Below are 135,154 nucleotides of genomic sequence, written 5' to 3' on the forward strand. Positions count from 1 at the left end.
CATGAGTAGAAAACCCAAGTTTTTATAAAGGCAATGCTAATATACTTGTAAAATGTAAAGTACTAGTATGATTTGGTTTAAAATGCAATGGCTCTTTCCCTAAATTGTTGGACTCTGTTTTGCAGGTGTGTCAGCCCAGTCCTTCCTTCATTGCTTTACACTGGCTAGCTCTGCTTTTAATCTGCAAGTTGCTACTCCTGGAGTAAGTAAAAATGGGAGGTTACTGTGATTTATTGTGAAACTAGTTGATCAAAGAAGTAGTATACTAACTTTTTGAGAGATGTTTTATTCTCTTTGCAGATGAAGGTACTAATTTTTTTAAACTTTGTTTTTCTTAATATTGAACTGAAGACCTAACGACACGCTTCTCGAGGTTCAGTATCTTCACTATTCAGTGTGTGTTTTCCAGAGTGAAGAGATGAATCTTAAAGAATCTCTTCATTAGAAAAATTGGAAAACTTCACTACTCTGATAACTAAAGTCTCACAAATCTTACATGCTTATCCTTTCAGAAGCAAAACAGAAGTCTTTGTAGTGATACTAACCAGAGTCTTTGAAACATGTTTCTACTAGGGGAAATCAATTGATTTTGTGGGTGTGAATGAAAGCAACATGCGTTGGATACAGGACTTCCGTATGAAATCATATGCAAGCCCTGCCAAATTGGAGTCAATTGATGGTAAGGGTCCTTACAGTTGGCTGTGTGTCATCTCCATTTATTAGGGAAACAGATGCTGCTTAATGTTAGAGTTTTAGGGAAATAGGATACAAAAAAGAAATACAACTTACATTTTAAGACAAAGCCCTGACAACTACAGTTGCTAATTTAAAAAAAAATTATTATTGAATGGTAATTGTATAGTGTATTACATATTGTTAATTTTGGAAATGCATAAACATTTTCCTGAAGTAGAAGCCAGCAACAACAACAGTTTTAAGCTTTGTCTAGATTAGACTCTCTCATTGGAAATATGTATTACATGTCTTAAATAACTTTTTTATTCCCCACGTAGATCTGGTAGTTCTTCTAGTTCATTAAGTTTACATAATATTTGACTGAACTATGTGATATTATCTTAATTTTTTTCAAATCTGAAATGGAAATATGATCAGGGTCATTTTGTTTATTATGTGTATGATGATTTGTTTACTCTTTTTTCCTTACTAGGTGCTAGATATCATGCATTGTTGATTCCTAACTGTCCTGGAGCTATGACTGACCTTGCAAACAGTGGATACCTAGCTAGGATATTACAGCATTTCAGCACTGAGAACAGTAGGTGACCATCATTAGATATTTGAGTTGAATAAAATAGTCCAAACTAAATCACTGTTCGTGCAAGACTGTTACTTTGCAGTAACTGCTTTTAAGTAACATCACAGAGGTCTCAAAAGATTTAAATTTCTTTACATAATTGAAGAATGTTGCCACATGCAGAACTGGGAACAGCTTCTTTGTATAAATGTGTCCGCGTTAAAAAAGAAGTATTGTCTTTGTATGAATGTATAAAAATAGTATCAGTAGCTTTTGAGTATATTTGTAAGAAGAGAGTTCTCTGCCTTATGGTGATGCAGGAGGTGATGCAGGTCAGATAGGAATATTGAATTTCAGATGCAGATACAGAATGTTCCAGAATCCTCACTGAAGTCCTAATTGATCAAGAGTTGTATGCAGTTGTCATCTGAGCACGTGTATTTCCCTTGTGCTAAATGGGACTGTTTCTGGCCTTATGGTTAATCACCGGTAACTCTTTGCAAGACTGAGGAAATTCTTATGTAGCGTGCAGAAAAAAACATTATACTGTAAGAGTGTGTAAACAGTCTGATACAATTTTATTTCAGATAGGCAACACAATGTGACATGTAGAATCTTGTTTTGGTTGTTTAAAGATACCGTTTCTGAAATATACTTTGATTTTTTTATAGAACCTGTTTGTGCAGTGGGACATGGAGTTGCAGCTTTGTGTTGTGCCACCAATGAGGATAAATCCTGGGTGTTTCAGGAATATAGCCTGACAGGGGTAGGTAACTTTGGCTATTTCAAGACTTTTTTTTTTCCTGATCTTATCCTAGAATTTCCTTCAATTATAAATCATTGATTTGGTAAACTAGACTTACACTCAAGAGCAGGAGAACTGTCTTTCACAAGGGGCGCAACACTGTATGTATGAAGGGATTATCTCACTACATGTATACAAACTGTTGTTTGGAGATTGTTCTTCTCATTGTTTCTTAAACTCTAAATTGACTCGATAGAATGCCTGAACTGACTGCCACAGTTCTTTGGATTCATATTAGGCTTTTAAGAATTACCCTGTTGAGTTTCATGAATGCTGGAGGTAACTTTTATTTCTGAAAGTTCTTTTTGCTTTTAAATGATGGAGAAAGTTTCAGGAAAACGGAAAGCTGTTTGTACAAACTGGCTTCTAATTCAAAATGTGGATAGATACTGTTGATGTTTTGTTAATAATACTGTCTTATCTCTGACCTCACAGACTACTGCATTTATATAGGACCTACACCTATTAACCAAGGTAGAGCAGACTTACATAGTACAACTTTTAGTTTTGAGAACTTAAACACAAAGTTACGAAATAAAGTTTGTAGCACTCTCAAAAGCTTTCGAAGAGTGTCCTAGTGTGCGTATATTTGCTATTGCAATCTATGATAAAAATTTTTATAATAAGATGCATAATATGGCCTAGTTATAGTTGCTATGGAAACTATAAAATTCATGTTCCTTCTCTGCACGTGGAATCTGAACTATTATATTGAAAGAACTCATTAATTTTTCTCTCTTCATGGAAGTGCAGACCTATTTAACTGTTGAATTTTGAAATGCACATTTGGATGCAAATTCTGTGTCATATGCAGAGTCTAAATAAGAGTACTGTTTACAAAGACTGAATCTCAAAAACACCTAAGTGAAGTTAATCGCATATGCACTGTTCAGGGTCCAGACCTGCATTCTCTACCCAGTTAAATAACTGGTCTATACTTCACTCTTCTGTGAGTGCAGCTGCACAATATGCTTTTATATTCTGTTTTGAGTGGTTTATCCACAGAGAGTAGCTCAGTAAAAACTGCCTACTTCTACTAGAAATGTTGTTTAGAGGTTCTGTAACATGGGTATGAACCTGCAGTTCATTCATGGCTTGAAGATAAACAACCAGTGCTACAATACAGGTTTTATTTAAGAGTGAACGTGTTTTGGGTTTGAGGACTGTAAGCATCGGAATACTAGCACCTCTAGACCATGAAAAATTGAAGGTCAAGCTGTATGCTATTGGAAAAGAGGCTTCCCTTACATGAAAGTCTTAAGCTATTTCTGGGGTCACAGAGCGAGAGTTTTTAGTATACTCACTTGACTTTGCTGGGATAATTTCTCTTTAGTAACACAATGGAACACTTTCAAAATATACAATAGAACTCTATTTTTAAAATAGTTTGTGTGGTTAGGTGAGCAAATACAACAGTGAGAATATCTGGTTGCAGTAATATCCAGTGCACCTTTTTGGAGCACTGATCTTGAGATAGAAATTGAATGTTGATACCTAGATTTAGTGTTCCCCACCAGACTCACTATGATATGTTTTATTACAGGTAAGCAGTGAAGTGTTCTAAGCTCTTTGTTGAAACTAAGCTATAATTCTGTCTGTTCTATGGGTACAAGATGTTGTTTCCTCTCTCTATAACGGTAATTACACTGAATTTAATTCGGATGGCAGCCGGTAACTTTATATTCCCTTACACTTTGTAGGCAGAAAGCATATTTTAAAACATCTTGAAAACTAGTCATTTGGAAATTTAATTAAGTGGAATTATAAATATAATTGCAAGGCGTGATGTTGTGTTAATCCCTGGAAAGCTTTGTAGTTCAGAGGAGAGAGAATCACAGACAGGACATACGTTAGGGATGTTGCTTAGTCATTCTAATAAAATAGGAAATGTTTGAATGTTGATAACCCAAAAATGCAGGTATACTTTGTGGTCTGAATTCAAAAACGCTTCCTTCAGTTGATACTCCAAAATACACTTGGTATCATTCTTTCTCTGTCTCTTTATTTGACTCACATAAGAATTTTCAGTTTGCTCTTTACTGGTATGCATAGAACCTGTCCTTCGTCACTTGGTTTTATGTTTTGTTTCTGTTTCATTTTCTGTATACGGTTGAGAGAATGATGGTGATATAGAAAAATAAATTGTGGAGGGAAGTCTTTCTTGGTTTTGCCTGAGCTTTTTTTGTAAAGCAAGACATTTATTTCCTTTTCTTCTTTTCCAGCCCTCTGTGTATGAACTAATAAGGCAGCCTAATTTTGCCAGTTTGTCCATTATTGTGGAGGATTTTGTGAAAGATTCTGGAGCTACATTTAGCGGTATGTCACAGTCTTGTTGTCTTTGCTGAGTGCTGAAGATGAATATCATTTTTATAAAGGTGAACAGGATTCTGACAGAATATCTCTTGTTTGCATTCTCATTTCATGGATGTAAACAATAGCCTAGTAGATTAAAAAAAGATTAGTATTTTTGAGTGCCATGAAATACTGTATGTGCAGAAATAAGGCAATACACTACTCTGTGTGTTGAGTACTCCATGAATACTCTTTTCACCCCGTGGTAAACATGAGGTAGCATATCCTGCAGTGAAGGAAGAACATGTACTGCAGGGAAGAATGTGGGTGGGAGTTACCATGGATCTGCTGATTCACGGTGATTTGATAGTCTCTCCATACCTGCAGGGGAGTACATGTGTGTATGTAGGTGGTTTGCTGCAATTGGTCCCTTGCCCTGTGGCGGGGAGCATGTACTGTGCTGAGAGAGAGATTAACTTGTTTTTTATTCAGATAAATGTGTTTCATCATTTAAAGTTGGAGGGAGTATGCTGAATGATTGTGGTTGCTTTGATTAATCGCCTAATAGCTATGGTTCTGTGGTAAATCTGGTTTTGTAGTGTTTTCTTTTTATCAAGCACTATATATATATGTTATTAGTAGTCACAAGCGTTAATAGTTTGACTGTCAAATTGTAAAACCTCAACTTCTGTGTTGGATGAGAAACCAAATCCATTAAAATACGGAAATGTTATTTTTTGATGGTAGATTATTTCTGGAGGCTCAAGAAAAAGTATCATTTTCCTGTACATGCTGCTTTCTTGCAAAACTGAAGAGCTACAGGGAGAATTAAATAATATACTGTAAATGAATGTTCTTCAGTTATGACAGTCTCTTATTTAGTTAGGTAAATTTTTTAGGTTGTATGCTTAAAGAGAGTAATGAGGTGTCCATGGTATTTAAGTCATTAATCCTTTATTTAACAGACTAGTGCAAAACAATGTACTGATACTGTTTGAAATGGCTAGAATAGACAGGAATAGACAGGAAACGGAACCAGACTCCTAAGGCCATGTATATGTTTTCTCTAACAAGACAAAAGATATGTCATTGTCTTGTTGAAGTGCTATATATTCTTTGTTTTGTGGTTGCCTGGTGGTAGTTGATATGTCATACATGTTTGGTTGAAGTGGTACTGAGCAAATTAAGCAAGAAGAGGAGAATCATGTGTGAGGACCTTGAGCCTGTATTTAGATGGTTGGTAAGGGGCTGGGAGAGAGGAGAAAAACGTGAGTTTGTCATTAATGGCAAAAATAATGTTTCTGTCTGGAATTAAAAATACTAGGTGGAGTACTGAACTATTGCTGGCAGATATTAACGTCGAGGTACTATCACTGGCCAAAAAATAAATACGTTTCTGCAGGCTTTTGGTAGCAGGGTGGTTTCAACTTCGATGTCTTACATAAGGAGAGTTTATACTGTATTGCATGGTGATTAAAATTTACAGGTATATATTTTGATGCGTTTTCTTTGAAATACATACTTTACTATTTGGTATCACTGAATTTAGAGGTCAGTCCTACTGTCCTTCCAGAGAAGGACTTCATAGTGAAATTGTTTCAGGATTAGGGACTTGATATTATCCCTGTCTGTTGGGGTTATAGATCGGCATGTCAGTCACCCAGCGGATAGGTTTGAAATAGTTATCTTATGTATTAGAATTTCATCAGAGACGTGATACTGAAACTGTGAAGTAGTGTCTGCTCACAAAGTATCTGTTGTTTTTTGTTCTTTCCCTTGTATTTAGCAAGCAAGCCGGATGCTGTACATGTTGTGCTGGACAGACACCTGGTGACAGGACAGAATGAGAATTCCACTGTTCTATCAGTCCAAAACCTTATTCTTCTTTGCAATAGCAGGTGAGACTATAGGGGAGTAAGTACTTAGAGTAGATGCAGTCACTAAACGTCTTTCAGTTTTAGGAATATTGTCCCCCAAAAGAAAGTTTTTCCTAATTTAACTGCTGAAGCACTTGTTGTCTTTGTTTGATACAGCTATTCAGTCTGTTAAGATTTTTCGGTAAAAAACATTTACTATTGTGTAGGAAAAGAAGGGGATGTGAAATGCACAGCTGTTTATTAAGGTTGTTGAAGTAAACCATAGAACGGATTTCACTAAATATTTCTGTTAAGAGAAGCATCTCTTCTGTGTAGTTCTTCGTGCTTTGGCAAGTTAGCTTTTAGTTAGCTGTGTATTAGGATTCTGGGAATGATCAGGTGTTGTTTCTTTGGTAATAGCCTGGTGGGTTGATTGTCTTTTGTTTTGTCAAATAGAAGAAAAAATGTAAATAACCACAAAAAATCTTCTTTTGTTCAGGTGAATGTGTTAAAAGTCCTTTCCTGGCTGTGGACGGACAGATCCTGTGGTGTTTGGATGTGTTTCATTCAGCAGGAAATGAAAGGGCAGGTCTCTTTGCAACTAGGATGAATGAAGAGTCAGCAGGCTAAGGATTTTCTTGTCTATTAACACTCTTTAGATCTCTGGCACGGCCTATGAAATGACTGTGATGGTGAAGTGGCAATGTCAGGTTTTGCATATATAGAATGGATGAAGATTGTGAATAAGAAAAAAGTAAAGTGTACCACACTTCAGATGTGATTATGAATCCATCTTGAATTTTTTGTTCCTACATTTTTTTCACTGCATCTCTCGCTACATCCTTAAAAAGCCTTTGAGCTCTGTTTGTGAATCATTTGACGTTTGCAGATTGAATATCAAAAGCTACACTTAATACTTCATTGACATGCAATCTGAGGTTTGTTCTCACCCACCCTTCGGTGATTCACAGAGTTACCCTCTGACTCTGTATCTGTCTTGAACATTTGGATATGCTTGGAATATGATGGAAAGTATATAGTAAACTCTGTCTAAATAAAGCAGAACCAACTATTTGAAGGCAGTTCACTGTAGCGATGCTGTTGGCATAATGTGTTTTCTTCCTTGCCCGTTCACATTAACAGACTACTGTTTAAAAAACAACATTATATTTGCTCAACTGATTTTAAATGGTCTTCTTATTCTTTATTTTTTCTACTCTCTTGTGATGCATATGTTACTATTTTCATTTCTATTTGATATGCTTGAAATATTTGGTTCTGACAAGTACATTGCAGTTGTCTTTTGCTGAAATTTTATGCCAGAAAGAAAAAATCTGGACAGTTAATGTGTATCCAATGGGTCAACTGAGGAATCAATTTTAAGATGAATTAAGATTGACTTTCTCTGTTTCTTTTTGAGCTGCATCAGCATTAAGATGGATTAACAGTTTTCCTTCACTTTTGGAATTGAGATCAGCGTTTCAACAGTGCTCTGTAGGAAGAAGGACCTTTGTGGTTGTTTCTTTCTTGGTAAGATAATCAGATGTTATGACCTATCATCAGGTAGAGTAATTTTTAATGTCTGTTCTGCAGAGGTATATTTTATTAGTTCTGTCTTTTCTCATGAATTCAGTGTGAGTTTTAAATACAATCTGCTGTGGGATTTTTAGCAAACCTTTTAGCAACTTATGTGGCTCCTAATTGCCACGCAATTGAGTGAACTCCTGGCTGCAGCTACAAAGTGCAGTCTCATTTCTAATTAGGAGTCTGAGAGGCTAGAAGTCTACATTACCTTTCAAACTGTGTTTCCTTGTGATTTTGTGACAATCATTTGGCCATTTATTACACATCTGGAAAAAGCCAATATTTGTGTCTAGCAAGTGCCCAGGGTTGGGAAGTTCTGTCCGGGTCTCCTGAAGAAGCTGTTCGGTGAGCTTACAGAGCTAAGACAACCATAGGCTTTGATCTAAGTCCTTATTCTGCTACTTGCCCTTATTTTGTCCCAGCCAGTGTCTACTGGAACTGTTTTGTTTGTGATATAAGGAAGTTCACTGATGTACAAAGAATATTACCTTTTGATTTTTGCAACACTTCTTGCTGTATAGGAGCAGATAAAGAGGAGTTGCTATATTTTTGTTCTTTCATATCGGGTGTCCATTTTTATCTTCTTAGTAATCTAAACAGTAGCCAGTGTTGAAGTTGCTATTGCAAAACAGAGAGGAAGAATTGCATGATCTGTCAGAAAGTGGCTGGGGAAGTGATGCGTACATGAGCGTATGTCTACAAATTTTAGTGGGGGACTCTGGAGAGGGAAGGATGCTGGCTGTGTGGATGTGGTCTAGCTTCTAGTAACAGTCCAAGCAAATTACTTTGAGAAGACAACCCTCTCTCATGTAGATTGTGGACTAGTATTGTGTTGTCCTTAGAAATTGCATTGACAAATTGTGAACAGTTAGTGACAATAATTCTTGTAAGTTCTCATACAGTGTGAACAGTTTTAGCCAAGGATTGGAAAGAAATAATTCTAAAGCATGGAAGAATAACATTGAATTGAAGTAGAAAATATGTGAAGCTGTTCTGTGTCATGCTGTACACATTAGGAAAGTCTTATTTTCTCTTTTTTGGGGGGAGGGGGAGTATTAGATCACTGAATTAAAATATGAAGGCAGTAGTATACATAATTCTTGCTTGCTGTTTTTTGACTTCTTTTCTTTCAAATGCATACAGGATTAGGATTAATTCCACTCTTAGTCCACTTTATCAAGAATGATACATGRAGTGTTGATGACCTTTCACAGTAAATGTTTTCATAATCAAAATTAGATTATGAGAGAGCTTTCAACACAGCATGTAAGTGTCTTGACTCGACAAAAAGTTTACCCAACACATTGGGCTACTTCTATTTATTTTATTTTGAAGCTAGTTAAAAGCAGCAGAGTTGAAGTGCAGGCCTCCAAAAGGCAATGGCGTATTTGGTTTTGAGTATTGTAGTGCACTTCTCTGCTTTAGTTCTGTGTTAATCATGTTCTGTATATGTAACAATTTTTTGCCTTAGATGTATTTACCTCAACTAAAATCATGAGGTGAGGTTACAGAAAAAAGCAATGTTTTTTGGATAAACCTTACGTTTTAATTTTCCTGTGCGAAGAACTTCAGCCTCCCATTTTGTATCCTTTTTACATTCTGTTCTGAGCTTTGGTCTTTCTCAAATTGAAAAGCAGACCTATAAAGTATCACATCTCATGCATCAAAGACATGGTATTTATCCTGGGTTTCGGTTTTCCAGCAATTGATTAAAATTGCTTCATGCCTTAAGATGGCATGTATTCTCCTCCCCCTAACTGTAAGAATATCATATGATTAAACCGTTCAGCAGTCCTATTTAAAATACTTCTCTTACCCGAGAATGTACAACAAGGCTGTGGCAAATAACACCAAATCTTTTTTTTATTGTTGGTTTTTCTGGGCTGCTAGTTTACAATGGAAGTGTTGCTTCCTGTCACTTTGTAACTCTCAACTTTTGAGTGAAAAACCTATCTTTACTGACTTCTTAGCTTGAGATATAATCAAGCTTTTTTGTAATTCACCATCATTCATGCTAATCTTTAGTTTAAAGTTATTTTGGATTTAAAGGTCTATGTTTATGATCCATTTGGTTGTAAGAGTTAAAAATTATGTATAGTTGACTTGACCTAGTGAGAAATCAGCTAGAGACACTATCGGCATTCCTTACAACACACCAGCTCCTGACATACTTGTTTAGCACATGTTCTGTGGTGTCATAATTCTCCCTCTACCTAACTTGTATGAAGCAACTTGAGTGTAGCAACTCTTAATATTGCAGTGAGAACAAACTTTTAGCAATGGTTGTAAATACAGAGTATTTCACTGTCATCTTTGTAAGCAGTTGCTTATAGAGGATTCTAGCATTTAAATCACGTGACTGGTCCTTTTGTCCCGAAGTCAGAAACTGCTGCTTAAACAAACGGAGAGCTTCAAATTCTGGAGATTTCAATCCCACACACTGTTTGATTGAGTATCACACTCTGGAGTGCTTGGTAGTTCATTCTCACAGATGTTATCAGTAAGGCTTGTTTCCTTGGAAATCCATCCATTCTCTACAACCTCCAGGTGCTGATTTTTCTGGGAACCGCATACAAAGTAGGGGTTCCATCTTAATGGCTGAGCTCACAGAGCACTACAGGCAATCTGATAGCGTTTCTTTGACTGGAAGTATTGCAGTAACCTAAGTAGAACACCTAGTCTGCTCCATGATTTCCAGGAATGTTACGGGCATCAGTGGACAGAAAATGGAGGGACAAGAACATGGGACATACTACATTTTTCTAATTGGTTGGATGGAACTTATAGAGCAAACTGTTTAAAGAAGCTGCTGCTGCCTTCCCCTATAAAAATGATTTCTTCCGTCTGTCTGTCCTCCCAGTAGAGATGGGTGCCTCACTCCAGAGCCAAAGCAGAAAAATACTAGGGAGAGGGATGGAGTGGGGAGAAAGGGCTTGTGCATGGCAGAGATACTTATTATAACTAGAGTTATCTGAATGTGGACAAGGGAGCATTCAGTTCTCTTGTTCCCTGGAAGAATGGAAAGTCTGATTTAGGGAAAAGAAGAAAGAGGGAGGGCATGCTGAATCCTTGGCATGGGAAAGAGGTACAAGCAGAAGGAAATGGGTTTGAAATACTGGGAGAGAGGCCAGGAGGTAAGCAAGGGTCCCCTGGTTTCTGAACTATGCAACTCTTCTCCTTTCCACACCTGTTTGAGAGTAGTGGTTGTAGTTCAACTTAGGAATTATAAATGGACTTAACACATGGAAACATACTCTATACATATGGGCAGCCTGCTGAAGTATCTTCTAGAAGCATCAGAGTGCTTCCACAGTATGCAGAGCAGAAACATTTATGGGGTTAAGCCAAAGAGAAAAGGGGCTTTCTCAACTAATTTATCTCTAGGATGCTCTTTGCAGCAGTTGTCTCATAGCTGTAGAGAAACATTCCTGTATTGCACCCCCCAAAAGGATTTCTTCACCAACAAGAAGACAACAGAGATCACTGTGCATCCCAGAACCACACCCAACACCAAAGCTGTACATTTGGTCCCTGTAGGTGAGAAAGGAAAGGTAAAGAATATCTAAGGAAATAGGAACCATCAGCAGCAGCTTTACACGTATGTTGTAAGGAGGGATGTTTAGAACCATTTAAAAACAGAAACACAAAGTATTTACAAGCTGATGCAACAGCTGGAGTGAGCCAAGACCTGCTTGTGATTTGATCTGAATTTTGATACTTTGTAAGTTTTAGCTGAATTTAAATTTTGGCTGAAAGAGTAGCAAAAATATATTATTATTACAGAATCACAGAATAGGTAAGGTTGGAAGGGACCTCTGGAGATCATCTAGTCCAATGTCCCTGCTCAAGCAGAGTCACGTAGAGCATGTTAGACAGGGTTGCATCCAGGTGGGTTTTGAATATCTCCAGAGAAGGAGACTCCACAACCTCTCTGGGCAACCTGTTCCAGTGCTCTGTCACTCTCACAGTGAAGAAATTCCCCCTCACATTCAGGTGGAACTTCCTGTGTTTCAGTTTGTGCCCGTTGCCTCTTGTCCTGTCACGTGGGACAACTGAAAAGAATTTGTCCCCGTCCCCTTGACGCCCTCCCTTCAGGTACTTACAGACATTGATAAGATCCCCCCTCAGTCTTCTCTTCCCCAGGCTAGAGGCCCAGCTCTCACAGTTGTTCCTCATAGGGCAGATGCTCCAGTCCTCTGACCATCTTCATAGCTCTATGCTGGACTCTCTCCAGTAGCTCCATGTCTTTCATGTACTGGGGAGCCCAGAACTGAAAGCAGTACTCGAGATGAGGCCTCCCCAGGGCTGAGTAGAGGGGCAGGATCACCTCCCTCGACCTGCTGGCAACAGTCTTCACAATGCACCCCAGGATACTGTTGGCCTTCCTGGCCACAAGGGCACATTGCTGGCTCATGGTCAGATTGTCATCCACCAGCACTCCCAGGTCCTTCTCTGCAGAGCTACTTTCCAGCAGCTCAGCCCCCAGCTTGTACTGGTGCCTAGGGTTGTTTTTCCTTAGGTGCAAGACTCTGCGCTTGCCCTTGTTGAACCTCAGGAGGTTCCTCTGCGCCCGACTCTCCAGCCTGTCCAGGTCTCTCTGAATGGCAGCACGACCCTCAAGTGTATCAGACACTCCTCCCAGCTTGGTATCACCAGCAAACTTGCTGAGGAGGCACTCTGTCCCCTCATCCAGGTCACTGATGAAAAAGTTGAACAAGATGGAATCCAGTACTGAGCCCTGGGGATCTCCACTAGCCACAGGCCTCCAACCAGACTCCACACCACTGAAGACAACCCTCTGAGCTCTGCTTTCACCCAGTTCTCAATCCACCTCACATTCCGCTCTTCTAACCCACACTTCCTGAGCTTCTCTAGGAGGATCTTATGGGAGACATGTCGAAAGCCTTGCTGAAGTCAAGGTATAAAACGTCCACTGCTTATATTATCTCTAATGTAACTAACCTAACGTTTACTAGGTGAATGAGATTAACAAGGGACATGAGAAGTGATGAGGAAGGGCTAAATCCCCAGCAGCTTGGGCCTTTGTCCTCTGATACTAGACCTCTCTCCTGGCTTAATGTAACTGTGTTCAACAGAGGTAGTTTAAAAGCAGATTCTGCAAATTCAGAGTAGGTGACATGGAGAGACAGCTTGAGCATACTTGGTTTTTCTGGCAAGAGGAAGTGTTGCTTCTTTAGCTTATGCTGAATGTTTAACAAAGCATTTGCTTATTTTAAGGGATTCCTTAGAAGCTGTTTGAACTAGGTCCTTGTTGATATCTACAACTAATGGTTGTGTTAGAGTAGTGTTTGATATATTTGGAGGATTTTTTTTCTGGAGCATCTGAACTATAATCTTAAAAAAAAAAAAAAAAAAAAAAAGAACCTTCTGCCTTATTTCTTTCTCTTGGTGCCATGTGATAAATTCTGCTATTTGATTCGGTGTGTGTCAGTGCTTTTCTGTGTAACTTGACTTCAGTTCCTGATGGAACAGCCTTTTCAGCTCTGTGAGTTACAGCTGTACTGTGGGTCTCTGTGAGTGTCTTTGTACAGGATTTTCAATTTTCTTATTCTCTGTGAGTCTTTTTGTACAGGGTTTTCAGTTTTCTTATCACTGTGGGCTGCTGTCACCTTTGGTGAGTTCCTTCATAGAGTGTTGTAGTCTCAGCAGTGATAATTAACAGCTTTAGTGAGTGTGATGATGGGGCTTTGTTTGTGTACTGCCCCAGGGAATGGCAGCGAGCCAGGTGGGGTAATCCCAGTAGGACAGATGAGGCACACTGGTCTTAAACTGTAAAGCCCCCTGTAAAGAATTAGCTCACTGCATCTGATCATCACACCAGCATCCCAGGGAGCTTAAGCCAGTGTATATGTATTCTCTATAGTGTTAAGAGTTTTCTACAAGAAAGCATTTAATACTAGYCAGAGGCAAAATGCAGGCTTTTGACAAGTGGCTTAGGGCATCTCTGCTCAGGGCTCAGAGTAGGTTCCCTCAGGCCTGTGCAGGCCCATCTGGGATCTCTGTGTTGTCTTTTGGGATGTAGAAGTCTGTGTTAGAAGCTCACTTGTCCTCTTGATGGGATTAGGCAGCTAGGAACACTGTAATGTTACCTTTTCCTCTGCAGTGCAAATGCATCAAAATAAGTATCAAAATAAATGAAGATGGTCCTAATTTGGTGTAAAACATTGAATRGTGCCTATTGTATACAGTCTGGTGTTGCTTAATGTAGTCTATAATAACCTATTTGTCAGTCTTTATAAATGAATCTCAAAGGACTAATTTAAAAGTATCAAATACCTGACTATCCTTTTTGAGAAAGTGGGATAGCTGTTTACCTTAGCGCCCAGACTTAACACTTTGCAACTTTCATCTCCTATTGTGTTATAGAAGTTCCCATCCAGCACCCTTGTAGAGAGATTCTAAACTTCTTACTACGGGTAGGGTTCTTGGTGATCCCAGTGGGTCCTGTGCTGATGATCCAGCTTTGTCTCCAAGGTCTGCTTTGATATTCTGTGGATCTGAGAGGACTGGCACCCAGGAGTGAGACTGAACCTCCTTGGACTGCAGCACAGTCTTGCATCACAAGTGGCAAAGACATGCAAACATGGATGATGGGTTTTATTTTCCAGCATCTTTTGGTTTTTTCCTCCCTCTCTGCTTCCCATATCAGTACCTTTGAAGGCTTTGGTGACACGATATTCTCTGAGCTATTGATTTGCGAACTGTGTTGATCTCTGCTTTATATTCTTGAAATACATGATTTAGTGAACAAAAGGAGACTATTAGCATAAAATGGAAGTCGCTACTTCATGCAAGAATAAGGGTTTATATTAATCTTCATGGGATATATGGTGGAGTTTGTTAGTTACGTATCTAGCATGTCCCATACGACAGGAAAACAAGGCTGCATACGAGGCTGGATGTGTTTCACAGGAGGGATGTGAGATCATCCAGGGTGCTCTTGACTGCAAGGCTACATGTCTGTGGGAACTCTGTGCATCCAGGGAGAAGTATGTGATGTGTCTTTTCCCCTGTTTAGTGGGAAATTAAATGGGAAGACTGCATGGAAGAGGGCATGTCTGATACTTGGAAAATGTCCACAATGCATAGAGGGGAGGAGAGCAGCTTTCATGTCCAGTTTGCTGTATCCTTAGTTTTAAAAGGCCTCCCAAAGACAGAGTAGGTGATTGCCTAAGAACGCAGATGCAGTGGGATAAAAAACAGGAGGAAGAAAGTACTTCAGGAATAGTACTGGCTACAGAGGACAGCTGGAGGCTATACAACTTGTCTTTGGATTTTTCTAAAATCACTTCTTTGGCAGCCTTTAAATGCAAGAAACAGAAAAGAGAAGCAATGGTGGAGAAGTGACAGTGGACAACCTGTAGTCCCTAGCTGCAGTTAATACCTCGTCTTTCATATTTGTGTAGACTTGGGCAACAGCTAGCAGTAGAAGTTCAGGCCCATGTCTGCTGCTGTGCAGAGAGGAGAATGTCTTTCAAGGAACCATCACCTCTGGCTTTGCATATCCTGCATATGCCACCAGGATTTGATGGTTGTCTGTGAGCCATCAGAACTGTGAGTTGGTAACAGGAGCCCAGGTACATGGTCATATTCTCAGTGTCCTGCCATATCTTCAGCCAAGGCAGTGAAGCTGCTTTGCTACCACTGAAGGGCAAGCAGGAAATAATTAGGTTATTTTCCCCAAATGTTATCGTGGGAACTACTGAAAGACTAACAGGTTCAAGAAGACTTAACCTTTCCTAGACAAGATTGGATTTGAATTGGTGAATTGGAGTTGAACTGCTCTTACCTTTTTTGTATGATGAAGGTGGAAGCACTAACAGCATCCTTTTTGCCCAGCACTTGGCAGGACTGCATCACCAAGCAGGCATTGGCCAAGTCTCTTTTGGCTGAGATACTGATTGACAACTGGTCATTGACATTGGCATTAAGGGAAGGCCTTTACTTTAGCCATGTCATCCTCTCTGTAGTCAGTTTGATGAACCTAGTGTCAAAGCTGAAACTGCCAAAGCTTTTGTCATCTTGGCCCACAAAGGGGCAATAGTTGTTACTGTTGTCTCCCTGTCTGTATTTGCAAGTCACTGGGATAGCCAGGGATTTCCTGAATGCACTGAGTGATGCTCCACTGTAGTGGCCAGAAATTTTGCTGGTGAAGATGAAGAAAGGGAATTTTCTGGAGAAGAGCACAGGGGAAGAAGCAGCAGTGTAATGGTTTGTCCTTAGATGCTGACATTTTAGACTAGGAAGGCTATCTTCTACCTAGGAAGGAGGGAGCTCTGCATGAGCAAAAATCTCCCATGCATTTGAGGTGTAAGTGGTATAGGCTCATGAGGCAAGATCAGTCAAAGCACTATACTAAGAATTTGAAAAAATCTTTCATCCAGACTGCTCCCCATGTCATGTGTAAGCCAGGCTGTTAACGCAGGCCTCCCTCATTTTTGTTCTGTCGTGTGGTCTAGTTTTTTTTTCCTCCCTGCTGCTAAGTTTGCAGGGCAATTTCCTTATTTTAATAGCCTGAGGGGAACTAAGTAACTCAAAAACGGGAAGATGACGAATTAAAGCAAAAACACAACAGCAATGAAAGACTTCAGGGAAAAAGGACCCTGTCTCTTGCTTATCTGCTAGCAGGCGGTGCCAGTGGGAGCAAAGAGACTGCCAGGTCTGATACTTCACACTATTGAGCAAACTTCTGCTAGGAGGTGTTGAAGGATTTTGTGTCCTCTGAATGAGGTGTGATAAACAGGAAAGGTTAGCAAAAAACACAGCACAGGTCACAATATACATTTTTATACAGATTAGATCAAAATGGCAGGTGTCTATGTAACACCTGCCATAGACACCTGTCACTCCAAATTAACATACTCTGTATCCTGGAAAATGGAAAGGAAGACCTGATCAGGGATGCTGCAGCCTTCCCACAAGATGGTGGTACTGCTCTATAGAGACCTTCACACTCATTCTTATCCACCAGCAAACTCCATCTCCGAATGCTAAGTGCAAAAATGCTACTTTCCTCTTGTAAAAGTAACAATGTAAAAATTCTACTGAATTGTAAAAATTTCTGAAGAATGACTTGCTGCTTCAGTTTACCTTTGTCCTGTGAGTGACCTGCAACTGAAAGAGAGGAAAGAATCCAGCCGCGCAGTGTTACAGTAGTACAAAACACATATTGACACAGGGTTGCATAGTAAACTGTGCTCTGTACAGCAAGCTGTGCCCGTGGCTTCCCAGTAATCTGTGGCCACAGGGTTTGCTGCCTCATGCGTCTTCTTTTCTTAGGAGGATGAGAGCAGCCTAATTAGATGTGAATTCTCTTGTAATGAAAACCTTAGTCCTTTGTCATCTCCTGGCACCTCATACATTAATGTTACCCTGCATACTTTCCTTGATAAGAATTATCCCAACTCAGCATGCCTAGCAGTGTTACTAAACCCTCTTGCTCTCCAATGGTTTACATCTTGCAGTTTTTCTTTGTGTAAAGTCAAAGGCCAGCCCTAAATTGTAGCCAGTTCTATACAGGTTGTTCATTTCTAACTGTGAGAAGTCAAGTGAAGTTTAATTAGTTGTGATGCCACCTAAAGCAAGTTTGAGGAGTTTCTGTAGTCTGCCTGTGGAGTTACTCAGGTTTCTTAATCTCCTAGACCAAACATCAGCAATATAAACTGGGAATAAGGGGACAGAACTTCAAGCCTTGTACTGCTAGGGTGCTGAGAGATGAAGCTGAATTCCTAGCTCTGACACAATGTCTCTATTCATTAGGACAAAATAATGTCAGACTGGCTATCAGACCCTGTCTGGGTGAAACGGACTGTGGCAAGACAAGAGTTCTCTGCTTTCTAGAAATGCAGCATTTCCCTAGGTAAAATTGTGCCTGGAGGGTGCTGTGATTGCGTGAATTTTACAGAACAAATGGGAATTCGCTTTGCAGATACTCATCCTGCATAATCCAAATATATCTGAGCTCAGATTGTAACCTAGACCCCAGGGATAAAGCAAGAATAAAGTTATATAGGTCAGACTGGAGGCTTCCTTCCCTTATACTGAAATTAAAATTGAGCAACAGAGCCCATGATGGCCTTCAGAAGTCCTCACCCTGACAGTGTAAGCCTGGCAGGGCCACCTGCCTTTGCTGTTTTCCCATGTGATGTTCACAGATGCAGTGCTGGTACTCTCCTCAGTGAGCATGCATGTGTGCCAGCCAGAGGGGCCCAATACCTGCACATCCCTTACTCTGCAGAATGTCAAGAAAATACAGTGTCAGATGGTGAGGATCAGGGAATGGTTGCGTCAGAGATAGATTCCTGCAGAGGCAGAAAAACAACCCTACCACTGGGACAGACTCATGAATTGCTTCCTATTTCTTTGCTTTGGGGGGTAGCGGAGGGGCTCTGTGCATTTTTCTAGCAACAGAGAGGTTTGCTTTTCAGATACAAATGCTGGTCCATATGATTTCTGCATGGTCTTTCCAGGGCTTCCAGGCTAATGTTACAAAGCCCAGGAGCCCCGGAGAGAGCAGCTAGAAAAGGTGGAGYATGACCCTGCCTGTGTTTCAGGAAGCAGCAGTGATTGTGGTCACCTCAGCTCTGCCTGGGTCAGATATCAGTTCCCTGGAGTGGGAAACACCATCAAACTAACTTGTTGTCACAAGTGATGCGTTTGGAAGAACAAAAGAGGCAGAGATCTACAAGATCACCAAACTGACGAAGGGTTAACAGCATGGCCAATGCACACATAAATACTATTTCGGGCTATTGAGCCCACGGTTATTTGAGGAAAGACTCCTGTTGCCTTTGAAGACATTTGGTGCTGATTCTGCATTTTCTGATAGCTGTTTCAGTGTACATTGCAGCTCAGGGCCAGACACTATGCAGATGGTGAGAAGTGCACACTCAGTTCTCCCTGGACTTAGTCTGAGCATGCTGCAAAGAGTTCAGTCAACTTTCTCTTGTGCTGGCAGCTACTACTGTAAAATAAATCTTTTCATATGACAGGAGGCTGATCCTTTCCCCATTCTCTGGGTTGGTCTGAGAAATGTAGGCCTTCTGATCCCCAAAGAACAGTTTTCCATTGGCTTTTCCACTGGAAAGAAGGAAAAAATTGTTTTGTTAGGGCTGGTTCTATGCTCTGTTGAGATCTTCCTCAACTGATGCTGGCTGTGGTTGGAGGGAGGTTACTATGCTAAATGGATCTACAATTTGACTGCTTTGATTGTTCTTACAAAAGAACATCAGATTATCTGTTAGGTTATCTGTTAGGTTACGTTGAAGTCTGACCTGTTGTACGCAGCTATTAATGATAACAGCAAAGCTATTTCTGTTTCAGATATTTTAATTAGTAACTTTTCCAAGATTCCATAGCTGACTTAGTAAAGGTTGTTTTTTTCTTTGCCTGAAATCATGGCAGTACTTTCTTATACAAAAGTAGGCTGTGTAATTCTTTTTGCCTGTATGTACAGCTTTTCTCCTCTTGCTTAAAGACCTCAGACAATCAAAATATGTGACGTAGCAATTGCATGTACTTGGAGACGCAATTACTTGTTCAAGTGAACTGCAAAGGAACAGAGCTCAGAGCCTGGTTCCATTCTGCATTTGAAACACTGTATGAATGGATCTCCTGCATCCAAGCCCCAGCTGTCAAGGTCATTGTTTGCCTTGGGAAATCTTCAGCCATCAGTTCCAAGGCGTAGGTGCCTTCCAAGCCCATACCATCGTATGTTAGAGTGCATACTTCCTGAACCCAAAAGAACCAAAAAAACAGATCCGAAGCACTGACTTGGCCTCTGGACATCAGCTGGGAAATCACGAGGGTTTGAGGAACCTGCCTAAAGAGAGTAAGCTTTCATGGTAACAGATGAAAAGGATTTTACTTGCCAACTAAGATGTGCAACACAGAAAGCAAATAAATGATAATGCAGTACAGATACAGCAAATCCTATGTGAACTATGTGAAAGTAAATTTATGCAATAATGATCCCGTGAACACAGAATGAAAAGAGAAACAGAAGTAAAAATGAGAATACTTAGTGTTCTTTGAAACAATTATTGGTGCTAATTCTAAGAAAAATATCTAGGAAGGCAAAACCCTATCCAATGTACCTAAATTTCAGGAAGGGTTTGGGTATCTTTGGAGAAAATGTCTGCATGAATATTCATTCGAGGAGAGAGAAAATGGTTGGGCTGCCAATTCTCCGGTCTGTTATTTTGTAATATAAAAGTAATTAAATCCATGTAAGGGCAGAATCATACCGTCTTAGTAAGGTTAAAGTTATGTCCCATGGCTTTTTGGAACTGGCTGTTTCTTCTCACCTGTTGCCCTTGGAAAAGCTGCTTCACCTGACTTGCCCCTCCAAAACTTTCTGAAGTTCTACGTAGACTAAGTAAAGCTAGGCTGACCTGAGCTGCAATAAATTAGTAGTTGCTTGTATAGGTTTAAACTACTAATCATATCCTTCCCTACTCTAACAGTTGTCTTCCACCACTTCCTATATTATCTCATGCTAAAGACTATGTATAAGTCTGTTCAGACTGCATGAGGGGTCTGAAACTGTGAGCCATGTGCTTTGGTTTAAACCTCTCAACGCCTCAAGGCAGGCAGCTGGCTGGAGCAGTGGTTTGCAGGGCTCAGCACCATTTAGTGCCAGGATGAAAGCAGGAGGCCCCAAGCCTAGTTAGCTCCAGCCGAGGGAAAGGCTAATATACTATGGCTGAAGTGTTTGGTGCCTTCAGCTACACAGCGCTTCAGTGTGAGGAATGCTTTTGTTACATGTTTTGTGTGCCACTAGTGCTTACAGTGGGGCTCTTAACTGTTTCCTCACCAAGGAAATTAATAATAAAATGAGAAAACACAAAGAATGGATAATAAAATGTGCCTTGGGGACACCAGAGCTGAGCTGGCGATTATTTTTCTTTTATTTTTTAAATTAACTTGCTACAAATTGCAGTTTTGTGCTGAACACACTTAACACAAATGAACAGGACAAGCATTTGGCCAAGAAAAAAAACAAAACATTGAAATTGAATATTTCACRAATCCACATAATATGTATTTTTAAAGGCTGCAGAAAAAGCTAGGAGACAAAATGTTTCACTTGACTCTGAATCAAAGATATTCTGGCTTTTCAATTCCATTTAGCCTCTTCTTATGAATCTCAAATTTATTTCTTTCATGATTTGTACTTTTTTTTTGGTGTACTTTATTTTCAATTCTTAAAGCAAATAAAAAAATTAGGTAGTTGCCAGTGCTATTCTGGGCTGCCAAGCTAAACTAGCTCCAGATTATATGAAAAGTTTATTTTCTCTTGGGTTTTTGGGATGTTGTTTTTTAATTTTAATTTAATGTTTTAAAATTGTATTTCTACCACTTGTTTCCCTACCTGAGAATTACGAGAATAAAATTCAGATCACTCATTTAGCTTTGAATAGTCTGCTGCTGTTGGGGACTGTATTATTCAAATAATACTTTTTATTTTGAAAAATACTTTTCTCTTTCACCAGTGCATCTGCAGTCTGATGTGGACTCGCTTACATCAGGGACTCTGGTGCGGACCAGGGTCTTTGGTGGGAGGCTGTAATTACACACACAGAAACTTCCAGGTCTCCACTGCATCGGCGAGGCATATGGGAAGATACAGCACTGTTTCTTCTTGGAGTATATGAAGAAAGGATAGAAAAAATGGTCTTTGGCAGCCCTATGCGGCAGCAGTCTCTTGGAGTGTGTTTGCATTCTCCCTGTRATTGCACAAAGTGTCCAGACTTGATGGAGGGTGGCCTCCCCACAACTGCTTGCCCATGCCTTAGGGGCATGCTGGCTAAGCCAGTCCCCCCTTGAGACATGGCTAAGGCTGCTTGGCCCAACTCTGAGAAGTTCCTGCCTCATTCAAAGTATAAGACTTCTCTCCATAGGCATCTCAGAGGATGAATTTCTGGTTTAGATATATATGCTGTTCCTGGCACTCTTAGGCTTTCTCAGTGCACTCTGGCACTTAGACTAAAACCGTTTAGAGGAAAGACACTGCCTAAGTCTGCTCCAGCAGGAACGATGGATTGGTTGCAGGCTTCTGTGCCTGCTGTTCCCTTGGCTGTGGAGCTGGAGAAGCCCTGTCATGGGAAGGGCCTGGTGTTTGGGGTCAGGTGCTAAAGCAAGCCCACCTGTGGTAAAAGGAGCCCTGCTCCCCTCTGTAAAGGCTTGGGGAGGCTTAGTAGGATGCTTGGCAGGAAGTTCACTTCTATGCTGGGGGGGGCCATCACTGGCTCTGCGTAAGTTTAAAGAAGTGCAAGGGCATTTTGAAATCAGGTTTTGAGTATGTTTATTGTTTTTTTGGAACTTTTTGTTTTCCAAATTTATTTGCCCCTATTTCTAGAGCCTGAAGGATATGTTTCAGTAATTCTGAGCTTGTTTCTGTGCCTGTASTAGCTTAAAAACCTCTGTGGGAGAAAATAAATATCTCCTACTCCCAAATTCTTTATCTGAGGAGGTTTGGGGAACCACTAGTTCATAAGCTGAATTTGGAAGAGCCCTAGGAGAGATGAATAAAACTAATGAAGAGGGTGGGGGAGAGGTAAAAGTGCTTGGTGTGGGTAAAGAGATGCATATGCTGAAGTTCTATTTAGTTGCTGGGTTTCTTGCTCCATTTCAGAATGGTGTGGGCTTTATGATTTGGTCATGTATGGCAGTCACCACAAAATGTCCATCCTGTGCTGAAGAGAAATAGCCTCAGTGCTGGCCAGGGAAACTGCAGCTGCTACAGAGGCAGGTGAGAGCTCCTGTGAAAGTGAGCATTCAATGCAGAGCTTACTCCTCTCTTCCCTCTGCTCTTGAGGGGGCTACATGTCTATAGGTGAGCAAAGTAAGGGTCTGACTGTTACTGAGGCATGTCTTCCCTGCCTCCCCTGATAGTGCAAAATTTTACTGGCTCTTGAACAAAGTTTTGGGTGCCTCAAGGTCACCTTTGAACCCCATGTTGTTACTGTCCYCCGCCAGCTCTGTCCCAGTTATGTGAGGTGACTGATCTCATGGCTCTGCTGGTGGTGTCTGGGTAGAGGGCACTTGCCTCACTGAGGAGGAGGAAGGGATATTTCCTGCAAAAAGTACAGCGAAATTCCTCTCCAGCATCTCACCATGTCCCTGTCTCAGTCCCAGGCACTCAAGTTTTATGTGGTAGGGCAACTCTGGGGAACTCTATGGGGTGTGAATAAAAGCAGCAGCTAGAGCGGGGCTGACAAGCAGTACTTTCTACAGAGTTTGTTTATTTTCTAAGGTAAACTCTTTTTGAACCCTAATATCTGTAGTTTGCTTGTATCTGTAGTGGGAGGAGGAGCCTACAGGCTAAACAAATATGGAAAAAGGATGTAGAAATCTTGAAGTGTTTTAAAGATAGAGGGTTGGAAAAAGGAAAAAAATAAAATAATTATGTGCATATATGTATGATTATTTTAAATAATTTATTGCTTAAAAAATTTCCTCATGGTTCTCTCGTTGTAATTTGATATGCCTAAAGTGTGCTGTTAAATCTGCCTTTTCCACATACCCTCCCAAAAGTTGCGTTACTTCAGTTGTGAAAGAAGCAATGGATGTTTCTGCCATTAAATTGGGGAGAAACTTAGTAAAACTTACCAGAAATGGATGAAAGAGGCAACTGTAAAATAATCAGAGCTGCCTATAGAAAATGCCACGGTTCTGTCGTGTAGTTCAGCTTCCTGTTTTGCCTGGGCTACTACTCTAGACATTTCACATCCCATCCCAGAGTTTAGTCACTGACTAAACTTTGTGGACTCAGGTATATCTAGCCACTGTGCTTCAAAGGACGTATATCCCAGTGCTGCTCTGCAAAAGCAGCACTGCATTCTGCTAGCATGTCCCTGTGGCCAGTGGCAATGAGCACCCCCTGGGTGGCTGTTGTGTTCTGGTTTGCTGGCTAAGCAAAGCTGTGTTTTGTCAACTGTGCTGTTTTCTGGCTGGCTGATGCCCCCGGTGCTGGAGCTACCTGATTGCACGCAGCAGCGGCATCTGCAGCAAGCAGTTTCCCAGTCCTGTGTTAGAACAAGTTAAGTGCCCAGGGAATATGTCATTGTCATCTTAAATAGGATGCCGGTGATGTTATCCTTGTGGAGAGAAAGTACCGCCTGGGACCAGCAGCAGCTGGAGAGCCTGAGGAAACATAAAATGTGATACTGTGGTTGGCTGAATCAGTTTGAGTGATTTATCCAATTTCTGCAGAGCGGTTGTGTTTTACTTCCAGGCTGTTGAGCGATATACAAGGCCCATTGGGCTAGAGGAAAAGCATAAAATCTACTTCCTCGCTATCTSCCCCCGGCTCATTTCTTGTGGTGGCAATCAAAACTATTATTTGTAACTGAACAGGAGATGTCTGTTCTTTATACTTCTGGATGAATGTTAATGGTGCTCCTATGACCTAACCTCCATTACAAAGGATTAAACATAAATTGTTGYCTTGAGTAAAACTTTCAGATGGGGGGCTAGGGGGAAAGCTATCATTACTATTTTCCATAACTGCTGCTGGTAAAACCTTATTTGCGGTTTGAATTTGTGGAGCTCTAATTTCCAGCTATTTGATCTTTTATGAATTCTTCCAGTACTGATTTGCTTCTGCATGCCCTGATTAAATGGTGGAGCAACAGTTTGGTGGGTCAGCAGAAATAGCTTTCCCTGCTACAGAAGGGCAGCAGAGAATAAACAAATAGCTTGCACTTGTACTAAAAATCTTTGTATGTATTGGTGAGAGATTTTAAAGCTTGTTGCTTTATTGTGTGCCTGTAGCTTGTTTGTAAAAGGAGAAGGAAATGAGTGCTTCTGACAAATGGAAAGGTGATAATCCTTTTCTTTTTTAAATTTTATGTATTTATTTTTGTCTCTATCTAGCAAGTGGTCTAAATCCAGTTCTATGCAGCATCCTGTCTCCAGCTTATCACAGCCCTAAATACAGTTCCTTCCTTGTAAAGCTGATGTGCAGTGGATTTATGAAGATTCATGGTAGTATGTCAAGCCATCCTCTTCCAGCTGCCAGGAAATGCCTGGGGCCGTGTACTATTAATTAACAATCAATTTTATTTCAGGACTGTGAGAGGAAATACCTGTTTTTGGAAGGGACATTCTGTATGCTTTGCTGAGGCACTTTCTGCAATCAATTATTTGAAAGAGTCTGTTGATGATACTGCTTTATTATCTGATTTTTTTCTTTCCTTTTTTTTTGAGTTTAATCAGGCTCTTAAAAGGACTCGAGCTGGAAACTTCACTTGAACTAATGGGAAAAGATGTAATAAATGTCTCACTTAACAGTTACTAAGGCCCCTGTTAAGCCATGTTTACTGTGAGCCCTGGTCTGAGTGCCTGAAATCACGTAGTTTTGAGATGCTTTATGTCATTGTGTCTGACTGAGTTCTGCATGACAGGGTTTTATAATCAGTGATCTCATGTACTGCATGCATGTGTCTGGTCTTGTCTACTTAAGCTGTCAATCCTTAAACCCAAGTCTGAGAGAGCTTGGGAAAGTTAGTACTGCTGCCATTTTATAGACAAAGAACAGCAGCATGGAGATGGTAGCTCTTGTGTCGAGTCACCTGGAAAGCTACAGTAGAACCAGAAATTTAATCCAAATATCCCAAGTAGCAGAGCAGCTAATCAAACACTCCCTCCCCTACCTCCAAGGGGATGTAGAACAGTGGGCAGGCTGGCCTGAGGCCACAGGGGAAAGCAGTGATGAGACACTGTTTCCTGCTTTTAAAGATTCCTGTTTGTAAGCTGCTTTGGGGCTACCTCAGAAGCAACAAAGGCAAAAAACCCCAGCCTCTTTCTTGCCTCAAGTCAAATCTTGGGCAATAGTACTGACAGCTACAGAACTTCCCGTACCTCAGGTCTTGTGAGAAAAAAAGTTTCTTGTTGAGAAAACACTGTTTTCTCAGTGTTAGCATGACAGCTTTGCCTTATCCTGAATCAAGTGACAAGAAAGAAATACCGTTGAATCAGTTGGGAACATTAGGCTTCTGTTCAAAGATCCCCAGCTGAAGAATGCATCAGTTTAGCCTTGTTAGGGGCTGCTGGAAGTGTGTGTGTGTGTGTGTGTGTACCCATGCATGTGGGCACACTGCCCTGTGCTGCAATCCTATGGAGAGGCTTTTAGTTGGAGTAAGGGAACTATTCCCTGGTAATAGGTTAGGGTGAAGATGCAACACAGGGCAGAAACAGAGCAAATGAGTGATTCTGAGTCAAGACAGTAGCAAGTGGGCTGAAGATAGACCTCTAAGAAGAAGGATCCATGGTCATAACAGGAACTGGCTGAGGCTGAAGTGGGGCAACTATAGCTAGATGAGATACTCTGCAAAGATGAGGGCCTGATCCAAGCTGCTGTGAGTTGCTAGGCTCTTGTTATGAGACTGAAGTTTGGGAGATAGCCAAGGTGTTGTTAGAGAAAGTGCAGACTCTAGGAGCCCTGTTCTGGAGGGGCTTGACTAGTAGGATGTGAAAATGAGTAAAGGGGAGGTGAGGGGATGGTAGTTAGGATAGGGCTCCTTACTGTATGCTGTGGCTTGGAGGTTCTGGCTGCCCAGCAGTTGCCCCAGATTCTGCGAGCCTGAGTTCCTGTCCTGCTGTGATGCAATGCTGGTTGCTTACAGAGCCATGGAGTGATGTTAGCAGCACAGCAGGGCTCTGGATACAATTCTAGGGCAGAATGCTTTACTGGGCTCCTCATTCCCCAAGTAGCTCATTTGGATCTGTCAGTATTTCAAGGCTGAGTGGAAGGAGTGTGTGTGTGTGTCTTTAGAAAAAAATCTTCTTTCTAACTGAGAAAGCTGCAGAGCAAGGAGGCTTTGGGGAAGAGAAGGAGCAGCAATTTCTGTCTGATGGACCTTTTCTAGAAAAGATTGGTCCAGCACATTTGTCACTCTAGATCTACTTCATTAACGGGTGTACAATTCTCCAATGTTATGCCTGCCTTGGAAAGTGGGGTGGGGGCAGTGAGTTGGTGGCTACCCTCTTCTAAGACTTCACTGCATTCTGATCCCATAATAGTTACCCCTTCGCTGACAGGTGTTTTGTCCTAGGAATCATAAACCAAAATCTAGGATGTGATGCATGAGATTAAATATGCCATATACATACAATGGCGTTTCAAAGTCTATCAGCAGGTACTGACAACCTTCAGAGGGATTTTGATTAAGCAGTAAGTCACACAGAGCAGTCTAAGGAATCTCTATTGGATTTCTTCATCATACTAAGAGGGAAAGATGCAAAATAGGTTAAACAAGAGGAGACCCACCTGGGTTGCCTCCTCATGGGAGGAGGACTCCAGGGTAAAAGACGATGCCAGGTATGAGAGGTGCATAAAAATGCAGTTCCGAAGGGGAGCAGGATTATCCACAGAGGAAGGACTTTCCAGGCATTTCCTTGCACTGAGCTGTTTGATAGCCGCGGACATCAAGGATGCAGCTTTCAGATGTAAATGACTTGATTGCTGAGTGAAGTGCAGGACAAGATGAAAGGGTCTGGCAGGTGATCTTATGTTGATGGTTCCAATCCATGGACCATAACTGCTGCTTCCTCCCCTCCAGGCTATTTAAAAGCTTGGAGTCAGCCTTCACATGGAGGTCTTTGGGCTCTGACTGGAGCAACTTGCATAACTGCAGGAAGTGGGGAAAGGATGCTGACAGCTCACCAGGATTGTGATGATGATTGTAAATGAGAGAGAATCCAGAGAGTTTTACTTTGCATTGCTGTGTCTGTGGTCATTATCAAAAGACAGGCTAAAGATTCATGAGTGTTGAAGGTGGTTCATTTAGTGGTTGCTTCCAGGCATTTCCATGGTGCAAGACGGGACTATGAGGCAGGCAGCACCATCACAACAAAACATTTAAAAACTCTATAGGGCATGTGGTAGAATTGAGAAGATGACATGAGTTTGGACTTTTTATAAGGTAAAATGTAGCTTGCCAGAGGCAGCTCCAAGCCTGGCAATRTGACACTGTATCCAGACACGCAGGTCATGTGTATCTGTAAGGGACTAGTATCTGATGAGTATCAGTCAGTTTCTGACCTGTGCTGTTATTCTCTGGCTGTGTGAAAGCAAATCTACTGGTAATGGGGAAAAAAAATGTTTCAGGCAGTCTGAAAGGACAGCAGCAGTCATCTCTCTGCAGACTGTGAATCAGAGGGTAAATTTGTGTTCCTCTGTTCAGTGTCCAGTTCCTAATTCTGTTTGAAAGGACAGCATCTTCATAAACTTCTGTCTTCCACACTAATTTTTCAATGGCAATGAATGCTTCTCTTTGTTAAGAGCTATGCACAGTATGGTAAAAACCTGACTGGATTTTTAGGGGGTTTGAACTGATGCTGCTCCACTGATTTCAGTGAAGCCCTGACAGTGTTTGCCAGGTATTGGGCCAGCAGATCTTCCTGAGAAGATCTAATACAGATGTACTGTGAAATAGGAGGTCACATACTCTGCAAATGAAATGGAAGGAAGGGGTCTGAGCTGCAAAGTCTTGAGGTCAGCAGGATTCATCTCTAGATAACCACTGTCTGTTTGGGCTATGATTAGTATGCGATGTTCCTAGGAGTCAGTCTTAGACTAAAAGTGAAGTGATTTTAGCTTTGGTTGTGAGGAGAGAAGTTTGTGTCAAGGATTTGACTCTTTATCAATAGCAGCTGAAGTCTAGGCTAGAGGCAGAGAAATGATCTAACACTAAGCACATGGCTGAGCTGTTTCAAGAAACTGGCCTGTAGCTCTCCATATTCTTTTCATGCAGAAAAGGCATGTCAGTTCCCCAGCATTGTTTGACAGCTCTACATTACCTTGGACTTTTTCTTTAGTGCCAAATAAGTATTGTAGGGGAATGACTGAGCCATAGGAATCTGAAAAGATTAATTGTTGACACCAGTGGGCTTAAAAAGGAAAGTTCAGACACGTGCTGCTTCTGTGTTGCTTCTGGAATCAAGCTAGTACCAGGATTGACCAGCTAGGATCAGTGCTACTTGGGGAGCTTTGCTCCATGCAGCGCTCAGCAGTATAATCATGTTTGAACCCTTCTACAAGTAAGAATGTGGCAGTGGCCTAAAATACCTCCTAATTCCTTTGCGAATAAATCAGGCATCAGGAGGTGCTTGCCTTTGATGTAAGACAAGCCATGGCAGGCTGAATGTCATGCAGCTATCTAGGTGAAGTAATAGCCTTCGAGAGGCTTATCATCTGTCAGTGAACGTGAGGAATGTTTCCAGATTTTTCAGGGAGAGACAAATAGCAGCTGCGCAGGTCTCTATATAGCAGTCTCATCATATTTTGCCATTTCTACAGACCCAGATCTTCCTCTTTAGAATATGGAAATATTTGAGCTTTTCATTGATCAGTAGTTAGTAGACAGCGATCTTACAACATGTTATAGCTAATTGTGTACAACACTAGTTTAGTTAGGCTGGCTGTGGGGGAAACAGCTTTGTGTAGCTGAATCCTACCTTGTAATCAGTTCTGTCAATTAAGGATTATTGTAATAATAGCAGTTATTAGAAAACATGTTTAAGTGGCTGCTTATGGCTTGTGTTACCTTTCAAAAGTTGTCTTCAGTCGTTCTGGCTTGCTGCAGGTCACTGGTCTTTCATGTCTGAAACTATCAGTCTGCGCTGTGCTGTTTTGCAGCTTTATTTAAGTTACCCAGGGAAGCTGAATTCTTGATTGGATGAAAGCTTTGTTTTCTTTCCCTAGGAAGTCATGACTTACTTAATACTTTTTACAGGAGTTAATAGCGGAACCAAGCTGGCCTATTTTGAAAATTGTGATCTGCTGTGAAGCTAGGACCTCTTCCCTCAACCTTTGCTCTGGAGCTGAAATTAGGTAGACTGAGAAAGCTAGAGCTGAAGCAGAGAGCCTTACTAGCTTGTGCATTGCTCTCTCTGCTATATTTTAGGTTCAATTTCCTCTTCAACACAATACAGAATACTRTTTTTTAATTATCATGGAGGCCTAAACCATTGCACTGGCTCTTGAAGTTCATGAATTGTACTGGTAGGTCAGATGGTTGTATGACTCACTATAGAGAGATGTGGGCAGGATAAAGCTTTTAATGCTATCTTGACCTTTTAGAGGGAGGTGACTTCCCTTCCCCCCACCCCCAAGAGCTTGTTTTCTGCAGTGAACTGTTTCTTGCAGTTGTCTACTGCTGTAAAACAGAGGGATCTGGCTGCATTCTGCAAGGCAGCTTCATTGGGCAATATTGCCAACCCAGTGTGGGATAGCTCCAGAGCAAGGTAGGAAGATACAGTTCTATATAGGCACACTTCTGGCAAGATTCTGTAGCACATCTTCATTGACAGCTGTCACTTTGGCTGAAATGATAGCTCCCACTTTGTTACAGCAATGTTTTAACAGTATTGCTTGTGCCATTTGAGTGCTACTTCTCTAGAGAATAGATCCTTTCCCATTCAGAAAATGTAAACATAGTTTTCCAGAGCTGTTCTTGGAATTTCTAACATTGTTCCTGCTTGAACCTCACTGATGATTGCTCTGAACCAACTTTCTTGTCCATGTCATTCACCTGTAGAGAAGTGTTAGAAAGTACAACAGTGTGTGGATTTTTAAGGCATCTACTGTCAGGCCTGTGGGGGATAATAATTTTCCAGCAGTCTTATACAGTTTTACTCCTTGATTTTTCTCAAAAGAGGGCATGTACCACAAGAAAATTTCATCTAACTGTAGTAGGAGGTAACTAATTTCAAGGGCACACTAATGTTTCAGATTTGTTTCCTTGGCTTGTTTTCTCTTGTATTATCCAAGCTGGAGTGTGTGTGGGGGGGGGGAGAAGGGAGTGTGTCATAAATACATAGCCTTAGAGCTGCCTTCTGTAAGGAAGGCTAAATTCAGGCAACTTTATCAGGAAACAGATAGCCGTGTCTACACATAAATGGGAACCTCTCGTCTGCTCTTGATGGAACTAGACCTATATAAAATCCATTTCTTGCTTGTTTATATAGTGTTAACCAAACAGCATGAAAGGTAATAGGATGCATCCCTGCTTAATAGGAGTCTCTCTAATTAGCAAGCAGTGCATTAGGATTAGGTCATTCCTCAGAGCAAGACTGCCCTACAATTTATTCCTTTACAAAAGGGGAAGCTTAAGGACAAAGAAAAAGGGAGGGGGCAATACAGAGGTTAGAAGAGGAACTTTGTTGATATGGTAGGGTTTGCACCAGTTTTATGACTGCCTTAAAGAAATGTAGTAACTTATTCCAAGACAATATACAAAGCTCTAACTGACTATGCTGAATCATGTTCACATATTCATTCTATCAACTCAGATTAAACAATTGTCAGTTATCTGTTAACTGCTCTACAGACTTAGTTCTCAAATTTTGAAATGCTCCTAAACTTCATTGACATTAAGGGTAGTTGCATCTTATGTCTGCATTGAAACAGTACTGCTATTTCAAACTTAATTGATTCCTTGCTATTAGCTTGCTTTGGGCTGTTAGACAAGTGGTAAATGAAATCGATGTTTGTCAGAATCGCTAGAATGTGCTTGTTGTAATAATGCTGCTTTCTTCTGTCAAAAACAGTGAAGTGCTACTTCTGATAGCAGTTACCAGGTGTGGTCACAGTCCAGGTCTATTATTCAGTAACTTGCTGCTTCTATTACCTTGGTTGCAGAGAAAAGACTACCAGTAAAGTTTGGAACAGTTGTTTTACTTTACATATGTAAAGCTGCACTGGAAGCATTGTTCACTGTATTATTTCCCAACTGTCTTCCTTCAAGGATGAAGGGATAGGACAAGTTTGATTAGCTGTTGATGCACTGTTATAATGAAGGTGATGCTCCTAACAGCATGTTCTTCAGATGAGATCCGCAAATGGCATCAGAAGTGCCTCGCTGCAAATAAACTTCAACAGTGGGGAAAAACTGCATTAGTATGCTGGCCTGCAGAGCGACACTTAAGAAGATGGTGTTTGTACCATAAGGGGCTTTTTGATTCAGTGTTTTTACCCTAATTTGGTACTTTGAGCAGCCAGGACTGTTCCAGATCTGCTCTGTTAGAAAGGACAACCAGTGGTAAATAAAAAGCCCAAGTTGGTATAAGACAACCTGCTGAGATGAAGCAGGAATGGGGGTTCATTGCACAATGCTGAACAGACAAGACAGCAGAGGATTCATGCTTAGAGATCTTAGTAAGAAAACATAGACTAGCCTCTTGCATTCAGCCTCACTTATTCTATCACATACATGCAGAGCCGCCTGTATGTCCAACTCTCTGGTATTACAATGATTAAGTGTCACGACCTAAAGAACTTACTTTTCTAACCAGCTTTAGGCAATGCTCATCAGAAAAAGCCTGAAGTTAATTAGATTCTCTCTGAGGCTAGAAAAGAGATTTTTTTTTCCCCTTTTAGTCATGGTAAAGTTATGAAAAGACAAAAACTCTCTCTTGTTAGGAAAGTGTATACAAAAAAATGTTTTTTTTTAAAATCCAAACTGCAGCATTATAACTTTCCTTGGAATACTGGTACTATGTCAGCCCAATCAACTGAATCCCCTGCAGTAGCGAAATGATCAGATTACAAGGAAAGTATGTGTTAATTTGAATGTATTGACAAGAGTGCCAGAAAAATTGATTAAAAAAGCATAATACAGAAATCTATCCCTATATAGCGTAAGACTTTTACAAGTAAGACATTTGTACATCCATTTAACTGCGAGTGATCCACTCATTCAGCCTTGACCAGCCAGGAAAATGATGATTTTCCTACTTCCCATTTTCAGCACTGAACATTCGCTCCTAGAAAGAGAAGTGAGCAAACTGCAGTTTAGTAAAAGTTTAGTCAATATAAGAAATTATCACTCAACAAGAACCAATGCCTAGATCAGGTATGTTTAGTGTATGACAGCTTTTTCCTTTGGCACATAATCCCTTTAAAGACTCTCCTACATCGACAGAAAACTTTCATGTGGCCTGGCTATACTCAACATGCCTGTTCTTGGTGCTTTCTACAATGAGTAGAAGTATGACTTATTTCCAACTCGCTATCTGAAGAATATTAACTTTGTCTTGTATCACTACTGACAAGCTAACATGTTTAGAATTAGACTTAACTTATGTCCAAGTGAAAAGCTTCTTATCTTGATTAGCTGCCATCTTAAATACTGCCTTGGGCTTCTAGCAGGTGTGTCTGTATGCACCTGGCAAGAATTCCTTCTTGAGATGCAGTAAAGCAAAGCTTGCTTCAAATGCAGACACCAAGTTCATTCCATTGAGGTGGTCAGTTTGCTTATTATACCGCTTGTATAAAACTTGATCAGACTTGCTTGCAGGTTCTTAGTCTTACTTCAGCTAACCCACAGCTGCTTATTTGGAGGAACCCAAGATACAGAAGAATGCAGCACAATATAGCATCTACCTTTAACATTCTCTCCAGTTTATCTGCATCAGCAGCAAACTTTCTGATCCCATCTGACAGCTTCTCCACAGCCATTTGGTCTTCATTGTGGTGCCAGCGGAATGCTTTCTCATCCAGGTGGATTTTCTCAAGATCACATGCCTGAGCTGTATAAGGGGAATTTAACCAATACCAAGCTGACAATATTTTTTCCTCTTTCAAATACCACAAATTTCCTAAAAAGGTCAAGCTTCTGACCATCTCTAACGACTGAAAAATTCCAAGCATCAGTTTCAACATTACTTGCTATATCAGCACACTTTCAGGTGCAAAAGTGAAAATGTTCCTGCTCTGTACTATTACTTCAGTATGTTAAGAAATCTAGATATTCAGGTTCTCTTAATACAATATTCATGTGTATTACATTATCTTGTATCTGTTTCTCAATGGTACAATACTTTGACTCACTAGCAAGAATTATGCAGAAGTCCTAAGGCAATGAGACAATCTAAACAAGCATGCTCAACAATTAGGTATTTAATTCTTTAGCAAGTGCCTAACAAAAGTCTAACTGATAATATGCCTACCGACTATCTAGCACACTGTACATAGAAGAGCAGATTTGTGTACAGTAATAGCTACTGGATTGCTAAGCTCTGCATAAAATTCTAGTAGAACTAAGGAAAAGCAAAAATGGTGAAGTGGGGACATATTAAAAATCACAGCAATTTATCACTAGAACAAATCACTTAAGTCTTGTATACAATTAACTTCTACAGTTTTAAGGGGGAGACATTTTATGCATCTAGGGCTAACAGAACATTCACTAATGCACTGTCAACAGTGATTAAACCAAGTTTGTCATCTTTACTAGATACTTAGCAAAACTTCATCTCAAGCATATGAAGTATAAAATTCTTTCTTCTGCTCTCCCTGTCTTCTTGGGGTGAGAGGAGGACTCACAGGGAAGGCACATTATTTAAGTACACTCAAAATCTTAATTCTGGATAGTATGTGCAATAGAAACCAAGATGCAAAGGAAGTGCCTACATGTAAGCAACTCCACTACAGTTGTACTGCAACTGTAACACCCCTTTTAGAGAGGGGGTTCAGTCTTTATCCTAAAAGGGAATAGATGCAAGCAGCATAGATATAGATGAGATCATATATTGTTCGTGCTCAGTATTAAAGGGGAGACAGAACAAGGCCATACTATATAAAAATAGACTTACCATCTTTAACATTGAGTGTGGGAGTTAACTTGACATAGTCTTTGCTGAGCTCTGCCAAAAGCTTGGGTGAAATAGTGAGATAGTCACAGCCTGCAAGTGCTTTTATTTCTCCTGTATTTCGAAATGAAGCACCCATCACAATAGTTTTGTAGCCAAACTTTTTGTAGTAATTATAGATCTTAGTGACACTCTTCACACCTACAGAGGAAAAATTGGTGATTTTCAGAGTAATTCATTGGAAGCTCAAAGATTACTCACAACACAAAAACACATGTGTTTCATAACTGGATTTATAAAAGTAACTTGAAGTTTGAATGAGTAGCTGTGTTTTTAGTAATGTGTTAAAGGCAAGTTTACCTGGATCCTCTGAAGGCTCATATGTTTTCTTATCCCCACTTGCAACATACCAATCGAGGATACGTCCTACAAATGGGGAAATTAGAGTAACTCCAGCTTCAGCACAGGCAACTGCCTGAGCAAAGGAGAACAGCAAGGTCATATTGCAGTGAATCCCATATTCCTCTTCCAGAACCCTGTAGACAAAGGCTGACTTAAAATAGTGATTTTTCTCACCTCCTGGCTTTGCATTCTCCATAATAAACTAGTAGTTTGAACTATTGAAGTTCTTGGCCTAAAACCTTGTTAGAAGTGTGCAACAATGTATAAGATTTAAGGTAACAAACCAGATGCTTTGCACAGACGGACCCTCCCTTTCAGACTACTAGTTGTCAAACAAGCGATCTGTTCAATGTTGTTCCTTGCACAAAATGCAGACCACTTAACATGTATCTCAGGAAATTCTGGCTAGGAACAGTCTGGCTCTCATAGGAACAAATTTTTCCTATTTCAAGTAAAAACTCTAGTATAGCACCTTGCATGTCAACTGTAGCCCTAGTAACAGATTTCCTGGAGCAATGTTTTCAAAAACAATTGGTTATTTTAAGTGTTGCGCACGCTTGTCAAATGCCAGTGAACAGCCAAAAACATGCTATAACAGCCAAAATCATGCTATAAATCAGTGTACCAGATACAAAAATACTTACTTGCCAGCCTGTATTCCTTCCCATGTTGAAGACAGCTTTATGAGAATACGATCTTTACCAATTCCTGCTTCCTTATAAAGGTCAATGAGGTGCCTGGCCCTCTGAATCATTCCTTCCTTATCAAAGGACAACCTTTGAAACAAGAGCAGGACTGCTTAAAAATCAAGAGCTTTTTTTCCCTTTTTTCCCCCAAAAACATTCAGAGCAATTGTCCTATATCCTATTTCATTAGCATCTCTGTTCCAATAGGTTTTTCTTCTTGGTTGAAGTACCCCCTAGTAAGCCCATCAAAGAGTTGTATGACAGCATTGCTACTCTCTGATTAAGAGGATCCAGAGCTCAAGATAACTTTGAGAAAGTTATAGACTAAAGATTTTCATTAAATTTTTCATAATGAATGTAGAATCTGAAAATTAGAAATGAATTAGCAAAGATAAATCCTATGCAAGTGTTAAAAGTAAATTGTTAAAAACAGATCTTTTGGTAACTTTTAAGTGTAAGACAGTATTACATGGAAGAGAACGAGCAAGTTTTAAATATACTGGAAACATATGACTTACTCTGCTTAAGGAACTACAGGAGGATGACCAAAAGTCAAGCTCTGTATTACCTAATTATAACTTGGTGACAAAATTTCATGAGAACAAGTTCTGGTCAAGCTAACTAGATGAAACCTGTTCTCCAATTGCACAAACAGTAGCAATACAAACTTTTGCTAATCTTGTAACAATGAGCTGTCTATTCAAGAATATTTCTCCAACTCACATTATGTCTTTTTTGTATGTACAAATAGACAAGGTAACCCAGAGGGGGAAGGGAAAAAAAAAATCTAACCTTGCATCTACTTCTGTTGACACACGGCCAGGTATCCTCTTCAATATTTCAGCTCCAAATAATACAAAAAGTTTGTCACAAGCATTTTTGATCTGCTCATCTTCTGACCTTAAAAAAAAAAAAAAAACTTCTATGAGGCAGAGTGGGAGGAATAGTAATCTCTTCAAGTTTTGCTAAAGATTTGAAGATCTGAATTTTACAAACCGTTTAACCTTGTTCCACTGTTCAGGTAACCACTTCTGCTCTCTATGTATGTTCTGCCCTCTCTCTCTTCCATAAATCACCAATAACATTAGCCTTTATACACTATCTCCTATAATGCTATCAAGTTGGAGTGTTTTACTGAGCAGTTCTAGAATGTCATGTCAGAATGTCTAAATGGAGATGCACTTCTAAAAAGCACACCTGAAAATGGCAACAAGAATTTCTTCTTTAGGGTTGAGACTTTCTGGGAGAAGGGAAAGGCGCATGAACATGTGAGAGAAAAGCCTACAATATTGCTAATAATACTGAATGTTATTTACATAAACAAGGTATCCTAAATATAAATCTACTGAGACAGAAGAACCTTTACTTACCCGCCAAGTTTTCTTCCATACTCAACTGCGTCATCCACAAGTTCTTGGTAAGCTGGCATCTGAGCAGCAGCTAGTATCAGAGATGGGTTTGTAGTGGCATCTAGGGGCTTATACTCATCAATTGCTGGGAAAATAAAAATAGCCTGCTTAAAATAATTAGTAGGCCTGAGTAAGTAGAAGGATTTTACTCAGATATGTAAGAAAGCAAATGCTGATGGCTGTAGGACAGTGACATTCATGATAGAGTAGATTAGTGCAAAATGTTTAAATACACTACCTGAAAACTGGCAGATTTACCAGATGTTCCAGTTCAAGAACAACAAGGCTACAGTAACAAGATTAGGCACAACTTTAGGCACTACCCAAAAGTAGTAAAATTGTGGAAATGACATCATAAAGAGAAATCATGCTAATCTGAAATTTCTTATGTTCACAATGTAGCTGAGAAAAAAGAATCATAGGGTAGAAGTTCTCTTTTCTTTCTTCCTATCAGTTTTGTGTTTTTTCCCCACAGTTGCACAGTCTTAGTTTCTGTTCTTGTAACTTCCTTGTACTACCAGGTCTACTTCCTTACATACAATATTTGAAACTGTGGCTTATCTTAAGCCCTGTACTACACCTATTTCAGGTGATACTAGTTGTTTACCAAAGTAGGCTGTTACTGTACATTCTCTGGCCCTAATCACAGTTGAGCTGCCTGGCATGCAGTGTCTGACTCAGCACACACACAGGCCCTTCAGTGATTTCTGCTGCAGCTGAATGTCAAAAGTAAATATCTTTATTACCAGCACACTTTCCTTAGCATATTGCAGTCAGGGATAAAAATCAAAGTTGATAAAGTACAATTTAGTTTTTGCAATGATAGATTTTTTTTTCCAATGAATTCCTCTAGGCAATTATTCTGGTCCTTGAATAGACAGGTCTATTCCATGGACCTAACAGATCCTTCAAAATGCTCTTTAATTAATATGGATATTACTTAAAATGAAGTACATTAGCAAAACTCAATTCTGAAGCATAGTATGCAATTTAAGACAAGTATATTTTGACAGCACTTATTAATTCTCTTCAGAAATGCAGAATTTGTGAAGAATCTTGCAGGTCTCTGGCAATAAGTATTTGTACATCTCATTAAGTCTTTCACCCAGGTTTTATAAAGGTTAAAAACAAGCATTTAAGACAAACTCTTGGATTTCATTTTCTCTATAAAGGGTTAGGTAGGTATTCGTGTAGACGCTCAGATGATAATTGTTCAGTATTTTCCAGATGCTAATCAATGTGAGGTGAATAGGGCTGAGGGTATAATTCAAAAATAACTCTTTCAAAAATTATCAAAAAAACCCCAGCCTATATTTCAGCTGTTTGGCACAAGCTTTCAGTGGCGAGGGAAGCAGGGGTGTCTGTGAATCCTATCCACTGTTGGGCCACCTTTTGTCTTGTAACCACACGGAGAACTGCAGAGAAGAGTAAGTGTATATTTGACTGGCTTAGAAAGCAAAACAAGCTAGTTCAGCTACAAAAGAAATCACCACCATTTCTACAAATATAAGTGAAGGAGGCAGTTTGTCTTTTACTTCACAAACAGTTCCAACCAGCATCTTTTTCTATGGAGTATGATACAGACAAGCTTTGTATCTACACAAGAATTAGCAAAGAGTGTTAGCAACAACTGCACCTTAATCAAGTGCTTAACCTGAATTGGGAGTCAGATGTTGGCTATAGCCTTGTTTGCACTATAAAAATGATCCACTTGTCACAAGTGGTGCACCTATTCTTGTGCCAGTTTTCAACAACTGGTAGCCAGAGATCAAAAGTATTTTAAAGGGCATGTTAAAACTTAAGTAGACAGCATTCAGCCCCTTTCCTACCACAAACACACCATGTGCCATTACAACTTTTCCCTACTGTAGAAAAGGGAGTGTTTTGGATCTGTGTAACTTCAGCACACATTTTACTTGAAGCTACACAAATTTTACAGGCTTGAAGTTATCTAACTCTGGATTTAATACTTGACAAAATGGCATCAATGCTCTATACCTTTCAGATGCTGTGGTTCCCTGTCATGCAAGACCAACTCCTCAAGGCAAGTAACAATTTCTCCATAATGTTTCCCTCAGCCTGATTCTTGAAATCAGACAGACAATCTAGAACATGTAGCAGGTATGTGTTATCTAGTGGCAATGTATACACATAAACATACAACTTCATCTTTGGGACATGTCTGAGCAGCTGCTACTTCTTTAAAATCTTAAATTTACTAACATAGGAAGACATTTGATGGTATCCAGTTAAGATCATTTATTCATCACCTCTAGGATTAACTATGTAGAAGACAGATTATTGCAGGCTTCTGAATGATGGCATTCTGAATGATGGATTAGAGAACAAGACTCTAAACATGCTGCTCTACGCAATCCAGTGAATATATATAAAGTATTGGCTTTTGGAAAAAGCAACTTCATTAGTCCCACAGAGCTTCTGTTAAGTCTCCCTCTTAGTATAAACCTTCAGCTACTGTTTGCCAAACCCACATTTGAACTGACAAGTGAATAAGTGTGTTAAAATATCAACAAGTATGAATTCCTATGCCAGTGACTCATGCAGGGTCAACACATGGTGCTGAATGTCTGGGTCTGTACATGCTCTCTACAAGGCATCAGGTCAAATCCTGAGTAAGGAAAAAAAATCATTGAAGGTTCTGCCAAATTTATTTGATGAACTGGATCTAACTACAATCTGCCAGTTACAAGGGCTTGTATTTCAATGTAGTCTATGGCATAAGGAGAAACAAGTACCTGCAAACTTAACTGGCACAGAGCTTTGCACATCAATCTCAATTTAAAAACAAACAGTGTAAGAACCATTTATGCAGTAACTGCCAAAGTGGTGTTACTACCAGCAGCTTGCAATGTGTAGAGAGACAACATAAATTAATACGAACAATTTCTCAGATCTGTTTTTGAAGCTATTATGTGGTTCAATGTTTCTTGCGAAGGCAGACTTTGCAAAGACTAGCAGTCCAGTAACTAGTACAGTAGCCACAACGGTCGATCATTGCAGTAAGTTATCAGCACCAAAAAGTAGCACCTTTCTAGCTCTTGAGACCTGTTGCAGCCAACTAAGTGCCTCAGCGCAGCGTCATCGGGTAAAACGTTTCGCTTCGGAGCTGTCCCAGTGGTTGCCTTCAGCCGGGGGCGCCCCCGAGCAGAGGAGCCCGCGGGCCGGCTCAGGCAACGCCGCCTCTCCCACCGCCAGCATTGCGCAACGCGCCGCGGCCACCCCCCCCCTTCCCYTCCCCCCCCCCCGCCTAACGGCCGGCCGCCGCGAGGCGCGCGGGAGGCGGCCCCGCCCCCCGCAGTGGTTCGCCCGTCCCGCCCCTCCCCCCGGCTGCGGCGGTTCGCTCCCTCGGCCGGGCGCGCCCACGGCCCAGGGAAGGAGGTGGCGGTGCGGTGACGAGCCGGACCACTAGCTCAGGCCCCTCCCCAGCTCCGGGTAAGCCCAGGGGTACCCGCCGCCCCTGCGCCTCCCCCTACCGTTGAAGTCCCCGGTGTCAGCCACCACGGTGGTGTGGTGTCGGAGCTGGTCCAGCACCGACTCCATCTTCGGCCGCTTCACGGGGGACACCGACATAGTCCGTGGCGGGGGCAAGGAGCTCGCGCCCTGCCTTTAAGGAGCCCTGGGTGCCCCAAGCGGAACCAGCCTGCGCGCGCGCGCTCCGCCCGCTCGCGACACCCGCAGCGCCAGCACCGCCCGCCCGCTGGGGACGGGGCGCACTCCCCGCACGCCCCCGTTCCTCGGCAGCCAATCACCCTCCGGGGAATGAGGGAGGCGGGCAGAGAGAGAAGGGGCGAGCCAATCAATAGCGCAGAGGCAGGAAGGCACCCGGCCAGTAGGAGGCGGGCAGAGGGGGCGGGGGAAGGAATAAAGCTTCTGATTGGGTGAATTCGCGGATGGCGAGGGTCGGCCGGGGGGAGAAGGGGGGAACTCTGTCACCATGGCGACAGGGGGATGCGGCTGCCCCTGCGCCGCCATTGCTCGAGGGAGCCGGTGTCCGCGGGGCTGAGGCGAGAGACGGGCTTGAGGGAGCCGCAGCCCCCCGTGGCGGCCCCAAGGAGCTCCTACGAAGCACTGTGTGGTCTCGGGTTCGGCCGCCGGCTGCCCAGGCCTTCCTTTGGTGGGGTAGCCTCTGTGAGGCTGCTCAGCGAGCCTCAGTCCACTGCTGGTGAGATAAGATGGCTTCAACAGAGCTGCTCCGTGTCTGACCCGCCCTGTTTCACAGTCTTGAGGAAAGACTGCAGCTGTACCTCGTGTTTTAGCTTGCTTAGGGCACTCTGTGTGGTGGTGTGTGTCCTTCCCTTCAGTTGCAGCAAGGATACGTGTGGCTTGGCTGCCTCTGCTGTGGCTTGCAATGCTGTTCTGGGCAGCACTCYCCGACCAGAACAACGTGTAATCCTTGGGTACGTGTGGCTGTTAGTTCTCCTCAACTTTGTTCAAGTTTTAGAGGTTATCTTCTATGTTAGCTATTTAGAGGCCTGGTGAATGTGGTTGTGATTCCTAAAATAGGGAATGGGACTTAGGAATGTTGCAAAATCTGTCACTCAGCCTTTAAAAAGAGGCTGTTCGGATTGTGTGGTTCCCCTGATTTGGTGGTCTTAGACTTATGGAAGCTGTGATAGTAGTTTTCCTTTAGCTGCCTGGCAGACCAGAATGTAGCTTTTTGAAACTTCTCTTACTATATCCAACTCAGAGAAAGGATGATGGAAAGAAGCATTAGTTTTAAGGCTTGGCTGAATTGTATGACTACTGTAGGAAACATAGTCTCGTTGTCTCCAAAGACCTTGCCAAGACTTGCAAAGCTCATACAAGAATGCTTTCTTTATAAATCCCTTCCCTTTCTTCTCAGCCTGCTGTTAGCCGTCATTGACCAGGATTGGGCGTTTTTAGATTGCTAGTGCAAAATGTAGTATTGGACTGTGTCTTCATGTCTAAATGCTGCTGTGTTAACTGAGTTCTATCATCCTGCGGCGAGAGAGTTATGCTTCAATGTGCCAAGAAAGGGGATGTTAGGGATTCAGCCCGTAACTTTCCTAGCATTCATTTGCTATCGTATATGGGATTTTCACCTACCCCTATTTTTAGATACAAATAATTATCAAGGCCATAACATCCTCCTCCTTGAATGTTGGTGCCCCAAAGCAAAAAGAAACATGCTGTTCCATATCTTTGGTTATGTATTTTAACAGACTCATAGCAGCAACTTATTATGAAAAGCCAGGCCTTAACAACTGTTTTTTGTGTCCTCTTATTTCCACTCATATCCAGGAGAGAGAGAGAGAGACAAAGATGGAGTTATAAATATAACTTAACTATTTTAATAAATCTTATACAGTGCAGTTATATCATTTTATCCTTTGTTCAATTACATTAATGTACAGTATGTTATAGCATTATCTGCAGGCAGTGTAAATATAACAGTTGCACAGCTCAGTCATGGAAACTTTAAAAGTGACTTCTGCAATAAGATTTCTTACATTTTTATTTTATGAAATGCTCCTGTGGCTTCCAGCTTTATAGAACTGTCATATATGCTGCTATTATAATCCCAAATAGCTGTAATTCTGTATGATTTATTTTCCTTTATACACAAATACAAAAATGGTGTCATACTTCCTAGCTCAGCGTACTTCCTAGCTCACTATTTACTTTAATTTTAGAAATGATTTAGCCTCCTGTGCTTATAACACCAATGATTTCCCAGTGTTCTCATCTGCTTCCCCTCTCTACCCTAATCCAGAGCCAGGGTTTTTCAGGAGGATTGTCCTCTTCATTTGTCCCTGAGCAACATCAGTATCCTTTGCAAATTCCAGCCTCTGTGGCAAGCCAGCAGGGATGTGACTAAAAACATGATCCTCTTCTACAATTTCCCTTCCTGTACTCTAATTCTGCTGGTGAAATGGTTTTCTTAAAGCTTAAGAAAATACATTATCCATTAGAAACATTTTTGGAAGATCAGACCAAAATCAAGAGATGCTTCTTAGAGAACAGGTGTTCTCTAATTAAAGCATCTGTTCCCCRGCCACTGCTTTAGAGTTGCACAGCTTTATTCGTTAAATGTACAAGCACTGACCTTGGTCATGCAAAAAACTTAGGCAAACGCTTAACTTTTCAAGGGGGTGACTGTGTTCTCCAACAGAGGTGCMATTCACAGCATGTAAGGAAAGCTCGTGTGTAAGTCTTTGTAGAATCTGAGCCAGAATTTCCATTGAAATTAACTTGTGAACTAGAAAGACGAAGACTTTGCAGTTTGTGAGCGGGTCTTATAAATGTATTTACTTTGCTGTGCTCTTCTCAAGTGAGTTCATAAGGAAAATACAGATACTATGTAAATACAGTGAACGCCAATGTTGATGTGGRCAACAAATCTACTATATGCTTGCTTAAGCTTTTAAAAATTTACATAAATGACCTATGCACAGTTGCTTGTTAGGGGTTTTTTTCTCATCTCTATTTATAGATTGTAAGAGTCCAAAGGGATATTATACTAGATAGATATATACACATGCATATAACATTTTGAAGAAAAACAGGAAGTGAGGAACAACAGCATATACTAAGTTAAATGATATTTTCCATGTTTGTAATGTAGCTGCTTATTTTGTATTAAAATGGCCATTCCAAGTGCTATTTAGTTTCTTAGATGTTTAGGAAGCCCCTCACAGTGCTCTTTGCGATTCAAATGTGAAGGTGAGTATGAATTGTGAACACGCTGGGAGTGGCTTTGGGTGTGACTAAAAGTGGGAACAAATGGTAGGGACTTCCCGTCTCACAGTTAGAGGCCTGCCTTTGGCAATTCTGCAGCTTTCTGATACAGGATCAGTGCCAAGGCAAGCTGCCGCACAGCTGCTYTGAGCCTGAGCTGCTGCTGGCCTCTGCGTAAGCAGGGATGATCAGACTGAGCTCACCTATTTGCAGACTGAAATCATTTCAGTCCTTGCTCAGATCCTACTCTTTATTATGCAATGAAACCCCACTTCTGCTGCTCAAAGACAACAGTAACTGATACATGTATTTAAAGAAGCAGCTTGTCTTAGATAATGTGTGTTGCAATTCTAACCTCATCTAACAAGAGGGCATGGGAGGACAGTAGAAGGGCAGCAAACTATCACCAGCCTTTGCTAGTGGGATACTAGAGATATCTACCACACAGAAGAAAATGAAAGGTGAGGGAAAAAAAAAAAAGACTTATTTCCATGGTCCAGACTATAAACATTCAGGCTGGCTTGTTCTGTGCAGTGTGCTATGCTCTCTCTTCCAGAGCAATGCTGAGGAATGGAGTTGTGAGCACATATAATGCTATGTTAAAAGCTTTGCAGGGTCCTTTTTGCTTGAATCCAGCCGTTGTTGTACATTCACATTTGTATGAATTCTGGTCTGCTCTGACTGCATGCACATAAAATTGTAATATAAAATATATAGATATATATATAAAAAATACTTCATGCAATACTAAAACAGCTTTCCCAATGGGACATAGTCGTAGTGCCTATCCTTACCAACAGTATTCAAGGAATTGTCACTTCAATGGCAATTACACTACTGTGTGTGGAGTGCTTCTGCCTTTTGTCTGGACTGAGGATCATTGCTTTCATTCCCTTTTTCTGTACTACTATGACTAATAGCTGAAAAAAGCAGATAGGATTTTAATTAGCAGAATCAATCCTCTCCTGGCGACGCTTCATAATTTCTTGGAGCTCTGACTCCCCTCTGTTTTTCTAGAATGGAAACAGAACAGCAAGTTTGAATTTTAATTTAAACCTGTAGTTAAATCTTAATATTTAACTAATGCCATAAGAGTAGAGCTAGTATGAGTGATACCAGTGAGAAGGCAGATTCCTTAGTAGAGGCAGGGTGATCTGCCTTACGGATTTGGGGCCTTTTTGCTTAAAAGAGTTCTCTGCRTTTTTTTTTTAACTACCTGGTTAATGGGACACCCTGCACTGGTGGTACAGGCATCCATTCAGGTAGGAATTGTCTAGAAAGCTACTTACCTCTAGTTGGTTTTTCTCTACTGTGATTTTACTGTATACTCTATTTCCCTCGTCACCACACACTTTCTTTAGCTCATCTCTGTTCAAGGAGAAAAGCTGAGCTCCAGTAAGGATGCCAAGGTGATCCACTGTCCTGGAAAACACAAAAAGAAGAGATAATTTTGCTACATGTGGCCTCTCCCCAAAGGTGAGAAATCAGAGATAATAGGATCAGGAGCTGAAGTACAGCCCCTGCACCAGGACCATATCGCATGAGAGGCACTGGGGCTGTGTCTATGTGGCAGCTTTTGGTAATCCAAGTCCTTGGCAAGGACAACAGCAAGCCRTCAGGATGAAGCCAGTGTCACTGGCATGCCCGGCCCCATGGGTAACACAGTGATTTCACCCGAACCTGTGTCTCACCTGAGAAACAATCCTGGCATTCCTCTGTTAGCTAGATGTGCAGGGTGGGCAGGTGGGGAATATAACTTTTGACCCTCAACTATATGCAGCTTTTTGGTCCATGTGTTTGCCGAGATTTGCATGCCCTAGTTGAGGGACTGGCTAGAGATCCTTTAGGACAGACAGTTCCTCTGGAGACAGTCAGTGGTTCGGAATTGCTATTTCAGAGTCTCTCTTGGGTCATTTTTAGTTAGTTACTTTTCTGTAAGTTCAGCGCACTGAACTGGCTGACCGTAGGTCCAAATAAACACTCATACAATGAAGTTGTGGAGCATTTGCCTATAGGCTGCGTGGATTAGCAAGACCTTTGTTTGCAGCTACTTATTAGATCCACTTTGCTGTAGTGTAAGACAACACTCATTTGATAACATAGGACAATGAAATGGAGTAAGTTTGGGCTGTATACTGTACTGGTCATATAGACCATATTTCATATGACTGAAATCCAATTTGCAACACAGTTGCTAAAAGTAAATAAAAATATCTTGTAATCTAGCTGAAATGTTGCAAGCTGCTTCCCTCACTACTTTTCAAATGAAGGACCAGCATTTCATATAGTAGCAATGCAGATTTTACCCTTTGCTGAATGACTTGGCCTCCAGCCAAGCTTTGACTTCTTCAGCACTGGATTCAAAGGTAAGGGGCACAAGAACTTGCTGATGTTTTTCCACTTTGAAATTCCTCTGGGGAGGCTGAATTTTACTGTTAGTGATCTTCTTTAGCAACTCGTCATTCAGCTCATCCATTTGATGCATGAGTTCTGGGGAAACAAGGCACACCTTTTACAGGACAAGTAGAGAGTCATGAGGGAAAATTAAGTCTCCAGTTACAAGTCTTGTTAAATTATTGTGGTTGCACTGAAGTTGTAAGAAAGATCAGAATGTGGTTTAGCATTTTTATTAACTCTGTAAACACTCACACCAAAGGCAGTGAAGTGCTTACTTTTGTATCTTGAACAGCATGCTTTGTTAGAGCAATTTAGGTTGAGCAATGACATTTTGACCTTCAAATTTCCATCAAGAACAAATGTGTAAAGGGAGACCACCACAGCTTCAGACACCAGACAACTGGAGCAAACTGCAGGAATTTCCCTGTCCTGTGCTACTAACCCAATATTCTCAACTTCTTTCAGCTTTTGAAACCTCACTTTCTCTTTGGGAGAAACCTAGATTTCTGCAATTCTTCTCTGGAGTGATGGAGATGGAGAATTGCAAAATAACAACCAAATGCTCCTAGTCCACACAGCAATTGGTGAATCTAAAAAGTGCTTATGGGTTTCTTACAGTATGACTGTCCCCAAGGACAAGCACATGGTTTGTTACAAGCACTGCATATCCGAGATTCTGGCCTCACTGCTTCAGTCGCATCCATTAGGCTAATTGGAGAGTCTTAGTACAACTGCTGCTGCTTCCAGGAGAAATGAAATCTCTGTTTCAGATGTTGATTATCACTGATTCAGCTGTATATTTCTAGAGGAAAATGTATTCTCTGTTATTCTGTTTATCAGCAGGCTCTAAACTGTCTCATTTAATAAACACATGTTCTCCAATCCATATTCAAGTAGAGGTTGGTATAGTATGAAAAAAAGAGAGCTTATATCTATAGCTGTACCTGCTTTTAGTCTATAAGAGCTATGCTGACTGGAAAACTTCTGTTGAAAAGCGCTTAGCACTTTTATCTTTTATTAGGTAAAAAGTGTGTCATATTTGACAAAATAATCAGGGGATGTTTTGAGAACATGTTAATTCGGGGTGCGAGGTATCTATGGCAGGTGTTGGTAAGGACCTACATTTTGATCTAATCTGTATAAAAATGTATATTGTGACCTGTGCTGTGTTTTTTGCTAACCTTTCCTGTTTATCACACCTCATTCAGAGGACACAAAATCCTTCAACACCTCCTAGCAGAAGTTTGCTCAATAGTGTGAAGTATCAGACCTGGCAGTCTCTTTGCTCCCACTGGCACCGCCTGCTAGCAGATAAGCAAGAGACAGGGTCCTTTTTCCCTGAAGTCTTTCATTGCTGTTGTGTTTTTGCTTTAATTCATCATCTTCCCGTTTTTGAGTTACTTAGTTCCCTTCAGGCTATTAAAATAAGGAAATTGCCCTGCAAACTTAGCAGCAGGGAGGAAAAAACCCTAGACCATGTGACAGAGCAAACATGAAGGAAGCCTGATTGTCAGTCTTTGAGAATGGGTTCCCATCTCCCATACCCATTTTGCAATTATATACTTTCTATTGCTTCTTCATTTTCTCCTGGTGTAGAAGGCAGAGTCTGGGACTGCCTATAATTTGTGCTTTGTTTTTAAGCTGTAGCCCTGCTCTTTCTACTTTTCAGTACACACTGCTACTTCTAATAACTAATTTGCTCATACAAATCCTCAGAGCTCTGGCTTTTGCTATGCAAGTAAATAGAAGTGTCAGGAAGCATGAGCTGGCAAGGGAGCAGCACACTCATAAAACTTTCATGATACATCACCTAGTATCATTTTTTTCCATGAAACTCCTGAAGACTGTGGGGAATAACACAGTGTTATTAATAGATTCCTGACTGTGATGCTAATATTATGGGGATTTCTGTTATCCCCAAAGCATTCCTGTTCTGAGGAGTCTGCAAGAGCTGAAGAGGGGATGAAACCCCTGTCTGTGGCCTTTGGGAGACAACTTGCTAAAAGTGTATCTAGGATCTGATGAGGGAGGTGAGCAGTGTTGATTTTTGTGCCTCTGGTACTAGATTACTTTTAGTCTCCTGAAGACCTTAGTTGCCACAGGGCATTCAGTAGAAGTGGGAAGACTAATGCTGTAGAAGAAGGCTGGAAACTGGTCACTTTCTTGTGGGAGGAGAAAGGCCCTTCTGAAGACTTGCAGTTGAGGAACAGGATTAGTGTCCTCTAGGCTGAGGAGGAGCTGGGCATGGCCTCAAGAGAAACAATGGGGTCAACAGACCCTGTGTCTTGCAGGAACACCTGGAAGAAGTGATGAGTGATTGTTGTGGGTGACTCCCTGCTGCAAGGGGCAGAGGCATCTATCTGCTGACCTGATCTCTTGTCTAGAGACGTTTGTTGCCTGCCAGGGGCTCGAATATGAGACATCATCAAAAGGCTGCCAAGGCTTGTCCACATGTTGGACTATAGTCCTCTGCTGCTCTTCTGTGTGGGCACTAGTGATACCAAGGGCAAATTGGAAATGATTTCAGAGCTCTGGGGATGGTGGTCAAGAATCTGGGAACCCAGGTGATTTTCTTCTCAATCCTGCCAGAGAGGGGGAAGGATGAGAGGAGAAGTAGATGGATTTTTCCGTAACAACTCGTTGCATTGTTGGTGTTGGCAACAGGGTTTTGGTTTCTACGACCATGGGAACCTGTTTGAAGATTGACAACTAATGGGGAGAGACTGGATCCACCTCACTGAGTGGGGCACATATGTCTTTGCCAACAGATTGGACAGCCTGGTAAAAAGGGCTTTAAACTAGGAAGGATGGGGGAAGGGGAGAGTTATAGAGACAGAGTAGTCAACAAAATACAGCTCAAGTTGGGATGTCTCCAGAGGGTGCATGCAGCCAGGGATTTGCATATAAGACAAGGTTATGGGGGATCCTCTTGCACCCCTCCTGGGAAAGCTGCATGCTCCATTACCTCTCTGAAATGCCTGTACACCAATGCATGCAGTATGGGGAATAACCTGGAGGAACTGGAGATCATGTGCGGTCACAGGGCCATGATCTCATTGCAATTACAGAGACATGGTGGAAGAGCTCACATGACTGGAATGCTGTCATGGATGACTATGTGCTTTCTAGGAAAGACAAGCCAGGAAGGCGAGGTGGTGGAGTTGCTTTTTATGTGAGAAAGCAACTGGAGTTTATCAAGCTCTGCCTAGGGATGGATGAAGAGTGAATCGAGAACTTATGGGTAAAGATTAAAGGGCAGGCTAGCATGGGTGACATGTTAACTACAGGCCACTTGATCAGGAAGAGGAAGTAGATGTGGCCTTCTACAGACAGCTGGAAGTAACTTATGCTTGCAGATCCTGATTCTCATGGGGGACTTCATCCACTCTGATATCTGGTGGAAAGACAGCACGGCTAGGCACAAACAGTCCAGGAGGCTCCTGCAGAGCACTGATGATAACTTTTTGACACAGCTGATGGAAGAGCCAATGAGGATAGGTGTGCTGCTGGATCTTTTCCTAACCACCAAAGGAGGACTGGTTAGAGATATGAAGGGTGAGGGCAGCCTTCACTGCAGTGAGCATGAGATGGTGGAGTTCAGGATCCTGTGTGGAGGAAGCAAGGCAATAAGTAGGATCACAACCCTGGACTTCAGGAGAGCAAACTCTAGCCTCTTCAGGGACCTTCTTGGAGGAATCTGATGAGTTACGGTTCTAGAGGGAAGGGGGGCCCAAAAGAGCTGCTTAATATTCAGGTATTACTTCCTTCAAACTCAAGAGCAGTGCATCCCAAGGAGAAAGAAGTCCAGCAAAGAGGGCAGGAGACCTGCATGGATGAGCAATGACTCCTCGCAAAACTGAAACAGAAGAAAGTATACAGAATAGGGAAGAAGGGACAGGCCACTTGGGAGGAATATAAGAATGTTGTCAGAATATGCAGGGATGCGATGAGGAAGGCTAAGCCTCACCTCCATCCCTGGAAAGGTAACGGAACAGTTCATCCTGGATATCATCTCTAAGCATGTGCAGGAAAAGAAGGTGATCAGGAGTAGCCAGCATGGATTCACCAAGGGGAAATCCTGCTTAACTAATCTGATAACCTTCTATGATGGAATGACTGTCTGGGTAGATGAGGGGAGAGAMGTGAATGCTGTCCTGGACTTCAGCAAGGCTTTCGACCCTGTCTCCCATAACATCCCCCTAGGTAAGCTCAGGAAGTGTGGGCTAGATGAGTGGATGGTGAGGAGGATTGAGAACTGTCTGAAAGGCAGAGCTCAGAGAGTTGTAGTTAGTGGTGCAGTTTAGCTGGAGGCTTGTAGCTAGTGGTGTCCTCCAGGGGTCAGTCATGTTCAACTTCTTCATCAATTATGTGGATGAAGGCACAGAGTGCCTCCTCAGCAAGTCTGCTGATGATACCAAACTCGGCGAAGTGACTGATACACCAGAGGACTGTGCTGCCATTCAGAGAGACCTGGACAGGCTGGAGAGCTGGGCAGAGAGGAACCTCACAAGGTTCCACAACGGCAAGTGCAAAGTCTTGCACCTAGGGAGGAATAACTCCATGCACCATTACAGCCTAGGGGTTGACCTGTTGGAAAGAACCTGGGAGTTGTGGTGGACAACAAGTTGACCGTGAGCCAGCAATGTGCCCTTGTGGCCAAGAAGGCCAATGTTATCCTGAGGTGCATTAGGAAGCGTGTTGTCAGTAGGTCAAGGGAGGTGATCCTGCCCCTCTACTCAGCCTTGGTGAGGCCACATCTGGAGTACTGTGTCCAGTTCTAGGCTCCTCAGTACGAAATAGACATGGAGCTGCCGGAGAGTGTCCAGTGTAGGGCTATGGAGATGATTATAGGACTGGAGCATCTCTCTTACGAGGAAAGACTGCAAGAGCTGGGCTTGTTTAGCCTGGAGAACAGAAGACTGAGAGAGGATCTTATCAGTGTCTACAAATATCTTAAGGGAGGGTGTGAAGAGAATGAGGTTAAACTCTCTTCAGTGGTGCCTAGTGACAGGACAAGAGGAAATGGGCACAAACTGAACCACAGGAAGTTCTGCCTGATTATGAGGAAGAACTTTCCTGTGAGAGTGACAGAGCACTAGAAGAGGTTGCCCAGAGAGGTTGCAGAGTCTCCTTCTCTGGAGATATTCAAAACCTGCCTGGATGCAATCCTGTCTTAATGTGATCTAGGTGACCTTGCTTAAGGTGATCTCCAGAAGTCCCTCCCAACCTCAATCATTCTGTGTGATTCTGTGAAGAGTGGGAAGGTTAAGGTGGAAGGAGGCTCAAAGTGACGTTAAATCACCTTTTTACCCTCTTTGTCTCAAGGTGCTTAACAGCCCATGCCATGAGTCAATGAACTCCTAAGGACTGCTCTGTTGGCTGCTGTACTGCCTGCTTATTTCTTGGAGAAAGAGCACTTTGAGACTTTACTATCCAAAAGGGAATACAGGGTGTGAAGAACATTTCATAAGTCAGCTCTATGATAGTCTCTCAAGGTGTCTGCACAGACAAAATCCTGCCCTGATCAGAACTAGGCCTTGCTCAGTTCCTGGGTACTGGTATCTCTGTTCTTTTACAGGGAATAAAGTGATTCTAACCGTGCTCCGAAAGCTCCACTCCTCCACTGTTTTTTAAGCTAACATGTATTTTTTTGTGTCCACCTAATTTTTTATGCAATAGCCAAGTCTCCTGCATTGTGTTCTAATGCCCCTTCCTAAGACAATTCTCCAAAATCTCAGGGACTGTTCTTTTGTATATCTCCTCTAAACTCACTGGTAGGCTTATTATTTAAAAGGTGCAAGGCATTCCTTGTGCAGAGCCTTAGGTGAGTGAACATGCACTTGGACAGGTAGCACTGGATACATTCACATTGCAACCAAAATAGGAGACAGACCATTACTGTCAAAGTAAAGAGAGAGAAATAAAAGTTTTAGGACAGTCAGCAAGCAAAGGCATGTGCTCACAGAAACTTTTCGATTAAGTCCTGAAATGCAAAGCTGTTGTGCAAAACTCTCTGGCTGCCTGAGGTCTGGTGTGAGAGGTGCCCTGACGCTAGGAACGCGATACGGGAAACATACGTTCTTTGGCATCCTGGGGAGAGTTGCGTGCTAACATTTCACTTCCCCATTTATCACCAGCATAACTGGCAGGTAGCTTGTGAGTTGGGCTGGATGGTCCGTATCCTCTGGGGCTCAGATCTCCTTTGTACCTCTGATTAGACTAGATGATAAGAAAGAAAAAAAAATGTGTAAGGTTCTTTTTTTTTTTTTTCCATTTTTCATTTTCTTAAACATATTGCTTCCCTCTCAGAGTAACAAATGGAGGTGCAAATTGTCTTGTCCTCCCTGTGGTGATTAGCAGCGCTCAGCTGAGTTCATGTGCACTCAGGTGGAGCTGCTTAGAGCAAGTTCCCTCTGGGGGCAGGGGTCTTGTAAGTAAGGATACAAACCAAACCAAGGGCCTATGGAAGCATGAGGGCATTTACACCCCGGGGAATCCTGTGCCATGCTCATCACGTGGAGAAGCATAGTGTTTTATACCCAGTACTGCTATGGATAACCACTCTGACAGTTCAGAGCAAGCATACAGCTCTGTAGCCTTTTGTTATGCCAACATTAAGGCTCATAGGACTTTCCTAAAGATGGAGAGCATGGGAAGCAAAATACTTTATATAAAGAGAGAAAAACAGAAATGCCATTTGAAGCTAAAACTTCAGTGCTCTGGTAATTGGTTCAGAGTGAGACCATTGCTAAATGCCCAAAGCTGTATGGGAGAGAGTTTTTGATATCTTCTTGATTAGACTAAGAGGGCTTTTRTCTAGAAGTCTGCTGGGCCACTTTGTCCTTTGTCTGAGCTGTGAAATTCTGAAGTGGGAAGCAATTCTGTGCCTCCTTAGGGCACTTAGAATTTTCTTCTTCCACATCTTTGCAATACAATGTGCGTGACAGCAATAGTCAATATTCATTTAGATGATAATACTGTCTACCTCCACTGCAATAACCTGTTCCTACCTGTCTAATATCTCCTGGTGCTGAACTGAACTGGATAAGAAAACTGTTTGTTTTTAATTTAATCCTCAACAAAAACCTCAGCTTTTGGGGGCAAAGTTTACTCTTGCGACCGCATTAGCTCCTTCATGCTGTTCACAGTATAGCCCTGAAAACAGCAGAGTTTCACAAGAGGAGGTGGTAAACTATAGGCTAAGAAGCATGTGGGTTTGGAGAGGCAAAAGGTGGAACTATTTCAAGCCAGTGGGGCCAGCAGATATTTAGTAACATGAAACTTCAGCATGAGACCTTTTCTATTGGGATGCCTGGTCATGGTGCTAGGCTTGAGGTGGGTGTCCTTTTGAGCTAGGGTCCCTCTCAGTAGCAGGCTTCTCTCTACAGCACAGGACCTCAACCTTCACCTGCCTCATAACTCTGCTTGACAGGTGCCCTGGCAGTGGGCAATATGCTTAGCATTGCAGAGAGGGAGAGCAATGTGAGCCTGTTGGGTGGATTGGATCAATATGCCTGGTGCAGGGACAAGGAAGGCAAGATGATGGCAAAATGTAAGAGTTTTAGCATAGGAGACTTGGGAACCTCCACAAGCCTGGTTCATTTAATTGTGGGAGAGGTCTGGCTCATGCAGGCCTGTATGCAGTATCCTAAGAAATCCAGGGAAGTCTAATTAAAAGATTATTCTCAGTGGCTAATTATGCCCTGTAGCTAATTACCAGTTAAATATCACCTGACTATAGACCTGTTCGAGCTCTTCCAGTTTCACCACATCCAGTATATTATAAGGGACGTAACCAGCCTGCCCACTCCGGTTGAGCAACTTCCACCACTGCTTATTATCTTCCAACACCTGAGAAAAGGAGAAAAATATCTTTGCTAGTGAGAACATTGGATTTATGGCATAGAGAATGGCATATAATGGAAAGAAAACAGTAATGTGAAGTTGTCAGAATAACATCATAAAGATCAGGAACTGGCAAAAAGACCTGTGTTACATTATTTCCAGTTCAGAAGTGACGTGAAAACTATCAGAAACATCATAATAGCCAATAGGAGAGCACCTCTGGGGAAAATATAGATCCCGGGTGCTGACAAACTCATAGTTCCTACTTAATTTGCCTGTTTCTCTCTCTCTCTCTCTCTCTCTCTCTCTCTCCCCCCCTCTCTCTCTCTCTCTCTGTCTTTTTCCTCAGTGACTGAGTGTACTTTGTCTTTTTGTATTAAAAAAAATCAGAAGTAATTCCCGCCAGAGATGGAAAAAAAACCCAAACTAGCTACAAGATTGTCATATAACTTGATCACAGTAAGTCCCATCATAATACACAATTTAATCATAGCATAGCATAATCACGTCATAACTTTAATGTGGCAAGAAGGGAGCCCCATTGCTGAGACATTTGYTATTGCACTCTGCCCCTTGCTTCTTTTAGCAGGCTTGTTTTTACCCAGAACTGTGATTTTAAAAAATCACTGTATGGTGAGGAAACTTCTCTGAGTGCCAGGTTTACTGCACAGCCTTGATGTTTATTTCTGTTTAGCTCTGGATAGATCTATAGCTGAGAAATTGATTTGGAAATAAATCAGTTTATCCAGGTTGAACTTTGTTAGCAAGGTGCAACACACTTATTCAAGCCACATTGCCTGAAGTCATACATCAGTCATGGTTAGAGTGGAGACCAAAGCTTTGTGTTGCTGCTCAGAAAATAGCAAGTGAAAATGACTTGGCACTTGCCAGTCTTGAGATGTCTCTCCTTTTCCTAGAAAGAGGAGAAGGGCACACCTTGTTCCTGAGCACCTTCACCTACCTCCAAGATTTCATCCTTAAGCACTGAGAGTTCATTGGCATTTCGTGCAGTGAAATCGTAGCGGATTTTGGCATATCTTTTCGGTGGGGCCATTCCTTGTGCCTCAAAATTCCTTCAAGAGAGTAAAAAAATGGAGTTATTGTGGAGGCCCTTTCAATAGCTAGGGCAATATAGGTCCACTGGTGAAAGACAAGTGGTAATGACTCTGTGCCACTTCAGGTACACTTGTGCTGGAGGGAGGTAGCGCCCCCTTGCTCCTCTGTTTTGCAGAAAATTTTGATCCCTTGTTTTATAAAACAACCTATGCTAAAAACAAAGGCTCTTCGRACAGTGACCGTTTTGTGCAACGGTGAGGCTGCTACCTTCAGAGTGGGACAAAAGACAGTTTCCCCATCCCCATTTTTGCTGCAGCAAAAGCTGGTGAGACTGACAAAGCAAAACTAAAATGCCCTGATTCTAYTCTTTGTGAAAACTAAATGTGAAGCACTCATGTCCTCTTCTTCTTCTTCTTCTCCAGTTAGGATGGGTATAGTGTTAGTTTTTAATTCCAAAAATGTTTGCAGTATGGGAAACCTGTCATACCTAATTCTGCAAGGATAAGAACTACTTTGACACACTTTTTCTGGATCTTTCTGTCTATGACTTGCAGCCAGAACAGCTAAACAGTGCAGTTTCCAAATGCACTTCATAGCAAGCATACCATCAGGAGGTCAGATACTCTTCTGGCAGAGCTACACCAATTTATGTCAAGGCTACTGTAACTCACAGCAGTGGTTCCAGTGCTGCCAATTACTACAGTTTTTATCATTATGTTTGCCCATTCCTGAATTCCTAGTTTTGATCAATGACTTTAAATCTGTAATCTGTGGACCCTCATCTGTCTGCTGAGGCATCTGTAAAATGAATTTTAAAAGTCCATTCTGTTTAGATTTCAGTTCATTTTACTGTCTTCATTAAATAGATTTTGGTCATCTGAAGAAAGTTGAAACCACTGGTCTAGTGTTTTTTTATCGTGCCCATGACTGTAGCATTGTCTTTAGTTTGCTTGATTGGGGACAGCTCTTGGTCTTGTTGCAGCCACATGCAATATATACTTGTAAGTCTGTAGCTGGGGAGAGATTGGAGCAGACTTGCAGGTGGATTGAATTTGACAGTCAAGAAAGGGAGTGGTGGCCTTACCCAGCAAAGCCCTGAAGGCAGGGAGAGGGAGGAATGCCTGCGTAGAAATCATGTCTTTTGTAGCCTTCCAGAAGGTAAATGACTCATGAGAAAAGGAGTGAAGGCTGGCAAAATTTAAAGCTAAGGAGCACTTTGTGCATACCTAGATTTTACATGAGAGACCTTTGCTGATTATTGCTTGGGGCTTTCGTGACACTTCTCTGTAGCCAAAAGCCATGGCGTAAATAATAATAGTGATGCATGGGTATTTTTGTTAATATTTTGTCTTTTGGTTGGAGAACTAATTTAAAGTACCCTGAGGAAAGCATGAGTATACCAGGAGATATGCCTGTCCCAGGACTGTGATAGTGGCAAACATCTGGACAGACCTGGCTCAAGTCTGATCTGAACTGAAGAAAACATCTAAGCCCATTCTCAATTTTGGTATCTGCTTCAGCACCACTGACTTCAATGTTTTTTTTCTTAAATATTATCCGTAAGGAAAAGTTATTGTTGACAGTCTGAAAGATGGGAGAAAGGTGAAGTCCAAGAAACAAAAAGCTAGTGAAACCCACTGGCTGAATTCTTTTCTGTCCTTTTAACTCCTAGCTTTTCTTTCAGAAAAAGATCTCTGTCATAGATTTCTGTCACGTCAATAAACTATGTTCCAAAGTAAAAAGAATTGCTTTATAACATGGAATTCCCATCTCAGCCAACTCAAATAGCTCTGTCCATCCAAAATCATCACAGGAAAAAGAGACATCCTCATCTACTCTTCAGAAAGTCCTCACTGTAGTTAGACTGGGTGGTGTCTCAGGGAAACAGCCACCTTTGCAAATTGGCACTCTGCTAATTTGTATTCCAGGACTCATTACTGATTTTTATAGTTATATAGTCTTTGTGTTGAGACTAACAAATGAACATGTTTGCTTAATTGTATTTATCTGTCAGTCATTTAAGATAGACTTAAATGTATGCCTGTAAACTAATTTTTCCTCATTTTTCATAACTTCATTGAGGAAGATGGAATTGGAAAACAATTTGTTACCATAATTCTCTCCCCACTCAACAAACTGTGTCTGTAGCATTTTACAGTCCCAGTAGAACCTTTGGTGGGGTGAATTATTTTGCTGATATACATGGATTTGAGGTATTTTGCTCTGAAACTGAACTTTTGGTAATAGTAGTAGAGCTCATAAAGGTTTTAGAATTGAACATAAAACCATGAGAAGCTAGTCTGGCTTGAAGCTTTTTTCCAGTCTAGAGCTGGCTCCAAAAAAGTGCATGGTTAAGTGTTTTGCTGGACTTCTAGTATTAAATGATTTAATGGACATTCAGTGTAATCAAGGTTTGTGCTTGGGTAAAACAGAAGACAGTTCATAACATGTCAAATTACTTCAAAGCCAGATGAATATGGCTGAGAATTCATTTGTAATTTGGGAAATGATTGTTGAAACTCAGAGATCTCATGAAAAATTGAAAGGCATAAGCCCATGTAAACAAGCAAACAAATGAAGATCCCCAAAAGTTTGAACCAATAATTATTTCATAAGGATTTTTCACTGTTGAATAACTGGTGATAAAAACAGCAGGGCACAGTGTTCATTTAAACTGTGAACGAGCCATCTTCTGGAAAAAGCCTGAGGCAAAGGTTCTTCACCCAGGAGGGTGCATTTGAGGAAGGTTTATTCCATTTTCTGGTTTTATCTCCATAAGAAGAGTTATCTGAAGTCAACCCCATAACCGTCTCTTGATGGAAAGATGGGCAAGACAGGAAACAAATTATCATTGTATCCAGCCTTTAGTAAATGTTTTTCCTTTTGGTTGTGACCAAAAGCAAAAGGAAGAATTTCTGCCTCCAGTGAAACAAAACAGCATTTCCTCAGTTAAAGCACTTTCTAAGCACTATATTTTTCAATGGCAGAAAACTTGCATGTGCTTGTGACTTAGTATGGATTCCTCCTCATAAAAAGGCTCCTTGCATGCAAACTGTTGTGGCTTCAGGCTGAATGGAGAGCTACTAACTTCTCTAAATGTTCAGTGAACAAAAGGTGCAGCATGCTATCTTCTGCACACGATCCTTAGTATTAATTTGGTGGACTGACATTATAAAAAAAAACCATACTGATGGACTAAAGAAATTAGTCAATACTTCTGCCTCTTGTGGTGGAAAACACTTGTAACCTTGCATTTGTATCCTTGCAGACCAGCTGATGATTAAATAACAGACGATGTTTACATGAATAATTGCTTGTCAGATCTCTGAGTTCTCTTGATCTCATTAGCAAATCTGAATTAGTAATAGCAGGCAGTTACCTAAAGGCCAAAACTTCTTGGTGTCATGATATGTTGTGGTGGGTGCTTCTGAGGTTACGAGCTGGGAGCCAAGGCATCACTTTCCAGGGTGGTGCWGATATTTACCTATTTACATGTTGAGTTACGTTCTGCTTAAAGGCATCCACAGCTTGTGTCTGATCAGCTGTCTGGCCACGCTTGAGTGAGGAGTTACGGTAAGGATATCCATTGGCTGATGACAGCTGAAAAGGTAAAACGGAGTCAGTAATRCCAGGGAAGGGGAAAGCTCTGAGAGATGTGCAAGGTGATAATGATAGATGAATCATGGTCTGGAAGCTTTTGGTCAAGATGAGGCACACACCAAAGAAAAATGTTTTTTCAGGGAAAATAGTATCCATAGGGCTTGTTAAAGGCTCACTTAATTCCAGATATTGTGTTTCCTATTTTTTTAGGAGCTGAGGCTGATTATTGCTTGCCCTTTTCTGGCCTTATTTTCTTTCCATATTTAAGTGGAGTGAGCAGATCCAACTGAGTCTTGAGCTGACTTCTTTTAAACCACCACCACAAACTCTGTGATAGCACAGATGGGTCAGATCAGAATTTAAGATGTCAGAARTATACCAGACAACTTTGTTCTCCCTGGAATACTGCTAGGTTCCTCTTAYGCCAAATGCAGAGGTTACCTTGCCAGAACTTCCCATTTTTAGGAAGGACTAGGGCTGACTCTTTGAAAGGGAAACCCAACAACTACTAGCCTATTTGCGTGTGCCTCTGCTGCATGAATATATTACGCTATGAGATTTGGTACTGGCAGCAAAATCCCATGCACTCAGAGTATTGGCCAAGCAGCAGACTCTGCCCTAATCTCTGCATCTCTGTTTTAATGCTAATATATCCCATTGTTTGAAACTTCACTCCGATAACAGAGTTGCACCCTGTGCTGCAGTTCATTGAATTCCCTCAGAAAAATCAGAGAACTGATGTCTCAACCTGTCACGATAAAACCCAGCAAGGGCCTCAGTACTGTAGGCAGGATGAGTTTCGCTTTCCAGCTTGTAAAGCTTCATGGGCTTCAGCAAAAGATGTTTCTCACTCTGAGAAAGAAGGAGGAAAGGAAGAGGAAAGGAGGAAAGGAAGAGAGAGGATGACTAGGAGCACAAGACTAACCTCTTCTTGCAAGTGTCCGATGTCTATTTCCCAGGGAGCTCCACGGAAAATTTCCATGGGTGGTTCCCACCCGTTGCGGAATTTAGGAATGTAGCTTGGGATGTTTGCTTCTCGAGGCCATTCAGCTCTAGGACATGAAGSAGGAATATGCAGTGAGGGTCACAAGCAGCATGGGTCTGAGAGCCTCCATTACCGTGGCATCGGCAAGGTCATCAGGGCAGAGGATGCTAGATGAAATGCTAAGCCCTGAACTGGTGTAAGCAACCATTAAATTGAAGGATTAGGGTGAAACAGACCTACATCCTCCTTTATCCTTGACCCTCTGACATAGCTATAAAAGTAAGCATCCCTAATGTCTTTCTCAAGTGTTTGGGAAGCCTTGTGAGATGGCAGCCCTGTCCTCACCTGGATCTGGTCCATGTCTCTCCAAGGGAGTCCCACAGGCTCATCTCTTTTGGTGTCAGATGTCCTCTCAGGAAATCTGTGGCATCTTTAGAAAGAAGTGGACTGAGGACAGACCTGGCAAGCTCAGGGCCACCACAGCTATTGACAATCTGAAATACACACAAACACACGCAAATACAAGAGATTTTGCAGGGGTTCAAAATGTCAAAGCAGCACACACAAAGGAACAGAAATCAAAGACAGAAAAATCAGTGTCTCTGACCTTTTGGAGTTTCTGTGCATGCCCACGCCAAAGGAAGCCAATCTAGCCTCTATGGTGAGCACTTCTGAAAACACGCCACTTCATATTAGACTAGCAGTTCTAAAGCTCCTCTGTGCCTTCATATTTAAGGCTGAGATTTCAAGACACAGGTGAACTAAATGAATGGTTTRCTGCTACCTAAAAGGGATGCTGTGTCATTCAAGGGCCATTTTTGGTTAAGAAAAAGGAGACAAATAAGGAAAATAGTTTCTCTGCCAACTTTGATCTGACTGAGATCTCCAAGGTATAAAATGACAGACAAAGGGCAAGCCTTCATGCCAAGGGATTACATGACTCTGGTTGACAGCAGGCAATCCTTAGATCAACTCAGCTGTCTCAAGAAGCATCAACCTAAATCTTTGAGAAAGAGGGGACAGATCAGAGGAAAACAAGAATTTTTCTATTGGAGCCAAAGCAATGTCTGAACTGAAAATTAGACGTTGTTGGAGATAGGATACATCAAAAGCTGTCACATTACAAAATTGAATCTGTGTCACCTCTGGCTTCTTTTTTAAGTTATAGTAGCCACTGTGATCACAATCTCAGACTCAACCATAGACTTCTTCACTGAAGTGTGAACGTCTCTGAGGTGAAAGGACTAAGTGATATGAATAGAAAGCTATGTCTGACTAGGGAGTTGGCCCAAAGAGGACCACACAATATGCACTGCCCTTCTGATTTCATTTGTATCTAGCAGTTGGCTGTAGTAACTCAGCGCTGATCCATCATTTTTGCCATGTCAAATGTAGCATTAGTTACTGCAGGTCCARTTTGTTTTGTTTGCTAGTAATGTCTTACTTGCATTTATATACGCTGATCCTAGCATGATGGATGAACATGGACCTCTTTGGTCATTAAATTTAATCCCCTGCAGATTGTAGCAACTGTGTTGCATGGAGAGAAAATTACCATGCTCCATCTTAAAACTAGTTAGATCACCTCCCTACTGATTTTCATTGCAGGGCAGAAAATGACTACTCTTGAGGTGTAGAAATTTTTACCTAATTCACTCTAGTGTCTTGTCTATTCAGTAATCAGCACCACTAGAAATAAAAAGGCCTGTGAAGAAGGTTTACCAGTTCCAGTGGCCCAAACAGGAAATGTACCAACTCTGAAGCACTTGGGTTCTGGATGTGCTTTCTCAGTTTGGCCTGAAAAGAGAAAGAAAACCTTGTTTAATCCCAATCTGGTTTTGGCTCCTCTGTTCTGTGACATGGAGGAATTGCTGTTGACAAATATCTGGCTAGAGTTAACAATACAGTCTGAAAAGTAAGGAAACTCTTAATAGTTTACTTCCAATTTGGGAAGAAGATTAAGTGATTGGGGAGTAGGAATCATTCTGGTTTAGATTATTTCTATTTGGCGGCCGTTCCTAAGAGCCTGGACTTTCAGAAGGGGTGAAACATCTGCTCTATAAAAATCATGCCCTTTAAAGCTGTTTTGAGAGKAAACTGAAAGTCTTGGTTTATTCTGGAAGCCTTAGTGAAGAATTGAAGGCTTATTACTTTTGATTCTTGCAAAGTTGAAAATCCTGTCAGTTCCTGTGAATGAAAACAACAGAGCGAGTGTTTTACASGGCCTATTGGCAAATTGCCACAGGAAAAAATCTTCACTGAGGTCTTGCCTGTGTAGTGCATATAGAGCTGCCCAGTCCAGTAAAATGCTTGATATTTGGAAAAGACTGTGATGGAACRGAGGAGAAAATGTTTAGGATTACTTTACAATAAGAATTGCATTAACAGCAATCAGCTAAGCTTGGTGAGAAACCACTTGAGTTTATGCTTCCTTTCTATTCTTTTCTCATGTCTCATGCTGCTGGCATTGCTGCAATGGAAAACAGACCCCTCTCCTAACGAAATGCAATGCCTAGTCATTGTAAATGCTGGCAATTAAACATTAATGTGGAGTGGAAARTGTGAAATAATTGATGGCAACAGGGCAACTGCGCGAAGTGGCTCTTCACAAGGAGGGAGCAGCCATGTGGCACATGACAAATTCCTGGGGGCAGGCATGACAGCGCTGCTCCACCTGGATCCCCCACCCTCCTTGTTACTTGCCCCTGGCCTCTTGCCTGGAGAACAGCTGCTCTTGGTGGGTTTGTTTACCCATGGATAGCAAAGTCCAACGCCTGAGTGCAGAGGGATCTCAGATACGTGAATGAATTTCTTACATGTTAGCTCATGTGCTGCTGATAGGAAAGCAGCAGCAATGCTCAGTAGGGCTGCGTGCCAGAGAATTTACTCAGATTTGCAGTCTGTAATGAGTGCTTGCGACTGCATCACACTGTTGGTGGTGGCCAAGTTGGCTAGTACTGGATAGCACACTAACTCCAGTGTAGATGCAGGCTGTGACTGAGGGTTTGGTTGACCGTGCTGGCTATACTTTGTTTATCTCAGCTTTATGAGCAGCCAGAAAGGGCTGGGTGCAATAACCTAGTGTGGATTTCTTTCTGCTTGGAACATCCTCAGCTTCTTCCTCAGGGCAGCCTTACTAATGACTTCTCAGGAACGATCTTGTTAGGCTGTGTTCACTGGGCAAGCTTGGTCAGAATTGACTGAACTTCCTTCTGGCTTGTTACACTGATGGGCTCACATGCCTAATTAAGCAGAAATCGCAGCACTAGGAACATCTTTATGCTCCTACTCTTCGTTCCCTTAATAAGGCAGCTCCTCCAGAGGAGAAACAAAGGAGGAGCTAGAAATGTTAGGGCAATGGGGGACATCAGTGTGATTGGTTATAACTGGAGACTTCCCAGGGCTCTGGCTAAGGCAGCTTTACAGCTGCTCAGTCAACAGAATCAAACAGGAACATAAGTTATTTTTCATATATATATATATATATGTATATGTATACACATACATATATACACACACACATATATATATATATATAAAGTCCTAGATTTTCTGCCTTGGAAGGATAACAAAGACTAGAGCTCTCACAAAATCACCTGGATTTTTAAAGCGGGCAAACAAAATTGAATATGCACAGTAAGGATGTCTATATAAGCCTTGTAACAGCTACCAGCAAGGTGGGTGTGACAGTTCTTAGATCTCTAAAGTCACAGCTTCATAAATACTGGGCTTCAGGACTGCACCTGAAAAGAGATTCTGGCATTGCAGGGCCCCTGGCTGTTCAGTTCCATTCTATGTCACCACTCAATTTGGGCTGGATTAGCATCTCTGCAGCCACAGGATGAATCTAGTAAGGGAACTCATCTGGCTTAAAATTAACATAGCAAAAAGAAATTGGTTTGTTTTAATATGTATGCTATCGCTAATCCTCCCATGCAGGAGCACAAGTGCTTGTGCTGTCCTACAGAGAAGGAAGGTGTGGAGAGTTGAAGAGCAAAAGGTTGTTCCTTTTTGTGGCAAAGCTGATGCATGTCAGAGCAAAGTGTTTGTGAAACAGGGGTGCTAGTTCCTGTTGCATGGGAGCATGATGCTGATATTTGCACTGGCAGGCTGGAAGGTTTGTGCATTTTTTGAACTTAGACTTTATGCCTTTATTTTCAGTTTAACAACTTGACTAGAGAAACCTACACAAGCCTGAAACAATGTTTGTTTTGTGATTGTGTGTGGCAGAGAAATCTTGAATTCATACCTTTGTACTTTGATAGCGGTTTTGATTCAAATTTCATTTTATATATTTAGTAATTGTGATATACAGGGAAACAGCCATGTCACTGCATGGGACCAAAACACCCCTCTATGTCTTACCAAGAGGTTAAAAGCCAGTTTGGTTTTCTGGAAGCAGTCGATGAACTCAGCCTCGCTTGGGGGTCTTGCTCGAAGAGTCAGTACTCCCTCTTTTATGAGAAAGTGGAGAGAAAGACACTTTAATTAGAACATCCCTTTCCAGGAGAGGTTCAGCTTGCTGGCATGCACAAGACTGCTGTGACTAGAGCAACTCAAAATCAAGAGCCGAAGAAAGCCAAAATATCTCTCTGTTGGAGGCTCTGTATGCTCTGAAATAGGTTCCCAAGAAACGGGAGGACCTACCAATCTGATGTATCTGTTGTTGGATCCTTAGCCACACTGCTGCACTGACCTGCCTCGTGAGGGTCCCTTAGGTTTCTTCAGGTTTCCTCCCAACCTTCATCCGTGCCCCATGTTGCCCATTTGTTCTAGCTGATGTAAAGTACCTGCTGGCCCTTTCTTCTTATTTTTCTTCCCTTTCTTCCTTTGGTTGAGCTGTTTGAATGCCTCTGCAGCCTTCTGAAGCCTGGCGACAAACACTTCAATGTCATCCAGAGTGCAGTTCAGAGTTTGCTGTGAAGACAAGAACATGATGAACCAAGGTGAAAGAGAATCAAGACTGCAAGTGTCTTGGAAGCCCAAATCCCAGAGTGTGCCTATCTGTCTGCCTACACCCTTTCCTGCAAGAATGGATAGGAATGGGGAAACTAGGTATGAAAGCTGAATTCATCACTTTTCAGTCACAAAGCTCTGCCTGGGTTAGTCTGCTGTATTTGTCAATGTGATAACTGTTCCCTGCTAATGAACATCAGGAAAATTAAAACTTGGCTGTGGGTTGGGGATGAGCAGTCCTTCTGAAATCAGAAGAGCTACTTGAGGACAAAAAGAGATTGCAGCTGACCTAGTAATGGAGTTTTGGTTTTGCTCACCTCATCTTTATAGGCAGTAGGTGCCAGATTAACAATGATTAAACTACACATAAAATGTCTTTTCATGGAGGAGTCCCCCTGCTTCCTTCTTCTCTTCTCTCCCCCCCCTTCTCTCTGTTGATCATGCACCATTCTTGTTACCAACCGTTTCTTTTTCAATTTTCTGTGCTAAGATGGCTCGGGACTCTTCATGGTCCTGGGAGCTGGAGCCTCGTCGTTCATAGTCTGCTAAACAAGGGAGAGGAGAGAAAAAGATGTTTACCATTATGGACTGAAGATGGGCTCCATTTAACACAGAAACTGTGGCCTGTGAGATGGTAACTCTTGACTTGGGTTGTTTAGTCATTTATTCTGTGTTTTGATAGCACCTCAGGAGCTCACAAAGAGCAATTCATGCAGGAGGTGATCAAAGTTACCGATTCAATCTTCCAAGGGTCACAGCAGTTACCTGCCTGCCAACCCTCCATGTCAATACGCTGCCTGTTTTCAAATATGGGTGGTGAATGAATTACAAAAAGCAACCAGCTGCTAGCTACAGGCAGAGACCTGCAAAGCCAGATCTCCAGCTGTTGCGAGCCACTAACTGCTTTGCTTTTGAGCTAAGCTTACACCCACTGAGGAGCTGAATGGCCCCTGCTCCCACTGCTAAGCACTCCATGTGTATGTGAAGTGCAATGGGAATAATTCATACCCACTCTTCCAACCTCCAGCTCTCAACAGAAGCCTTGGTTGTCCCAGGGATAGAAGTATAACTAGTCAATGGATAAGCATGAAGAAATAAGACCTGGAAAAAATACTACTGTCAGTTGCTAGACTGCATCAGGGCAGGAATTCTGCATGACAGACATTTAGGCAGGCCCATGCAAAAATCAACATTTTTGTATGCAAGTGCTTTTAACGGGTATAGAAAACACCCTCTTGCAATAAATAAATGTACGAGCACCTACCAGGTTTCAGAAGACAGACACAGAGTGAGATGGCAATGTTTCAACGTGAGCAATTGCTCAGGTAGCCTCTTGTGAAAAGAGTGATGCGTCAACTGATGAAATGGGTTTTGAAAGGGCTAGGACAGCAGGTGTTCAGACACCAAAACATACAAAGTGGAGAGGCAGTTTTTGGCAGAAGACTGTGAAAAATGTATGTCATCTTTAAGTGTTAAGATTAGATGATTAGTTTTGTCAGGTTTTGTAGAAAAAGCAGTAAGATTTGTTTAAAGGAAGAAGCAATCTCAGCAAACAGGCATCATTCAAGACTTTATTCTGCCAGCTGCTTTTCATACCGGACTCCATTTTCTCAGGTTCAGAAATTCTACCTGAAATGTGTGCCCAGCCCTGCTGATGTAAGCAATGAACTTAAAACTTCATATTAAGCATATTGGGAAGGGAAGAGTTAAGGGTGGCCATTACATGAAAAGCTGCTGAGCATTGGAATATAGGTGTTCATAGATGGTATTTATGGCAATCTGTATTATATGCATATGAATTATTTTTAAAAAGCTCTTCTGCTCAGCCATATCTTATTTGCATTATGCAAAGCTGGATCTAAAATAGGTTCTTCATTCAGGAAACTAGATCAGCTGCTTGGTTTCAGATCCCACCTCAGGGAAGAGTATTTTCTCTCCTCTGCTACTATTTGGAGTATTTCATATTGTACCTTGATTACAGGTTTTCCTTGAACCTAGAAGTTAAGAGTGCCCACCCCAAGAGAAGCTGGTGAATTAGGCAGTGGTAGGAAAGGCCCAGCATTTATTGGTCATTTTAGTCAATCTGAGCTTTCCTCTGAGTCAGAATCTGGGAGCTTATTTCTGTTACTTCTTCCTCCAGAGAATAATACAGTTTTCTTTCAAGACAGCTGAAAGTAGACTGAAGTCAGGATGGTTTTGAAATAAGATTTTATATTAACACATGAGAGAGATGAGTTCAAATCCATGTTTTCACTCTTGATTCTAGGAAAACTAGTGCAAACCACTTAATTTCTGTAGGTGAAATTTTGGCTCCTGTATGGCCAGCAGGGCCTTCCTGATCCAGGTCTATCTATCTTGTTTGTACATTTTGAGATCATCGGTACCTGGTCTGAGCTTCATGTATTTGCTCAGTTTCATGAAGAGCTTTCATTTCTCTTGGGAATTTCATTATTCCCACAATACAGATGCCATTACAAGGAATTTTGAGGAGCTTTGATTTATTGAGCTGTCATTTAGCAGAAGATGCCTACTACCAGCCTAGAGGGTTGAAATATTTGCTGCTGCCCAATTTTTAGGCATTTATAGAGCACTGCCAGAGATGTAACAAAATGTTTTGTTTGGTAGTATCTGTGTTACTTTGTAACACTGCCAGACACTGCGCTCCTGCAATATAGGGCCTGAAACCACCACAGGCCCTTTCAGGAGGGTTGGCTGTCCTGGGTGATTTTTTTGCGTGAGTCGCCAGCTCCCAGGAGAGTCTTGCTGATCACCTCCAGTACCTGGATCGTGCTGGGAAGGAGGTGCCACCCGGTTCCGGTTCATTGATGAGCCTCGCATATCGTGCTGGATAGGGACGGGAGCCGGCCCTTGAGGCGGTGGCAGGATAGACTGTCTCTGCTTTATCTTTTCTTGGTTTACTCTGCAAGACAAACAGCAGAGCCAGCATCAGTGGCTGATGATCCTGTTTCTGAGTGTGAGAATGCAGCAGCAGGAGCAAGGACAGAACACTCCAGGGGATCCTGTTTGCCTTGGCTGAATTTCCCTCTTTGCCCAGAGGCTTGCAGGTTTGAGAGGAGTGGCTGCAAGCGGAAAGCCCACATCTTTGGCAAAGAAGAGCTCCAGCAGTTGATTGATTTAAGCGGGGCTTGCTATGTTTGATCTGGAAGACCCGTACTTTCAGTAAACACCATTTGGTAGTGGTGCAGGGTTGTTGTAGCAGGTGCTTCAGAGCAGAGGCTGTCTGTGAGGCTGGTGAAACACCTTGCACGGAGTCAACAGCTCAAACCATTTTTTTCCTAGCTCTATCACAACATTCAAGAGCCCTTCTTTGAAATCAATCAGCAGAAGAATTCCTCCAGAATGTTTCGTTTCAGAGTATAAAATCCCCGAGGGGCCGCYCATGGGAGATTGAGACTCCCCTCCCAGGCATGTAAAACAAGGATATGTTTTGAGCAAGGAAAAAAAAAATGACAGCCAAAATTCAGATCCCCTGTAAATTGCCATGGGACCCAGCTAGGAGGCTAAGTGAGCTTTTTAACCATGTCCTCATGGAGATGAAAATTATAAGAGAGTCTGATTTGCAGCTTTTGTAATATTTGATTGGGAATTTGAACCAYTCTGTCTGGGCTCTGCCACAGCAATGAGGCAACTGAGGAAGTGCTTGTTTTCCAGCTTCATTAGACAAAACTGTCCAGAATGGTATATGAGTGTTTCATGCCATCAGATCGAGCTCTCATTCAGCTTTAAACCCTGAGCTCATACTGGCTAAAATCTTACACGGCGTCTGGATCCACATGGGGTCTAGGGCCGGCTGGGCAGCCTCTGCACTCTGAGTTTTCTTTGTAGGAGATATGATTATGGGCTTTTATTTATTTATTTATTTACTCCTGGCTAYGTCTTGTAGCCCTGCAGTACTTACTTGAGCGTCTGTGGCCGTATCTTCTTTCCATGCTTGTGGTCTGCCAGGGCACTTTCTATGTCCTCATGAACCATCTCCGCCTCAAAGACAAAACAGGGTATTTTACTAGGGGTTTACTTTGGAGAGGGTGGACAGCTCCAAGTGGGCAAGGAAAGAAATGGCTAGCAGAGAACTGGGAGCCAGGAGGCATGTTTGCTCTGTCACCAGCTTGTTTGGTCTTGAGGAGGCTGCAGCCAAACATTTCTGACAGTGCACAGTCCGAGAGTATGTGGGGTAGGTGAGAGTGCCAATTTAGAAGGGCTGGAAGCCTAGGGACATTAAGTGAAGGCATCAATGTCTGGGCAAACCTCTAGGGCCACTCACAACTTCCATTGACAATTCCTGGAAAACTCTGCCAATAAGGCAAGCAAAGTGTGTGCACAATGTGCTGCAGTGGGATCGGATGCTGTGCTGCTGCAACGGATGTGCCAGTGCGAGCCCTGGTGCCATGAGTGGGAGAGGTGGGCTGGAAAGGACTTTATAGGTGGATTGCAAATGCTCTAKGAGGACACTCATGGCTCTGCCCAGTCCACAATTTTGAACACGCAAGAACAAAGCCATGCTGGCATATCAGCATATCCATACAGCCAGCAGTCATTCCTGCACACACACTGTGCTTGCAGTTTCCTTCATACACCTGGTGCTGGTTCTGCTTTCCCTTTCTCATGTGGCCCAGCAGTGCAGAAGGGTTTCTGGCTGCATGCCACAGTACCCCATCTCCCAGCATACCCCACTGTCATCCCGCTGGCAAGGTGATGCTCTGCTCACCTCCACCTCATCGCAGTTGAAGAAGTGAATGTCCGGTTTGTGCTGCTCTGAATCCTGGCACACAAGGAGGAGGATGGAGGAATAGCGCATCTGATTCAGCACTGTTTGRCAGTGCTGGACTGTTGGCAGAGGGAATTCCTCCAGCTCCTCCTAAAAAAGAAAGAGAATGGGATTGGGCAATGAAGAGCTCTATTAAACTAACAGGGCAACGATCCTGGGTTTCCTGACAGAGCTTGTGCTTCTCAACATTGATTTTTTGGGCTCTTCAAAGATGCATGTCATGGTTTGCAGAGAGGCAGTGTGTGGTTGGGACCCAGGAGAAATAGAAGAGAGGTGGATGGGAAATGGAGGTGAACTCATGTTCTTTTCTGAGTCCTGAATATGGAACACCCAGCATGAGGCTTCAACAGGTTGAGCTCAGTGTTTGCCATCATCTTATTTTGCTTTAACTGCACTTGTCACATGTCCTAGCAGAGCACTGGGAAGATGCTTTTTGTGTAATAACAGTGATAGGACTTGCCCTCCCACTGACTCCCTAGTACTGACCTTGGACTAATATTTTTTGGTTTCTCATTGCTAAAGTGCAGGCAGCACTACCCTTTTCCCACTTTCTGGCTGTTCTGTCCTGTCATACTGGGTGACCTGTGTGCATATGCATGTATTGCCTGTCAAAATGGGACACAAAATGGGATTCTGCGTGTTACTATAATGCAAGAATAGATCCTTCCCTCTTTGCTCATGCTATATGCAGATCTCCATGTACCTGTATGTCTTCATCACTCCCTCAGAAAGCAGATTTASTGCTGACCTGGAGCACAGGTCAAGGCATCTTCCACCTAGGTAGTATCTGTGCTTTGGATTCATGAATACATCAGCCCACACCTGCTTGCATTTGAGTTAAAGTCAGCCAACCCCTGCACATCCAGGAGTGGAGTTTGGTAGTGATTTGCCCTTATTCAGATTCCTGGGAAATTGTCAWCCCAAGAAGAACGGGAATGGCATGCACCAAACCCAATAACCCGCAGGTAACTTTCCCTGGAGCCCTCTGGGTACCTGCGACTCGCAATCCAGCAGGCGGATGGACTTGTCGTTCACTTGCAGCAGCATCTCCTGGGTCCAGATCTTCTCTTTTGAATTGAGCAACRTGAGTTTTCGAATGGCGTCATCCACTGTCACAATGGATTCACTCTTGTCCATGATGAAGGTGGCCAAGTGCTGAAGTTGGGAGGAAAGGAAGAGAAAACAAATGAAAAAGCTTTGATGGTACTGTGCCATAAATCATGGGCAACACCACCTCCGAAAGTTTGGATTATTGTTTSTCTGTCAATGTGYGTGSGCATGGGCATGAAAGAGTCACTGCYGAGGGTGTACGTTCTGGTTGTTAGTACCAGTTTGTGCTGGTCTGTCCACAGTGGTGAAAGATTGGAGTTTCCTAACACAGCAAGGGTTTTCATAATGAGTTTCACCACTTGCATATTTATYTCATCATATGTCAATTCTAGCAGCTCTGGTTCCCATCCTGCAATGTGTGATTGCAAGTACTGTATAAACACAGATTGGACCCCTGGGTTTTTTAAACTGCATTTAAAAAAGATGCAAGACACCTCCAAATCCAACACCTGACTCTGCTCCAGCCTTTAAATCCCCTTATGTACCTTCCCATCAAAATCACCAAATTAGCCCTTACAATACTGAAAATCAACCTCTCTGACTGTAAGAAGGTGTTTTTTTGCTACTTGCCTCTGTCCCACACTGCGACTTTGCTAGTTTTCCCTGATTTTCCTGCCTCCCGCTACCTGTCCTATAAAYCCAGCTCAGGGCTCTTCCCATGACCAAACTTGTCTCCATGCTGTATTCCTCTCTTGCTCTAGGTGATATGTGCACATGGGTTGGGAACAGCTCTGATGAGTGGTAACRTCCTGGACATGACTGCACTTGCATGCTTTCCCAGCCCTGCTCTACTGTGTCCTGAAGTGTGGCAGTCCAAGCTTTGCACTTGGCACTGATTGTATTTACGGYGAATTTGTGTCATTGAGCTGCACCTGCAGGCTTTCAACTGCTCCTGGGGCTCCAAGGGAGGTGAATGCTAGATGGGAGGCTGTTACAGAAAGGACAAGGGTGTGTTGTATCCAAGTGCTGTGTCATCCCCATCAGTGGGTGAAGTCCACTTCTGAAATCTGGTAACTTCTTTCTCTCCTCTCTAATCTCTAGATCCTCCTGCTGCTGTTCAGCCAGTGAGAGCAAACTGCACTCACAGCAGCAGACGTGTGTCTGCCAGCAGAGGGGACTGCAAGGCAGATAAGCTGGCAGCTTTGTCTCTTCAAAGCACAGTGCTTTTGTAATATAGGATGAGAGCAGCCAGGCTGTTTTCTGTGGAGTTGTCCTTGTGTGACTAACTGCACAGTAAGGCCACACGTTCAGGTGACAATAAAGGAGGGAAAAAATCAGGGAAACAAAAGGGAATGGTCCTGTTTCACCTTGTTCCCTCTACTGCCATGCTGTGATAAAAAGGAAGGAGAATGTGCCCTGATGGGAAAGTGGCTGGATATTTTCCCTGTCTCTGTCTTAAGCAACATTCTCCAGAAGAGATAGGCAGSAGGTTTCTGGATGGGCATGGTATAGGCTGGCCTGATAAATGCAGTCTGTGCTGTAGCTGATCCTAGGACCTGCTGCCAGGAGACCTTATCAGGACAGGTCCCAGCTCCTTCTCCCTTCCCTGCAATAGCTATGACTGACTCATCTACCAACAGGACTCTCTGAGTGACACTTCTCTGACTTGATTAGGCTGAATGATGTGTTGCTGCTAAATGGAATAGGCATGTGTGGCTCAGCTGAAGAGCCATGGAGCTGCTTAACATTGCTGGCTCTGGGATCTAGGTACTGCACACCTCTACATGCACTACTGCACATAGATGTGTAACAGCAGATGTGTTACACAGTGACTGGGCAGATGAGGACAACAGTGCAACACTCCTGCCAGGCATTTTGTGTTTGTGTCAATGGTAGCAGTGGAAACTCCTGCTTGTCTTTGATGCACAGATCCTGCAGTCTGTTTTCAGAGCAGGAGCTGGAAAAAAATGTGCATTTAATTGGGTTATAAAATTTGGAGAGGTCCTTTGCTGACTCTTTTACAGGGGTGAGTTTTGTCTGGCTTTTCTCCCTCTGATCCCTTGTCTTTATGGCCTGCACCAGAGACCATACCCACGTTAGGAAACAGTCAGTTTTCTTTCTGGTGCCAAAGCTTTGCTATGGCGGTGCTGTATTGGGATCAGGACCTGCTGTTCCAGACACAGTACAAAAAGACAGCCTTTATCTTAGAGAACTGACAAGCAAGAGATGCAAAATGCAAGAAGAGAACAGAAAAGGACTGGGGGAGAATCAGTCTGCTCCCTCTATCAGTCTCAGGTCATGTGCTGGTTAGCGAAAACCAACACCAGTGGGCAGTGTTCTCTAGGACTCAGGAYAAATTATGTGCCTTGAAGGAAGATGAGAGAGTTGCTTTAGGAAGGAAGTCCTTTCTACTTTTTTAAAAAATGGGAGGATGTGGACTGGGAGGTGGACTATCAAGTAGCAAAAGCTGGCCTTGGTTTGCACTGTCCTGCCTTAGAGAAAGTAGTGAAGGGGCAGAGGCTTAGTATATTGTGTCTGTTATGGACCAAACTTGAGGGGATCCACGCRCTCAGAATGAGGCACCTGAGACTTGGAAGGGCTTGGGGACCTAAAGGCAAGGACAGAGTCACAGCTGTTTCCAGAAGAGGTAGTTGCAGAGGGAAAGGCACTTGTTTAAAGCCCTGACAGGTAGAGAGGGCAGAGTCTTTAAACACAGCAGTCAAAGACAGAGCAACACCCCAGTCAAGTTCACTGCACTGGAGAGAGGATCCCCATGAGGACTGTGATGGGACTTGGATGGTGAGAATTAGGAAGGGAGAGAATTTATGGTGACTGCTTTGTTGTTAAGTTGGTAGTTGGGTAATTCATGAGGAGATAAGGAGATGAGAGTGAGGTGTGGGACTGGATAGAGCAGAGAAGAGGCTAAAACACTGTGGATTTTAAGTGAAGACTCGTTCTGTGTTCATAAAGCAAAGGTATTGGGTGAGGCARCATCTAAAAACTCCTGGCAGTTATTTGAGTAGAAATACTGAAAGCTGAGGTTGGTCATGCAGTCAAATACAATGAACATGCTCAGGTATGTATTACTGTACTTGTAAAATGCTGCATGAAAGGTATTCACAAAGTCAATATTATCTGTGCAGAGGTGACAAGTCCTCTGCTTTCTGAGCAATGAACTGAATTGGTTTATACTTGATGACTGGTATTCTTATCTGCTGTATTATTTTAACTGCCAGGTTTACAATCTTCATAAATTCCTTTGTTATTTACTGTTASGTAAATTAATTTTCATGGAGGGTAAAGCCACATGTCTGGCTCCAATTTATTAGAATATTTTTTCCTTTCTGTTTTGTTTAAATATTGGTAGAGCCAGGAGGAGAAACTTGCTGTTATTTTTTATTTATCTCATTAAAACCCCCTTTCATCCAGAGGGAGCTTCAAATATAGTAACTCCTATATTAACAGGCAATGACTTCCTCCATTATTAGACTTTGATCAGCTTATAGATTACTTTGAGGGTGTAAAATGCCTTTTACGAGAAAACCTCCTCCTGCTTCACTGCCTGCCACTGAAATCCTGTTTGCCTTGATCAAAGTTCAAGGTAGAGACTCACAAATGAATGGCATATGGCATAATTAATGAAGAATTTGTGTACGTGTCACTGTTTAAAGTCCCCTCTCTGCCTCCACAAGTGCCTTTATTAGATAGAGTTCACTTTAGGGTTCTTTGTGACAGTTTGAAATGAAAGGCAGGTGACCTTCTTTTAGTTGAAATCAAAGATCACATGAAGAAAAAGGGACTGATAGCCTTTTAGCTAGTGGCATATGGCCACAATTGCTTTCCGCTGCAAGGGCTGCATGATGCACAATGCAGTAGTCTCTTCCTTGAGTCATCAGGAATATGGCATGGAAAGCATATCTGTAGGCTAGTACTAAAAGAGGGGTGGCTGGTCATCAAGTTTCTTGGATGGAAACCAGAGCCTCTCTCTAAACAAGCATGTCTTAAAATTTAAATTTCATTTTAGGCAACTGAGAAGGCTTTTATATTTCAATGTTAAGTTTGCACTTAAACTCTGCTGAATCTCTGCTGAATCAGAGAAAGAAGACCCTATTTACTAAAATATGGACTGATGAAGTGCTTTCCTTTCTGGAATTCTTGTCTTTCTTGTCTTGCCCAGTTCTCAGTGATGAATGGTGCAGCTGGTTGTGGACAGGCACATCTGTTCCTGTGGTATGGAGGCCACTGGCTTCCTCCAATATGTTACGTTCCAGGAATTGCCAGGCCTTAGCCAGCCAGAACGGCTCCTCATTTTTAAGTGGATGTCTGTGACCCTGGAAGGTGAGTTTTGCTTAATGCCTTTCATGGTGGAATAGTCTTGAATTACTTGAGAGGACACAGCAACTGAGAGAGCGCTGCTGGGTGAAAGATGATAAATGATGTGGTCTCTGGTTTGAACGGATGAGTTTCTATAGCCACCATGGAAGCCCCCATTTTAACCCGTCTCTCTGTGCTGATCAAGAAGCGTGGAGTGACAAGAGTGAGAACAGCTTCACTGCTCTTCTCCAAATGCAGAAGAGGGAGAGAGAATAATAGTGTCTCAATTTTCTGTTTGCTTCCACAGAATTATCCTTATCTTTTTGACATCTATTTTCCCCCATTCTCCACTCCCCAAATACTCAACATTTTAATTTGCTGAGTCTTGATTATTCAGTAAGGACTGTAGAAGTCCCACATTCCTACAGGAGGAATGAAAGCTTTAAGCAGCTTTGCTGTTTGCCTCTCCCCAGGGCGTAGAGAATGACACTTGCTTATTATAAGAAGGTTCCTAACCAATCTTTGGCCCAATGAAGTTCCAGGAAAACGAAACACATTTCATTATCAGCCTCTATTGTTGACGTAAGTCTCTGCTCAGGCCCATAAAGTTTCAGTGTAGGCTCACCTGTACATGGTACTGTGAAGTCTCATGCATAATGACGTTGGAATTGGAGTATTTCTTCCTTTGCTCTGCAAAAAGAAGAAAACAAGCCTTCTGTTTAATGGCTATTTATTGGTAAATTAGGATCTAAGAATTATAGCTTTCATAATGGGGTGCTACTGTCTTTCTTGCAGTCTCTGAACTTTCTACTTTAGCTGGACTATTGAGAACAATAGAACATATTAACCTTTGTCACAAGGATTGGCAAATCCTTGGTGTCTTGCCTTTAATGCTGCTGAAAATTTCATTCCTTGAGGTCAGCACCACTTGTGGAGAAAGTTAAACCTAATACAAAGGAAAACCACACACAATAAGTAATTAGAAAGCTCTCATAAGAGGGCTGGGGAGGTGAGGAGCATCTTGAGAAGTCTGGCACATAGGTGGGAAGCGCATGTGTCAAAAAAAAAAAAAAATCCAACTGCTACCCACTAGTTTGGTTATAACAGCACTTTTAGACTGTCCTCCAGAAAAAATACTTTCTGAACTATTATGACTCTTCTAGTTTGTTTTCTTGCAATTTCTGGCAGGCTGTAGTATAGGGCTGCAATGTAAAAATAAGAAGAGTTGTAAGGATCAAGGCCAGACAATCAGAACTTGAGTTTCTTGAATAAGATTTTTATGAGGCAAAGAATCTTTATTACTTTCTCCCTTCTTACTGGAAAGCAGCAGTAAGGAGCAATTGGAAAACAATATTTGAATTTTCATGAGGCTATTGAATACAATCCTATAATAATTTACCCATTATTTAACTGGCAAATTTCCAGTGACTTGTTGCAAAATACTTTGCATGAATAGGAGAGGAATAAGTATCCGGTCTCAGAGTGACTTGGGACTGTCTGAACTTCAAGCATTGTCCTTACCAGCAGAGGACACCCTGTGATCCCTGTTTTGTTTAGAAAATGTAAAAAATATTTTCACTTTTCTTAAGCTGAAAATAACCTGTGTTAGAATATCCTATCTTGGGTTGTGACAAATGTCAGGGCTCCTTGTATTTTAAAGAAGTATATATTATTCCTAGCTTATTTGTGGTTTACTTCAAAGCTCTCTTTAATGCCTTCTCTGGGATGTTGGCTTCTCTACTTTTTCCTTTTTCTTCAAACATGGAACGTGTGATCTCATTTAACAAATTTCACATTAAAGAGATTGGTATCTAGAAAAGAGATATTCCAATATAAAGGCAGTCAGTGATGCAGCCAATGGACAATTGCCATTTTTTTTTTAAAAAAAGGATCTTTTGGTGAAGTGGCTCAACACCCATGCAGACCTTTCCAGAATATGTTTTTGGTTTATAGTTTTTGTAACATGTCACATTTTTATTGAAAAAAAACATTCCCCAAATCCTCATTGAAAATACTGGTAATACTTCTGTTTGCTGAATACTGGAGTTTTCCTGGTAACCAAAATACTAGGGCTTCTTTTTGTAATTAAAAAGTTGAAAAGCTGAAAATACTCTATCTGAACTGTAAACAGGGAAACAAAGTGAATATAAAGCACAGCAAGGACAGGAGCGCGTAACTAGAAAAGCCTGGACTTCAGAAGTGGGAAAGAGCTGTGGGAAGGAGCAAGGTCTGTCACAGTAATTACCATCCTCTGATGGTCCTTAGAAGGCCCCTGCCAGTGTGGGCCCCAGCCTGGGGCAACCAGAGCTCCATCTTGTCAGTCTTTTAAGTGATAGCTAGAGAAATGGGGTAGCAAGCTAACAAAGATGCTGGTGACATAGCATATCCCTAGGGACACAGAGTTTCATTTGACTTTTCTTTTTGCCATCCTCAGAAACTGAGCTGGGTGTTTTCACATTCTTTCAGTTCATTCAACAAGAAAACTACCTGTATATGCACTCGTGTTTCCTGGGTTACTTTTGCTGTAAATTGTTTCCCTTCTGAGTAAACAAGCTCAACTCAAAGAGTGTAAGGTGCTCGAGTGGTAGTTCTGGCTTTCCCTCTGCTCGTGTCTTGAGTTTCTTTTTCTCTGTTCCTTGTGTAAAGCACAGAAGTGACTATTTCCTATCTGCTGCTACTACTATTGTATGATAGAGTTTCTGTTCCCTTTCTTTCCACCAGTGAAGTGGCATCTCGATGCCAAATCTGGACCAGACCTGGTCTATCTCCACATTGCTTTCCTGCTCTCAGTTGTGAGGCTTTGATGGGCTCATGCTGCTTTGCTGAGAGAGAATAAATCAAGTTCTGACTCTGAGAAGGGAGCAATGTGGGAGTCTTGCTCTTAGGGAACTCAGCCAGGTTCTCATTAAGTCCCGGTTGCCTTTAGTGCCTTTAGAACCAGGCAGTAAATCTCTTGCTGAAGGAGTGCACACTGTTGCAAAAGAAGGAAAATTGAGTATAGGTGATACAAGCAGGGACAAGGCAGAAGGAAAGGGAACAGCACCTGGTCTGCTTTCACCCTGTTTGCACGTTTGTTAACAGATTCTTTTCTTTTCTCACCTCTGTGCACAAACGTATCTTATCGTGGTCGGCATGGGAGTGACAGTGTGAGGACTCCCAAGCTGCCGTTCGGGAAGAGGGGTGTGCAGAGGAAGAGGGAAAGGTGCTTGGTGCAGACACCTGCTCCACTTCTGGATCTGCTGCCTTGGAGACCTCTCCACCATGTGAAAGAGAAAGAGATCTACCAAAAGGGAACAGAAAAGTAGAGGGAATAACAGGGAGCCCACATAAGGGAAGGCCAACACAAGCAGTGACTGAAGCGATGTTCTCTATCAGCCTTTCCCTACCCTTCTGATTGACACATCCTAGGAGAAATGCTCTCCAGCCACTTCACACAAAGTCACCAAGTGTGACTCCTAAACCACCAAGAGTTGTTTGCTGCTGGATCTAACAAGCCTGTCCTTTATTTGCATCTTCTCCAGTGCCACCAGGAACTGCAAAAACTCCTATGAATAGGTGACATTTTCTCCACCAGCAGGGCCAGCTTCTGATGTTGCTACCTGCTCCTAATGCTGCTCCACACAGGCCCAGCTAAGACCATGCGTCCATTCCCTTTACCTGAGCTCCTCTGAGTGATCCACACAGTTGTGCAGAGGCAGCTGAGGGGTCAGTGGACTGCAGCAATGGGACAGAGAAATGGGGAAATAGTCTTGGAAAGATGGCAGTTCCTTAGACTAGTGTTAATGATGGAGAAAATGCAACACTGAATTAGAGCCTGAGTGTTGGCTGGAATGTAATTTGCCAGTTCTGTTCTCCTCTAAGCCTTGTATACATTGGAGCTGTAGCAAGGAATAATTGCAGTGAACAGAGCGTGCTGCTGTTACAAGTGCAGAAAAACTGCAAAGTACCAGCCTGGGGCTTTTGCTTAGTTCTGGGGCCTCTTTGCATTCACTTCTCACCTAAATAACCATTACTTAAGCTGTCTGCTTGCAGATCCTGTGCAAAGCGAGAGGAAACTGGCCTGAGTCTGCTACTGATCTCTATCAGAAAGTTGACAGGAATTAAAATATCTTAGAGGCTCTTACTTCATTTGTACTAATTGCCAGAATTTCTTCAACTAAGTCATGTTCTTCCTCATCTGTGTGTGTGCCCCTGCATGTAACATGCAGCTACATGCCTAGATGGTGTCTGTATAAAAATATATTTGATTTTGAACCAGTCCCTCTAGCCCTGTGAGTGCTCTTATTTCAGCTTACTTTGATTTAGTTCACATCAAGTGGGAATTTGGTGTTTCTTTGGCTGTCCTGAAATGAGAGTGCTGGCGGGGAGGGCAGCTGAAGATTGGTTATAGTTAAAGAAGTAGAAATCTCTCAGGTCTATTAGACTGTAGGTCTTTCTCAGTGTTTTCTTGTTAAGTTTTTGTCAAGTGGTTAGGCTGTGAAATGCTGGTCAGGCACAAGAGATGGTGAAATTGGGATTAAGGCTTAGATCATGTGCAGATTTGCAGCACGCTTTTGGTTTTGATTCCACTGTTTTAATATGAACTTTTTTCCCTAGCCTCCTTTTTCATCTGTTATACTTTTATTTTTATTAGGCTTTATTAGTCAAGCTACCAGGGAGGACTGAGTGCATTTCAGAGCCTGGTTAGGGCTCATCAAGCATTGCCAGCAGGTGTCTCTCCAGAACTAGCACAGACCCAAGGATTGTTTTCCCTGTGATTTTGCTGGGGATTTTCACCTTATCTTCTTTGCCAGCACAGACTTTTCAAATCGTGCCCCTCTGAGTACTTCTCTAGAGACAGAGGAGTGAGCACTGGTGACAAAGAAGTTGCTCATGGATGCAGGAGCATCCTAACCACATAAAAACAGGGCTTAGAGATGATGGAGATGAAAAGGGACACTGCAGCTTTTATTCAGAGCCCAACAAGGGTTGGTAGAAGCCGGTTACTAATGCCTTTTATTTTAAGCCTGAGAGGTGCCTTTAGTTCAGCAGGACACCCATGTACTTTGCACCTTGTATCTCTATGACTGAAAACATAGTAGCACGCTTTACCTCGGGGACTAATTCCTGGAAGCACCAAAGTGGCTGCTGTTCACAAGTAGAAATGATCTATTGGTGAACGCGCTGGCAGAAGCATTAACTAACACTGTAAGTCTCTGAGCCAGTGTCTTTCATACTACAAGCACTGAATCAGGGGTGGAGGGTAGGCAGTTTCCTAGGGAAAGACCTCGGACAGCTAGCACAGCTTTCTGCTCAGCCATTAGCTTCTGGAGTGACTTTAAGTAAATTAATAAATATTTCAACATGCCTATTTTTCACCTTAGACTCCCATTAAAGAGTCAGTGGCATTTTTTGTTTGCTGTGTTTTAATTGCAGTCTGCCCTATTTCTAATGTGGGGCAAGGTCTGGAAGAGAAGGGCACACAGAAACACATATCCGTTGGGATTCATGTCTAATGTGAGTAACTTTTTTCTCTCTCACTAACCTCAATTTCCTCATGAAGCATTTTGCGTGTAAATAGATGACACTAATGGAAATGAGAACACCGTGTTTGTGCAGGATGGAGACAAATTTGGATTTTAAGACATTCCATCCCTTCCTTTTTAAAAGGGAGTGGAAAAGGCTGAAGTCGTCAGTCTGGAAACACAGGTTTTTTACATTAGGACAAGCAAATGCCTCCAGCCCTGACAGGAAGGGCACTGGGCACTGTGAGCTGGTAGTCTCTGAGGAAGGGAAGGTATACTGGCGAGATAGGATTACCAGAGGGAGAGTTAGTGTAGCATCATGCTGAATGGGGCAGAGCTCAGTGGGAAGGCTCCCACAGTGCCTTGCATGTGTTGTGCTCAGCTCCATCCCCATTTAGTTCTCCAGAAATGACTGCACTCCTCATCTTCCTCTCCTCATTGCAAAGGCATTGGTCAGCAGCTCTGCAGAAAGCTTTATGCCTGCCTCAAGTGTCAGCAGTCAGCCCTGCTGTCCCAGAGCAGTCACGCTGGGCAGAAATGTGGGAAGAATCTGTGTTTCCACAGCCAGACTGGCTTACTGCTAGAAGAAGAGATCACAAAGCTTAGCAGTGGTCAACATTGTGTCTGGTTGCCTCGAGGCTGGCTTCTGGGGTCCTCTTTGCTGACTTTGCCCTATCCTCCAAGCTCAGAGAAGCTGCATGTGTCATGGATAGTGGAGATCTTGGCATGCACCTCTAAGAAAATGTTTGGAAGAAATGTCTTTGAAGATCTCGAGAACCTATCGAAACCTCAGACTTCCGCATGGCCTCGTTTCTCAACATCTGCACTCACTGATAAGCTCACTCAGTGCTTAGGCCCTTGTAGTCACCAGCAGCCTTTTCCAGCATGAGAAGCAAGCCATGGATGAGGGCCCTGTTGCCCTACAGGATGTGCTGCAGTGAGGATGGAGTGAGTATGAGATGAGGAGGCTGTAGACAGGCTTTTCTCTCTCTTCAGCCTGCTCCTATTCATAAGCAATTGCTCCAATCACTTAGGAAGGTTCTCAGATCCCTGTAAAACATCTACAACTAATTCATTGTTTCTCCAGCTCTCTCCTCACAAACATAACAGCAACAAATGAAATAAAGGAAAGGAGATGAAAATGCAGAGGTTCCCAGGTCCCTTTATAGATTCTCCTTGAAGGCATTTCTGTGTTACTTTTAAGCGCCACGGAAGTAGAATGATGTGCCTTTTTTGTCTCAGGATGCCATTCAAGAGATGTCCCAGAAGCTGCCCAAGCCAAAGAAGGGAGTGTTTCTGCATGTTCTCTTTCCCATTCCCTTCTTTAAGAGGTCTTCTTGTTCTTCTTCCTGAAATCTTTTCCATCTTGTTGGCTTCTACTTAGCCCCTATTGAAATCTCTCCTTTCTCTGTCTCCCTCCAGCATCCTCAAAAGTAACCAAACTGCCTGAAGACACCTGGGCTTTCTTGGGACAGCACGGTGCTAAAAACCTGAAGTATCCTTCTTGCCTAGTGCTTAGTTTTGATTTAAATCCAGAAAGAATTTTAAGGATCTAGACTGCAAATCACTATGGCATTCAATCTCAAGTCAAGTCTATCTGAGAAGTGTGGACACTTTAAAATAAAAGGAAGGTTTTGTCTGTTTACTTTAAAGCAAGATGATGAAATGTTGCAAACCTTTCTGTGGATGCATAATTATTTGCTTTAGCTTAAATCTAGCCATGGCCATTCTGGGTAGAACTGAATATGCCACATTAGAACAATGCCTACATGGAGATCTGCGGCTGTTTAACCCTACCATTCAAACAGGATCCTTTGTGTTAAACTGGTGAACTCCCTTCTCAGAAAAGACTTCATAAGACAGGGCACTTCTCCGGAGCGGCTGCTTCACTGCCCTTCTGCACAGCTCTGTCCTCCATCTGCTTAATTTCATATGTATGAACACTGGCACATTAGCAGCATTAGCTAATTTCCTTCTTGGTTTATCTGACACCTCTTACACTTTGCATTTCTTCTCCATTTCAAAGGAGAAGACCCAAGTGCTGTAACATGTTATCTAATCTATTCTATGTCTCCAGGAGGCAGAGAATTTGTATAATACCCATGTGATAAACAGAGCCGCAGGAATATAAAGATGACTTTCCTGTGATTGGGTGGCAGCCACTGTCAGAGCTTAGATCTTAGAGCTTAGAGCATGAAGCCAGCGTCGAACTAGCCTGAACTCTCGTTCAGGTCTTGTAGGGACAACCTTCCTCCCCGTTGGCATAAAACTCTGCACGAAGAACCCTGGAGTAAGTCATTTTTGCCCACATGCTTCCTATCAGTATCTGCAACACCACTACACTGCTGTTTAAGTAAATTATCTGCTCTGTGTCTTGAGAGGCTGTGGCTGTGGAAGACTATTGGGATATAATATGGGCTGAATTGCAAAGGGCAGGACTGCTGCAGGGCTTTCGCAATAGTATAGCAAAATTTGAAGGTGATAAAAGCTGGCACAATCCCACAGTGACCACTGCTATACCTTTTCCCCTTCCATCTGCCAAGATAACCAAAGAGATGGGGAAAACAATAGAGTTTTGTCCCTTGCTTTTGGTGTCAGGTAACAAATAAAACTCATGGTATGGGGATCCAGGATCGTCGGGGGGAGGTGGATGGTATGATCCACTGCTCTGGCCTCAGGAACAAGGGCCTGTATAAGCAGGGGCACAGTCTGTTTCTGAACCTAAACGCTCAGCGTTTGACTAGCATGGATCATCCGGAAAGTTTTGAATGACTCGAGCACAGACACCTTGCGGCACATCAYTGACACATGTGGAACCAGATCTCTTAGGGAGAATTGTCTCATCTGTTCCCCCTGAGGATTTGGCCCAGTAAGCCCTAAGACACCCCTTTCAGGAGAAAAAAAAAGACTGTAAACATTCTGTAACTGAGTTTAGTTTAGTTGTTCAGTGCTTTCCTAATCAGTTGGCTTTCTTTTTGCTCAGTACCTAGAGGTATGAGAAAAACTGCAAAGCCATTCTCTGAAGAATGTTATCATCACCAATATCTTATGGATAAACAGCACTGTGGAAATGATGTTTTCCACTGGCACCAGCAGCCACATGGTGAAACAAAAAGTTCAGACAACTGCAGAGGTGGTAAGGTAGATTTTACCCATGTACGCAAAACTGTGCATTGAGCTGAACTTTCATGATAGCAGGCTAAAATTCTGGATGGAAGGGTAGAGTGTCCTGTTTCGCTTTTTGTTAAGGAGTGGAAAGAATTAAAGATAATAATAATTGAGAAAAAAATAGGATCAATTCAAATCCCGGAGAGATGTGGTTATCAGTTTGGTCCAGGAAGGCAAAACACATCCTCAGCGCCAAGTTTTTTCTCCATTTCCATGCAACGCCCTTTTTTCCAGGGAGTTAGGATGTGGCTGTAGACAATCCTTTCACCCTGGCAGAGTGTGTGCACAAGATATTGGCTTGTGGGATAAATTCTGCATTCTGGGACCCAGTTTAGAGCTGAAGTAACTTTGTCAAAGTCACTTGGGGTTTGTAGTGGTGTAAAGGAGGACAGGACTGAGCTTATTGTCTTTAATGCATGGCCTCTGCTAAGCAAACAGGGCAGAGCATTCCCAATAAAATGTGGCAATCGGGCTTAAGCATGGAAAAAAGGATGGCCCTAGGGGTATGATACCTAGAGGGGGGCCTAGACTTGGTCTCTCCCAATTGCCTACTACCAGCTTCCCAAGTAGCCTGTGAGTATTCACAGGGGTGAGTATGTCAGCTTAGGGAGGAGAAAAAACAGGCTTTTCTGGGATCCAGCTCATCTGATCCTGAAGTGGATGTCTGAAATAAGTTAGCTGAATGATGTACCAAAAGCACCTGTGGTTATTGACTGTACTGCAGTGACTCTGGACAGTTGTGTGCAGAAGATGCTTGTCCCTGGGTATGCAGGGTGCACCAGCAAAGTGGAGTGGACTCTGCTTTCCCCAGATTGTTAATGGGTTATAGAATTTTCTTTCTGCTCTTTTTGCCTTTTGTTAAGTGTTTGTGAGATGGCAGAAGAATGGCCTCAGGACTGCCATGACACTAAGCGTTCCTGGAATTTCAGGGGAAATTGGGCACTGGTGGAGGGAGTGCTGGTGGTACTATGCTGAGCAGCCAAGGGGGCTYGCAAGCCACTTCCAGGCAGGATCCTAACACTCAGTCCCAAGCAAGCATCTTCTTCTGTTCCATTTACATTCTTGTTACTGCTCTAAACAAAACTCACTATGTTCTTAGTCTGGGCCAGGGCCAAAGTCARTTGTGGCGTAAACAGTGCCTCTGACAAATGCAGCCAGTTACACTAGTGTTGCGAGGGCCCTGAGATCCCTTCCATGCACATCCTCCGCTGATTAATTAGGAAGTTTTATCACATAGGATCCTCCCTGATGCTCCCATATTTGTGTTTTGCTGTTGCTGGGCATTAGGCATAGTGGAAAATGTGGGGGATAGACATGTAGTATGTGAAGCAGCCTGTAATGAACCTAAGAATAATATCAGCCTGGTGATACACATGATACTGAATATCCATAACATCTTGGTAATGCCTTTGCTCTGGTAGTACCTCCAAATGATACCTGCACWGCCTCTGTGGGATGCAGCCATCTCTGGTGTGGATTGCAGGAAAGAGACTGTATCCAAGGAGAGAAAGTCTTAGCTCCTCTCCTGGTCTGGTTAGGTTTGGAAGACAGGCTGGCAAACAGCTTTGCAGGCAGATTTTGGATGTCTTGCGCTGGCAAGCAAGGACATGTCCTCTGCAGTACAACTGATCTCTAGAAAGGCTATAACTGCAGGACAGCAGGGGCCACAGACCTAAATACCCGGTTACTCCAGAAGGATTTAGAAGGAGCCCAGGAGTCAGAACTATTGCTTGGGTACTGAGCTTCTGATGAAAGCTCTGGTGAAAGACACAGACACAAAGYTGAGATGCTTTGCAGTGCATAACTAGGAAATCAGTACTGTGCAATTCAGGGCTGAGATGCCAGTGTAAAATTGGTGTGAGTACGAGCAGATTTGGCCCTGCCATTCCTGTCTGATAGTATTTATGTTCCTTTGCACCAGCATAAACAACAGCAATCAGTTGGCTCTCCCTCCCAGCAACAACTGGAGTATTTAAAAAGAAAGGCCCTAGCTTGCCATTTGGGTTGAGCTGCAAGAACAAAATGAGTAGGAGCATCATTAGCTGCCCTGTTTCGCTCATGAATTGGGACACAAAGAATCATGAACTGGTTTGAAAATTAGAAGTTTCTTTTTGATATCAGAATCTTTGTGCTTTGTAGCCTGTATGGTGGCACATTTCAAGCTGTTCTCCATGTCTCTGAGAATCTCTTATCTTTCTGTTAAAACATGACTGAACTTCTTGCAAAACCAGGCTGTTCTAAGAACTGGGGCTCAAACCCTGCCCACAGCAAAAATGAGGTGAAATGCAGGATTGTTTATCTCATTGACCATACCAGGCCAAGGACTTTTCCCTGATTCCCTGTATCCTACTAAAGCCCTTTCTGGTGCCCACATTCATTAGAACAGCCTAGGGAAAGCCCTAACTGTTGCCTTCTGGAGCTTACCAATTCATATATTATCTATATATTATATATCACACATTCTTTATAATAACCTGCCAGTGTAGAATTAGCTGGTCCTCATGCCAAACCAACATTGCCTTCCAAAAGGAGAAACAAAGCAGCAGATGCCTCTCTGTGCTAATGAAAATCATGGAGATCTGCTGGGCCTGAGTTACAAAGCAGATTTATGAAATCGTATCCATTCACAGGACCTGTGTACTAGGCCAGATCTGATCTGGCAGTCTAATGGCTTATCTTTGGTTAGTACAGTTTTGCCAGTCTGACAGATTCCTGCTTCTTTATGGAGTAGGAGGATGCTGCAAGTTCTGCAGGGTTAGTCAAGGATCTCATTTCTAGCATTGCACAGACCTGCTGTGTCTGAGCTCCTAGCAGCGAGGCATTTGCAAATCACAGAATCATAGAATCAGTAAGGCTGGAAAGGACCTCTGGAGATATCTAGTCCAACCTCCRTGCTCAGCAGGGTCACCTAGACCTTAGTTGTATGGCCTGTGACTTTCTTACATGCTTGGACATGACTGCTGCTTTACTGTAAGGCAGAAATTAACCTGAAAAGACAAGTAAATCTGTATCATTGCAAGAATATCTGCTAACCAGTGAAAGGAGAGAGGCAGCAGGAACAATATACCACCAAATGCTTTGTAGCAGCTGCCCAAGCTCCAGTTTGGAAGCATCTCTGCAGCTTCTTTCAAAGCATCAGACTCCCTGTTTTTCCTGTTACCCCCACGGTACTTTTTATTGGCCCTAAGAACTGCCAGAAATTGTCTGTTGCAGTGATGTTGGGAATCTGCGCATCTGTATCATGCATGGATRTAGTCATGCAGCTATCACTCTTGGTGATTTAGTGCATGACCTGGAAGCTCTTGAAATGAAAAAAAAAGGCTGTCATTGACTTTGGGTCAGCTGCTTTGTTGATAGTGTGTCAGCAGCAGTTAATAGATGTCACGAGGCTAAATTCCTCCTTGGCATACTTAACATTTGCCACTAGCTCAAGTCCAAGTGCTCACATTCCTTTTTTATTAGCTGGAGACACAACCCACTCCAGGAGAGCAAATAAAAACCTGACCCTCCTCCTGGGTTGTGCAAGGGCTGTGTACGTTGAGTAACACTGTGTGTTTGTATCCAGCTTGCCAAGGAATGCAGGGATGTAAAGCAATATGTACAGTAGCACACTGTCTAGTTGGCAAAAATGCAGGGGACACTCAGCGGAAGATAATCAGACTATCGAGAAAACAGGGGGGAAGCTCATGGGTAGAGATATTCCCTTTTCCTTTATAATCAGAGCTGGATAACAAATTATATTTCACCAAACAAATCCAAATATTTTTTTCTGAATTTCTCATGGCCAGTAACAGTATTTTTGAACTTCAGAATACATTTAGAAGATAATATGCTAGAGTTTAGTATTTGAGGGATCTTGATTTAAATAAAGAAACTGGGGAACTGACTTTACCTGAGAACCAAAAAGTTCATAATGAAAAGTTTCCTTTTTTTTTTTATTTATTTGTTGTTACTGAACCATACAGCTTTTGTTCCCAGTGTATTTGGGCCTATCCAACAACCAGTTTTCATTTAAGAAAACGTTCCTGTGAGTAAACCCTGAGCAGTCCCTACCTGCAGGAGAAAAATTGTGCTCAGCAGTCRCAAAGTGGCAAAGAAAAAATGGTCTGGAAATAAAAGGTGGGCACTGCAGAATCAGAGGTGTAAAAACCCTCTTTGTGGATCCCCTGTCACTCTCATCTCAAAGCCAGGCATGAGGTTTTGCCTGCAGAAACTGCGGGAGGTTAGAGCATGTATGGCAGCTCTATGGTCTGGGGAAAGAAGCTAGTCACAGGCTAGCAGAAGCAGTGGCCCAGCACAGAGCCCTTTCTCCCTGTGGCATATCCTAGGAGCAGGCTGTGCTTTATCCAAGGACGTGTACAGGTATCTTGTTAGCAGCTGTATCTGAGAAAGGAGTTTGGTTCATGGGGTGGGAAGTTCTGGGTAGCCAAGCTGGGTGAGATGAAAAGCAGCAAGGACTTAGWTGCTTCTGCACAGTTGCTTCTGCTCTCTCATCAGGCTTGGGGAGCACGTACTACTAGAGATTAATGTAATCTTGGGCCAAGTAAAGTAGTCGGGCTTCCAGCCAGCAGCACACAGAGCAAAGCCTGCTCCTAGCAGTAGCTCTGGTCAGTAGTGAGCTGAGCCTATGCATCTCCAGGCTTTCCCATCATTGGGTTTTAATCTGCAGAAACCAAGAGAAATGATGATTTCATTTTTTCTTTCCAGCGCTGTTTCTTACCAGAGCATTAAATGTCTGAGATTTTAAATAAAAAGGTCACCCACAAGACAATGTTGGAGGGAAGCAGGGGTAATCTGAAGCTGGAATCTGATGGGAAAGAGGACATGAAGAAAGAAGCTGAAATGGCAGGGGGGAGCCGTGGCAGAGGACAATGGAGTTATTCAAGGCCAGGTGGTGGGGTAGATGAGGAATTACTGTCTCAGGCAGTACTCTGACACGGATCTGTGAGAGCAGATTGGTGCTGCCAAGGGCTTTCTTGCAGTGGGCTGCGGAAGCAAACAGCAACATCATATCAAGCTTGCRCTACTTCACAAGCTAGGTCTTTCACTGACAGTGCTGCCCCCACTGCGGGAGCACATTAGCTCCCTGTTCTTGGGGCAGTGCCCCATTGCAGTGTGCAAAGACATCAAGGGACAGTCCCACTTCTGAGCAGCTTTTGTCCATCCTGGACAGCTCTACCCTGTGCTTTTGAGATCTTGGGCAAGCAGACAGCAATCAGCAATTCACCTTTGTACTCTGTTCATGCTGCCAAAGAGTGAGACCAGTCTGCTAGAGGAAATGTATGACATCTCTGTCCTATACGTCTAGAAGGTGGGGAGAGACACCTGGGATTGGCCCTTGGGTACTCAGGTAGAGAGAAATTCCCATACTGAGAACATGCAACAAGGTCTTTTGAGATGAGGTCCCTTGGGAGGAGTGTTATGTACAAGAAGAACTGGGTCCAGTAAATCCCTGTTAGGTCGCTACCACTGTGGTCAGCACCAGCTCCCTCAGTTGCACTGTCATTTCTGAAATGGGAATCTACAGGKGAGTCTGAAAGAGGCTTCTTCTCTACAGCAAGGACTGTTGCTCTTTGCTGGATCCCAGACATTATGTCCCTATAAATGATAGCTTTAAGGGTACAGCCTCGCTGCTTTACTGATAGTARCAGAATTCTTCATTAGGGCATTTACTGACTTCTCATGAGAGTGAGAAGTAAGATCTACAGTGCCTWAAAGCAAACACCTGGCCTTCCTGCCATGCTACTGAATCTCAGACATCATCTCARTGGATGCCAGTGCTTTCCGTTTTTAACCTTTGTTAAAAGAAACAGAGGATGTCTGCAGTTGAGCAAGGTGCAGATCTCACAAGGGTACACCARGAACTCCCAAGCAAGGCCACAAGGCAATGGGCAAAACAGCAAAGCTAGAACAAGATGTCTATTGCACAGGATGGACAAGTCCACTCACATGCTCCGGGACTTYCTTTCCTGCAGATATAATGGTGAGAGGCAAGTGGCATGGTGGTGTAAAATGTGAATTTATGTCTTCATGGCACTGTTCAACTGCTGCCTAGATCCCATATCCTTTGGGTTCATACATGCGTGGGGTGCTCTCCTACTGAACTGTGTAGCTGACTGAGCTTGATTTCTAGTCAACATTCCTTACATGGTCATATACTACAGACAAAATCTTTATGTGTTAAATCCATGTACAAAGCCTTCTTCTGGAGGGTTGTGGAGGAGAAGCAGCACCACTGTGCTGGCACTGATAACTGTGTGTCTGCCACAAGGTCCTTAGCTGAAATAATTAACAAGCTCATAGTTTGGTCAGGCAAGAACCATTAACTAATGCTAAATAATGATAACCTTTTGCTGGTCATCATGACAAGCCATCAATAGAAAATGCATATTTACAGTACAGCTTTATGAAAAGAAAGACTGTCTCTTTTTTTTTCTGTCTTTCTCCTTTTGGAACTATTCCTGTGTTGGCACAAGGAAGTCCAAAGCTCTGAACATCAGAAGATCCACGCTTATTTRTGCCACTGAGAAGGGTTTTATTTTGATTCATACTGCTCTACTTTAGATGCTTTTTGAGGTTAGAAAAGATAAATTTAATTCTTGGATGGTTTCTTCTTGCTATTGACCTGTGATTCTTTCCCCCATGCCTTGTCTGTAATGGTTTTCTTACAACAACCCTAAGGCCCTGTTTTAAGGTAAGTCCATGCAGGGTGCAAGCTTGTGAGGATGGTGGAGAGTGGCAATCAAGAAAATACAGTCTAGGGGCCATGCAGGGGACTGTTGAGTCTTATGTCAGAGGCATCCTCATATGGCTGAGATGAACACCCTATTAAGAGRTAAGAGAGGTCCATGGAGAACCCTAGGAGATGGGAGTGTGGTATTGGTTCATGAGCATTAGAAGTAGTTTACTGCTTTGCCATCAGTGCATTCTGCCTAGTTAGGAGCCAGCATCCTCTGCCAAGCAGCTACCAGTTGCTTCTCYATTGAGATAAACCAGTGGGTACTATCTCCTGGGTGCAGCCCGCTCGATAGAGTCCCCTGCTCTCCACTTTCCAGCTCAGCTCCCTGAGAAGATGATACTTGTCCCTGGGCCATGCCAGGCRGGCAGGAATGGCTGTTGTCTTTGTGCTAGAGCCCCGTGTCTTGTTACAGCATGAAAGCGTTTCTTAGGTTACAAGAGGCGTGCAGTGTCAAGCAATCATGCCTTGCAGGCTGCTGATTTGCAACTACATGTTTTGTCAGCCTAACTTATGCTCCAGGCAGTGAAATCCATTTTCTAGTCTTTTGCACCAGTGGATTTTGTTCTTTCCCCAGAGACAAGTGTATCAAGGAGGAAGCTGGGGAGGCTGGAGCCAAATGTCTGCATCTCAACAGTTTGCATGCAAGCCGAGCACTGCCCTCTTGCCAGGCCAGCATCTCTCAGTTCTGCTGCATCCCTCCATCCATGTGCCCCACCATGCCACCCCTGTGCTGAGAAGCCCAACTAGGAGCATCTGCTCAGCCACACTTTGCCCTTTCCTGCTGTGCTTGGGTAATCCTCAGCACCTGAAGTGATGCCACTCTGTCTKGTGTGTGAATGGCAAAGATGCCCAAGGAGTCAGTCAGGTGTGACTCTTGGCAGGGTGCTGGAAGGCATTGGAGCATCACAGGGACAGATACAGTAGAATAACAGAAACAGGCTGCTCTGAACACAGCTCTAGAGCCATTTCCTTCATCCAGCCCCATGCAAAAACCACTATACTCATTAAACTTTGATTATATACATCTCCTCATGGTTACAGTGACAAATTCTTCACTAGAGACAAAACTAGCTGTTAAACCATGACAACAGTTTAAGCAGAAGTTCACCTAGTTATTGACACAGAAAAGGGTGATAAAAGCCTGCTGTAGAAAGCACTAGGCAAAAACACTTCCTTTCTAACCTTTCCTTTGGCTTCTGCCAGAGACACAATGATTTCCTCCCCCCGCATAGCCTTTCATTTAGGTTCAGAACAGAAGCCAGTAAGTGGAGAAGGAGCTTTATTTATTTATGGTATGCATTAACATTTATTCAGCTGGGTGCTGTGCATTGAGTAAGGTGGCAACATGATAGGTGCCAGCCATTCTCCCTGCTGCCCACAGAGCCAGGGCTCTCTCCTATGAGCAGCCACAGATTCTTCCAGAATATGGAACTGAGCAAATGAAACACTATTTTGTTAAGGGAGGGGGGGGGAAGGAAAGGATAAGTATCCTGCTCTCATGACAGCTGGAAAACTCCCCAAAGGATAGCTGGGGACAGTGCTTTCACYCTCTGTGCCTGTACACAGACAAGGCATCATCCATTTGCTCTCACATCTACTTGAATCTGAGGAGKATGCTAATTATATACTGCCCACAACTAAAACAGGTCAACAAAGATGTGTGTGCATCTATACACACATGAACRCACACCCCACACTAGTTTATATATAGCCAATACATTTTAGTTATCCAGCGATTAAAAAACGCAGGGCTGTTTTAGTGAATCCAGTGTCTAGTGTTTTTTGAATCCTGCTTAGTTTTGCTGAGTCATTTTTCATATTTTTACTTGGCTTATCAATGGATTAGGTAAGGATGAATATGTATCAAAGCCTTCCCTTATCTCTAGYTGACTTGAGTCAGTCCCTGCCGCTACAGACAGCAAAGAAGCATTTATCTCATTTGTAAAGTGTTTTTGAGACACTTGAGGCATTTTCAACAGACAGCTGAGCACCTAGAAAGTTTGTCCAACTCTGACCAAACTCAGGATATCTGAAGGCTTTAAGCCAGTTTCTSTGAAGATTTCCTTGGTGACTATGGACATCTCTTTGAACTCTTCCATTTTCACCACAATGAAAAAAAACATGGTATTATGCTAGATACCTGAAGATCAATTCCAACAGAGATCAAGGCAATTCCAAGTGAGACACCAGGGCAGCCACTTCTCCACCCATAACCAGTTGCAAGGCTGCATCCTATGTGGACATATGTGGTCCAGTGGCTGGGACTTGTTCTCTGAGTTTCACACTATGTCCTTGCACTCCACAGAGCCASATTCCCCACCTGTATAAACCTCTCTCATCCAGCTGTCTTTTTATTTACAGCCTGGAGTTGCTGCTCTGCTTCAGTCTGATCACAATCCTCTTAYATGTCAGGGGGTTCGATTCTGTTGGGTCTCATCTAAGTTGGCTTTAATACTACCATTAAGTCCCTATTCCTACTGAGGCCATYTTGGCCCTCAGATAACAGTCATATCACTGCAAGTTGCACTCCTGTTGTGTAAGGCAAGCAATTACGGGGCAGGCTGCGTTAGCRTTTGGATGGAGACTACCCAAGAGAGCCCAAGTACCTGAGCCCTCCTACCTCCCATACCTGTTTTTTTTTGGAAAGGTATTATATAATAGAAAATATCCTTGGAAGAAGCCTAAACCCAAGGCCTCATTYACCTAGAATTCACGTTTAGACATTTGTGTGCATTGGATCCACAAATGATACAAGGGCATTAAGCAGCCAGCTTTAAATGGAGCGGATAGTTGTGTGGTGTGGATTTGGGAAGTATGGTGCTCATTTCTTTGGAGATACAGTGGTTTATACAGACTGAGGATCTAGCCCGATTAAAAAGGAAAAACATGGAAATACAAAAAGTCTTGTAAGCTCCAAATGTCCCTTACCAGCATTGTAATCACATAATCATGGCCAGCTCAGCTTTGTGTGATTTGTTTCATTATAAAATAATTTCCCCCTGGAATTTTAGTTCTTGCCTACCCTCTGCCCCGAAATGTGCCAGCTCAGAGCAGAAATTAGTGTTGGGGAAAGGAGGATCCAAGTGAGAAGGAGACCCAAATATTTAAAGGATAGTAAATCAACACATGCTGAGTGTCCTCTTCAAAAGGCATTCTGAATTAGCTGAGTGGGTTTCAGATTCTGCCAKGTGTAAACTCCAGGGGTGTGTGTGTGTGTGCAACACTGGGCTGGTCCAGCCAACTGCCAATGATTTATGCTGTAAATTAGTGAAGACCTCATATTGCCCTTCAGAGGTGGGAGGGAAAGAACTGATTTATAGCAGCCACAGGAGCAATGCTGATTTACTCTTTTTGAGGACTTGACCCACAGACTTAGAGCTCTCATTTAAGATCTGCTGGATTTAAATGGGAGAGGTCCAATTCCCAGTGAAATTTGCTTCAGGGGGGTGTGGCCATGAAAAAAAAAATCTGTGTTAATATTGACTTATTTGAGAAACTGTGTTTGTTTTTAAAGCACTTTGTCATCCTTTTCCTTTTGCTAGCTTTTGCAAGAAAGGCATTGCAGGGTGGTCACCGCTCTCTGTGACTAGGCATCAAGTCAGGATTGTGGTCACAAATCAGGTCATCCAACTCAAAGCATGGGACTGCCTCTCTSAATGTATGCTCACCTGAGCATGTGCTGTGTTTCAAATGCATTGTTTTCAACTCTCAGTTTAATTTTTACATGGCTCTGCTTGGCTTGCCTTGCAACCAAAATCCTGTCCTCCATYAGTGCTCTGGGAACTTTCAACACGCAGCAAAGCAAACAATGCCGCCAGAGGCAGGAGCTCATCTGGCAGCCCTACACACATGAAGTAGCACCCAAACATTTCTATGCCTCAGCCTCTCACTTCTTTCTAGGCTTTACACATGTCATTTCACCTCTAGACAARTGAGCCTCCACTTGGCACCTGCCCATCCTGCAGAATTGCAGCACAAATAGCCCTGGCCAGTAACACCAGATTTCTCTTCTACCTTTATTCCCACATATCACTTCTTTGCAGCTAATCTAGGTTAACAATTACTTTGTTTAATGTTTTATGCACTAAAAGTACACCAGCCGCCTGCCCTCCAGAACCCACTTCTCCCCAGGCAAAATAGCTCACTAGAGGGACACTGTTCCAGACCACTCTACAGTGACAAACCTCCTGGCAAAAACATTCAGCAGCCATAAACACTTTCTGGGGGCAAATGCAAGCACCATCACCTTGTAGCAGGAAAGGGAGATTTCTGAGAMTATAAACTCTCCAATAAGGGGCTTTTACAGACTTTTTTGCCCCTAATGAAAGCCCAAACCAGGCAAATTGACAGCTCTTGAAAGATTTAGTGAAGAGATTTTTCTGTCAGAAAGGAAAGTTATGAAAGAAGAACCCAGATGACCTCTTTTCCAGTTTGCCTACCTGCACCAGGCATGGGAGAGTTATGAAATACCACTGTAGGCTCATAGTCTAAGCCAGGAAAAGTGCTCTGCTGGGAGGATTTGCAGGCTTAGGCACCTTAAAAGCTACTAGTGTTTYCCCAGAGAAAACCCCTATCCTTTTGTCTAAAGGCTGACTAAGAGAGATGGCTTCTCACCTGACTTTCTGCTTGTTCAGCCCATCCCTGCATGCCCCCCAGGCCAGGTCTTCACCTGGGATACATTAAGAGAGCTGCTAAGATCAGGATTAAMTGTTATAGATACCTAAGTGTTTTCTACTGCTCCTCATCGAATGATTCATTGACTCTTCTGGAGCTGCAGTGGTTTAGACAAGCTGCAGATCAGGCTCTGTAAAAGCACCAATTGATCCTAYAGATCCCCTCTACTTCCAAAGAGCCAAAGAGCATTGGAGTTTTCATGGTTCACTGAGTAGTTAAAGAGTATAATCATTAACCTGCTGAGGACAATCTTTCTTTTGTTAGGCCCTTTATCGAGTTATCTTGCTAACATAACAGGAGAGGATCTGGGTGATGGGGGAGAGAGAGGAAACAGTGCCCTACAGAGGCTTGTCCATTCTCACAAAATCACAGCTATGCCCATGGCCCGGCATCAGAGAYAATAGCATAGAGGCAAGATATATTTTTGCTCCCCTGCCAGGCCATCCTGTTGTGTACCAAAGTCCAAGTTCACATGTCTTTGACTGAGTCATAGTGCCTAAAACTCCCTAATGGCTAGGTCCAGGTCTTCAGAGGTGTCTTTGCAATTGGAAATCCTAGATGTGCGGGAATTTTGCCTGAGTGGGTCTGGGCTTTGTTACACAGCTGTAATGAGAGAAGAGTGTGAAAATCTACCTAATACTGGAGCAGATGAGTAGCTTGCCTACATCCTGCACACTACTATAGCCTGAAAGAAGCTTTAAAGATAAGTGAGAAGACATTGATATGTCCAGTAGGCACAGGCTGTGCCTTGAGTTTCCCATCAGCTAGTTCTCCTCTGGCAATCCTGACTTGGCAAACTCCACCAATAGCCTGGTATGTTTGTGGACACAACTTACCATACARGTCCTTTGCGCTCAGCTTGGAGGCTCCATCTGCTTTGCCCATGCTGCCACTGTAAAAGAAAGAAGGTCCAAATAAACCATCAGTTCCTGGTTCTTTTTAACATCTGCCTTTACCGTGCAACTCATACACTAATGTGATAGCATGGTATGTGTCTATGGCTTTTTGGCTACTGAATAATGTGGGGGAATGCAGGTGCAGAGGTTAGTTTTTGCATCTACCCACACAATTGTCCTGAGCTGCTAAAAAGCTGCTATATTCCTACTTTGAAGCTTAGCTTTCCCCCCCCCCTTTTTTTTTAGAAGATGTAACCAGTTCTTGCTTTTCACTCAACAGCATAGCAACTTTTTTTTTCGTCTTTTGGCAACTCAGATCTAAAAACAGCATGGGCCTTTTGTCCGAGATGATGGATGTCTGCTCTGCTGATCATCACCCAACTCAAGCGTTTGGTTTAGAATAATGTTGAACTGCTTGGGTAAGCTTCAAAAGTGGGAAAGATGGCTGCAAAAAGGAAGGGGAGGAATTCACACATCTGCCTGAGATGACAAGTAATGGGTTGAAGCTGTAGACATGGCCAGATGTGGAAAAGCTCACCAGTAGGCAGGAGAGTGAGATCAGGGGCAGATCCCATGGGGAGAGTGAGGAGTCTCCCCTGCTGGTTTTTAGCAAGACTGGCCATCCATAAAATATGGTTAAGGTGTGTCAGCCTCATTTCCTATGACTCTTTTCTGCCAGCATCTTCTGACCTTTTTGTGGCATCCCCTGTTGTCAGCACAGAAATCTTGCAGCTCTCCATGGAGGGACCAGCTCTTCCCTCCTCATCAATCAGACATGGCAGGACTCTGAATTACCAGGCAAAGCCTTGGCTTGTCTGATGATGCTGGAAGCTCTTTCTGCAACCCCAGATGTTATCCACACCATGGGCCCAGGTCATCAAACCCAACAGAGGAAACAGGAGACAGGGAAGTCCATCTGGGCCCATCCTAACTAGAGTTACCTTCACTTTAGTATCCCCTGGAAGAATAGAGCTTCTGGAGGTGCTGTTTTAAGGACAGTGGCTCACAATGAGCAATAAACTTGGGCTGTTATTGGGAGTAACCTAGATAAATGRAGACCTCTCCATATAATACCTGAGTCCACCTAAACCTGAGGCAGCGTGAGAACCTATATTAAGGGTCCTTATTAATGAACCCATTTGAAACATACTCCTGGAAGGCAGATACTCAGATATTGAACATTTCAAAATGTGGAAGGACATAGCTGTGTGTAAGATACCTGAGTTGTGAGGTGTCAGGCCTCTAAGCATGGGTTACCYCTCCAGTAATGCTATCCCATCCTGTCCATGCTTAGCTTGTGTGTAGGAGTGTACAGCCAGGAAATAACGGTGTTTTCTCTGGCTCAGGCCTGGCAGGGGAAGATCAAAGTGGCATCTCTGGGTTTCAGGCCCTGTTGTCAGGTTGCCCTCCATGGTACAGGGCATCAGTGAGTGGCAGTCAGYTCCATTCTGTTCTGTTGTGATGGTTCCCAGAGGGCAGGCAATGGTTTGTGGTACCCCATGCTCTCTGGAGACCAAGAACATGCAGGAGGGATGRAGAGAGTTGGTGGCTATAGCTCTGTTGGGAAGCTACCACGGCCAGCCATGRCTCTCCTCCAGGCTGCATGCAGCTTCTACAGGTGGTGTTACCAAACTCTGACATGCAAGACCATGGCTAGGCAGCAGCGCTAGGTACAACTATAGCCTGAGAGATGCCAAAGCTGGGCAAAGCAAACACTGGGAACTTGGGGGCAAGTGGGGACCCCGAGAGTTTCCTCGTAGATGGTGAGGAGGCATGGATGCGTCAACCCTGAGCTGGAGGGAGCCAGTGTTACCCTGCCAGGGAGGTCCTTACTTTGCTGAGCCAGGGCTGCTACTGAGGGATCCTTTGAGACTCATGTCGCTTCACAGGATGGGCAGCTGGAAGGGAAGCAGAGGAGCCAGGGTTAGCAATCAAACAACAGCCTACACGCACTGCTGAGGGGTTTGTCTGCGGGTTATCCCCCACCTCTGCTGTGGGGTTCCACACAATGGCACAGACACACAGGAACATTCAGATGGGCATCACGGAGGTTTCTCACCACTCTCTGCCCTGTAGCTCAAACACCTCTCTCAGATGACCAAAGACGTGGCTTTGACCAAGGCTGAGCTGAGACAGGCACATCCCAGAATGCCTTTCCAAAACCTATTTCTACYTTTCCCCTCTTGCATGTCCCTTCCAGGCACACCCAGACTGTGATATTTCCATGCAGCCTTTTCTGTCAAAGCAGCCCTGCCTACAGTTTAGTCCAGCCTAATGTGGCCTTTGCCTTTCCGGCCATTAATGAGCATGTGGAAGACTGTGGCCCATGTGCTCACGCTGTTGTGTCTTGAAACATTTTTTCATGCACATACTGCCATTATCTTCTGTTATGTGGCAATTTTAAGCTCTGTACCAGCCACTAAAGTATCCTTGACAATATTCCTTGTATAGAGAAAAGTGGTGTAACCGTGAATGCTGTTCCACTGGTAGCAGAAGAAAGGAGAAGAAATTCCTGCAAACAGCTGACTGCCTAGTGAGAGGCAGATGGCTTGGTTCACCAAGCTTTTCCTACTTTCTCTGACAAAAATTTTAAACCTTGAGAAGACGGAGGCAGATTCAGAAACTGCTCTGAGAGCAGAAMTGAAAGGGGAAATAAAGGAAGAGAAAACAAAATATAATAAAAACTTAGGGGATATGWTGTACGGGAATCCAAGGCATTCACCACTGCTCTCGTGTGCAACTTGAAGGRAATTCAAGACATAGCCATCAAGTTTTTGTACTCAGTTTTGAAAASCTCAGGAGCCACCTGCATGTGAGCTGGGTGCTCCACACCTCTTTTTACCTTTGCTTGGATGAAACCCCACTAATCTCATTAAAAGGTTGGCAGAATTCAAAGATACAGCTTTAAAGAACTTGTTGGCCTAAAGGGAGAAATTATTCTGTGTCTTCACTGGGATTTCTCACAGTGGGACCTTTGAACATGGTTAGCGTGCACCACAGTGCTGCTACGAGAGTTGGCAGCTGGCAGAGCTGTCTTGCAAAGGTTTTTTTTTTAACTGAGCTTAGACCAAACTGGCCTATAATTCCTGGGGAATACTTTGGAGTCATCCTTGGCATCTGGGATTTCCCCGCTGGAGGCTGACTCTCTCTGCTGCACGGCTTGTTTTGTCGTGCCCTAGATTCCTTGTGTATCCATTTCTATTCCTCGGGCAGGAAACACTCTTGCAGTACTTTGTTCTGTGTATTTTGCGCTGAGGTTAAGGTGGATGCAAAGTTTTCTTGCTGAACCTAATCAGAGTGCACATGTTTCACAGAGGGATATATTCGGTGTGGATACAGCTGTCTAGATAAAACACACCATTTGTGTGTATGCTTCACAGCTGCACACTGCTAAAACCACGGCACAGCCATGTACACTCATGTGTAGACATAGACTCTGCACAGAGGGTCCCTGGCATGTTTTGGGCCCAGCCATATGCCTTTGAGCATGGTTTGTGTCCCAGTGATACTCCTTGCTGCTGATACTGGGTTAGAGATTACTTTGAAGTGCAGGAAGTGAATATTCTAGATAGGATGTTAAATTCTCCCATTCCTCTCTCACTTGGTAGATACTATAGTCCACATGTGTGTGCGCGCGCGCGCGCGCGCACACACACACACACACACACACACACGTAGATATAAAATCATATACATGTTAGAATAGAAACTTGATGTTCTGCCAACTTTTCTGAGCGTAATAAAACCCGTCCTAGTGCCCAAGCTTGTGAATTTTTCCTCTGTTAATAGCTGCCTGTTGGTTTCCTTTTACAGTCTTCAAACTGTTCCTATCTCCCAGATCTCTGGGTACATTAACACAAGATACCTAGAAAAGGGAACACRCTCTAATAAACCCAGCACCATTCTATTTACTTACACCATTTGATCACATCAGTCGTATGGMTGATGATCATAGTCAGGAACATTTCTGCTTATTAATATAATGTTTCTAGCTCCCTTCCATTTACTACCCCAGCTCTGTGCCTTTATGGAYTGAAACCCAAGGTGCTGCAGCAGGTAAGTGAGCACTGAGCTTGCCCGGGCCCGCAGAGCTCAGAGCTTGCTCCCGGGCCTCAGTTGTGAAATGACAGGAGGCACCAATGAGGGATGCAGCCCAGGAGAGGCTAACTTTTGTTTTTTTCCTTCACAAGCTCCATCAGAAGGAGAAATGATGGGAGTCTGTTTCTGCTTTTAGAAAAATCCACGTAGTCAAACCCTTTCCTGCTCCCAGGGGAGCAACCTTCCCTTGGCAGAAGTTCACTGCTAAGCTTCATGGGTGAAACAGGATCAGCCATACGATGAGCCAACTCTTTATCTCCTGCTTGTTAATAAGAAAGTACCCCAAGGAATAAGCTGGGTTCCCTAGAAGAAGACATAATAAGCTGTCATGTACTGTGGCTAGCAGAAATGTCATTGGACTGTGGAAGTAGTCAGAATTAGTCRCCACTAAACTGAACACACTGGTGGAAATGTGCAATAGGAAATATGCAAAACCCATAACCCAGGAAGCAGCATAAAATAAGCATGAAAGGCTTTGTACTGCTTGCAATCACATTTGTACTCTGGGGCTTCCAAAGTCTTTTTTCTGGCCAAGTAGAGGATGTGCACACTCTAGCAGCACTGACATTTTGGCAAGGGGGCTGGCTGTAGATTTGCCCTTTCTGATGTATCTGCCTGAGCGATTCCTGGTGCATCTCAGTGTTTGTAACACAATAAACCCCAGTACCCCCCCCTTCACCCAACACYCCTGGATGGTTGTCCTCACTGCCAGAGCACCTGCGTTTGAGAGAGGGCACCATGCTGGAAGCATTGCAAGTCCCTGGCAGGTCCCCGTCTTACTGGCTTCCATTCTTTTTATTTATTCATGCTATTTTTATTATTTAACCTTTGCCTGGTTCTTATGCTGCTTTAAGAACTTTATCTGTGTTCAAACTTCTGTTAGTTGAAATGAGGGTGTGGTGTGATACTGGCCAAGTTAAACCAGGACAGAGCCTGTGCAAACTTTTAATTCAGTTTAAATTGTCTGATATTATTTTAATCCTCAGTGGTAAAGGGGGGGGACAGACTAAATTGAGAGAAAACTCGATTTGAGTAAGATTAAGAACATATCAGATTTAACTATGCATGGAGCCCAAGGCATCACATGAGAGTCAAGAGGCAACCTTGGTAGAGCAGCTAGGGCTCCTGCACTCTGTGAGGTCTGATGTGCGTGTTGTCTTCTCTCTGCTGTCATTTCAGCAGTAGCTCCTGCTTCCCTGATTAGATGGTTCCTGATCCCTTTCTTATCTTCCTGCTGGGTGCCACTCTTTTATCTTCCTTACCCAAAGGGGTGAGCATACACTGGAAGGGAAGTGAGGGACAAATTTAGCAGTGCAATGCATGGCAGTAAAGGATTGACTTTTCTTAGGCTCATCAAACCCGGTTTCAAGATCATGCACCCATTCTCTCGGTGGTGCAGGGCCGTTTCTCAGCACAGTGTTTCATGAGATAAGGGCTTCAGCAGCTAAGCCAGACTCAGATTCTGCCTGCTATTTCATAGCCATCCACCCTGCATTTCTCTTCCTCCCCCCCCATTAATGTTGAGACAACAGTTTGAGGGGCAATTCTGTGGACTGAATCCTGAATCACTGGTATCCTCCAAAATAAGGTTATTTTAAACCCAGATCTGTTTGTGTGTGTGTGTGTGCGTGTGTGCGCGCATGTGTGTTTGTGTGTGTCTGCATGACTCCACAAGTGGCTATTTTTAACTAGATTCATACCCCAGGGCACTTTACAGGGTGCTTGCAGAAATATTTGCACCAGCATGCCTGAGCGGGTGATGAAGAGCAGTGTGAGAGTGGGACTGAATAGTTGGGCAGAGGAGCGTGAGGGCAATGTCTTGCACTCCTGGGGCTGCCTCCTGCGTCCTCGCAGCCAAGCCAGTACCCGGAGTAACTGCCTCTGCAGGCAGCAGTGGCTGGCGGGACAGGTCAGGGACTGGGGACAAGTGGCAGCACTATGCTTCTGCTGGGTGGGGGCCAGTACTCGCAGGCACCCTCCAGGAAGCTCCCCTGCCTGGCTCACCCCAGGCTGTGTCACGGGTGTAAGCCTGCTTAGCCATTTTGCAAGCCTCAGCCCAGCAGCTCTCCTGTGCTCTGCTTGCACCCATGCTGAAACAGAGGGCTAGCAGGGAGGCCAGCAGAAGGCAACACCAAAGGACAGCGAGGTGGGTGAAGTTGCATTGTACTTTAAAGCAAAGGAAATTTCGCTCCTTGACTTTCTGGACATTCTTATCCTTGAAGGTCAAATACCGTGAAGGCACACACAGAGTCATCGTAGAAGCCTGTCATTGCTGCCTTAGCTACATTTCTTTACTCTTGTAGCAAATGAAAGAGGACCATATGTTGTTTTGACCTTTTCTGAATCCCTTTGAAAAGGAAGCTGCAATATTGCAAGGGTGGAAAAGACCCAATGGAGAGGAAAGAATAAGAATTCTCTCTTCTCAGTGGGCCAATCATTGTTATTGCTCATATGTTATTTTTATTAGGAATACTTTTCACTTTCCTGCTATGGTCATAATTATTTCGAGTCTCACAGCACATACAAAATTATTGTGAAAACTTCTGGACTTTGGTGAAGACTGGCCAACTTGAAAATATTGTGAAATACTCGTGTATTTTAAGGCTATTATTATCATCATCCTCACTGTTAATAACAACAGCAGCATAGAGTTTTTCTGAGAGCTTTTCATCACAGGTCTAAGAATACCTTTAAGAATGAGGTCAGCTAGATCAGGCAGGAGAAAATTTGTTGATACCAGGCCGTTGGAATACATGATTATATCAGTAGAGAAATACTGAGAAAAACACAAAAGCTTTTGCTGGAACCACTGAAGATCATCAGTAGAAAAATATAGCAAAGCTTAAAGTTCCACTTAGACAATTGTGAGTAGAAAATTTGATTTTTTCATTCTGAAATCTTTTCTAATTTTAGATCTACTAGACCCCAGCGGGACTCTAATGTCAAATAGAAAGTTTGACCTCCTAGTCTTTTGATGTTTTTCAAGAACAAAATATTAGATCAATATCAAAGAATTGTTTGGGTGAGGTCTTTTTCATAAGCTTATTTTCAAGGAGAATTTTGAAATTTTCCATTTTAATGCCAAATTGAGATGAAGCTAAATCACAAAAGCTGTCACCCCCCCCCCCCAAAAAAAAAAAAAAAAAACAAAAAACTGCTTTCTCTGCACGGTTCTGATTGCTATCATTTCACCTGTTTTATGCAAAAGAAAACTGTAATACAAAGAGGTGGAAAGTTCTTGTCAAAGACTGTATACATGTCAGTGCTAGGGGAAGGAACCTCAGTCTTAAATTTTATTCATTGCTCTGTCCAGTAGGACTCATTACCCCTAAGTACAAGACTGTGCAGATGTTTGTTTAAGAATCCTCTCTAAAACCTTTAAAGGTTACTACATAACTAGCAAGTTATGTAGGAGTAATACTATATTTTTCCTAGCATGGTCTAGAGCATTTCTAACAGATCCTATCTTTGTTTGCATTGGTCATCCTGCTGAAATCTATCTGGTGTGACTGGACTTCCAAAATGCCTGCAAGCTAGTACTGAAATGTGTTTTCCTGCCTACAGCCATGGTACTGATGCTGCTGGTTTAACCAATGTATCACAAAAAAGGGTCAAGTAAGATTTGATGTTGTTTGCCTAAAGAATTTCTTGACTGATTTGGATCACATGGAATTATGCCAAAATGCAATGTGGTCTTTTATGCCCCCAAAAGTCAGCAAAAGGAAGTAATTGGGAATGGCTTTGTTCTGCAACACATGCAAAGTGCTCAAGAACATAGAAAGTTTCTGCATCAAGTACATTAGATTAAAGTGCTTGAGCACTGGCAAAATATATGTGATGGATACACTTCCCATGGGTCCTGCCTGGGGATAGGAGGGAGGCAGATCTGTACTGAGGGTGCTGTTGACTGTGTGTGTAGCAAGTGCCAACTGGATGAGTCAGACGGGATGCTAGATTAGCAAAAGCCTCGGCAAGTAACATAAAGCTTCAGTTAGAAACATTAGCTGTGGACCATATGATGTTATCTTTTAAACTTCCCAGGATAACAAAGCACCATCTGTTAGGGTTGCTGGATGTTTTCATAAGGGAATGTCATGCTGATGAAAGCTGTTTGATAGACTGTCATGCAAACCTATGCCTTCTTGTACCCATAAGAGCCGAGGGGGTACAGGCACCGTGATATACACGTATATCCTGCACTGCGTGGCTTTTACTCTTTCTATGCTCCAAACAGCCCCCTAGGCACCTGGGAGTATCCTACACATTCCCATGATCTGTCCTGCCTATCGTTGTTATAGTATTGGAGGACCCAGCAGATAGAAAAGGCTCCATCCCCACAGCAATCCAAAAAGCTCTCTAGTGTTATTGGTGAAGCACTGAGGTTAGTGCTCACTCCTCCTCATGTGGCACCCAAGAGATCTAAATTCACACAACCTTTTTTAGTTCTCTAAAAATGTTTGTAAGAGCCACCCTGGAAACTTGTGGCAGATTTGAGAGTTTAACCTAGGTCTCCTGTGTCCTAGTCCAGCATCACAATGATGAAACCACTCTTCTAATTCAAACTTGCTCTGTAGACTCTCTTCCAGAAGCAAACATGCACAAAAAGCTTTATTTAGGTTAGTCAGAAAGCAGCAAGGAAAACCCAAATCCAGAGCAAAGGGGCTGACAGCCAAAGAGGCAAATGAACATATTGCTGTTGCCCTGTAAAGGCAAGCAAGCAAGGATGTTGTCCCATCTTAGGACTGAAATTTCCAAATCCTGTCTTCTGAATCAGGCCTTGCAAATCATGCATTCTATTTTAACCTGCTGCTGCAGATTCCTGCTGTGAAAAGGAGAAAAGAGCCACCTGATACTTCTTAAAGGGTCTAGTGGCCGTGGGGTCGCTCTTCTTATGCATACTCTTTGAGATGTCTTTACAGATGCCCAAGGTTATGGAAAATGCTGAATCTTGTGTTCTTTCCTTCCTCTCTCTCACCCTTTCAAGTTGTCTCTACAGTGACAGAGCCACACAAGACCACAGGTCACTTTGGGAAGATGTTAGGTGAGCATGAATGAATGTGTAGTTTCAGGGTATGCATGGTACAGGGCACTCTCATGTAGCACGTTAGTTAGAGTCACAGGTGGCAGCAGGTACAACCTGCTAGATACCTGCAAGAAACACTCCCTTCTCTGCACACTGGATTTTTTACATTGCAGAGATTCTCCAGAAGACAAACACCTGGATAAATATAACCCAGCCCAACAGGTTGGTGACACTGGACACTGGCAGAAAGATGTTGTAGATTTAGCCAACGCTCAGATGAGATTAGTATGTTAACTAATGTATAACCAATTTATGTTAGAAAGCATAGGGAAGTAGGAAAGAACCAAGCATTCTTTAGCCTGCATGGAAGAAGCAGGGAGCAGCTCTTTTAGGCTGAGACACCTTGGAGCTACAGCTACCCCTCTGCAAGCTTTGATGGACCCAGATTGCCACTTTCTGTATGATGTCTCCCCTCTTTATGTGCTGTTCCCTTCTGTGCTGTGCATATGCCCAGCACTGAGGATTGCACCCATTTAGCCAGCACCTTGTTCACTAACCTCCTCAGAAACAGTAATTTGTGCTTAAAAAAGAGTGTTTGCTGAGAAATGTTTAGGTAAACTTCCCAGTGTTGAAAGGGGAACACCCACATGCTTCTCCGGCAGTTTGGCTTGGCATGAGTTGTCCTCTTGGGGATCACTCAGCCCTGCCAGATTGCATTAGAAATTTGGAGGAAGTGCATCTGCTGTCCTTAACATTGATCTACCAAGGGGCTTAGAAGGTGGAATGGAGGCTTAGGAGTTACTGCTTGGGTCTTGGAAACACAATGGAGCAGGAAAACTGGGAAATGCCAATATTTACAAATTCCTGATGTGAGATTCACTGACTATCTAGCAAGAACATGGAAGACTAACCCCCCACTCCCCGCCACATGTGCACGTGCACACACACGCACACACATGCATACAAACACACACACACACACACACGTATGTGGCTCTTTCCCTTCCATAGCTGATGAGTTAGGTCCAAATCAGAAGTCGAGGCAGCACTGGAGGCTCCAAGTACCCACAGAGGTTGGGACAGGAGAGCTCATTTACGAATGAGCTGAACCAAATTAGAAGTTTTTATATTCCTGCCAGAAGGTAAAACCCTCCTGAAAGAAACATAACCGAAAGTAAGTCTAAACAGTGCCTTGTTCTATAAATACCCAGAGAAAATGCACAAATAGCCACAGCCTCCAAGATCTTGGGAAAAATTTGGAAGCTGACGCCAGTGCCCTTCTGAAAGGCACATATATAGAGTCTCCATGCTGAGTCACAGCATTTGAATTTACACTTTTCCTCTCTGTTAGATGAACCCTGCAGAAGCCAGGTAGGGGAAAAACATGGAGCAGATTTGAGCTTGTTATGTGTCTGCTGAGCCTGCTTCTTGCCAGGGGTACCAAGCTGAGCATTAGCTATGCTTGGGCTATGGTTTGGGAAGCTTCAGAATTGGACCCAGAACTAGTATGTTAAGTATTAATAGATGCTTTTGGAAACATGGAAGGAGATGGATAAGTGTAGGCTCTATAAAAGCTCATTACAATGGTTTGAACTGAAAGACCCCAGTTCAAAACTACTCAGATAGGAGAAAGTGAAATGTGAATCAGCTGTGTTTCCTAGGGAAAAAAAATAAAACAACCAACCAAACAAAAAAACCCACCCCATGACATTCATCAGGCTTCCTGGGAAAGGAAGAGTGGTGTGGGCAATTGTGTAGCTTTTTCCTCTGGCCTGTTTCTGTTTTGTGTCACACCTTCTGTCACTAAAACCTGTCACTTCATCACCACCCAGCTCCTGGCAAATGGGAGCCAAAGAGAGAAAAGAGCCATTGTAGTGGGCCTAGTTCTGGCCATGGATTTGTCTGGGCAGGAAGACTATAGGGTCCAAATCTTCATCTGTGTGTGCTGGTGGTACTCATGGGGGTGACCTGTCTGGCACCCAGAAAACTTCCTGGAGAAATGCAGTGACAGCTGTATGCTGAAATATTTCTCTCTCCCTTCCCTGCTTCCTCATTCAAAATCCCATTAAAAATAACCTCCTTTCCTTAGCCTGGTACTACACTTCAGGAGGCTGATCACTGACAGGGAGGAGGTTATAGTTGTGATTTTTTAGAGGGGGAGAAGAACTGGACATTTTGCCCTCGGAGATGAAAAGATCCTTTTTATTTTCTGGGTGTACAAATCAGGACACAGACGTCAAGCCAGTAAAAATAGGGAATGACTCTGCATGTGTGTGTCATATCCCAGAGCAGGATGGATAGCAAGGAAACGGTCCCACAGCACAACCCTGTTCTGCTGCAGCCCAGCCTGAAGGAGGGCATTGAATGTGAGCCTCTGTGTCCAGGCAAAACACCAAGATTGTGTGCTCTACTGGCAGCATGTTCGTGTCTCCTGGCTGCAAGTACCAGCTCCCAAGACAATGTATGCCTTGCTAAACAGTGAGCACATCTCTCTTTGCTAGTTTGCCTTTTCCAGGCTAGAATGCATTTGTTGAACAGCCAGAAGACTCTGCAAATGCTGGCACTAATGTGGCAGAGCAGGCTAGAGGCTGGTCAAAGGAGAAGTTGAGAGGGTCCCTGTTGTGTCACTGCTGCTTGATACTGCAATGTTAAGGTTCTGTGAGAGGGCATAGAGAAAAGCAGTTTTCCTCAGGGCTCTTACCTCCATGCTAGAAAGGTAGTGCTGTATTAACACAACGCACTAGTATCAGTTGGTGCCCCAAATTATGCTGCTATAAAAGATGGTTTCAGAATAAAAGTCCCATTTGGCTCCTTTCAGAACCGTTAAAGCTACCCATCCAGCTACCAGTTGCCATGTCTGCACTGATAGCACACTAACACCTGGGTAGTCCTTGTTAATCCCTGATGGAGAGCAGTGGTTTTTTTGCCAGTTGTTGCCATACAGACTGGTAAGCCTTTACAGTGTTGATAGTTTTAAGCTATTACATTTGAGTCCATTCATCATTTGTTAAACTATTGCTTTATYGTTTAAATGTATAAGTACACTGTGACCCCCTCCATGTTAACACCATCCAGTATGTTAGCCTCAGCTATGCTAGTTTGTTACTGCTTTCACAGATGACCTGTAAAGCTTGTCTACCAGATAAATTTAACAGACAAATTCATTTTCCACATTACTTCTAAGCAAGGACCTTAGCCCCAGGAGGACTGTAATACTTATGAGCATCACTTGTCTGGCTTGTGCCAATCTGGACAAGGCTGAAATGCTTCAAGGAAAGATGGCTTGGTGGTAGGGCTGGTCCCTGACCAACGCTCAGGAGAGAGAGAAGGCATTTTGCTTGTAAATGGACTCCTCCAAGTTGACTCACTGTTGTGAGTAAGATGGAGTTGAGACTGATGGGACATTTCTACCACCTCCTCCTAAAGGAATGGTATTTTTGATTACTCCCTGAAATGCTGATTCACATGCCTGGTAGAAATTCAGGTGTGTAGCAGGACAGTCACTATGTCAAGAGCTTTTCCTTCACCAGGGAACAATGTGTGACTATGCTGAGAGCCACTTTTGGGGCCATATGTAGCCTCAGTTTGTCTCCAGTATGGTCCTCTTGAAGCCTTTGGGTTTGCAGTGGGATATAGAATGTGATGGGTAAATCTGAATTAAGGAATACTTATTTCACTGTGTTTGGAGGTCATTTCATGATCATCTTTTCACAAAGAAAGGGATAGGACCACAAACTCTCTCCCTCTGCCTATACAATTGAATAGGGCTATTCCATGCCGCTCCTTGCTTCCCTTCCACATGTCTGCCTAAAGCAGCTTGGGCTTGGAGAATCTAATGCATCAATAAATTTCATTTCCTGCTGTAATACTCTCCTTGGGATTTTTTCTGGGAGGGTGGGGGAGAATATACTGGGGGAGGAGATTCATCTCTGGAAAATCACGTTTGATATCTAAGGCTTTTTCCAACTTTCTTAAGCTAATCACAACAATATTTGTTGCCATCTCTTCCCACACCATTTCGTGCTTCCTACTCATATCCTGTCTGTGTATTTTTGGCCACTCGCTAACAATTCATTTGAGCTAAAACTTGGCACATGGGAGCTCTACTATGAGTGTCACTGCAAGAAAACAAGCAAATATTAATTTAACCAGCTCAGTGACGTGGTGGCAACTATGGTCCCATAGAGAGTGCAGGCTTTGGGGTCAACCCTTGGCTGACAGTGCATAGCGGTGTTTTTTACAGAGTGTATTCAGCCCCTTGAAGTGCACCTGGGGCTCTGACCAGTGCTCACTCAGCCGCCTTGTGTGAAGGGTGGTTGGGCTGTCAATAAGGGGGCAGGATATGGTTATATTCCTGCAGCCAGCCTGGTCATGCACTTAGTAGTATTTCTTGCCAGGTATTTTTGCTTGTGGTGCTGCTGCTGAAGGGGTGCAGACAACAGCCAATTTTCACAAGCACTATGAACATAGAGGATGAGAAGGGTTTATTGCAAGGGTGGGAATTGGGTTTCCTTAATTCTGTGGTCCCAGATTTCAGTTTGCTTGGTGGAAACCAAAATAGGAGAACAGGCACAGTCCACGTCACAGAAATAAATACCAGTGTTAGCAGACCGTGATTCACAGCTGGGGAGACTTTGCAGACTTATCGCTGAACTACTGTCTCAAGGTATTGCACTGGCTGAGGATACAGCCAGGATCAACAATTTTATATTATCCTTCTGGCTCAGAGAAGTGGATTCGGCTTCTGGGGTGGGAATAAACAACAAATGTCCATGTTGCAATACTTGGGATTTTTTGTACAATGTATGTACTATTGTACAATATTGGGATTTTTCTTTTTAGTAGTATTCTAGCCTTTTTCTTTCTATTGTTGGTATTCTCAAATACATGTCTTGGGAGATAAAATTCTACATGAAAAAAAAAGGGATTTATCCTTTCCCAGTCATTTCTGAAAGGCATAAACAGGATTTCATCAAAATACTCTTTGATTTTCAGTCATTAACTTGTTTTATCTGCAAAATGCTGAGATTTTTGATTCCCACAGACAGTCCCTATAGGAAATGAAAAATCAGTTCCTGATGCAAAACATATTCTACTGGAAAATATTTGATCAAACCTTTATGTCCAGCTCTGAGGATAGCCACTTTTATGTGGTAAGCTTGCAAAGGAAGAAATGAGGGCAGAGTGTGGGTTAAAATTATTAAGATGAGGGTGTTACTTTTCAAACTACTTATGTAAAAGGGTCCTTGCTGCAGGGTGGCAGAGCCCTATTATTCATCACTGGTGTTGCTCTGTTTCTTCTGTCACCACCTCCCACCTTAAGAAACCTGCTTCTCAAAGGTGAGGCCTTTGTTAGGAATGACTATGTCAAGACAGTCAGGCTATGGGTAAGTCCTCTCTCTCTACAGAGCTGGTTTTGGGCTCCCTGATGATGGGACTGGGATTTTTAGGGTCCTGAATCCCCTTTATGTTTTCGACAAGTCTCTGCACAGGTTGCCCTTTGCTGTTACAGTGTGTCATATCCACGCTCTGTTTCCTGAAWCAAAAGACAAGATGCACTGTCATGGAAGAGAGCCAGGTGCTATTCTCAAAACCTCCACGCAAGAAAACAGGAAAGTTGGTCCTTCCTCAAGGCACAAACTGCATACTGGAAACTTGATTTCGGCTAACCAATCCAACACGGATCTCTTGTGTATCCTCCAGCAAGTCCTTTAGACTCTGTAGGGCTCTGCTCCCATCAGTAAAATGGCATAACAAAACTTCATAACCTCACAGAGAGAAATACACTAAAAAGTGCAAGGGAATCRGCTACCATGGCTTGGGGGAGAGTTGCAATGCAAGTGCCAAAGCTAGGAAGAGAGGCTGAATGTCAGAGAAGAGTTACAGTCAGTGCCTGGCATTCCTGCAGAGGGTGGGCACAATTGCAGTGGATCCAAATGGGTTCATTCATTGTCCACTTCTCTTTAACCTCTTTTAAGCTACCTGTCATGCTGTAGCATTTGGAGCCTTCTGTTGGTGAAGTCTGCTAGAGATATTTCTCACATTAATCCCCGTGGATGCCGCTAGATAGAGTAATCTTGCGTTAGCTGTTCCTCTCTTTCCCCTTTTAGACTCCTGCTTGATTTTCACTCTGAAACCTGGGCTGAAGACAAGCAAATGGTCCTTTTCCTCTCTTAGCAACTTGTTTAGCAAATTTAGCAATTTTGTTTGCAGGAGCAACTTCAGCACTTCCCACCATCCCTGCTGTCCTGGGCCATCACCTCACCCCTAGCCACTGTGTGCAGAAGCACTGTGATCCAAAGCAGGAACAGAYGGGGCTCAAAGTCCGTTCCTACCCGCCAACATCCCCCCTTCCCAGCTTATTTTTCAGCCAGATCAGTCCCAGCATCTGATTCACAGCCCAGCTGCACAAACGTTGTGCGTTGGCACAACCAAGGAGGGTTACCAGAGCAGGAGTGGTTGGAAATACCTCAGGATAGCATTGCTGCCAAATGTGGCGCGTCCCCCTGCATGCATGCAGGTGAACCCTGGGCCTCCACAAAGCCTGCGGTCTAGGTTCAAGGACTGATTTCCACCGCTTCAGCTTTCAGTAAAGCTAGGAAGCTGCTGTGGAGAAGGCCATTAGGAGGAGGTGTTCCGTGCAGGAATAGCCAGTTACACAGTAACCAGAACAGTCCCTTGCGAGAGCTTTCTAGAAAAAATGTGTTTCCTTTGCCCTTTGTTTCATTTAGAATAGAAGGATGTGTGAGGCTGGGTTTATCAAAAGAATTTAAGAGGTAGTTTCTAATCTTATGTTGCAGAAGTGTTTTAACAATCTAACCACAAATAAATAAATAAATAAATAAATGAAATCTCTTGCAAGGGCAAGGAGGGAAAAGCACAATTGGTCCCCACAGCAGAGCTCTGTGATGACAATCTGCAACTGCACTCAGTTAGCTGGGCCAGGAATGATTACAGGGCTTGGAAGGAGATAGAAGAGTTGTTYGCAATGCCTGAGGAGATGAGGTTTCACTAACCACTCCTAGATGCCCACACAGGGACTTGGAGAAGGGTTTCTGGTCCCGAATAGCTAAGTCTCTTCAAGCAGACATGAAAGAGCCCTTTCTGTCATGGGAACCTCAGTACTGTGGAGCAGATTGCCCCCAAAGGCTGTACAGTCTCCATTTTTGGATATTTTCAAGACCTGACTGGATAAGCCCTGAGCAACCTGGTCTGATTTCAGAGCTCACCCTGCTTTGCACAGCAAGTTGGACTAGGAACCTCCTAAGATCCCTTCTCACCTGAATTAGCCTATGATCCTCAAAGGGGAGAGGAGGAAGGAGCAAGAAAACTCCTTTAAGCCAGGGTGGACRACCAGTCTTTGCAAGTGTTGGTATTGTTGGAGGATGGCACCCAGTCATGCTAACACAAGCAACCTGGCTGCTCCTACAGCCAAAAAAGGTGTTAGGAATGACATTTACCACAGCCTGTGGTTTAAAACAGAGTACAGTCCTCCCCACTGGATCAACTCTCTTTAGGGCATGTTGGTGTGCTGATCCCTACATGATCTGCAGGTTACTGGGTCATCTCCAGAGCAAGGAAGGGTTAGCAGAGGCAAGTTTGTGTCTAAACTCGCACATTTAAGGACCTGGCACATTCTTGAAGGTCTTTTGGAGGAAGGGGGGCAGGTAGCCCCACCAACACAGGAATACMCGAGATTTTGAGAGGGACAGGGAGCATGAGAGTAAAAGGTACAGCAGTCAACTGAATGGAGAAACAGGTGCCTTCTATCCTCCGCCTCAGCAAACACCTGCTCTCCTGACAGCAGGGATGCAACCCTGCTAGCCAGTCCTCCCATACAGTTCTTCCTCAGCCAAAGATGAATATATATACAGATATGTAAWTTTTGGCTCTTTCAGTAATATCCCTTTCTGGCCTGAATTTGGTCAGGAAGCTGCCTTCCTGCCCACAGCTGTCTGAAAGACAGGACRTTGCCAACATTTCATCAAGATGCTCTTTCAGCATAAACAGCCCTGATGCTTCTTTGCTAGTGGGACTCACTTGGGCTACGGCAATGTTCTATTCCTAGGGTTCCCCAGTCCTCCATTATTCCTGGAGGACTAATGAATGGCAAAAGATTTGTGTGGGTCTACTACTAAACCAGGTATTATAAGCTAACAAGATCTTCTTTTAGCTTGGGTTGTCAGGAGCAAGATGCAGGGACAAGMGGATCTGAATGAAGTTGTCCCTATAGCCCTGGAGTGGGGAGTGGCCTCAGTGTGCAGCATCTTGGCTGCTATATACACTCATCTGGCCAAGGACAGGTCATATTGGAGTCAGAGTCACACACTGCACTCTAGGGAAATACCAGTGGTCTTGGAGTGAAAATCAAATCAAGGGACTGCTGAGGGTGGGGATAGCTTAGATATCACCTGTGGTCTTTCCCTGTGCTTTTGATCATTCTTCTAACCTTAGATAGTTCTTCTAACCTTTGGCTGTTTTTATGCAAGGTCTTAGTGGAAGGGACAGAGAGTAGGATTGTCTTTGGCCTTGTGCCAAATGCAGAGCAGATGTTCTGGGGACCTATCTGGTCCAGCTCACATGTGACTGTGGAAGATGGGCTTTGGCTGTTCAGCTCATTTCATGCAGCCTCCCTCTCAGTCCTCACTTCCTAGACTGTAAATTAAACATTCATGACATTTCTTTCCACTGAGCAGCCACTGGTGCTGGAGCTTGTCCACTCCCTTGTAGCCTCMCTTTCAGCACGGAGGAGGCAGAGACAGCTGCCTGGACATGCAGTAGTTGCCACCTCTCCCATCACTTGTGCTCAGTTCCTACTCAGATGGCAGGCTAAGAACATAAGCCCAGCTGTACCACATCAGACCACAGATCTGTCCACTTGGCATCCTGTCTCAAAGAAGRACTGAAAGTGGATGCACAGGGGAGAGGGCAAGAACATGACCAGCACACAGAGATCTTATTTTCAAACAGTCTCTCTACCTCTTTTAAGGATTTAAGAACTGTTAGTAGGCTTTTTCATCCCTGAATTTATCTGACCACGSTTTGTCCAACTCATGTACATTTTTGACATCCTCAACATCCTGTGGCAAGATACTATGCAGCTTGACTCTGCATGGTGTGTAAAACCATCATTTGTCTGCTTTGCACTTGCCAGTTGACACTTTCATGGGATGCCCCCCAGCTCTGCTATCAATAAACTACTGTTCCCTTATTTACTGTCTCTGTGACACCGGCAGCATTACAGAGCTTGAGGACAACAGCACATCAGCAGTCTCTCTCTTCCAAGTGATGAGTATTGGAAGTTTCCTAACATAAGTCATATATAAAGTGGTCCTTTCAACTTTATTTTTAAAATCTGAGCAGATGCAGCAGTGCAGTGGGAAAAGGGTGCTTTCATATGTGAGAGGATTGCTCAGTCAGCTAACTGCTGGACCACACCTAGGGTGTTACCTGCTCTTACAGGCAAAGACTGGCAATGAACACAGCCCTGGTACATTTACTCTCAATTTATCCTGTTGAACCTGCTCCTGCCCAGTTTAGTGCTGCAGCTCATCTGGCTGAGCTGCGGCTTTCTGGCAATTTTTATTTTCTTTTTTCAGCTGGTGAAACTTTCTTTTCTTTCAAGAAGTAGCAACTAACAGTAGCAACAAACTTGGCAATCCTTCAGGTCTACAATTAACCCTGAGAGCCTTTCATGCCCCCTTTACTCTACCCTTGCCCCTTCAATTGCAAAAATTAAAAAAAAAAATCCCCCAGATGATTTACATCCAACCAGCACTGGCTTTGTCTGAATCCTGCCTGCTTGGAGTGAGCATGTGCCTGGATGTTGGACTGGACTCTCCCTTTACCAGCCAGAGTTCACTATTATTGTAATACTGCAAGATCATCTGGAAAATGCTGATTTACATCAGCTGAGAATCAACCCTTCAGTGGAGCAAACTGCAGTTTCCATAGCTCAAATGTACTTTCCTTCTCCTGTAATTTGGAAGGATTTGTGTTCTTGAGTGTCATAAAAATAAGGGTGAATCAACAGTGCACTTGCCTGTGTGCTCATCTCCCTGGAGATTTAGCTAGGGATGCTCACATGCAGGTGTCTGGTGGTAGAAGACTCCTTCTCCTGTCAGCCTGAGGGGCATGACTGTTCTGTGGATCTGAGCACTAATCAAGTCTGCTGAAGTCCATCTAACTCTAGCCAGAGGCTGGTCTCTCCATGCTGCATTGGATGCAGTCCAGGACACCCTGTCCATCAGAGGAGTTCTGACTAGTGTCAGAAACTAAGAGCTGGCTTCTCAGCAGGGGACAACTGGCAAAACTCCATTGTGGTCAGTGTTCATTAGCCAAGGAGCCATCCCCTAATACCTGGCCTTGTGCTGAGAAAGCACCACCCACATCAGCACAGGCTATCTAGATACATCTTATCCCTCTTCCTTCTTCAGAGAGTTTTGAAAGTCCCATATCTCTACCGAGAAGCAAAGCCAAAAGCATCAGGCACTGAAAAGATGAACAGCTTGCTATATGAAAGTCARTGTTACAGAGCAACTTGTGGCAATGGCCAGAGACAAGTCCATTCACTTCTTCCCAGGGAAAAGCATGAATATCATCTAGGGAACAAAGAGTTTTTAATTAGTGCTCCCTTATGCATAAAGCCTAGCTCTCCTACTCTGTCTCTTCAGATGAACACAGCTATAATTAAGAGGCAGCAGTGTCAGGAATAAGAACAGGCTCCAGACTGTGATTTATTAAGGGCTGTTGTGGATGCAATTGCCTTTCTCTCATCTTCTCTTCCCAGTGTTTTTATAAAGTGAATTTAATGGTGAAAGGAGTGTCTCAGGCTCAGGCGAATGGCTATCTCTTTATCTACAGCAGACAGMGCAAAGGCAGAGTTGCTGCTTATATCTCCATAAAGTTACTAGTAAGAGCCTCAAACCTGGTTTGGAGGATTTTGTGTCCACAAATCTCAGTTCTGGCCTAAGCCTAAAGTCTCCTTGAGTCCCTTTGACGAAACCTGGACCAAGGAGCAGAGCTCATCAGAGCCCTCCTTACTGCCATCAGTCTTCTGCCAGGAGTGGTAGGATGGGAAGTGTCCCCAAAGGAGTCAGAGAGGAATTGCTGGTAGACAAGGACAAGTCACTTGCGATGTCCAAAGAAATGAAGTGAGTCAGCGTTGGGGTTCTGGTTTGTATTCCCCTGCGGGGGAAGCTGGGAGAACCTACTGCTTGGGTGGTAGCTCCAGYGCCTTCTCCTTCCCACTCAAGCCCCTTGTCCTGCCTGTTAGAAAACCACAGTGAGAAGCATTGAGTAGCACTGAGCTCCTCGCTAAAGCACAYAACGTGAGGGCTCTTACAGTGATCTGTGGGGGCTCTTACAGTGATTGGCTCCCAGACAGTTCTCACTTTGAGGCACCTTCAGTAAAAGGAAAGCTGCACGTAAACAGTCGGGGGGGGGGGGGCAATATTGACTTGGACTATGCCTGTTCTCTTGATCTTAATCGCAGTCCTAACAGTGGCAGTATTTCACTTTTTGAATTACTCAGCAATGGTAAGCATTACTGCTCAGTGGCTGAACTTTGGTTTATTGCCATTCAAATGGCCTGCGCTTTATCTTTGTAGGATATAAATCTGGACAGACCGAGACTGATAAGACAGTGAAAAACAAAGGAAAAGGAAGCAGGAAGAACAAAATTCAGAAAAATTCAAATTATTAAAAGGCTTTTTGGGCCCATATTCCAGCTGGAGCCCAAAAGAGAGACAGTGTTTGCTGGTGCTTTCCAAGCTCATGTCCAAAAACCCCAGCCCACCAAATCCAGAGCCTGACTATGCCACTGGCCTTCACCTTTGGCAAGGCTGGGWTGGAGGCCTGTAGGCCATGAGGGCACATCTATGTCAAACCAGCCCACCAGGACAGCCAGGGCTGGTGCAAAGTTATGTCACCTGCCCCCTTCCTGCCATGGCTTTTAGATGGCTCCTCCACCTAACTGAAATGCCTGAGATGAGAGTACTGGGAGTTGGGAGAGGAGAGGCAAATATGTGGGTTAATGCCTTGACTGGATGTGGCAGTGTGGCACCTGAAATGAGGATGYCTGGCACATGAAGATGCCTGTCTCAACAGGGTAAGGAAAATCTTTGCAGAAGATGCTTGTGGCAGGGGAGTTCATTTGTGACCCCGCTGAAGGCAGTGTTGAACAAAAAGGCACGGAGCATCCTGACATCTGCAGTACCAGCCAGGGCTGCACTTGCCACTCCCTCCAACACGGAGCATTCCACCCTCCACCATCAGCTGCTTGCCTTGTGCAGATAGGGGAGACTCCCCTGATCCAACTGTGTCTCCAGGAACAGACACCTAACCGTGTCACTTGGTGCTTCTAACTTGGGGCCCAAGGAGCCTGCCTGGCCTCTTTGGTGCCTGATCCAGGGCGGTCTAGCAGGCAGAGCATGTGACTCCCTGCCTTTGGCTTGCTGTTCCTACCCCCATCCCATAGCCAGAAGTGCAGCTGAGAACAGCCCCAGGGCAGTTCTGTCTAGCCAGGGAGGTGATGAGAAGAGCAGGAGCCATGGCAGACTGACTCCATCCCCACAACAAGCCCAGTGTGGCCGCTGAATCAGCAGGAGGAAGAAAGTGTCCAGGGTCCAGTGTCCAGAAGAGACCGAGAGCAAAGGTTGAGAAGCTTTGGCTGKGCTTGTGAATGGAGCCTTGGCAGCAGCAAGCACATTGCAGAAACACCCTGGGGAGCACTGAATGAATGGGAATGAGGGCTGGGCTGTCCTGTGGAACTGCAATGCAGGTGAGCAGGCAAGATTTCCAAACCAGCCCAGCTCTCCGCTACACACCTTTCCCTCCCTTCTTAATTGTGATTCTTCCTGATTTATCTGGATTACCAGGAAATAAAAGCATTAGGACGTTTTTGTTTAAACCCTCTGGCATCGTGCATTTCAAGCTTGCAAGTGAGGCCTGCTCCAGCAGAGGCAGAGGGAAGCTTTTCACTTCCTTTGGAGAGGCAGAGCTCTTGAGCTGTATGCAGAGGTGGCCTTGTTCCTGTGGGATCAGTGCAATGATACCAATTTGAATGATCAGCTCTAGAGCATCCCATTCAACCCCCTCTTGACAGTGATTTGATGCACAACAACTAAATATTTTAGGGAATGAGTGATCGTGCAAATTTGCCCTGAGATTGCCAGTTCAAACCCACTGCAAGCAAATAGGGTAAGCTGCTGGTCACTGCCTTCCAGCTACACGGTAGGGCACACGAAATCTCTAATGCCCCTTCCTCTTGGCCACACCACTGCCATGACCACTGGTTGAAGCTGAAAGCTAGAAGGGCCTGAAGACTGAACTCCCTCTCTGCTCTAACCTCAACAAATGAAAAGTGTGGTCTCACAGGTGGGGCTGTGATACAGCAAAGTCGAATGGTGATCTTAGATCTGCTAAGCTTCCTAAAATCTTGCTCCCCATTGCTCAGGCTTTCTACACTGCATAGCTTCATCTCTGATCATGCAGAGGACCCTCTCATGACCCAATGAGATGAGCTAGGAGGGTTTCTGGAAGCTACCGTCCTCCCCATTCACTCTGAGCCAGAAACTTGGGTACCTCATAGGTAGGAAGATGGGTATTTTTCTGGGCACCTGCTGAACCTTGGTCAAGCAGGTTGGTTCAGGAGGCCATGTTGGAAAAGTCATGTTGTGCTGCTAGATCTGCCTGGGGTTGCACGCTGCCTGCTATTCCAGAAAGAGCAACTTTCTGGGCTGGTCTACTGAGAAAGCTTTACTGCAGCACAGCAAACCATCTTTGGGAAGTGAACAGCCTTTCCCTGGTACTTCTGTTTGGGAGATGCTAAGCCTGAGCATCTTTAGAGAGTGATTAATTTTCTTGCTAGTCACAACAAACTTATAAACTAAAGGCCATGCYCTAACAGCTGCCCTGGAAGTAAGAGCTGTACTACTGCCTGCTGTTACATAAAGTAAATGTAAGGCCAGACTTTGGCCCTGCATAAAAAAAAAATGTGGCTAGGCCTCTATCAAAAACACAAAGCCTCCCAGACTTAACACTTAGAGGGATACCATGGCATGTAAGAGAGAAAGAAAGCAGAGAGTGCAACAGAGACACAGCTCCAAAGCAGCACCCCAGGATCCAACCTTCAGGGAATAATATGCCCCACGCACTCAGACATTGTACTTGCACTTATTTTATATGGATGCTTCTCAAGCTCACACAAGTCAGTGCATATATTTGGTCTGTTTCACTCCCTCCTTTGTCCACCAGAAGAATTGAAACCATCTGAGGCCTTTAGAGCATTAGGGTGTTTTCTGAATCCCTATCTCTATGAACTTACACTGCCAATCTGAATTATCCCATGATGCTGCAAAAAAAAGCATTCTATTTTCTAGACCACTAAGGACCATCTAGTCAAGGGTCAGATGCTAACATCAATAGCCACATCTGACAGCTTTGGCTCTGAGACCATCCTTCAGCACAGTCTCCTACACTGGACATACAGTCTGGATACTCTTCCAGAGTGGCCTCGCTGGCCTAGGTTCCTCCTGACTCCTCCCTGGCTTTTCATGTCCTTGGCTGAAGTCAGGCAGGCAGCCAGAGCAAGACAGCCCTACAAAATGATGTCTGCTGTCAAACAGTGCCTTCTTCGTGCTGTACCAGGGTGCACATCCACTCATCGCAAGCGAGCTACTGCCTGCCTCGACAAACCAGTCCGTGCAGACAGGGCACCTACATCCATGGAGAGTCAGGTAGACTAAGCCCTATATGCAACTGTCTTTAAGACCTACTTCACTGGGCTCCATGCCAGGTTTCATCACTCACTCTGGTTGATGGTTAGTTGTTTGAAGTCAACAAAGGCAGGCTCTGAAGGAGAGAACCTGGCTGCTTCTGTGACCCAGAGCCTGCTGCCCAGAAAACATTTCCTCCTATCGTTGTGCAGTAGCTGGGTTATGCGCCTCTGTGTTTGCCACCTTGCCCATCCTCATGTTGGGCAGTAACTGGCATGGGGGCAGAAAGCCAAAGACTGCAAGCTTGTATTGGCAGATTGTTTTGTCACACTGAGCAAATGAGTATGCATGCCTGCGTATGCACTCACATCAGCAGTGCTTTGCCATCTTTTACTTGTTGTCTCCTTGTCAGGACTTACCTCATCCTGTTCAGTGACGCCAGCGCTCAACTTTTTATCAGGTATCCAAAAATGCCTCCAGTCCCTCTAACCCGTATTATGACAAACCCGCCCTGCCCTGCAAAGTGCACTGGACCAGATCCTGCACTGGGACTCTGTCCAGATTTCTGTATATAGTAAATGGCTAGGAGCCAGCCTAAAGAGTGACAGGTCCTCAGCCAGCCTTGCTTCCTAATGCTCCAGCAGTGGAAAGCGGTAACAGGTTCAGGCCAGGTCCAACTATGGACCCCACAGGAGAACTGAATAGTTAGTGTCATCCCAGACATCAGTTTAAACCTTGTTTAATCAGGGTGTAGCAATGCCTGGCATCACATCTGCCATTTATCAGACACATTCTCACCATGGACCCCAAGCCTCTCTTCAAAGCAGTGTTTTAAAGGGCTCCTTGATTCAGTCCTGCTCTCTACCCTTTACATTTATGAAGGACTATTTTGTTTCCCTTCTCAGTCGAACAACTCAATCTGTCAACTAAATGGAGCTGGGAAAATGATGCTGTCCTGGTGAAAACTTGASTGGATCTCCCCTTCAGCCAGCCAGGATGCTGCATATCAGCTGGGGGCTGAGCCTCTTGCTGGCATTTCTTTAACTCCCCAAAAGTCCTTTTTAGGGGGGAGATTCCACCAAAGCACTAGAACTCTCAGATGAGCAACCACCAATAGATCAGGTTCCCTGCATACATTGCTCGGTTCACATCATAGCATTTCAAAGCAGCCTGGCAACAGAAGTGTTACTCTCCATTGCCCTAATTACACCAGGCAGTCATTGCATTTTGCTACTATATTATCTCATAATTATTCCCAATATTTAAAAATATCTGTCAAACCTGTCAGCCAGCAATTTGCACTGGCATTTCCCAGTCAAATAAGTGAAAGGGGAAAGGAGAGCTGCACTCTAACTCATTAATACGGACTAAGGCTCACGGGGAGCTTGGGCTGTCATGGGAGGTGGATGGCGCAGAACGAGCCTTCCCTCAGTTTGGAAACAGGATAACAAATTTTGCCAAAGTCAGAGGCAGTGAGCACTCACCGCTTAGAGAGCACAATTTGGGTAGGACCTCAGCAGGGAAAAGGTAAAAATGCTTTCTGCACGCATCCCCAAAAAAAGGAAACTCCAGGGTTTGCAAACAAACAGCTGCTCGAAACTATCGTCTCCAGAATTCATTAAATAAAATAAATAAAATAAATAAATCCTGTTCTGTGCTGGACGGATGTTTTGCTGCCAAGAAAGTACCACCTACTGGATCTGGGCCGGCTGGGAAGTACAAGAACGGGAAACAAATCAGAAAAAAAAAAAAGACAAAAAGAAAAATTATGTCTTTTCTCCCCTTTAAAAAAGAAATATAAATCTAATCAGTTTGCGTCCTCCCAGCTGCAGTCCCCTTTCTGAACATACTCCCTCTGCAGCTGAATTAACTAGGTTTTTGAAGGAGGCGAATTTGGGGAAGGGGTGGGTGTGTGACATGTTAGGGTTTGAAAGGAGAGACTTACCAGTGCTGAGAAGCCTCTCCTGTCTCCAGTGGGGTCCCAGGCGCCTGTATTTCCTCTCCCGCTTAGCTGTGCCCTCCTAGTTAAATCCTGCTGCCATTCTCCAGCAGCCAAGCTCCCTCTCTGCCTGCCAAGCGCKCTGCGTGGAGCCCAAGCGCCTCAGCCTCGGCGCCTTCTGCAGCCCGGACGGAGGAGTGAGCGAGGCGAAGCCCACCTGACCGGCCAGCCCCGGGGGTGCCGGCGCCTCTGGCTTTGCGCCCCGCTCGGTGCCGCTCGCCCAGCTGTCTGAGAGCAGGTGACAGAGGTTTCTTGGCAGAGGAGAGTGGAGCAGAGGAGGGGAGGGAAATGGAGACAGTGAGAGGTGGAGCTGGGACCCGGAGCAACAGGTTACTGTGTAACTAGGAGCCCGGGGCCCCSGCGGGCAGCCGCATCCTCGCAAGGCGCTGAGGAACTGGGGCCTTGGCTGCCTCCCAGGCGAGGGAAGCCAAAGCCGAGCCGAGGGAGGGTTTGGGGCAGCGCTGGGACGTGCGCTGCTCTGGTTTCTGGCCGGAGAACATTTTGTACCTGAGGGGGAGGCTGAAGGCAGTGGCGAGGCGGGGGGGGGAGGGGGGTTCCTAAGGAGTGCGCTGAGCTGGGTTTTCCATCACTGCCGAGGGAGGTGACACAGGGCCCCAACTGCCTCCTGGGGGAACAAGGCACCTTTTGTGCAGCCCAGTGCCCCTCTCTGCAGCGCCATGCTGGCTCGCAGGTTGTTTTTCCTCCCACTTCGCTCTTGCCTGCTGTCTCTTCCTGGACATTGGCAGTAGGGAAAGGCACYGTGAGGGTGAAGGAGGGGCAAATAGGTCCACCTCCTTTAAAGCCTTTAGAAACACCTAAGGCTCTTCACATAGTCCATGGTTGCTCCTTTCCTGCTGCCCAAAAGCCAGAGGAAATAGTGACCATAYGGCAGATGGTGCTGCCTGCCTGATCTGGAAATTGCCTGTGTGGTCCTAGGCCACTCCTGAGTTTCTGCTGGTAGAATATGGAGAAGACATTTGAACTGTGCTTTGGGATCTGCCATGCTGCCAGTTCAGCCCTGATGACCATGTATCATGGGGCTTAGAAGGGAACTGAACCCTGAAAGTCTCTTACATGGGCCATCTATCACTTTAAAAGAACATCTAGTTTCATTTGTCTAAAGATTTTWGTCTTAAAGCATTTTTCTTTAAAATGATGGAATCAGTTCAGGTACTGATCATTTAGTGGGGACACATCAGCTAAACACACAAGTCTTACAAGAATGGTACTAGTACTGTGAGATCCATCTAGGCAGCCTGTCCTCTTTAAAAAACAGCTTATGAGATCATTTTGTCAAAGTGTGTGTGTATAGCAGGTCTCCCCATCAGCYCTACAATATGCTTTGAAGCCGTGTCAGTTGGAGCCAAGTCTGACAGCAAGGTCTTCCTTGGTTCCTTGGACCTTGGAGGTGATCCAGTTATCTCGAGAGAGGGCTGGTGATAGAGAAGACACCCCCAGTTCCTTGCCTGGGGGAAGAAATAGCTGCAGTATGACTGCMACCCCATTACACACCAGAAAAATAAATAAAAAAAATGCTTCCACCACAGAACATGAGTCTGGAGGAAACGTGGGTTCCATACCTCTGTGCTTGTAGATTTACCTGTCATGGTGGYTTTTCTCAGTACATGCCACAATATGGGGGCTAGTGCTCAGCTTTCTCCTTGGCCTGTGTTCAGAAAGCTGTGTGAAGGAAACGCCCCTGATGAGTTATCTTGGGAGGAATGCTGCACGGTGAGCTGGATGAGGAGAGGCAGAGCCAGTTTCCCAAAGGACAGTTATAATTTTAGCAGCTCAGYTTTGATGGAAAAATGTCCTGTTCTGCCACAGGAGTGAGCAGGTACTTGATATTGTGCACCTACCCAGGACCCCATCACTTTCCTTGCCGCAATGTCAGTGAGATTGAGGAGGTGCTCCATAAGCTCGGTACAGTGTGCACCATGGAAATACAGCCATTTCTAGGAGAAAACGCATTTAGAGAGTAGCAACCACAACATACAGAGGGGAAGGAATATCAGTTCAACAGAAAGGAGGGCCTTTCTCATTGAGGGAAATGTGGTGGGAAACATAACCTGTTGCAGGCGTTAGGAGTTGAAAAGTTTTGTGCGAGAGATCCTTACCCACTAAAACGTGTCATTCACCACCTGGGTGTTTTAGTGGGACTGCTGGGCTGAGCTGACTYTCCCAGGATGCAAGCAGGTAGTTGGAAGGATTGTGAGGAGAAGATACCTAATGTTTAAGGCACTAAGTTGCTTGCTATCTGGCAGGTTTGGCCCCATGTTCATTACGAAGATAGACACAATGGGCTGCTGTGAAGTACTATATCCTCTAGGGAATCTCTGAACTGCTAAGCAGAGGAGAGAAATTCTTCCCCAGGCAAGGAAGAAAACCACAACTTAGTTTATTGCGTCTTTCCTGCAATAGCTGATGCTGGTCAAAATGGGTCACTAAGCTAGACAGGGAATTATCCTACTCCACAGCGGCAATTTCTGTACACCAGCCTCGTTTGCTTGGTTGCCACATGTAGCATGTCACCCCTATTCCAAGCCTTACTCCCTCTCCCACAGCCCAAAGCTGGTCACCTTGTGACTAAAGCAGCTGGTGGGCACTTGAGGAATGTAGCATTTCAGTTGCAGTTTGGTCTGTACGTTGTTTCTGCCTGCTTAGGAATACAAAAAAAAAAGACCACAGACCAATGAAGTCCTGTCTCTAAAAATACATCTAAGTTTGAAATCCCAGAAGGCTAACTTGCTTCTTGAGATCAGCCTTTTAAAACAGATTGGTGGCAGACACCCCTATGATGACTTGAGAACAAAGGTTTCTTCCTTGCAGAGTAAACAACACCCAAACTGAACTCCTTAAAATATGTGTTCCTCTAAATTTTTAATGCCATTTTCATCCAACTTGCTTATCCTGTTTCAAAAGGGCTGGGCCTCATAATTAAAAGCTCCAACAATCTTATGTCTAGCAAATGTCATGAATTGCTTTACTATGCCATGCCCTGGCTTCTCCAAACAGTGAGAACAGATTGGAAAAAACACATTGTGGTCAGGACCCAATCCACTTTGGGTTTTTTATCAGCTCAGCATGGAGCAAATCTGTCATTAAATCAGTCACCAGCRTAAGTGACAATTCCCATTCAAACTCTGGGAATATCGGAGAAGGAATTGCCTGAAAATTACAGACATCTTCCTACATTCATCAGATAGTGAAGAACTGACAACAGTRGAAATATCTGAGTATCTGATTATGCAATCAGAAAAAAGTTTATGGAAAATCTTATTTTGAACTGGAAAAATGAAATGCAACTGTCCTGCCCTTTTGGGGGTATAAATCCAGGTGTGTGTGTGTGGGGGGTCACCTGATYCCCAGTAAGCACTAACGGTCATCCTGGAGTCTGTGACCATAGGGGTCTKTAAGATACTAGGTGGTGCTCTGGAATGAGATAAAAAAATTATTGTTATCATAYGTATATTGCTAATTCATGTTTTTTATCTGTATTATTAGTAGTAAAACATTCTTATTGTTTTTACTTGTATGGTAAGTGCTCTTCACTCCACCAAACTGTCCCAAGCAGTGTCTGATCATACCATGCTGTGAGGATAAAGAGAAACATAACCTGATTCTGTGCCACAGATGGCAGCCACCAYCTAATCAACACCTTCACTGAAACAACCATTTTGGAGGGTTACTTTCTGCACARATCAGGCTACTTATCTGGTTTTACAGCTCCCTGTCATTAACAGTCGTAGGGCCACAGCTGAAGGGCTGATGACCTACRGTGGAAAGTCAGTTAAACAACTGTGGGCAGGAGCAGTCCCTGTGCTCGTCGCTGTCTGTACTAGTATGCTCTGAATCTATACTCCAGGTCCTTGCTACCTCAGGCTGTATTCTTATATTCTTTTGTAGTGGTCCTTGAACACTACAAGAAGAAAGGAAGATAAAACACAAAAGTTAACAAGTGTGACTCTCACCTGCCATGGCACCTGCATCCAGGTGATTTTTTTTCCACTTAGAAATTTTTCCTTTAAATCCTGTCAGATTTTCTATTTCTAGACCTTTGCACAAGGCAGGTATAATTATAATACCAGGAAATAAGTGTCCTTTTATTTGTATGCATACAGAAAAGGGTTTYGCTTGGTATGTTTATCACTCTTTATAACAAATGTGTGATGAGCACATTCCATTATGCAAAGCAAATTTGGAAAAACAAATGGGTGGGTATTTGTGTAGATTAAGCACAGAAACATTTGGTCAGTCAACCTCTTTGCTGCTCCTTAGCACTCAGTTCTGCTGCTTTCACATTGTCTTCAYGGGTGCAATCTTGCCCCAACCTCAATCAAGAAAAGGTATGTGCTGCTGATTTGAATGGGATGAGGATCTGACCCAAGGAGATTCATGCCAAAGTGCATGTTTTGATTCTGACTACTGGGAGGCRTAACATGGACAGAAGCTGGTGCTACCTGGCCTTAGAAGGAACTCCCCGGAGTGTGACTGAGGTATGAATCTGGTGCTTCCACAGGAACTTTTATACCTTTTGTTCCATTCTGCCATCACTAGAAGGAAAAAAGCAGTGTGGTTGAGACAATGCTGGACTTATACCACTGCTTTTTCAGCCCTGGGTAGTATAAATCAGCACAGAACTCAAATGCTCTTTCCCAGTGCAGGGGAATGGCCTATGTAGAGCAGCAGCAGGATCCGAAGAGTCTTTTGCATACAAACAGTCTCACCTAACTTTTCCTAAGTAGCTTAACTGCACCCTAGGATCTGAACAAGACACTCTGCACTTCAAACAGTGCCTAGGTCTAATACATTATTTATTTGAATAAATAAACACAAAACCAAGGAATTCTGAACATAAAACTGTCTGCTTGTACAAAAATCCCACAAACTCCTCAAGCTTTACATTATTATGTACGCGTTTTTGATACAGTGAAAAATCTCTACTTGCACACAATTCATTTAACAGAAAAGGCTTGAATGTAGTAATTTCTGCAGAATCATGGAAACTGATACATTTAATACTGAATAGAAATGTTTGACAACATTCGTTTTGACTTTTAAAAAGCATAGAAAATCATGCGAATGTTTATGCTCATCTTAAGGCCATCCTCTTTCAAACAAACATACACTACTGCCCTTGGCCTCTGTGTCCGTAAGAACCGGCTGCCCAAACACCAGCTCAGCTCTCAGTGCATGCACGAAAGTCAGTTCAACTGTCTCCCACTGGGATAAATCAGGTACTGCCCTACTAAAGTCAGGGAAATTACCACTGGGGTCTGAAGCACAAATGAGAGCAGAAGAGGTATAGAACAAAACTGTGGCCTCAGACACAASAGTGTAAGGCAGAAATGAGTTCGTACTGTATTAGCCTGATTCACTTACACGTTGCTTTAGTTGTATGTTACTGAAATGCCATCAAAACTAATGTAATATCAAAGGCATATAGGTAGATGACACACTAGCTGCTATTTGGTCTGTGTTAGGAATGAATATTTAATATAGATTACTAACGAATACCACAGCATTAAGCTGAATGATTCTCACAGCTTTTTTGCTGAATCATCTTTTGCCTTTGCCCATAAATAAGCTAATTAATGAGACAGTGTTACAGAGCAACTATATGGGATATTTCACTTATCAATTCAGGGAGATCTCTGCCAAAAAAACGTTTGTAATTTAAACTGGTGAAAAGTTCTATGTGATTTTGATATACAAACAACCCAAATACCCTAAGTATAAAAACCCATTTATAGAAGAAATGTGCTGGGAAAATGTGTTATGCCAGACAGAGCTGAGGTTTAGCTGACAAAAGCGGCAATGGCTATGATCTGTAGCACTGACTCAAGCCCATATGTAACGAGAAGAATGGCACTTATAATGACATCTGCTTTTAGTACGTAAGTCTGCCACACCAGGAAATAGACAGACAGAATGACACTTCCGACTGTGATCACAAGACTGAGCCCTAATGGTCCCTCTTCTTCTGTCAGGTTACCCTTTGAACCTTGGAGGAAACAAAAAGCTAATATGAGTCTCTGATTTGTTGTGACAAGTCTACAGAGTAAACCTGTTCAAAAAAGGCTCAAGTATATTCCTACATTTGAGAGCACACTGAAACACTGGCTTGAATCAAGGCGATTGTCAGTAAATTTAAGAACAAATGGAAAGATCATTTGACTATCAATTTCTTGCTGATTGTGAAGTTAATCTAAATAAAAGAGCTGTTGATACTCAAAGACACATCTACCTTTCTTTCCCCACAATCAGTTTTGAAGCCAGATGCCAGAGCCAGATCCTATGATCTGACTATCTTAGTCAACCATCAAACTTTCTCCCAAACCTTCTGCACCTAGCTTGACAACTTGGTGACTACAGCACACATTTAAGGACACCCAATGCTGATTCTAAAATCTTATGTAACTTAGAATCTCCCATATTCCCTGGTAACTTATTCCTAATTTAAATTGATTTCAGAACTTCATTTCATACCTCCACCTTATTTCCAACCCAGTCTCGTAACAGATTTTGCTATTTAACTAGATTAGACTACATTTACTACATAGACTTGAAACTCACTTCTTTATTCATCCACCAGGCTCCAAGCAAACATATGCATAGTAGTAGGCTAAATTTGTCCCTGCAGCAACTCAGCTCAATTCAACAGAGACCGGCCTTGTACAAATGTCTTAGGATATCTGGCACAGATTTTAATAGTAACCTTGTTTTTTAAGAAAATGGACTTTAAGAAGTCTTGGCAAGCCCTGGACAAGTGTCTATCCAAGGATTCTGTACAGTCCCTTTACACACTGTTCTGGCTTAGTGAAATGAAGATGGTGGCATTGGTGTCTATCTTTAGGAGTAAGAGGGAAAGCCGTAGTCACAGCAGTAGCTTTAAGCTGCCCAGAAAAATCCTTAGTAGTACCTGTTCCACAAAGTTCCAGCCATTTGGCTACTTTTTTACACTGCTACAGCAGATTAAAGATGCTGTACAACCTGAATGAATGGAGATCGCTGTGTTTCAACACATTCATTTTCACAAGTCACAATCACTTGTAAACAGTGTAACAGTATTCCAGAAGTCACAGTTATATTGCTTTCTAACACCCAAACTACTGGTTTTTATGGTATTATAGATCATACAAGAGTAAATTCTGTTTCTCAATGTTTAATGATGTAAATGAACAAAAATCTCAAAAAATCTGTTAGTCTGCTAAACTGGCATATTTTAACACAAACCCAATTTTAGAACAATTAACATTTAAAGGTTTTAATGTTTCACTTAAAGGGCACTTTCATAACATGACATACCCAAGTATAACCGGAGTGCTTCAAGAATGGCCATAATGAAAAGCAATGCAAGATCAGGAGCCAAAAAATTATCTGGATAACTGAAAACTTGACCTGCAGAATAACATAGGGTAAATAAGCCACAAGAATATAGTAGGCATACTGATAAAACACAAATATTATAAGCATCCAGCCTACTTCTGCATTAGAACACATGCAACTTACTTTTATAAACAATCATTGCAAGAGTTGCCAAGAAGTAAAAGATATAATAAATTCCATTTACATAAAATAGAACCTGTAAAGGAAGAGATGAAAGCTGGTAACTATTGTTAAGGATTTCTAATACTAATGAGGWAGGATCCATTTCATGAAAAAGCCATTTCCTAATAACCTCAAAATATACTGCTGTGCCTTATTATACTAAATGGATCACATTTGACTGCCTATTGTGTATGGTTCAGAAAGTAATTTGGGATTGCAAATACTAAGAAGTAGGACAAGACTGCTGCTTCAGGTTTCATTTTAGTTGTGTTTTAAAGAATTTTCTGTGGTGYGTAGTGGGCTTTTTGCTAGCCATTGCCCCTAAGGAAATGAGTTGCACATGCATGCATACATTTCCCCAAACAACTTCTGTACCTGTTAATCAGCTTTAACCAAGTTGACAGAGGGCTGGCAGACTCCACTATATCAAATCCCTCTAAGTTTCATGAAAATACRTGTCTATGTGAAAGAGACAGACCCTATTACTGTGCACACGATGGAAAGACTGGAAGTTGAAAGACTCAATCTTTGTTATATATGAGAAATGCTGTAGGAACTCAGTATGGGCAAGTGAATTCATAAGAAACAGACTTCCTTAGTTCACTGGTCACAATAGAATATTTAGCTTTAATTATTAATCACCTGACTATACTGCATACTTACTACAYAGGATCCTCTGCCAAGGTATTTGAGAGCTTCACAATCTTTAATATAGTCATCCTCACAATACCTCTGGAAGGTCATGGAATACTGCAGACATTGTTGTACATAAAGGGAGAATTTACTCACAGTCTCAGAGAGTTCATCTCACCTGTAGCCATCTTAAGATTATAGTCATCTTAAACATGCATCTGGTCTAAATTAGTTGTCCGGGCTCCCCCTAGAGTCACTAYGATGAGCACCTTCAAAGTCAAGCAGCTCCTGATTAGGATGAGATAAAYTGCTGTCTAGGGTTAAAAGGCAGCATCCTGTTGACTACAAAAGGAGTTGAAATGACTAGTTTATATGAGATACCTAACACACAGAAGCCCAAAAGAGCCCACTCATGTTCACTCATATATACAGCTCCTATAAAAGAGAAACATAGCTACAGAAGGACACATTTTCTCTTCAGCCTCAGCAGCATGTTATTAATGGCATATGAGAGATACAAGCAATATATTTTGGGGCTCACCACTGCATGAAGAAGTCAGAATATGGCTCGGAGTCCAGGAAGGTTGGCAATTCCTATATATTTTTAATAACCAAATTATACCAAACAATCCTTTGTCTTAAATAACACGAAGTAATTTATATAAGGAAGTTATCAGTGCAGATATCATTATTTCCAAATTTCTGCCTTTCTATAATCRAACTAATCTTTATCCTCCCCTCTCCCCCTCAGTCCTAATATTCTGAATATCTCTAAGCAGATACTTAATCACAGGTTTCATTTACAGGAACTGCCCATCCAGTTTTTGATGAGAGCATCCACCCACATGCAGTAGATGTAATCCAGTTCCMAGAAAAGCTCATTTTATTAAAACAGAACTAGGTTTTTGTGTTTTTCCAGCTGAAGGAAGGTAGAGCAAAAAATTACTAGATAGGTTCTAAATATGACAACCTTTGAAGACAAAGGTGTCTTTTCTTAGGAGGTTACTCAGATGTTGGCAAGAGTAAAGACAGGATGAATTAACATTAGAGATGAGGAAGTACCATTAAAGGCTGCTTATACTACCTCTTGTTGGCTCTGTAACATCAGCTATCTGTGGGGTATGCTGCATGCTTTCTTGTTCAGATCAGTTCACAAAAACAACTTTTAGCCTTTTTTCCTAAGGAAATGAGACTTATCTCATCATAAAATATGTCTGCCAGCCCTCTGTCAAGGCTGCAGGTTGGTTTAATARTCTTTTTGCATAAATGGAAGCCAAGTCAGTGCAAAATCTGAGCAAAACTCCCAGCTAACACTGCAMAAACACTTTCTCTTAGAAGAAATATTTTTACTTCATACAGATAGTGCTGATAATTGAAAACTCACAAACYAACACTCAAATAGCAATATGCAGAAAAAAGGTTTTTAGGAAAAAAACTAATCCATTTTAGCCATTTTTTCTGAAGATTCCTACATATGAGGGATGAAAGGTACAAAAAGGATACAACTGATGAAGTTCTTCCTGTCCGTTGAGAAGGAAAAAATAAAGAGCAGAAAATTAGTCTAAACATTAACCAAAAGCACTGCAAAAATGTTCAAACTATTGACGTTACTAGAGAGGTTACAAATGCTTCCAGGAATGTTTTTCTCTCAGCTCACTGGAAGGCTTATTATATTCTCAGATCTCACARTCCATGTTCCAAAAATAACTTTTTCAAATACATGAATTCTAAATTTTGGGCAATCTCTATTGTGAAAAGTCATTTTCACTGAGGTGTGCATCTGTTTCAAAACATAAAGAATTACACAGATGCCTAACTCATTCATACATTATTTTAGTATTATTTGTTATGAATAGCCAAATGACACTTCATCTCCTCTGAACTAAGTAGGAACAAMGGAAACATGCAAGGGAATCAGAACATACCATTTGATTTTAAATTGTGATGTAGAACACAGAGCTCCCTAGTTCCTCTAAAATAGTATCCTTCCGAACAGGTTTCCTTCAAAAGCAAAGTCATTGTACACAAAAATTTTAATACGCTCTGATTACCCAAAGGACCTCAAAGCAYGATAACCTTGATCATCCAAAGCAAAGTATTTTCTGTAAGTTAAGCAATACACTTTACTAACTTTAATTTTCTTTTGCAAAAATATGAATAAAATTCCCTTGAAACATGACAGTATTGACCTAATACTTCATTTTAAGTACAATGTGACCAGTAAGCAACCAGTTCTTCTTCTTAAGTTGGTCTTAATATTCTCAATAGTCTCTTCGAGAGGCACAAAGAACTGAAAAGTTATGAATCTTATTTAACACACAGTAAAACTGAGGCCCTTTTGTCCATCTTAAAGATATTCAATTATCATCAAATCAGCGGGACACAGTTACCCCACATTCATCTCGGGGTTTCTAGTGGTTCATGTCCTCATCATCTAATAGTTTTATGCAGTTGGGCCCAAATTAATCTTCACTAACTTTAGGCATCTAATTAAGGTATCCAATTTGGGAACACAGTGGAAACAGGCAAGCAATTTTAGAAGGTGATTCATACTGCCTATGGTCTGAAATGCCTTCTAGATGTGCTTCATTCTCCTTTTCATTTTCTGTAATGGGAATATAGGCTCCTAACAGACTTAAACCCACTTAATCAAAATGGGTTTTGTTGAATGTTTTATTTCTTTTTGCAGAATTGGAATTAAAGGTTTCATTATACATCTTGTTCTAGAGTAACTAATGGTTAAAGATGTGTTTATAATTATACTCCAGTATAAACACTAATGTGAAAGTAACGCCTTGTATTAAGAGGATATATTTCCTTTCTTTCACAGGAATAAGYAAATGTCTCCATTTTAAAGTTATTTTAAACTGTAAAGTAGGATGTTAATTTGAAATGCAACAACCACTTACGCAGACATGTTGCTGTTTTGAAAAAAAAAAGTGCCTGAATATGGAACTTTTTCTAAAGAATATATATAACCAAATGCTAAATTATACTGGTGTAACCTCATCCACGCTGAGCAGCTATGCTGGCAATGGTATAATTAGAGAAGTACAGTTTTCCTGTACAGGCAGCCCCTAATGAATTCCCCAATGGCAGTTGCTCAGTTCTAGCTTTAAAATGAATTTTTATCATTATCCACAAGAGGGAACTAATCATGTTTCTGCATCTGTTCTATAGACATGTTCAATACCCAGCGTTACTTAGAACATGCCTCCCTCCTGAGAGCCAGAAGACATTTCACATGGGTTAAACATTTAATCCTCACAAAACATCTCTAAAAAAGAATAATGCAATTAAATAGTAATTATTGTCAGCTGAACACATAATTTCAGGTATAACAGCAGGCTGTTAATCTCAACTCTGAGATCAGCTCACTGCTATGATTAATGAAGTCTGCATTGCTTCTTGGGGAATTTTTAATTAGAAAGTGAGTTACCCTGGCCACTTTTGATCTAAAAAGTGATTGTCAGTGATTGTGCACATCTACTTGTGAGAATTTGGCCCATCTTCTACAAAACTCTGTTTTAATTATTTTTATGCCAAAACTATGCTAAAAGCATACTGGCAGTGACAGCTTTAGTTAATACTATCTATTGTATTTAGTTATATATATTAATTTATATATATAATTATATATATATTTAGTCAACATAAAATTTAGTTAATATTGTCCAGGCCCTCACTACACAAACTTGTTTTAGCTGCTCATGACTTTAGCAAATGCTAAACGCTCAAGCTGAAATTTTCCAAATGAGCTATGCTTGCCTAAGGTTAAATTTACTTTTTTTTTTTTTAATAAACCTTTCACATACTTCTGAAAGTGAGATTAATCATTTTGACTACATTAATAAGTTGGAACAGCTGTTTTCTTTCCTTTGAATTCCAGTGCTTCGTAATTTGTAACCAAGATTTGAAATTCTGAAGGCATCACCTTGGCTTCTGGAAAAAGATTTTCATCCCTTCCTATGAAAAAGATGCCCCCGTCTGAACGAGTTACGCGCCCCTAGAATGGCGTTATGCCCTATTTACGTGACTCAGAGCCTGAAGGTGGCAGGATTTAACTCAGCGCAGATCCTCACCTCGGGCGAGGACGGGCCGGCAGCCAGGCAGAGAGCAGTGTACCGAGCCTGTCGCGATATAGCTATGGCGCTGGACTCACTGCCGAGCTGTCTCCGCACTGGAGTGCCTGAGGTGCTAACTCCCGGCACGAACGTCGGTTGCTGCCCGTATCGCCCTCTCTGTCCCGAAAACGGCCGCCAGCCGCAACTACTGCGGCCGGCGAGCTGTCATCATGGCGCCACTGCGGAGAACTGGCTCCAGAGACGGCCGGGAAACAACGGGGAACCCGCTTTTCACGGCCGTGAAGYGACACCCCTCTCCCTCCGCCTGGCCTTAATGACGAGAAGGACAGCAGTAACACCAGCAACACATCCACCCACCTCTCCTCACAGCAGCCATATTCGCGCCGCTTTTGCTCCCCCTCCCCCACCGCCTCCCAGACCTCCAGTATCCCGGCAGCCTGTGCGCAGCGACCGTTCGTCTCTGCGCGCCTGGGAGGAGCTTTCTGCCCTCCCCCGCCCCCCCTGCCTTCGGGCGCGATCGGAGCGCTCGGCCCGGTTCGGTCGCTTTCGGGCGGATTCGGGCAGTGCCCGTTCGGGCGTCTCCGTTCGGGATTGCGAAGGGGAATTCGGGCGCGATCGGAGAGCACTCGGCACAACTCGGCTTTCCTCGCGCCCGCCTCACCCGCCTTCGGGCGGGATCGGAAAGGACTCGAGCGGACTCGGAATTCTTCGACCCTCTGGGCCGGACCGCTCGGGGACTCGGCCCTGTTCGGGCGAACTCGGATTTCCCACCCGATCTGTCAGGTATCGCTTCGGGCCTCGCTGCTACGGACTCGTCCGAGCTCGGCTCCCGTCCCGCGCTCGGATTGGCCAGCCGGGAGGAAACGCGGGCCAAGCGCGACGGGAGCAACCGATTGCCTTCGGACGAGGCCTGTGAGGACTCGGGAGACTTCGGGCGCGATCGGAAGTGCCCGATTCCGCCGCGAGGAAAACGTTCGGAACCGCTCGGGCGAGCTCGGCACCGTTCGGCTGCCCAGCGAAGAGCGCTCGGGTGACCTCGGGGGCTCCTGTGCCCCCCCCCCCGGGGCCCTCCTCCCCCCGTCTGGAGCCGCGCTCAGGGGAGAACGGCGGGGGCTCGGGCCCGCTCGGGCGGGCCGGTTCCCCTCCYTCCCCGGCGCCGGCCGCCTCGCATGGAGGACGCCGACTCGGCGGCGAAGCAGTTGGGCTTAGCGGAGGCGGCGGCAGTGGCGGCGGCGGCCGCAGTTGCAGCAGCGGCAGCAGCGGCGGCCGCGGAAGAATCCGAACAGCAGCAGCAGCAGCCGCCGCAACAGCAGCAACAAGCCTCGGAGTCGGAGGCGGAGCCCGAGGAGGAGGAGGAAGAGGCGGCGCAAGTGACGGCAGTGACCGTGATGGCGACAGAGGCCGAACACATCGAGATGGGAGCCGAGTCCCTGCCGAGCGCCGACGAGGC

General features: G+C 43.3%; 5 protein-coding genes across 7 annotated transcripts in view; 2 read left to right on the forward strand and 3 right to left on the reverse strand.

Moving 5' to 3' along the window:
- The window catches only part of GATD1 (glutamine amidotransferase class 1 domain containing 1), an 11,343-nt gene extending 1,241 nt beyond the window's left edge, over positions 1-10,102 (forward strand). The window contains exons 2-8 of one of the 2 annotated variants that reach the window (XM_085307329.1): positions 126-202; positions 574-679; positions 1,169-1,276; positions 1,927-2,021; positions 4,283-4,376; positions 6,139-6,250; positions 6,708-10,102. In XM_085307329.1, the coding sequence (XP_085163455.1) occupies positions 126-202; positions 574-679; positions 1,169-1,276; positions 1,927-2,021; positions 4,283-4,376; positions 6,139-6,250; positions 6,708-6,711 (596 nt within the window). In that variant the 3' untranslated portion in view covers positions 6,712-10,102. Of the gene's footprint in view, positions 1-125; positions 203-573; positions 680-1,168; positions 1,277-1,926; positions 2,022-4,282; positions 4,377-6,138; positions 6,255-6,707 lie in introns of those variants that run through there. The other variant, XM_085307330.1, reaches the window with a different exon arrangement.
- Positions 10,103-31,480: 21,378 nt separating this feature from the next.
- TALDO1 (transaldolase 1) lies at positions 31,481-40,622 on the reverse strand. The gene is made up of 8 exons (XM_085307332.1): positions 40,403-40,622; positions 36,870-36,993; positions 36,292-36,399; positions 35,458-35,589; positions 34,772-34,947; positions 34,415-34,612; positions 33,204-33,349; positions 31,481-32,584 (listed from the first exon to the last, which is right to left on the reverse strand). The coding sequence occupies exons 1-8, from the start codon at positions 40,497-40,499 to the stop codon at positions 32,552-32,554; spliced, it is 1,014 nt and encodes a 337-aa protein (XP_085163458.1). The 5' UTR covers positions 40,500-40,622; the 3' UTR covers positions 31,481-32,551.
- Positions 40,623-42,387: 1,765 nt separating this feature from the next.
- Positions 42,388-121,655, reverse strand: EPS8L2 (EPS8 signaling adaptor L2). 2 transcript variants are annotated; one of them, XM_085307334.1, is made up of 21 exons: positions 121,382-121,655; positions 97,432-97,496; positions 95,539-95,594; positions 75,243-75,307; positions 70,247-70,408; positions 69,194-69,343; positions 68,387-68,466; positions 67,248-67,387; positions 64,930-65,009; positions 64,302-64,428; positions 63,877-63,965; positions 61,234-61,308; positions 59,857-60,005; positions 59,452-59,578; positions 58,411-58,526; positions 54,832-54,943; positions 53,769-53,876; positions 52,103-52,244; positions 45,935-46,118; positions 44,918-45,050; positions 42,388-44,641 (listed from the first exon to the last, which is right to left on the reverse strand). In XM_085307334.1, exons 2-21 carry the CDS (start codon positions 97,473-97,475, stop codon positions 44,570-44,572), a joined length of 2,211 nt encoding a protein of 736 aa, XP_085163460.1. In that variant the 5' UTR covers positions 97,476-97,496; positions 121,382-121,655; the 3' UTR covers positions 42,388-44,569. The 2 variants fall into 2 exon arrangements, with proteins under 2 accessions (XP_085163460.1, XP_085163459.1); XM_085307333.1 differs by having other exon boundaries at positions 64,930-65,012.
- A 4,499-nt stretch (positions 121,656-126,154) lies between these two features.
- On the reverse strand, positions 126,155-134,129 carry TMEM80 (transmembrane protein 80). The gene is made up of 5 exons (XM_085307335.1): positions 134,062-134,129; positions 131,123-131,139; positions 128,948-129,041; positions 128,744-128,836; positions 126,155-127,439 (listed from the first exon to the last, which is right to left on the reverse strand). The coding sequence occupies exons 1-5, from the start codon at positions 134,078-134,080 to the stop codon at positions 127,234-127,236; spliced, it is 429 nt and encodes a 142-aa protein (XP_085163461.1). The 5' UTR covers positions 134,081-134,129; the 3' UTR covers positions 126,155-127,233.
- Positions 134,130-134,745: 616 nt separating this feature from the next.
- Positions 134,746-135,154, forward strand: part of DEAF1 (DEAF1 transcription factor) — a 27,824-nt gene continuing 27,415 nt past the window's right edge. Inside the window, exon 1 of the mRNA XM_085307336.1 lies at positions 134,746-135,154. This exon is cut by the window's right edge and continues 8 nt beyond it. Coding sequence (XP_085163462.1) covers positions 134,874-135,154 — 281 coding nt within the window. The 5' untranslated portion in view covers positions 134,746-134,873.

Source organism: Rhea americana, unplaced genomic scaffold (genome assembly GCF_003343005.1).
Source record: "Rhea americana isolate MKP2758 unplaced genomic scaffold, rheAme1 scaffold_257, whole genome shotgun sequence".
NCBI lineage: Eukaryota > Metazoa > Chordata > Aves > Rheiformes > Rheidae > Rhea > Rhea americana.

Coding starts and splice junctions, on each gene's coding strand:
- TMEM80 (XM_085307335.1), bottom strand. Junction 128,837..128,947: donor TGCAATGATTGTTTATAAAA/GTAAGTTGCATG, acceptor GTTATTCTGCAG/GTCAAGTTTTCAGTTATCCA. Junction 127,440..128,743: donor AGCACTCCGGTTATACTTGG/GTATGTCATGTT, acceptor GTTTCCTCCAAG/GTTCAAAGGGTAACCTGACA.
- TALDO1 (XM_085307332.1), bottom strand. CDS start 40,499: ATGTCGGTGTCCCCCGTGAAGCGGCCGAAGATGGAGTCGGTGCTGGAC. Junction 34,948..35,457: donor GAAGGAATACAGGCTGGCAA/GTAAGTATTTTT, acceptor CTTTGTCTACAG/GGTTCTGGAAGAGGAATATG. Junction 34,613..34,771: donor TGAGCCTTCAGAGGATCCAG/GTAAACTTGCCT, acceptor TTTCCTCTGTAG/GTGTGAAGAGTGTCACTAAG.